This window comes from Dendrobium catenatum, unplaced genomic scaffold (genome assembly GCF_001605985.2).
Source record: "Dendrobium catenatum unplaced genomic scaffold, ASM160598v2 fragScaff_scaffold_1446, whole genome shotgun sequence".
NCBI classification, from domain to species: domain Eukaryota; kingdom Viridiplantae; phylum Streptophyta; class Magnoliopsida; order Asparagales; family Orchidaceae; genus Dendrobium; species Dendrobium catenatum.
The window spans coordinates 3458385-3602563 of NW_021319908.1; the positions used below are offsets into that span (position 1 = coordinate 3458385).

The window sequence follows — 144179 nt, forward strand, 5'->3', positions numbered from 1 at the left end:
TGTGAATATTAGATCTAAGTTGAACAAGACACCCTATGAACTTTTTAAGGTGAGAAAACCTAACCTTTCACGTTTACATGTCTTCGGATGTAAGGTGATCATTTATAATAATGGTAAAACTTCATAGGAAAATTTGATCCTAAATCCGATAAAGGAATTTTTCTAGGATTTTCTAGTGTTGGCAAATCCTATATAGTTTTTAACAAAAAGCCTATATTAGTTAAGTAGACCATAAATGTAATTTTTAATGAATCTAGTCATTCTTAAGAGCAAAGGTTGGAGGAAGAATATATTGAAGAGATCTCCCAAGGAATTAACAAAATAAAATCTTGAAGAGAATGTTGGAATATAAAATATATTGCCTAGAGAATAGAAATATTCTAAAGTCATCCTAAATAATTGATTTTTGGTAAACCAAGTGAAGGTGTTAAAACTAAGCATGGACTTAGCAAAGAAGTGAACCACTCAGCTTTAATTTTCTTATAATGATTGAACCAACTAGTATAAATCAAGCAATTTCTCATGAATTTTGGATTTTGGCCATGAAAGAAGAATTGAATCAATTTATTAGAAATAATGTTTGAGAATTGATTGAAAGACTTAAAAATTAAAGTGTTGTTGGAACTAAGTGGGTGTTCAAAAAAAAAATGAATGATTCAGGTGTAGTGGTAAGAAATAATGTAAGATTGGTAGCCAAGGAGCATAAAAAAATAGAAAGAATTAATTTTAAAGAAACTTTTGCCTCAGTAGCCAGACTTGAAGCGCTACTTATTTTTACCTATTTTAAAGGTTTAAATTATTTCAAATGGATGTTAAGAGTGTCTTTCTTAATGAGGTGATACAAGAGAATATTTATGTTTAACAACCTCCATATTTTGAAAATTCAAAAATTCCATAATCATGTGTTTAAATTAAAAAAGGTATTATATGAACTATAATAGGCATCTTGGGATTGGTATGAGAAGCTAAGCACATTCCTATACTATAAATATCATTTGTTAAAGAAAATGTGGACACCACTCTCTAATTAAAAAAGGTAGGAGATTACATACTCATTATTTCAATATATGTTGATGATATTTTATTTGGATCAACCAATAAAAATTTTTGTGATAATTTTTTAAAAATAATGAGTGATTAATTTGAAATGAGTTTGATAGGAGATTTGAGTTACTTTCTTAGTTTTGGCATAAAATAGAAAGAGGATGGAACATTTCTTAGCCAAGCGAAATATATTAAGGACATCCTCAATAATTATAAAATAGATAAAGCTAAACTAATGAGTACACCAATGACTTCCTCAATGTAGTTAGATAAGAACTATAAGGTAAAATCTATTGATCAGAAGAGATTTAGAGGAATAATTGGATCATTAATTTACTTAACTGCTAGCAGACTAGATATCAAGTTTAGTATTTATTTATGTGCTAGATTTTAAGTTGATCCAAAAGAATCGCATTTGACTGCTATTAAAAGAATTCTGAGATATCTTTTTGGAAATCAAAACTTAGGAATATGGTATCCTAGTCATATCTCTTCTTTTGAAATCGTTGGATATTCTAATTCAAATTTTGCAGGATGCAGGGTTGATCATAAAAGTACTTTTAAAAATTGTCAATTTATAAAAATTCTTTAGTTTCCTAGTCTAGTAGAAAATAGAATTCAATAGTCCTTTCTACTGCTAAAGCATAATGCATAGCATTAGGTAGTTATGTGATACAGGTTCTTTAGTTATAATAATAACTTACTAATTTAGGATTTTTAATTGGTACTATTCCAACTTACTATGATAATATAAGTATCATATACATTTCAAAGAATCCTATTCAACACTCCAAAACTAAGCATATAGACATAAGGCATCACTTCAATAGAGACCATATCAGTAAAGGAGAAATGAGCTACATCATGTAAGTACTGATAATCAACTTGTAGTATTTTCAGAAAATCACTAGCTTATGAAACATTTAGCATCTTAGGAACCAGATTAGGTGTGATTGATATTCATGCTTAAAAATTATATTTCTGTAAATTTGATTTATAATTGATTTCAGGTATGTTGATGTTTATGGTTTGTTCTTTATTTGTATTTTATTGATGTTTGATTGTTCCTCTATTTTTTGCTTATTTTCTATTTGTATTATTTTTATTTTCATCTTTAGATCTCGTGGATCTTGGGTGATTTCTTTTTGAAAAAGAGTTTTGTTTATCATATCTTAAGTTACTTTTCCATTCATATTGTATAAACCACTTTTCTATTGTACGAATTCAATAGACTGATCATGATATTTTTCCTGAGTTGAGTAATAAAAAAAAAAGATTTTTGTATGCATATCATACTATACGATGACATCATTATCTATAAAAAAAGTTAATTTTCATAAGTTCATATGGGATGAGTTTTTTAATGACAATTATTTTCAAAGATCGTACATATGAAATGAAATTTCGTCTGTACAATCCAGTTGCCAGTTGGCATGTGGACAATATTAATTATTTTGTAAAAAAATTATTACTAATCATTTTAGACTAACACATGTTCATCTGTATGATCAATTTGGTCAAAAAGTTTTACGATACGACTCCTCGAGAATTATGCTTTACGAAAAGTTATTTCATCACATTAACTATTTTTATAGTTTCTATTTGTATGTATGAAAACAGTTTTGTCCAGTATGAACTTATAATCGTACATATGAACCTCATGTCGTATTGTATTAATGTTCTTGATTTCTTTAAATTGAAGGGCATTCCATGAATTTTTCATCATTCCTTCGCTTTCAAACTTTCTTGTGCTCAATCTTTTAGAAAATGGCAAGCAGTAGCAAGTGTGCTAGATATTCTAGGGTTCTTCATCTCGATCCAATCAACCAGATGGAAATTTTCTTTCTAGAGAAAATAAAGAAGCGTATCAGTGTTACTTTGAAGAAAAGATGACTCTATTGCGACTCGAGCTCATAAGTTTTATATTTTTGATGATAATAAACATTTTTATATCTTATAATAATTTTTATTCTATATTTGTTTGTGTGTATACTAAAATTTCACGAATACCATGCAACATTAAACAAAGAATTAGAGCTCAAGATTAGGTTGAATAATATTATGTTATAAAGGGTCTATAATATTCATTGATGTCATTTTTTTTCTTGAGTCAAGTCCTGTAAGGGAGTATACTTGCTTGGTGAACATACACACAAACACTCAGGGAATTGAGATCTAGTCAAAACCAGAAGTTTAAGTTTTGAACTAATCGTACAGGATGATTTTGGATCATCTAGGATGATCCTTTATGATCTTGGAAAATAGCCACCAATGATAATTTATGCAAGGATTTAAGATTTAAATTTTGTTCTAATTATCCCGGACAATCTTGATCATCTTGGACTATCAATACAAATCATGCCTAAATTGATCATGTAATTAGGGGATTAATTATTGTTAAATTTTTCAATCTGATCGTCCTGGATGATCTGTATATTATACATAATGATGTTTGCCGACATACTTGATTTTCTTAAATTGTGCAAGACAAAATACCATAAATTTTCTTCTAATCATCCCGGACGATCCATAATATCATCCTAGACGATCTGTACAAATTTATACTGAACATCCTGGACTATCCTGATATCGTCCGGGACTATCAGGTCAAATTCTGCACATCATACTGGACGATCCTGAGATCGTCCAAGATGATTTTTTGGCACATTATATAGGACGATCCTGTGATCGTCCTGGATAATTTTTATCGCTAAGATTAATTTTTAGGGTTTTTCAATGCCCTCTATTTAAGCTTTATCAAGGAACTTGATAAGTGTCTTTGGCAGCCATTGAAGTTTTATTCTTATGGAGAAAACTTGAAGAGAGAGCTTGAAAGGCAGAGAGGAAAGGGTGGAGTTTGAGAGAGGGAGAAGATCCTTGGAGGAGATTTCAAGAAAGTGTGGAGAGGGTTTCACATGGTTTCTCTAGCAAGGTTGCACCTTAGTACCATCGGATTCAAGGCTCGTCTTGAGAGAAGTTATGGGGAGAAGAAGAATTCTTTGGTGTCAATGAACCCAGCTACTCCATACTGGGGAAGGTGGAAGAAATTTTGTAAAGGCTTCTTCACCAAGCTGTGGGGGCTAAAGGAGAGACACTGAGTTTAGTGCAATACTTGGAGGGTGCCTCCGAGGAGTGGACGTAGATCAAGGTTTGACCGAACCACTATAAATATGGTGTATTCTTTCTTTTATTATTACTTTCACATTTAATTTCTGCACTATGTTTTCTTGTGGTGAATCATGGTTTGATTGTATTTGTGTTTATGGTTGAAGAAATTTTTAAAATACCAATTCACCCCCCTCTTGGTTAGCCGCGATACTAGTTCACTCCCCCCTTTGTTAGCCTTGGGACTAGTTTATAAGGGCCTAACATCTTTAATGAACTTTCAAGTTTTATCAGAGCAGGATTTATAAAATTAAGTTTAAAAACTTTTTGAATTTCAATTAATGGCAAATTTATATAATCGCAATATTGTGGAAGGTTATTCAATCACCCGACCACCTTTATTTGAAAATATTACTTTTGATTTTTAGAAAATTCGCATGTATGCTTTCTTGCAATCAATTGATTATCAAATATAGCAAATGATTTTAACTAGTTATTATGTACCATCACATATAATAGATGGAATTAAACTGATATTCATTTTAATCAATGGAGTAGGGAAGAACAAATCAATGCTCAATTGAATGCTAAATCTTTTTTGTGCTTTAAATTATGAAGATTGTATGTTAGTATCCACGTGCACTACTGGTAAAGAAATTTGGGATAAATTACACACTATATACGAAGGCAATAATGAGATCAAGAAATCTATGTTGAACTTTTTAATGAATGACTTTGAATTATTTTGCATGAAACCTTATAAGACGTTCTTAAACATATATACTAGGATTATTCAAATTGTGAAATCATTATATACTTTAGGTAAAAAATTTTCAAACCTTAATAAAGTCTTTAAAATTCTACATTCTCTACTTAATAAGTTTGATGTCAAAGTTGTTGCTATTTGAGAATAAAAAAATTTGAATAAATATTCTATTGATAATTTGATTGGCTCACTCATTGCCTACGAGCAAAGTTTGGGTCAAAGACTTTTGTGATGCAGGTGAAATAATAGTGCTAAAAGCTAAAGACATGGAAAAAAGTGGCTTAGTTGGTGACAAAAGTGATGACTTAATAAGCAAATTAAAAAGCCCACTAAACACAAGCATAAGCATCAACAAAAGTGGAATAAAGGTAAAAATGGTAAGAATGTTAAGATTTCTTCGGACGTTATTTGCTTTGGATGTAAGAAATCTGGACATATGAAAAATCAGTGCTCTAATTTGAGAACTCTTCCTACAAAAAAAAAGGATAAAGCTAAGCAAATCTTAAAAAGGACTAAAATTGAAAAGCAAAAAATTTCCTAGGCAGGCCTAGCTTCTGAATCATCAGACCATGAGCAAGATGATATTTAAAGCCTTTTTGTGTGTTTATTTTTTTGTGATGCATATTTTTTATATTTGTTATGTTTTTATTTATTTTCTAAATTTATGTTTATTTTCAGTGTTTTATTTGGATTTAGTTTTTTCTTTGCTTTTGTTATTGCGTTAAAATTTTAAATTAGTTTTTATACTTATTTTTGTAAAGTTTTCTCTGATCAACACACTCATATTATCTTTTTGGTTTCATATATACTTTAGAAAATCAAATCATTTTTTCTAAAAATGAAAAGTCTACCTTTTATTTTTCTTGAATTCTTATGTAAGTTGTGGTTGACTTCTCTAAAAATAGTCAAAGAAAGGAAACTCTTAATTTTGTCTTTCTATCTCTTTCTTAAAAAGGTTTTTTTTACTTTTGATTCAAAATCTTTATCATATTACAAATTGAATTCTAAAATTGAACTTTTTCATCTTCCTACATTTTGTCTATCACATAGAGCTCTTTTGCAAGTTGTTAAATCCACCTCATAATTTTTTTAATCAAGTCGTTCATATTTTCAAAAGAATGAGTTTGATTTAGTTTTTAAAATTATAAAAAGGTAGCATATTTGATTAAAAAGAAGTGGCCAATGACGCCAAATCAAAAGATGCACAATGACGCCAAATTGAGAAAGATAAATAAAGAGTATCAAAAATTAAAAGATATGCAAAGTGCACCAAATAACTGATAAGAGGCATAAAATAATCCCATAAAAAGTAAGTTTACCTTTCTTGTACTTCTTAAATCTTAAGAAAACCTTTTTATCAATTGATATTTTTGATACTTGAGCCTGAAAATCATGATTCGTGATTTATCAATTTTTGCAGTAATCTTCTATTAGATAGATTTTATGAAATGAGTTTTGAAAAAATTAGTATATCTTTTTCTATTTTGTTCCTTAATTTAGATATTGGATTAAAAAAATTTTTAGCCTTTAAAAGAACTTGAGCTTGGATTAAAAAATTATGAATTTCTAACCTTTCTGGGTTATGTGTTGTCATTACATTCCTTACTAAGGTTTTGAATAAAATCGAGAGGTAACTTTCTCATTTCAAGAATATTTAATTTTTTTTCTTTACCAGATTAGGAATCGTTTTATTTTTTAATTATTTTTTTATTATTCTGATTGTTTATTCCCCTCCTCTTTTTGATAATGTTAAAGTAGGAGAATGTACTGTAACGTACTATTTTTTGTATTTGTTTTAGTTATTTATTTTGTTTTACTTGCTTTATTTTAAAATAAATAAATAAAAAACAAAAAAAAGTAAAGTTTTGTTTATCCCTGTTTTTAAAATTTTTATATTAGTGAGGGGGAGTTTAGGAGAAAATACTTTTAGTTTATAACTTCACCAATAATATTTGCCATCATAAAAAAGGGGAAGATTTTTGCGACTCAAGCTTACGAGTTTTATGTCTTTGATGATAACAAAGATCTTTATATCTCATAATATTTTTTATTCTATATTTATTTATGTGTATACTAACATTTCAGGAATACCATGCAACATCAAATAAAAAATTAGAGCTCAAGATTGGGTTGAATAATGTTATGTTGTAAAGGGTCTAAAATATTCATTGATGTAATTTTTATTTCTTTAGTCAAGTCCTGTAAGGGAGTGTGCTTGCTTGGTGATCATGCACATAAACACTCAGGGAAGTGAGATCTAGTCAAAACCAGAAGTTCAAGTTTTGAACTAATAGTATTGGATGAATTTGGATCGTCCAGGATGATCCTTTATGATCTTGAAAAATAGCCACCAATAATAATTTAGGCAAGGATTTAAGATTTAAATTTTGTTCTAATCATCCCGAAAGATTAATACAAATCATGTCTAAATTGATCATGTAATTAGGGGATTAATAGTGGTTAAATTTTGCAATCCGATCATCCTAAATAATTTGTATATCATACAGGACGATGTTTGCCAACATACTTGATTTGCCTAAATCGTGCAAGATGAAATACCATAATTTTTCTTCTAATCATCCCGGACAATCCATAATACCATCCTGGATGATCTATACAAATTTGTACTGATTGTCCTAGGCTATCCAGATATCATCCTGAACTATCATGTCAAATTCTACACATCGTACTGGACGATCCTGAGATCATCCAGGATGATTTCTAAGCGCATCGTACAGGACGATCCCGCGATCGCCCTAGATGATTTTTACTACCAAGACTAATTTTTAGGATTTTTAAAAGCCCTTTATTTAAGCTTTGTCAAGGCACTTGATAAGTATCTTTGGCAGCCATTGAAGCTTTGTTCTTCTAGAGAAAATTTGAAGAGAGAGCTTAAAAGGGATAGAGGAAAGGGTGGAGTTTAAGAGAGGGATAAAATCCTTGGAGGGGGTTTCAAGGGAGTGTGGAGAGGGTTTCACACGATTGCTCCAGCAAGCTTGCACCTTAGTACCATTGAATTTAAGGCTCATCTTGAGCAAAGTTTTGGGAAGAAGAAGATCTATTTGGTGTCAAAGGATCTGGCTACTCCGCCGCATCGGGGAAGGTGGAAGTAATTTTGTAAAGACTTCTCTGCCTACCTATGGGGGCTAAAGGAGAGACACTGAGTTTAGTGCAATACTTGGAGGGTACCCTGAGGAGTAGACGTAGGGCAAGATTTGACCAAACCACTTTTTTTAATTCTTTTTTGGTTTTGGAATTTGTTTTGGTCTTATGTTTTATAGAAATCTCTTATTTTTAATTGAGTATTCATTGAGGGGGGCTTAGGAGAAAAATGATCTTTAACATTAATTTAGAAAATAGCTAATTTGTCATCATTAAAAAGGGGAAGATTGTTGCAACTTAGAATTCAAGATTGAGTTTTATGTAATGTGATTTTTTGATGAAAATAAAATATTATTATTATGGTTATTGTTTCTCCTAACATATAGATGGTGATCATATAAACCTTACTCCTTTACTTTCTATAGTCACTTATCGTATAATGTCGAATACTCCAATTGATGAAGCTCAGTTAATTCTAGACTACATTAATAAATTAATAGATATTAGACATCCTTCTACTAAAAGGAAGAAGAATGTGGCTTTAGGACATCTAATTGCTTATATCCTTGAGAAGAAGTGCAATCTAATTCATCCTGAACCCCCAAACAATTTGTCAATCTACTTTATCGATTCTTCTTTTCATTCTCTTTTTTACCAGGATCAGCAGGATGAAAAAGATGAGATGGGAGGAGAAAAAGAGACACGAGCACCTGCATCTACACCTACTCCTAAACCTAAGCAGCATTTCTATCAAGAAATGGTCCAGCGATTTGATTGACTTGAGTCTCACTTTGATCAACGATTTAATCATATTGAAACTTGCCTAGACTAGCAGGATGCCATATATAATGAAGATCTGGGCTGAATCAGAGGATATTTTGACTCGGTCAATACTTAAGTAGCTACTATTAATAGTTACTTTACGATGTTCACCCCTCCTTGGTCTCCTCCAAATCAAGATCCTCTAGCATATTAGTTTTCATTTTCTATTATATTTGTTATATGTTTTTATTTTTAGTCTTTTATATGATGACATTTGAATGTTTGTATTATTATTTTAGCTATATTTGCATTTGCATCTTAAGTTTGTTTTTTCTAAGGGAAATGGAATGATATTTGTCTTGTTTTGAATTTAATCCTTTTGAATTGTTTTGAGTTTCTATAAACTAATCAAATATAGTTGATCTATGGAATGAACTTTTAAAATATTTTGCTCTACAATTTAATTTTATGGCAAAATTTTATTTCTCATATTTTTAAATTTAACTATAATTATATGTAGATTAGAAGATCATTTTAATATTCTTATAAATAAATATTATTTAACTATAATTATTCTAAAAGAGATGTCATATTTTTTTTTTATTTCTTACTCAATGTGTTTATTTTTGTTAATTATTGGATTTTTTTTTAAGATTTACTGATATTGAAAAGACTAAAAATGTAAAAAGATGCATAAAGTGATTCAAGCTTGAAAAGATGCATAAAATGTGCCACAAGTTTAAAAGACGTGCAATGTTCATCAAAAATAAAAAGAGGCACAAAATTAGCCCAAACTAAAAGATGCTCAAAGCGTGCCAAATTTTGAAATGATGTGCAATGTCACCAATAAAAAGTATCATACAGTTGTTTCCTTTATCTCTCTATTTCTTACACAAATCCATACAAATAAAAATAATCTCCACTATTGAATTGCAAGCTAATTTATCTTTAATTCATCATTTTTATAATAATTATTTTATTTGATAGGTCAAGAATGAATAATTAACCTAGTTGATTTTTCTTATCTTAAAATTTCTTTGATTTAAAATATGAGACTTTCTTTCTTGCATAAGGACGTTAATGCTGTCTTTGCAAATAGTTTAAAATCTTCTTATTCATCATATATTAGATTTGTTAGTAGTAACTTACTTTTTTAAGAGGTACTTCCTTTTTGCTATTATTAAAAGGGGGAGTCATTGTTTATTATTTGTTTGATTGATTGAATTAATCATATGTGTTTGTTATCATTATTTATTATTTGTTTGATTGATTGAAATAATTGTGTGTGTTTATTATGTGTGTTTTATTTATTTATTTATTTTATCAATTCTTTTTTTTATTTTGGAATTTGTTTTGGTCTTAAGTTTTATAGAAATCTCTTATTTTTAATTGAGTATTCATTGAGGGGGAGCTTAGGAGAAAAATGATCTTTAACATTAATTTAGACAATAGCTTTTTTATCATCATCAAAAAGAGAAAGATTGTTGCAACTTAATATTCGAGATTGAGTTTTGTGTAATGTGATTTTTTGATGATAATAAAATATTATTATTATGGTTACTGTTTCTCCTAACATATATTGAATATATTTATGTTTGTTTTGTTTGTACTAATATTTCAGGAAAATTATACTTCAAATTATTGAAGAATTCAAGATAGAGTATAATAGGATTTCATATAATGAAGTCAGTAGTTTTATTTTCTTGAGTCTAAGAGAGTGTGATTATAATTGGGTAACTATGCACACATATAATGGGGGCAAGAGATAAATAGAAATTGATAAATTTTTTTCCCTATTCATATTGTACTATGTCAATTCGTATAGATGAATAACATTATATAAAATAAGCTTTGTACTAGATTGTCATGACAAATTTTAATTGTTTGTATAAACTATTTAAATATTATACAAATGATTGACGATGTACAAAATAAGCTTCATTCTAGATCATTCAAACAAATTTTAACTTTTTGTATATATAATCTAAATATTGTACCAAACAAGCTTCATACTAGTTCATCTAGATGAACTTTAACTATTCTTATAGATGATCTGAAAATCATATAGATGACTAATAGTGTACAAAACAGTGCTCGTACCAAATTTTCCCATTATTTTTAAACCATTCATACAGACGATCCATGATCTTACTATATGATCTGACTCATTTTCACTTTGAAAATTTAATTTATGGATGTTTTCTATGTGTTTTCTATATAATGAGTAATAGAAACTATCTTAAAAATCTATTTGTTGCAAATTTTTCTTTAGAGTAAAAAAGAGAGTGATTTGGGAGAGTGTTTGGGAGTATAGAGTGAGAGATACTATAAGAGGAAATTATTAAGGATTCATATGGTTGCTCAAATATGAGGATCTCTTAGTTATTTTTCAAAACTCTATCCTACTTTTTTGAAGACTCTTGAAAGAAGATCTCCAAAGTAGATAGGGTACTCTGCCTTCACTAGGAGGGTAAAAAAGGATGACGGTACTCTACCTTCACTAGGAGGATGAAAAAGGACGATAGTACTCTGCCTTCACTTGGAGGGTGAAAAAGAATGACGATACTCTGCCTTCACCATGAGGCTGAAAAAGGATGACGTTACTCTGCCTTCACCAGGAGGCCTGAAAAATGATGATGGTTGTCTGTCACACCTTGTTGGTGGAAGAGAGATTTTGTGAGGGCTTCTTCGCCTTGCTGCGAGAGCAAAAGGAGAGTCACTTGTGTTTAGTGTAATACCCAGAGAAGGTGTCTCCAGAGAGTGGACATAGGTCTAGTTGGACCAAATCATTATAAACTTGGTGTTATTCTGTTCTTTTACTTTTTACTATATTTTTATTTTTCAAAATTTATTATTACAGTGGTTGAAAAATATTTTGTAAAAATCTATTTCTATAAACAACCACATACTTTAGGATCATTGAGTAGATTTTTTTAAAATAATTTTCTAAAATCCTAGAGAATTTGTAAATTACCAATTCACCCCCCTCTTAGTTAGCCTTAGGACAGTTCTATTAAGTCTAATAACCTACACAAATTTTTAATTATTATGAATGAACACTTTGTATCCATAGACATGTAAATGTAAGAGGTTGGGTGTCCTATCCTTAAAGTTCATAGGGTTTCTTATTCAACTTATATCTAATGTTCACTTTATTCAAAACATAATAGGTTGTATTGACCACTTTAGCCAAAAAATATTTAGGAAGCAAATATTCAACCAACTTGGCTCTAGTGGATTCTACCAAAGTTCTATTATTTCTTTCGGCAACCATATTCTATTGAGGGGTCCTCAAGCTAAAAAGTTGTGATCTATCCCTTCCTCTTTACATAAAACTTTAAAATTTTCATTTTTAAATTTTCATCCATGATCACTATGAATTAAAAAAATTTCACAACCTAGCTTCCTTTGAATCTAAGTAGAAAAAAATTCTAAAGTCATCAAATGATTCACTTTTATGTGATAAGAATCTAATCCAAGTGAACCATGAATAATTATCAATAATCACATGACCAAAAACTTTTCCTCCTAGACTTATAGTGCTACTAGGTCCAAAGAGATCTATGTGAAGGACTTCTAAGAGTTTGCTAGTTCTAGGATCTTTAGTTGAATGAAAGGAGGACTTGACTTGTTTCCCTAAGTGACACACATCATACAAGTGATTATTAGTGAAGTTAATTTGGATATGCCTCTAACCAGTTCCTTTTGGGTAATCTTCCTAAGAGTTTTTATGCTTTCATAACAAAGTCTTTTTTTATGCTATAACTAAGATTCATCAGCGATAGTTATTAGACAAAAAGCATTATAAGATTTAACATAATTTAAATCAAGCATGTAAATATTATTTACCCTATCTCCATGTAATACATCAACTTTATTTTGGCTTATAATATAGCTTGTAAAAGAAAATTTTAATGTTAAAATCCTTATCATAAAGTTAACTAATACTTAGCAAGTTATGTTTTAAGCCTTCTACCAATAAAATAAGAACGATGGGAAAACACCCAGCAATAATTCAAATCATTTCTTAACATAATTAAAATATTCTTAGGATTCAACAAAGTAACAGAAAACTCACCTATCAGTTTAAGATTAAGAAAAATTTTTGAATGGAATCCAGTGGTAGATGGTGAGCGGGAAACTTTCCAACTAAAGAAAATTCAAACGGAGCAACAAGTGAGCACATTTCTTCCTCAGAAATCAACAAAGCAGGCAAGCCATGGCAGGAAAAAGGTTTGAGCGAAGGAAACTCCAGTGAGGGTGACTCACCGGATAACACATCATAAAAATATTGTGATTTATGTTTCACAACCAAAAAACTAGGGTCACTCAAGAGATGAGCAGCCATGCCAGCTTAAAGGGAGAAAATAGAGAGAAAAATGATGATTAGGGAAGAGGAAGAGAAATTACCCGACGAAGGGAACATAAGACCTAATATTTACGAGAATGATCGGGATCTCCAATGAGGAAGACGGGCAGTTAGGGCTACGCCCAAGCTGATAAAAGGGAACACTAGATCGGGGGCTGCAGCTCCCTAGCAGCACGGAGGAACTGCTAAGTTGTCCACTTCTCATTCTTCAAAATGAAATTTTGATGGCCAAGTGCCTGGAAATGGAGCAAGATATATGCCAATTTTTGTAAAGGGTTTACTCAATGACCCATTGCAATGGGAAGATCTGTGATGACTTCTCTAACAAAATCACCTCCTAACATTCCTCTTTGCCCGCATTTTTCAAGTCATAATCTGAACCTGTGAATAGGAGCTTAAGGCCAGAGGCGTTAGTGCCCGTGGAATGGATAATTGAGGAGTTAAGGCAACAATGATTTCAGTTATTGCTTATTGTGATGCTTAGATTGCAAATACACTTTAGATGGTTTGCTTTGGCAACTAACTATAGCCTAATTTTGGGCTAGGTTCTTTTGTTGTGTTTTATTATGATTTGGTACTTTACATGTAGGGTGTCCTTGTTTTGTATGTTTGCTTTCTTATACTCTAAATTTCATACATGTTTATTTTCTAAATTGCACTTTACTTTATTGCATTACACCTTTACTTTACTAGCTTGTAAGACACACTTGCACTAGTCTAGTCATAGTCAAGCATTTTCTTTATTGTAAAAGTCAATGTAGAATGTAGATAGAATAAATGTAAATATAAAGAGTCAATGCAAATGTAAATTGTAGATCTTTGTATATTTAGATCAAGTTGCAAATATAAAGACTTGTAAAGATTTTAAATATGATTGCTTACAAACACTTGTAATTTCCAAAAAAGGAATGATTTCTCTTTTTTTTAGCAACATTGTCTTTATGGAAGTCTATAGAAGATCCAAGAGCTAGAATGTATGAAGACTATATAAGTAATAACATTTAAATATATATTGTTCATAGGTGTAGAAATCTAGGCTTATTATAGTGGTATCTGACTACCTTTTCTTTTACAACAAACCCTGGGTTGTACTTTACTTTCATTCATAAATATAAATTAAAGAATCTTTTTTACATTGTTTCATATATCATTTATACATATATGTGGGATGGGAAATTAATTGCATTATAGGGTATATTATTTTATTGATTTTGGATGTGTTTGTGTTTGTTCATTTATAAGGACATATATGTTAGACATAGGACAATACAGTTTGGTACCGTACACTCGAACACCTTTACCTATACATGCATGCATTTTATTTTTTTGTAACGTTCACTAACACGATACATAAGCTAATAACAAAGTAAGGGGTCTATTTCATACGAGGTTGCCAAACTATTCACTATAGTTTTAAGACAGTTAAGATGTTGGATTTTTTTATAAAATTTTGAATAAGAATAAATTTAGAAACTTATTGGTAGATTTAGTGTCTAAGGTAAAGTAGCATCAAATTATATTAGTTAGGTGCATATGAACTCTAGACATATTTTGAATTCCTGATTAAAATGTAAACCTAAATCTTTAATCCCAAATAAAGAATAGTTATCTACCTTATATGCATTAGATCTTGAAAGTATGTTTTTTTAGGTAGTTAGCTAGCTGTCCACTCCACATAAACGTAAGACCATATTGCATAAACACTCTATTCTTCTCCCAAGAAGAGTTATCTAATCTTCTAAAAAAACTATGAACTCAAAATAAAACTAAATCCTTTCCTAAATAGTAAAGTTAAATATTAGTATAGGTTATAGTGTATCTAGCTATCCAAAATCTTTAACACTCTCTATCTTTCTTCCTTTGACTCAATTAATAAATGTTAATGCTTTGTTCCTTTCTCGATTAGTAAATTGAGGAAATCTAATTTTTTTATTTGAGCATTGTAAATCTAAAAAGACAAGTCTCTACTTTAAATAAGATTTTTCTCAAGACTTGTAATGTAATATAGTTGACTATGGGACTTAATTTTATAAGGAACCTAGGACCTAGTTAAAAAAATTAACCATAGTTTAGTTTGTTAAGTAAGGGAAAATCTTTCAAGATAGTTTAAAGTTTTATCATTGGTTTATTCCATTTTTTAAATGATAAGTGAACATCATTTTTATTCTTCGGGATGAATATTATATTCCTTATGCTAAGTTTGATTATAAAAAACAATTGCTTTTTTATTTTTGAATCGATAGTGAAATATTAGTCTATCTTTTGAGATAATATAATTTAACATGATAGATTTGATTAGAGAAATATAATCGAATCATTTGGCACAATTAATTTTATCCACATTAGGGTTCTCGCCAACTCACCCTCCATAACTTCTTTAACTACTTTCATAGTATTCAACACGGAACTCACTTCATGTTGAGCTGTAAGATTGCTTTTGGGAAAGTTTCTACATTCCCTATATCTTAATGATAAAAAGTGCATGATTGATTGAGGAAACCCCTTACTATGATTTCCTTTCCTCAAGTAGGGAATTTAACATCCACATGATTAGTTGAAACCAAAGCCCTAAAATTTTCTAATAGGGGGCTACAAAAGATAATAATGGAAGTGGTTAGGGCATTAAGATGATGAAATTTGCCATTATAGTATATTAGTGGTCCTACTCACCCTCAATATATAGTAGGGAGAGTACCCCTTCTAAATCTGTATGTTCTATAAATAAATCATCTAGGGGACCTATTGTAGGTGAGAGTAGACATTCATTCTCTCAAATATAAATTTGAAAAAAATATTAATAATACTCCTTATGTTAATTAGAATAATGTTTATTTGGTAGTTGTTAAGTAAGGCAGTAATGACCATAAGATCATTATGGGAATTCCCTCATGTGTACTTATTTGATTATCCAAAAGTAATAAGGATAAAATCTACCACTAGAGCTCATGATGTGGATGGTGAATTCACAACCCAACCTTCATCCTTTTTAGCAGTTTCTAGTGACTTTGCTCACTCTCCCACCATTATGGCAGGTAGTACTCTAGTTATGTAGATGGAGAAAGTATAGGCTTATTTCCACTACTCTCCATGGGGGTCTTACCTACGCACTAGCCAGGATCAACCAATATAAACTCCTTCAACTTGTTAGCCTTGATGAGTTTCTCCATCAATCATTTAAGGTGATGACACTCCTTTTCATGGATGTTTTCTTGATGGAAGGCGTAGTAACTAAATGTGCCCTTGGTGTGTGTGCGCTTACCTTTATAGGTTATAAGAATATAAAGAAATCCATATTTTGGATGGTGTTAACCAGCTCAACCATGGATACCCTAAACGGGGTGTAAGTGGGATTAGTAGGGCAATTTATGGGACTTCTTCGTGGTAGGGGAAAAAGGTATGAGGTAGTTCTTCCACCCTTAGTATGGGTGGCCTTATAATCCTTAATGAATTCATGATCTAATATAGTGTTGGGTCATTTGTCTCTTCTCTCCCTGGGGTGAATTATTCTTTAATCTTGCTCTTGATTTCAATCTCTTTGGGGAGCAAGTTCTTATAAGAGAGAGGGTGTTGAGGACTCACCCAATCTAGTTTATTCAAAAATATTAACATGGATGTTAGCGAGCTCCAATAATTTAATATGCGTCATTAGCTAATACAGGCTGAGTGCATAACGATCGGACCTTTCCTCAATCCTTGGGTTAAAGTGGCCTAGGCCACCATAGGCTTTAAATAGTTTAGGTATAGAATCTCCCTTTGGAGCCATATAACGAAGCTCCTTAATGACTATCATGATTCTCAACTCATCTTGAAGAGAGCCTATCAAATCTTCTAAGGCTTATGGGCACTAGCAAAATGTGACTCAAACATTCTCTTAAACTCTTAAAATGAGGTGATGACTTCCACTAGTAGGCTAGTAAATCATTTTTGAATTGATTTCTTGAGTGTCATCAAGAACAATTGACACTCGAGGGCATTGTAAATTTCCTGCACTTGAGTGCATTATCAATGTCCAACTTTGAGTTCATTGATTCAAAAGTGGTGACATGATCCACTTTTTCAGTATTATCCCTGTAGGACTCTAAATGCACTTCCTTGAACTTGGGAGATGACCTAACCTCTACTATCTCCCTAGAGAAGACATTGTTTAGTTATGGTTCAATTCTTCTAACATCCTAAGTAGGTAGTTTGTACATGTTATCACTTGTCACTATGTGGATTGAATCTAAAATTAGTGTGGAGGTCAGTTCCCTATTGTCTTGCCTCTTGTTGTAAGCTACCAAATTAAATGATTCCTCGAGAATACTTTCTCTATACACGCACCTAAGTAGCCTCCCAGGGCATCTTAGATATTTTTTTCAATCTTTCTTCCATCTCATGATGTTTTTAAGAGTAGTGTAATTGGGGTTCTCCATATTCATTGAAGGTTTGGATTGTTTTTCTTGTCATGTTGGGCTTGCCTTATAGTAATGAAAATTAAGCCATGCTCACTACACCTTTATTGATGTTCGGTAATACTTGACGTTACTAGCACAGTAGCTCTAAGAGTATGAACTAAAAGCCCATGTGAGAATAAAGAGGGAGAGTAACCCACTAAATTGAATATTTATAATGAAAGTGTTAATAAATGCAAAAATGAAAAAAAGATACAAAATAATCCTCTTGAACCTTTATAAAAGAGCGACATGAAAGACTACATCAATAAAAATGCATAAAAAAATGACTCTTAGTACAGACTGCATTAGATACATGTCATGCCTTGACTGGCTTGATAGTAAATCACTTTTTTTTTTTTTTAAATGTTGAGAATCTTGCTAGGGATGCATTCAATAATGTCGAGTGCTCGAGGGAGAGTAGCTATAGGCAAGTATGTTGGCAAGCGTTGAGTCAAAACAGTTGTAGCTGACTGATATCAAGAGGATGTTGGTGACTTTTGGTGGAGCTTCGAGTTTCCTTCAAGTAGGAGGCTAGTATGATCATATTGCAAGGATGACAAGCTCTATGGATGGTTGTTATGTTGAGTGAGCTGGAACCTCTTGGATGAATTCTTTCTTATAATTGATATAATGGTTGACAAAAGTCTACCATAGATAATGACAAGTGGGTCCTATGGATATTCATTGCTAGAGGGTGAGTGATAAGTTGAGTGGCCCATGAGAATCCTTGACCTACTCATGAAGGGCAACTTCCCTTTCGGTATCTTGTTGGGTGAGGTCCTGGCAATTCCTAGGATGAGTTCACTTAGTGGGTCCATAGAGTACGAGTATACTTGCTATGACTCACGGACTATTTGAATATATGAGAGTATATTGTACAATTCATAAAGTAAATGAATCTCATAAGTTAATAAATTTAAAGTATAAAGCATTATTTTAAATTCCTTGTAATCTCATAAGTTAACTAAATTATGAATAACTTGTTAATATAATTTTTAGATGATTTATTGTATACATGTAAAATCTTTTTTTTTTTTTTTGGGTAAAACCTTATATTTATAAGATTTAAAAATGCCTTTGATTAGACATGCAAGCCAAGAACTCAGGAAGATTTTTTATTTTTTGATAGAAATGTATATTATCTGTTTCAGGAACACAAGGTTATTTTAATAAAATTAGATATTTGTTAAACAAACATATATATTTTTTTCACCTAAACTTGTTTAGAAAAATGAAATTAATTGCAACCGTTAATAATGAAATGAGATGACGGCTTGGCTAAGAACTCCAGTTTCTGCGTATAGTAAGTTTCAATCCTCTTGCGTACAAGAAATATTTGTGAAAGAGATTTTTAAACCTGAAATTAATCGCAACAGCTAACAATAGAATTGAGATGACTTGGCTAAGAACTCTCTAGATTATGACTGACTTGTTGAAAGTTTCAATTCTCTTGCGTACAAGAAAACTCTACGCCATTGGCGTGGCCAAAGCGTATCGATCTCCGCAAGACGATCCGAGAGAGATGATTATAGACTGCTCCTAAATCTCTTTCGACGAGTTCGATGAAGATATGCGATGTAAAGATTTGTTTTTTTCTGGTTGAAGACGACGGCAGCATTTCCATTTCTTTTCAGTTTGCATCGTTATAGCTTACCTTATAGAGCAAAGAGGGAGATCCGAAGCGGGTATGGTCCGCATGGCCGACACTGGCGCCTCTTCAACGCCTTCGTCATCTTTGTCATTCAATTCTTCATCAGTCTTTCATAATTACCCGTTGATCTCTGCTCTGGTGGTTCACGCTTGCCCAGTCGATTAAGTTCTTCACGACCTGGTGCCTACTTTTCCTCTTGCTCCCTTCGTTGTTGCTTGTTTTTGTTTCTCTTCATAGGTTACGGATTTCGCAGCACCAATCATCTTTGAAAAAGAAAATTCATTTCTTATTTGGCTTACTCCCTCCGATAGTCATTCCCATGTTAAGCATTTTGAACAATGGTGGCCTTGGCTTGATGGATACCCACGTCAATCCGATCCGTTTCTTTGCCGCACATTTGCTGTTGCCAAGTAGTGTGCCTATCCGTTCACTTATCTAAAAATATGACAGCAGCATCAACTCAGGGCACTAAACAAATTTGTTTGTTATTCGATTGATTGCTTAACATTTGGACATGTTAGAATATTTAGAAAAGTATCTTTTTCTGACTGACTTGCAGAAACTTATTTCAACTCTTTTTAATGTCTGCTTGGTTCAGAGTAGGACTTATCAAATTCGGATTTGATAAACCCTGTTCAAGTAGGATTTATTTAATCATGATAGTGTAAATCCTGAGAACTGTCCGGTTACCAATTCTTAGATCCTGTCAAATCTTTGAGCCTCTTTCGTTGCATTTTGTAGAATTTGGGGATTTAGAAGTTTTTGTGAATGAAAACCCACCATATTAGTAATCTCTTATCTTCTTCTTTCGAATTCTGTTAAATAATGCTCCATTATTATTTTTGTTGGATCCCATTTCATCCATAATTGACACATGACCTTACCATCAAGTTATGTTGAGATGAACGCTGAAGGAGCGAGTGGGTTTTAGGGGCTGTTTGGTAGAACATAGGATTTCATTTAAGTAGGATTTCGTAAATCCTCCAAATCCCGGATTTCCGAAATCCTTAGGGGTTAAATCCTGAAAACTGTTTGGTAACATTTATGATAAATCCAGTTAAATCTTATGTGACTGTTTGACTATAAAGCAGGATTTATCCAAGGGACTCTTACTCTAACGCCTGGATTTCTTAAATCCCGTTGGATTTCGTAAATCCCACAAAATACAGGATTTCTGAAATCCCAGATTTCACTTGCCGTGAGATTTGGTTTTGCATTTTAGGCCGTTTGGCTGGATTTCGCTCAAATCCGCCTCAAATCCGGCCTAAATCCTGCTACCAAACAGCCCCTTAAGGTAGTATGAAGAGCGATATTTTTTCTGGTAATATGAGAAAAATTTTGAAAAAGAGAAATGGAAAATAAGCAATCTCAAGTCTCAAAGTACTAGAAAATTTACAAAGATCCATAATATCTCAAGTATGTATCTTTACCCTTTATTTATAGGGTTTGGAGGGCCACAATAAATGCTGCCCCTAATAACTCATTACAGGTTGTCATGACACATGGGTTAGCCAATTAATCCCTATGTGAATGTCCATCTAAAATTAAGTTAAGTGTTGAAAGATAAGGATGCTTAGGTGGATGAGTTGCTTTATTCTTACAGATAATGCGAAACAAGCATATACGTGAAAAGATTAGAGTAGCTCTACTGGTAGATAAGATTAGAAAGAGTCTCCTTAGATGATTTGATTACATAAAATGTCAGCTTGCCGATGAGCTTGTTAGGAGAATAGTTGAATTAGATTTTGCTTATATTAAGAAAGGTAGAGGTAGACATAAAAAGTCTTGATTATGAAATATTAGAAATGATCTTTTTTATTACATTTAAATGAGAATTTAACTTTTAACATAGAATTTTTATTCGATGCAGACTATGGGTGTAGCTCTACGTTCGAAATCTCGTAAAATCGCATCACGTGTGACCCGACGACCCCGCCGTTTCTATTTAGCACATTTTTCCCAGTTACTACGCGGCCTGACGACCGAACGACCCGACCCGGATCAGACGCGAAAAATTAGTTTTTACCTTGTCGTTTTAGTTTTTCAAAATTGACTGCGGCGTTTCAATTTTGCAAAATTAACCGCGTCATTTCAGCTTCAAAATTTTGCAGGCGATCTTCAACTTCGTCTGAAGCTCCTTCCGTTTACTCCAGATTTTAATTGCATAAACAAAAGAAATGGCTAAGGTAAGTTTTTTGATACCAGGATAACTTATATTCATTATGTAAATGTCACATTTATGGTTTATGATTAGATTTTTTTTGTATATTATGTACCAGTGGGTACCGGTGTGTACTTGTAGGTACCGATTTGTACCTATAAGTACTGGTGTTCACCGGTGTGTTCCACTGGGTAACCCATCTAGGTACCTCTTTGTTCGTTGCAAAAACAGAAGGCACGGCTAACATCGATTTTTTGTTACTAGGATAAGTTATATTCGTTATGTAAATATCATGTTTATGGTTTAGGGTTTTTTTGTATATTCTATAGTTGGTACCAGTGTGTACCTGTAGGTATCGGTTTGTACCTGTGTGTACCGGTGTTCACCGGTGTGGTACCAATTGGTATTTGATGGGTATCGCATCTGCGTACTTTTGGTGGGTACCGCTGGGTACTTTTTGCTGATCAACTACAACTAACTTTGTAGGAATATGTTCCAAAGATTAATTTCCATTGCAGATCTTCAACATTCAGTAAAGTATGTGATTACTTGGTTGAAACATTTAGCCAAGATTTTGTGGATAGACTGACACAAGTTCAACTACATCAATTTCTAGTGATGCTCCGCTTTATTCAAAAGGTTCTGCTAGTTTACAAGTTGTTTTTATTCTGGGATATAAAGAAGCAATGCTTCATCATCAAGGAGCAGAGGTTAGCATTCACTGTTGATGAAGTTTTTCTGATCTTAGACCTACCAAATAGAGGAAATCATGTCGACTTAGGAAGTGCCCGAATCACCGGGAAATCCACAAATGATATAAAGGAGGTGCTTAGTCTAGCAACTCAACTCCACTTAGCGAGCTTGTGAAGAAATTCATCATTTACTTATTGTTCAACATTTTCTTCCCTCTCAGTAATTATCGAACACTAGCTACTATTCTTGGTGTAACTCGTAATGCAGATTAGTTTTTATCTTACAACTGGCCAGAGTCGATTAGAGATTTCCTTGTAGGTGAGTTCGATGCAATTACGAAGAAGTTTACGAAAGGCCAACCACTCGGATACACGAATGGCTTTGTACATATTTTAATTGTGAGTACATACAACGTTTTAGATGTGAGCTTGATTCCACAATATTACTTTTTTGGCTGGCAACCTTCTTTTTTCTTGTAGATATGGTTTCTTGAGCATACGACAGTACACGCACCTATGTATTCTTAATCAAGACCGCATTTTTTTTTTGTTGGGGGTTGTGATATAATGTATAGCGAAGCAGAGGCTTCTAATTTATTTGAAGGTCTCCAAGATGTATAAATATTCCTTTGTTTTGATGGAATAACCAGTGAGGAGAGGACATTATTAGATACTTCTCCCCCTCAACATTCATATGAATCCCCTGATCAAACATTCACTTCACCTCAAACTTTTTCCAAATTACAAATCACCGTGCGCAAACCTTGCCAAGTTGTTTATTCACCTTCTAGCTCATCCACTCCCTCGAAACCCCCAGCCCATTCAAACCTCCCAACCCACCAAGCTTCCCCAACCCTCCCAGGTATCCTAGACAACAACAACCTTCTCCCCCTGCTGAACCATTCCGTCATAGCATTGAGGAAGCCCTCAGCAAGATCATGGCTCAAAACAAAATTCTTCAAAGAAGGTTAGCACATGTTGAGTCGACATCTACTCTGATTGAGTGGCGAGTCACTGCAGTAGAACACCATGTATTTAAATATCGACAGAAGGATGGGAGATATGATGCTATGGAGAAGGTTTGGTTCGAGAACTTTCCAGTATTTAAAGCTGTAAACATCGAAGAGGAAGCAAAATCTTCTTCAAGGGCATTACAGATAAGAAGAAGGCTCCTATGCCTAATCTCGAGGTTAATGTCGATGAAAGCTTAGTTAGGCATGATACACTGAAGGACGCTAACATATTTGATGTACTGAAGGAGGACCAATACGTTTTGCACTGAACGGTGAGGGGCATGATGAAGGGGATGAGGGCCTTGCTTCAACATGTAGCACCGGTATAGAACGAAGGGTGCGACGAAGTGGTGATCAGAAGCCTAAAGCAGTTGTAAGGCTTACTCCTATGGAAAGATTGGCAATTATTGCTGGTTCTATTATAATTGACGTTGATACCTTAAAATCACCCGAACCCACACCAGTAGCTGCTCAAATAGATTATCAATGGGTGGGCGATGATATGTCAAGATATGCGAATGTTCATCGACAACTGTCTTCAGAAGTGTAATGATAAATAAGTTTGAATTATTTTGCAACATGTATATTTTATTTACAGTTTGGTCTCACTCGGTATCGTTAAGTACCGCTCAGTACTTCTGGGTATCACTTGGTACTTCTGGGTACCACTCAATACCAATGAGTGTCACTTGGTACAGATATCTAGGTACCACTCGATACCGATGGGTACCACGCGATACTGATGGGTACCACTTGGTACCGATATCGTGGTACTACTCGGTACCGATGGGTATCACTCGGTACCGTTGGTTACCACTCGGTACCGATATCTAGGTACCTCTGGGTACCCGATGGTACCCTTGTGTAAATTATCTACTACTGAACTTTTTTATTTTGTAGGGGTGACATGATTTATTCTGTTAGGAACGTCCAAATTTTTAGAAATCAAATTGATGAACTTTTACTGGGCCAGTACCTCAATAACAATCACATAGATGCCTTCACCATATTGCTAGCTGAGAAGAACAAAATACGTCCTGGCCTTTATCAACCATTAATTTTTGTTTCTATCCTTCATTGAATACGCTATGAATTATTAAACTTTTTCTTTAATAAATCTGTGTAAGTTAATATAAAATCTTTTCAATATGTTCCACTCCGGGGTTCTTCATTATATAAGTACGATAACAAACAAAATGTTTCCCATGTCACTAAGGAATTGGGTTAGGCTGCCAATTTCCTACTGATGCCAGTGTCGGAGAAATCACATTGGACACTTATGGTAGCAAATTTGAAAAGTTTAGTTTGGCTTTTCTTCGATTCTTTGTCTAACCCGACTCATAGGGCCGTGCTTCCAGAAGTTGTAAGGGAAAATTCATATATACTAACATATCAAATGTAAAGTGGACATAATTAAATACAAGTGCTTAACATTCTGTGCAGATAAATCATTTGTATGAAGAAACACGAGATTTTTTTGAAGGTGACATACGGAATTGGCCACTCAATGTTGCTAATGGTATTCCAACCCAGAAAAACAGCGTTGATTGCAGGATGTTTGTTTATAAATATATGGAAATTGCTATCCTGCCTCATGTTGTCAAGTGGGAAGAACTAATACATTGGCAAGATGAAATGCCTAAATACAGAGCCAAACGCACATACACAATTCTATGTGCAATGATAAAATAATGAGGCAAAATTGATTCCGGACTTATCCATCAAAATTTGTACATATATTTTCTGTTATTATTATTTTGTTGTTTATACATACTTTGTTCGTAATACGACTCTTTATTCATAAGTTCTGAAGTGGGGAAAACATCTTTGTCATTTATTATATGTACATAATAACATCACACAAAACTACCTCTTAAGTAAATGGCGAACATGTTGTTGGAGTTGAGTTTGAATAGGATAACATCAAAATGTTGTCATCAACTCAAACTGTAAATTTTGCCAATCACCCATGTTTAGGAACTTCTTTCGCTTATCTCTATGCAAATGCTTCTTCAGTATTTGCTTATACAGGTCTAATATAAATACATCTTTAGCTGGACCCCAAGGATGATAAAGAATTACATTTTATAGATAACAAGGTGACCTATCAACATAATTTGAATAGGCTGCTTCGCCTTTAGGACATGTTAGCTCATAATGATGCTGTTGAAGAAAGTGAGCACTAGCTAGGTGATGATATTTCTAAAAAACTTTACTTTCCACACATTGCCATCCTTCTGCATTTAGAAAAATTCCTGTTATGTTGGCCTCAATAGCCATCGCCTCTCTCCATGACCCTTCAACCACATAATCATAATGTTCTTTCCATGTATGTACACAACATCTTTATATTTTATTTCCCTTAGCTTATTGCTCAAGCGAACCTTTAAAATACTTTGCCATACATTCATACATCCTAATAGTGGCAATGTTCTTAAATACATCTGACCAAAACAGTTTATAGACCATAATCAAAATATCTTGAATAACAAAGCTAACACAACTTATATAGCTGATAAGTACAACTAATCATAGTAATATCACAACAACCCGTCTTAAATAGTTGAACTGCCACAACTACTAACTTTAAATATTACAACAAACCAAAGTTAATAGATCAACTACCGCAACTACCTATCGTTAATGATAGGTACACAATCTTACACAGCGGTATCGATCGATACCGAGTAAATAGAAGCTGACGATATAGGGTGGTATCGAGCGGTATGGAGCAGTACTTACTAATACCTAGCGGTACCGAATTATTGTTGACAATTGGTAAAGTAAAGAGTATGAGTAATAATTGGTACAACAAACAATTACTCTATACAATGAATTAACAAATAAGAATGATATTTAATAGCTGAAAAATTAAAGAGTAAGAGTAACAATTAGTACAATTAACAATTACAAATTGAAATAATCATAAATCAATCATGTTTATTTGATTTAATTATTCCAATCATCTTTCTTACAAATTTAAGGGCAGCTAACTGGTTGGTCAATCGAGAGCATACTCATCTGTAAAGCATTCTGGTATGTTTGCAAACATAAGCTCACTAATTGGTTCCATTGGTGTACATTGTTCAGTTGATGGAGTAGCTTGTTCCTCAGTTTTTTTTTCGTATACTTTTTATTCTCCCAATGGCCCTTCAACCTTGCATTAGAGATGCCTTTAGGCCTGCACTTGAGTGAGTCTTTCAATTTTTTTGACCCACCTGTATTCGTAATAAACCTGTGATTCTTTTTCTTGCCATCCAATATCAAGTCGACATTTTTAGCTATGTCAGTCATTGCAGCTAACATGTACTGTTCTGCTTCCTCATTTCCTTGTTCATGTATGCTAATTTGATATGCAAATCTGCTAAGATGATTTATGAATATCATACCTCCTAATCTCTCATGAGATGGGGTCACTTTATTTCTCATATATGTGAACGCTCGACCGGCATAAATGTTTTTTCTAACTCTACCTGGCCATCTTAGAAATAGGTATTTGAAAGGAATATTAATTATATCTAATTGCCTTATTACTCTCATATAGTGAGAATATAGTAATCTCATCATGTTTAACTTCCTATAGCTGCAACCCTCATTTGCATCAAAATGAATAGTCCAATGGTGCGACCGATCAATTTTCTCAATGGTTTTGACAAAAAATGTTGATGAGTCACTTAAGTCATGATTTATGCACATTACACCCACACCCTATAAGAACTCCTCAAAAAATGAATACCATTTTCGTGAATAAAACCGAACAACTTGCTTTAGTATTGGATTACTTTAAATTAAAGGTACAGTTTTGGACTGGCTGCATTTGAAATCTTCATCCTATTCATTTTGATGCAAAGTCTTTATCACATTCTCTAAGCCTAGAAAATAATCAGTTATACAATTTGTTGGCTTAAAAATGTCATGGCACACCATGTTAGTGAATTCTCTATGCTGTGTTGAAAGAATACCAACGTTAAAATAACTCTTATTGAATGTTGTAGATCATTTCTTCCTTATTCTGTAAAGCTTATTCAACCAGTCATGGTTGTGGAGGTCCTCTTCATTGCTCATTTTAGCCCAGGTTCTCTCAAACTCCTCCGAATCACACTTAAACATCTATACAAAATGCCTCCAACTTTGTTGTTGCTATTGAAGCACCACACCTTGGACGATGCCTTCTTGTTAATGTGTCATTGGCACAACCTATGGTTAGGTATTTAAATGCATCAACGGTTCTTATCTCAGCTTCTGTGATTGATTTAAGAACGGATGCTTTCTTATCACTAATATTTCTACATAATCTTAGAAGATATTGATTTTCACGTCTAGCTAATTCGTGATTGTGGCTCTCTATGCATTTTTGCACCGTCCATACTCCATCTAGGTCCGCTAAAAATTTAATAATAGCCGGACACCCGTTCCTGGTATTCGATTTTCTATATTTTGATTTGGAATTTAAGTCAATACTCTTCTTAAATCCAGCTCAAACAGATAAAGTCCTTGAATCTTATTCTTCTCAAATTAGGCCAGTAACTGTGATGTTTTTTTGCGAACACAAAAACTAACATTATGACCATAATGATAATACATCTCATATGCTTTATTCTTACAGTTATAAATACCCTGTAAACAAGAAAAACTTATTAAACACTTCAATTTGAACATGAAAAAAAAAAACACACCAACGGTACCCACCGGTACACAGCATCGATACCTAGCGGTACCTAGCTGTACAATGTGGCGGCTCACATGAGCGATATTACACAACAAAAATGTATTTCAACCTTCCAAGTAAGCATTCACATGTTTAAGGGGATTTAAATGACAAACCTTAAAAAAATAAACAAAACTCTAGCTTCTTCAAGAAAAAGAGTAAAACCTCTTCGATGTATTATATTTACCGATAATATCTTTGACTTATCTTCCGTAGTTTGCTGCGGTACTTCTTCCAGGACATTTTGCATCTCTTACGTAACGCCTTTCATGTCCTCACAATATTCAACGTCCTCCGAACCGGTATCAATCTTCATAGCATCCTCTCTTCTCTTTCTCAGTTTTCTCCGAGGAGAAAACCTGTTTTAAGTGTGGAAAATAGTCCGCCATCATAAAAAATCCTAGATATTGTTGCATTTGTTTTTTAATTTTCTCCTATGTGTCGGGCTGGGTCGTCGGGCCATGCTGGATGTTGGAAAGAACACGCTAATTTTTATTTTTTCATCGAGTCGCGTAGTGGGGTTGTCGGGTCACACCTGGCACGGTTTTACTGGATTCTGAACATAGAGTTATGTCCGGAGTCCCCACCGAATAAAAATTCCTTAACATGACACAATGGAGAAAAGGAATTCATGTCGACGACCCCATGTAGTGGGATAAAATTTGATGTTGTTGCTATTGTGTGAGAAATGGCCATCTGAAATGAAATAAGAAGAAAAGAGTTAAAGGATTAAATAGTTAAAAATCCAATAGTACTCATCATAGTGACAATAAAAGATAATGGTTTTATGGTTTAGATCATGGAGGATAACCCTTAGAATTAAAGAATTAAATGCAAGCTTATGGTTGTATTTACCAAAGCAACTATTAGTTAGGAAAAATCTGTTATGTGCGCAATCACAAGTTACAAATGTGATTATAGTTAATGCTTAACTCTTATTTAACTGTCTTATTTGAGCTCCTTCACGATCATGCACCAAAAATCAAATAGCTTACACAATTGATATTTTCTATAGAAATGTAAGAAATGTCTATATATCTTGTTGATATTGTTGAAATATTCAATCAATTCTAGTTAAAAAAAAAAAGACTAACATACATTGCAACCATAAGAACTAGGCACAAATTCCACTAGAACCAGATAACAAATTGATATAAATAGAGACGATGAAGCAAGGCAGCACGCGAGATCTTAGGGCAACGAAAATTAATGCCAAAATGCTTCTTAGTTTCCAAGTTAACTTCTTTTAGCTCATCCATTGAAGTAGTATGTCTATCATTTTCAAGCTCTTTTGGTGCAGGTTTAGCTTCTACAGGTTGATCATCCGAAATGGTAAAGGTTCTAATTAAGGCAGTCACGGGTATCAATTATCTGTTCATAAAACATAGTATTTCCCCACCTTAGATGCGAAGCGATGGAGGCATCGATGGCGAGACTATGAGGCGAGGAAGCACGTGAGACCTTAAGGCGGTTATGGGAGGTGTGGCTGGCGGTTGGAACGTGAGGGAGAGTGAGAGTGAAGAGAGAGGGGTCGGGTTTGAGGAGTGTTCGTTAGTGTGAGTCGTGAGGGGGCTGGTCAGGGAGTTAAGAGGGAGAATGGGATATGGGGTTTATTAGATATTTAGATTATTATTTTAATTTTTTTTTAGAATTTAGGTTTTTTCTTATTCTTTTTGTTGCGGGCTAGAATATACGCGGCGATAGAGTTATAATTCTACGTCTTAGCGTTGCATGGATATCCAGCTCACACACAGAGAACACAATATTTTTTACGTGGAAAACCCGGGAAAGGGGAAAAACCACGGGGCCTAGCCCAGTTGAAAATGATTCCACTAGAATTTGAGAAAGGTACAATGGTCTGACTCGTCCTTGAAGGTGACCAAATTACAAGTATCAACTAAGAGTTTTGCAAGAGTCCAACGTCACTCCAATGTCAGGTGGCGATCCGATAGAACTCCGGTGTCAGACGGAAGACCGGTAGTGGTACTTCAGTGTTAGGGGGTACTTCAGCTTCGGATGGCACTTCAGCATCCCTTGGTGGTCTGTCGGTGATACAGCAGAACTACGGAGGTGTTGCGACAATACTCCGACGTCCCTTGGTGGTCCGGCGGTGGTGTGGCAAGACTACGGCGGTGGTGCGACAGCACTCCGGCGGTGGTCGAGGAGGAGCTAGGCGGCTAGAGCTTTCTTCCTTCTCTTCCTTCTTCTCTCTTGGCTTCCTCCTCCTTTCATGAGGAATGAGGGGCCTATTTATAGATTTTCTGGAGTGGCATAGCTTGTAAATAGGTGTGAGATCAGGGGCAAATAGGGAGTGGCTGAATGGATGGCCGATATCGAATCCCATGATCATGCACCGTTCGTTGGACATTTGAAGGCCTTAGTGATGTCAGAATTCAGTGATATTGGGCTCGTTGGATTCGTCTCGTCGAGCCGTTCGATTCGAGTACAAGCTCGTTAAAATCAGAGACCGTTTGGTAACTCAAATTGTGATTCGAACCTTCCAATAGCGCTTCGGGTCCTTGATTTGGATCCATTTTGGCTCGGATTGGGTTGAATTTGGTGTCGTTGGATCCGTATTTCCGAGACGCTCAGTTTGACTATAAGCTCGCTGAAATTCGTGCTGGATCAAGCCTATTTTTTAGTAACATATCAGTTGCCCCCCTATTTTCGGACGTAAAAGCTTATATAGTCCGAAAATATATATATAGATTTGTATCCTTTTGAGCTACTTATGACTGATAATTATGTATTTAAGTAAAAATAATACTTCTATCGAACAGTTTAGAAAGTATATGTAATAAAATATTACATAATAATATCCTATATTATTTAATAATATTATGAATTAAGACTAGTATTTATGTTGATTTCAGAAATAAATATCAACTTAACTTATAAATATTGATCATTATATATATATAGATAATGATCTATTACCGGTGAATAAAAAAAATTATAACTTATGTTATTATGCTTATTAGAAGTTATAAATATTAAAGGTGAAGTTGTATCGTTTAAGAAGTTATAATTGCAACAGTTTTCATGCAAACCATGAAGTCTCTTAGATTTATTAAACTGTAATCTTTTTGAATATTAATATATATTAATGTATTGGCATCAGCATAAAAAATAGTTATGATAATATATTATTATATTATCAAAACTGTTGAAAATTAATAACATTTGATGAGTTACAGTTATTAGTATGCTCCATTTATGAGATATAACTATTAAACTACAGTTTTAATTGTAACTCATTTCTCTTTCAGTTTTAAAATCCACTAGGTTCTGAATATGTACTTGTATATTATTATTTATAACCTCAATATATAGCTTCGCATTTAAAGCCTTAATAACATACAGTTAATTAGCCCGTTAGGCCTTCTCGCCTCCGCCTTCAGAAAAGCAAATGTCTTATAGTAATTAGGAAATAACTATGTTATTATTATTATATATTTTGAATTTTTAAATTTCCAAAATATTTTTGAATAACATTTATGCTGCCTCCTCTCTCTTGCTCCTATAAATACTCCCTTGGAGGTGGGATGAAGAGCATAAACTCCCATGTTTGTCCAAAAAAAGTTTCTTTCGAATTGACAGTTCAAGGATTATTGGCGGAGGTAATCAAGACCCGGTACTCTTACGCAGGCTCCAGTTTACTCCCATTGGGGGAAAGACTGTCCGGCAAGAATCTAAATACTGAGGGCGGAGGCAATCAAGACCCGGTACTCTTACGCAGGCTCCAGTTTACTCCCATTGGGGGAAAGACTGTCCGGCAAGAGTCTAAATACCGGAGGCGGAGACGATCAAGATCTGGTACTCTTATGCAGGCTCCAGTTCACTTCCATTGGGGGAAAGACTGTCCGGCAAGAGTCTAAATACCGAGGGCGGAGGCAATCAAGACCCGGTACTCTTACGCAGGCTCCAGTTTACTTCCATTGGGGGAAAGACTGTCCGGCAAGAGTCTAAATATCAGGGGCGCAGGCGATCAAGATCTGGCGGCTACAACTTTTCCCTGTTCAGGCCTAGGGACCCTTATTGAGTAAGAGGAAGGTGTGAGGTTGAAGGTCAGGCGGAAGGCCGACGTCACTAGGAGGTCGGGTATAAGACTGGCATCTCTTGGAGGTCGGGTAGAAGGCCGAGGTTACTTGGAGGTCGGGAAAAAGACCGTTGTCACTTGGAGGCTAGGTAGAAGGCCAATGATACTTGAAAGTCAGGTGCAAGACCAACATCACATGGAGGCCACATAGAGACAGGGCAGAAGGCCGACGTCACTTGGAGGTCGGGCAGAAGACCGGTGACACTTGGAGGCCAGGTAGAAGGCCGACGTCACTCTGAAGTCAGGTGCAAGACTATCGTCACATGGAGGCCGGGCAGCAGGCCGATGTCACTTGGAGGTCGGGCAGAAGACCGGTGACACTTGGAGGCCAGGTAGAAGGCCGACGTCACTCTGAATTCAGGTGAAAGACTATCGTCACATCGAGAAGAAGGTCGATGTCACTTTGAAGTCGGGTACAAGACCGTCGTCACATAGAGGTCGGATAGAAGGCCGATGTCACTTGGCGGTCGGGCAGAAGACCGGTGTCACTTAGAGGTCGGGTAAAAGACCGGCGACACTTAGTGGCTGGGTAGAAGGCCGGCATCACTTGGAGGCCGGGTAGAAGACTGGCGACACTTAGTGGCTGGGTAGAAGGCCGGCGTCACTTGGAGGCTGGGTAGAAGACTGGCGACACTTAGTGGCTGGGTAGAAGGACGATGAAAAATTCGGCAACTAGCAATAGAGCGTAGATTTCTTGAAAGATATATAACCCATCTGAGGTTGTATGTCATAGCATTTGCTCAATGACGTTAACCTATATGGAAGAGGTTGAGAAAATCCATCAAGGATGTACGACCTATTCGAGGTTGTGTGTCAGAGCGTTGTTCACTGACGTTAACCTATGTGAAGGAGGTCGAGAGAATCCACCAAGGATGTATGACCTATCCGAGGTTGTATGTCAGAGCGTTGCTCAATGACGTTAACCTATGTGAAAGAGGTCGGGAGAATCCACCAAGGATGTATGACCTATCCGAGGTTGTATGTCAGAGCGTTGCTCAATGACGTTAACCTATGTGAAAGAGGTCGGGAGAATCCACCAAGGATGTATGACCTATCCGAGGTTATATGTCAGAGCGTTGCTCAATGACGTTAACCTATGTGGAAGAGGTCGGATCGAATCCCCCTGGGATTGATCATATAGTAATTGAGATAGCAATAAAGATTGCATATTTCTCAAATTATTGCTAAAGAGATTAGATTCATTTTTAATTTTTATTGTCATTTTAATCCTTTTTAAAGAATGAAACAATATCAAAGTGAAGCAAATAACACATTATTGTACCATGTAAGACAATATCACAGCTCTGTAATATGACTTAGGGATATAAAAGTTACACCACATAAGACATATACAGAACGACATAATGTTTAACCTGGAAGAAAAATACTAGGGATATTAGAGTGACACTTTATTTAATATAAAAGAGCTGCATGATGACACAAAAGCCCCAATTATGCGATCAGTTAATCTCGCCAACAATTTGAATATTATTCAGCGATTTTTCTTGCTATTGTTGATTTTGCCCCCCAGTGGGATAAACCTCATCTCGAGCAGGAGAATTTTGAATGAACTGTCCAAGGTAGCCTTGTTGAATAAGTCTCTCAATTTCATTCTTTAGCGGCCTACATGCTTCAGTTTTTGACCTGTGGAAATATGATGACTGTTGCGGGCTAGAATATACGCGGCGATAGAGTTATAATTCTACGTCTTAGCGTTGCACGGATATCCAGCTCACACACAGAGAACACAATATTTTTTACGTGGAAAACCCGGGAAAGGGGAAAAACCACGGGGCCTAGCCCAGTTGAAAATGATTCCACTAGGATTTGAGAAAGGTACAATGGTCTGACTCGTCCTTGAAGGTGACCAAATTACAAGTATCAACTAAGAGTTTTGCAAGAGTCCAACGTCACTCCAATGTCAGGTGGCGATCCGATAGAACTCCGGTGTCAGACGGAAGACCGGTAGTGGTACTTCAGTGTTAGGGGGTACTTCAGCTTCGGATGGCACTTCAGCATCCCTTGGTGGTCTGTCGGTGGTACGGCAGAACTAAGTGGTGTTGCGACAATACTCCGGCGTCCCTTGGTGGTCCGGCGGTGGTGCGGCAAGACTACGGCGGTGGTGCGACAGCACTCCGGCGGTGGTCGAGGAGGAGCTAGGCGGCTAGAGCTTTCTTCCTTCTCTTCCTTCTTCTCTCTTGGCTTCCTCCTCCTTTCATGAGGAATGAGGGGCCTATTTATAGATTTTCTGGAGTGGCATAGCTTGTAAATAGGTGTGGGATCAGGGGCAAATAGGGAGTGGCTGAATGGATGGCCGATATCGAATCCCATGATCATGCACCGTTCGTTGGACATTTGAAGGCCTTAGTGATGTCAGAATTCAGTGATATTGGGCTCGTTGGATTCGTCTCGTCGAGCCGTTCGATTCGATTACAAGCTCGTTAAAATCAGAGACCGTTTGGTAACTCAAATTTTGATTCGAACCTTCCAACAGCGCTTCGGGTCCTTGATTTGGATCCATTTTGGCTCGGATTGGGTTGAATTTGGTGTCGTTGGATCCGTATTTCCGAGATGCTCAGTTTGACTATAAGCTCGCTGAAATTCGTGCTGGATCAAGCCTATTTTTTAGTAACATATCACTTTTTAATTAATTACAAAATGAAATTGGCATTAATTTAAAATTATTGATAACATCGTCATTGTCGTTTATGCACGTCGATGCCGCCTCGTTTGCACATGTGAAATTTTATTTTTTGCCGATCGACAGTCCCAACCATTATGGCCGTCTATCCTAGCTATTTCAACTGTTTTGAATGCCCTAGCATTGTTCGTTTCACGAATGGAGGTCATTTCGATCATTTAGATTTTCGGTCAACGCACGCCGGACGAATTTCACAAGACGTTGTGCTCTTTCACTTTCAAAACTCATTGTGCACAATCAACTCACCCCCACACTCGTATTGAGGTCAACATGTGTATTCACAAGAATTGAGTTTATCACTATTAGAAAGTTATTTTTGGATGCAACTGAAGCTCGAACTCAAAATAAGTCTATTGCTAGTAGAGATTTTTTCTTAAGACAGAACAAATTTATTTGAAGAAAATGACAACATGTATGTTAAAAAGTACTTCCTTATAGCGATTCAGAAGGAATTCTCTTTGAAATTCTATCCTCTTTTTTTGGGACATTTGAGCCATCAAGGCTAGTTCAACCAACAAACCAGCGTGAGATGCATAAATTCTATCCTTTCACTTCTTAGACTCTTAATATTCATTATTCTACATGTCCAAAGCATTTCAATTCAAGGCTATTTATTGTGTTATTCTCAATTGATGGTACTTTTGCACTTTCTCTTATATAATCATTGAGAAAATTATCATAATGTTCCTTCAATATTTTATGATGGTTCAAAATAGTCCTCAACTATTTTGAGGGACCAATTGGGTCCCTCAACTCCTCAAAATGAGACCATTTTGGTCACACCGTCAATTGTAAGAAAAGTCGGATGAGGGAGAGGGTATTATTGGAAAAAGCAAATAAACATCAAAACATAGTTTAACAGTTACAAAACATTCTTTGAACCCTCCGCATCAAAAACCCAGCAAAGAAACCCTTCTTCGAGCCCCAGCGCCCCGCAGCCTCCACTGCAGATTCACCATCAGTCCACCATAGAGCGTCGAGCGTAGCTTCGACCCAGCTTCCCGTAGTGTTGATCGCGTCAATCCCACAGTTGATCCCCAAAGCACTGAGCGTGGATCACATCTATCATGTTGTTGATCCCAACCTGAAAAGTTGATCCCAACTTCTCGCAGCTTCGAACCAGCTTCCCGCGGACTCTGTGTTGATTGCATCGTTTATGCAATCGATCCCTAGGGCAGTGAACGTGGATCTCCGAATTTTTGTATTGGTGGCAAAGCCAGCTATACATGAAACTTTTGTAATCAAGAGAATAGAATGATTTACTTTTTGTTGTCTTGTGAATGAAATGGATTAATTTAAAAATTTTAGTAGTTGTTGAATAAGTTATCCTTTTTTTAAAGAACAAGTATCCTTTTCTTAATTTGTGTTGTTTGGTCATTACTCTTTCATTTGTGCCTTAATTCACTTCTGGTACTAGTATTTGTGGATTATAAGAAAGAGCCATTACCCAATTTCTGGATTTTTTTTTTGTGCTGACAGTTGTTAAAATGGTGTGGGTTCAGCGGCTGGAGAATATCAACCAATGTCTTGAATTGGTGTGGGCAATGCTAGATTTGTAGCAATATTGATGAGTGAGATAAATTAGGTTGAAATAAGATCTTTAGTTTAGGTGGATTTAGACGGTTTCTGGCTGATGCTGCTGCATTAGAGTTCATGTGTGTATATTTTTGTTGCCTTTTGGTTTTAGAAGGTAAGCCAACTTCAGTGTTTTTGTGTATTTTTTCCCTGTTGAAATTGTGCGGCTATTTGAAAATAAACCACAAATTTTGACTTTTCATTGTAGGTAGGCCAGGCCGTCTGAAATTGTTAACAATATGATCTTGGTCTGATTCAATCTCCCTCATTCGATTTGATTTGATTCAAACTTCTTAAAGTCATATGAAAATAATTGTCATCTTCTCAAACTAATTATGATCAACTTCTCAACTTAATTTCAAATATTTTTATCAATAAAAAATTTTAAAATATGATTAAAAATTTTCAAATTAAATTTAAAATATAATTAATTTATTTTATTAAAAAATATTTAATAATTTTTTTAGAAAATTATTATTTCTTAAAAATTATATTTGATAAATAATGTAATTAAAAAATGTTCAAAATACCCCTATATTTAACACCATTAGATTCAATATTAGATGTTAGAATCAAAATGATTCTATTTTGAGGAGTTAAGGGACTAAATTTGTCCCTCAAAATAGTTGGGGACTATTTATCAGGGGTGTCAATTCGGGTCAACAGGTCGGGTTTGGGTCGATCCTGGAACTGACCCGACCTATTCGGGTCAACCCGAACCCGACCCGTTTTTAAAAACGAGTCAGGTTTCTGGACCCGAACCCGACCCGATTCGGGTCTGGGTCAACCCGACCCGACACGAATGACCCGGGGTTGACCCAAAATTGCTAGTTTTTGGGTTAAAAATTGGGTCAATCTCGGGTTTTCGGGTCAAAAACGGGTCAATCTCGGGTTTTTTGGTCAAAAATGAGTTTTCGTGTCACTTTTGGGTCAATTTTGGGTCAATTTCGGGTTGCTGGGTCAACCTGAACCCGACCCGATTTTTAAAACTAGTTGATTTGTTGAACCCGAACCCAACCCGTTTCGGGTTCGGGTTGAACCGAACCCGAATTTTTTCGGGTCAGGTTCGGGTCGTGTCAAAAATTGACACCCCTACTATTTATGCCTCACAAAGAGTTGATGGGCTATTTTGATCATCTTCTCTATATCATTATGCACTTTGTCTGGTCTATTTTTCCACGCAACCATTCTCATACTCTCATTTCTGCATGCTTAATTTTCTTTTTGACCCTTATAATCTAGCCACGTATTAAATTCATTCAGCATGTAGGTCTTTTATCTTTCTATAAATTTTCTATTAAGTCTCTATGTTCTCTTATGACAAAGCACTCTAGACGGCGCTCAACTTTTGTCCTAACATTTGAATGCTACATTCCTTAGAACTCATTGTTTTTACATCGAGGATTTTATTCAAAGGATTTGTACTTTTTTGAACTTCAGTTTTCTTAGGTTTTTCTTTACATGCAGCAAAATCTTCATCAAAGCAATTGAAATGCTATTATTCACCTCATGAACATGCTTGGTTCCGTATTCAAGTAAGTTAAAGCCGGTATAATGCTGCTGGCAGAATAGAATCTGGAACGTCATTCAATCTAATAGAATTTAATCAAGTTAATATGAAGGATATGGAAAATGCAAAGATTCTGTATTTGTTACCCATATTATTTTAATGAGGCCCTGACTTTTTATGTTAACATAAATGTTTCATGAATCACTTGCAATATATCAATCTGGACTTCCTGAATTTATTGCAGATTATTGTATGCGAGCCATTTCACTGATAAGGTTTAATGATTTTAGAGTTACAGGTACAGGGAAAAGCGCTGGGATCCCAAACAGCTTATTGGATCAGGTGGAATGCCATCCTCGCATTCGGCAACTGTTGCAAGCCTTGCAATAGCTATCGGAATCCAAGATGGCTTTAACAATTCCTTGTTTGCTGCATCCATGATATTTGCATCTGTTGTAAGTTTAGGTTTTTTTTTTTAAAATATGTTTACTTTTGTCTCAAGGTTATTAACGTTTCTACAAACTCTTGCTTGTTATTCTTCAGTCAAAATAGTACACAGACTATTCCTTTGGCCCTGGTGTAAGATAAGGTAGATTTTTTTTGGTAAAGTTAAGTTTCTTTCCAGGATTGCTGCTTGTTTGTTCAAGTTGTAAATTAGGATTCAAAACTTCAAATTACTTGCTTCCTAGAATATTAACTTTAATTACATCTCACAAAAGCATTAATGTCTGTAGAAGGCTTCGTTTAGTATACCTTTCTGCTTCCTTGAATAATAAAACTAATTTTCAGATGTCTGGAGAGACAACTGAGACAAAATCCATTTATAGTTTAGATGGCTTCCCGCACATATACATAGATTTAGATTTGTTATGTAATTGATTAATCAATTAACGTTGTATTTATTTATATACTCATGAAGATTTGGATATTTTCTTATGTTTATGCGAAATTCTAATACCCATTTTGGTTATTCAATGAACTCATATTAGTGCCACAATATTTTCTTACCAAATATGCACAATATATTCTTATAGTAATTGAGACTACAAACATAACTAATTTATAACCGAATAATCATTTGCTTTACCTTTAACACTTCACAACACTATATACCACAACACAATCTGGGTGTGCGGGCCTCATGTGATTTTCTTAAATTTGATAGAAAATGAATAAATCTTTGAAATGCTAAAACTATGGATTGTTTTATTAATTAAATAATTAATGTCTATCATTGGGGGATGATTATCTTACACCATTGAGGAGACTAGAAATAAGCAATTTATAATTGCTTATTGTCTTTAGAAAGTTGCTATGGTTGAGTACATCTTCTTGTCATTCTATTTTTTGCTCGAATTATTATACTGTAAACTACATTTAATTTTAGTATGAAAAATTAGAACATTATTCTTACGGTTTAGTTTTATACAATTTTTCTTAATGTGCACGGTTTGGAATGGCAGGTGATGTATGATGCTTTTGGTATTAGATTCCATGCTGGAAAACAGGCAGCGGTATGTTTCTTATTCTTTAACTTTAATGCCATCTTAAGTAAATGATAACGTTAGAGCTTAATATTTATTTTCCATCCACTAACTTTAAGATCTGAGTTTGGATTTTTTATAGGTGCAAGGCCCTATGATTAATTACCGTTCTCAATAACAAGATAACATTTTCGATTAAGGTTAGTCGCTAAATAGATACGGAGTATTTAGCATATGGTAGCAACGGAATTAGGTATTTAAAATTAAAAAAAATTTACTGTGCACTTAAGGCAGATGGTGAGGGTAATGATGATGAACCTGATTAAGATCCCCTGATATCATTGTCCCGAGTCATCATGGTCACAAGTCCACTTAGTTAGAGGAGGTAGTCAACCCATCCTAATTAAAGGATCATTTTAATTAGCCATGTGTTGCTTCGTATAATTGTACTTTATAGACTTAGGATGAGTGTTTTTCAAAGGATGAATCCAAGTCAACTTTAGATAACAGAGGGCTTTGTATCCTATCAGTTTCCTTATAATTTATTACTCAATGAAAGTTAGCCATTGGGGAACATACGGTCTTTTAGCCATGACCATAATAAGCCACTAGATTAGAGTATCGCAATCATAATCGTTTACCACCTGGAGCCCTTTTGACCAAACCACGAGTTAGAGGACTAGTCATAACCATACCATGTAAAGTCATCTGGCCAAGATATGGGTTTTATGGAGTTATCTAGCTAAGACACCGGTTAGAGGACAACTATTATGTTTGTACTGACATGAAATTATTTGAGAATGAATTTGAGTTATATTCTTGACTGAACAGTTGATTTTTGTGAGCTACAATTATTCTTGAGATCATCGCCATCGCCAAATAGTTGTGGAAGATGAATGAGTTTTTCTTTAAGTTATTAGATGATTAATTTTATTTTTATTAATATTAAATTTTGAAAGATCTTGAATTTTAGAGTTTCAATGAATTTTAAAAATTAATCCCTTTGGTTGATATTATAGCTTTTAAATAAGCCATCTTCAGGGTGACTAATGTGTCATTTGAAAATGTTTGTATTTTAATAATGTTGGGAAGCATTTAAAAGGTAAGAGTCCCCTTCGATTGAGATTATGATTCAACACGATCATCATTAAGGATTTAAATAATTGGTTTTGTCAACTTTGCTCGCTCATTAATAGAGGATTGGGTTTGATTACTGATATTGTGAGTTATTGTACAAACGCTGAGGACCAAGAGCTATTATTTTTATAATTAGTTTCATTTAAAGAATCTTTAAAGGCCTAAAGTGAATTTTAAAATTAAATATCTTGACAGATTTGTGATTAGTTGTTCACTTGTTAATCCAAGTCATGTTAACTCCAATCCATTCAAAAAGGAGGATGAAATTTGAATATTTAATCCGCATAGTATTCTCAGACATTTAGATTAGAAGTTTCATATGGCACTCGGTGCACATGCGGATAATTAATTTGAAGATAGAGTTTTAAATTGCTAAGCTTTTATCCCCACGCAAAATTCTCAGACATTTGTGTTTGCATATTTAGCACGTTTGTTAGAGCACATGTAGTGTATTGAATTTTTTTTTTAAATTAAAATGCACGATTTTTTATGCGTTCACATGATGCACTTGCACACATTTTGATGCATTTATATAATGTGTTCACATACTTTTTAATGTAGTGCACATTGTTTGTAGTGTTACAGGCATCTCGATATAATGACTTGCTTCTTAAGGTGGTAACAATCTTCTTGGGGTTATCGCTTGCTTCCCAATGCTATTGCACACTCCTAGTGGCATCAGCTCGCTTCTCGATGCATGGCTTCTAAATTTAGGAAATTGTATATTAATTCATGAGGGGGATTTTAAAATATTTAAATATCATCATTTGCGCAAGTGATTATCATTGGAAAATGCTTAAAATTTTGTTAGGATTCAAAATAAGCCTTATGTCCACTTGTGCAAGTGTTGTGGATTCGGTGGCTTTATTTTGAACCTTATTTGCTTGCATTTCATTTTAGATATTTTAATTTGTATTTTAATTGCTTTTATTATTTAGAGTTTGCAAGTCCATGGTTTCCTATAGCATTTTTTCTTAAGTCCCAAAATTCAGTAAAAATTCTTGCAATCTCCCAGCGTTTCCTCTATTTAGTGAAAATTTGGGGGGTTGGACCTAACGACCATGCTAAGAAAGCGCATATGGTTGTTGTCGAGTGCCACCGCGACAAGAATTCTATAATCACGTCACGCTAAGAAAGGTGTGTATAGAGTACTTGTTGGATCATGTTTTGTTCGGTGAAGTAATGTCAGGTTGTACTTTATGCCACTTGTAGGCTTAGGAGCCTGTGAGGAGAATGTAATGAAATCTGAATACAGGAAAAGGAGAGATGATAGAGGTGGATTTAGATGAAGTCTTTCTTATCCAAGCTTGAAATACAAGAGTAGTTGAAATAGGAGCTCAATATTATGGAGCTTAAGCTTTGTAAGATAAATGATATAATACATTAAGGATTGCAAATCTTTCTTTTCCCTTTTTTATCATGCTCTTCATATTCTATCTATGGTTGTAGGAGAGTTCATGAAGTTTTGGAAGAAGAGATAGGAGGATCCTGGAGTCTCGATCATTCCTATTAACGACGAACGGCGCACCAAGGCGCAAAGGTCTCTTTAGAGCCATGGCGCATAGCGCACAGCGCGGCTCGTGCTTTTTAGAACATGGCGCAAACTAAAAAAGAATTATAAAATAATAAGCATGAATATGAAATATCATTAAAAATGAAAGACAATTTATCATAATAATGAAAAATAATCATAACATATATAAGTTCGAGTAAGAAACATCCCAAAATCTCATAATTCAAATATTACAATCTTTTTTTTAAAGGTCAAATAAGAATTTAATCTATTCTTCTTAGGAATCATCATCATTAACAAATGTTAAAATATATTCATCAGCATTATCTCGTACTTCATAAGCCTCTTCATCACCCTCCTCATCCTCATTCTCAATTGCAACATCATGCCTAATTGAAGATTCATTCTCTTTCCCTTTAGATATTTCCCGAATATTATAGCTTTTATCATAAACACCAGTAGACTTAGTAACACTTGTCCAAGTTAAATCTTCTTCTCCAACAATAAAGTCATTTTATTCATCAGACTCATCATCTAATTTTCCTGTTAGTCACTCATTTGCGTCATCTATCTCAGTCAAAGAAATAGGATGAATCACATCACAATGATTGAATCTCCGAATCAGTGCTCTATTATATTTCACATAAACTAAATCCTTTAAGCGACCATGATCCAAGTTGCTCCTTTTGCTATGAAGCTGCAAATAAAATATTATTACATTACTATATTATAATTTATAAACATATATAAAATAGCAACACATACATTGTAAAGTACTTACATGTTCAAAAATAATCCAATTGCGTTCGCATCCGGATGAACTACATGTTAGACTTAGGACTTTGATAGCAAAGCTTTGTAAATTAGGAACTCCTTGTCCATATGCCAACCACCAATCAGCTGTAAGAATTGAATTTTTTTTTTCAATATTATATACATGCAAATCAGTCTTAATTTCTTTGTAAATAATGATACCTGGAGATCGGGTAATTCTTTGTCTTACAGCTGGAGGAATACCAAATAGTCATTTACTTCTAATGTATAAACTTAATTCATTACTGATTTTATCTTTTTCAGCCACATCTTGAGATAATATTCCAATATATTGGTAAAGATCATCAGCTATTTTCTTATTCTTGGCAATATCAGGGTTATTGAAGAAATATTCAGGATTTAAAAAATGTCCCGCTGTATGTAGAGGCCGGTGTAATTGCACTTCCCATCTTCTATCAATAATTTTAAAAACTTGATCATATTTATCACTGTTATTGAAGCTTACAGCAATTGCCTCTTTTGCTCTATCCATTGCTTCATATATGTAAGCCATTGGGGGTTTCTTCTCTCTATCAACCAATATAAGAACCTTTAATAAAAGACCAGCTATTTTTAAGGCATACACTATAGTGATTCAAAATGATTGTTGTAAGATTATATGTTGAGATTACTTTGCTTTAGCCTCTTTCGCATAAGGACCCAAGATAAACTCCTCACATGTAAACATTCTCTTCAAATTCATTTGTTGTTGATGAAAACGTTATAAAGTTAAGAAAGCTGTTGCAAAACGAGTCTTTGCGGGTTTGACAAGTGCTCTTTTATTTGTGCACCTTCTCATTAACTCTAGCAAGCGAGGCCTAGAATATATAAAATTGTATACTGCCACAGCTTTTTCAAAGCATCGCCTTAACTTTTGAATTTTGAACATGTCCTCCATTATTAAATCCAAATAGTGAGCAGCACAAGGAGTCCAATAAATGTGAGGATATTTGTCCATCAATAATTTTCCTGTTTTGTCAATATAATTTAAGTTAAGATATATAAAAATTCTTCGTCAAATAACACAGCTTAAGTAAAAACTAAAAAGTTGTAACATACCTACAAGAACATTTTCAGATGCATTATCAGTGACTACTTGGATCACATTATATGGTCCAATAACCTCGATATACTTGCAAAATAATTCAAATATTTTCACAGCATTCTTGGAGAAAGAACTAGCATCAATTGACTCTATAAATGAGCTACCTCTTGGACAATTAACAAGAAAATTGATTAAGCTTTTCCCATTCCTCGACGTCCATCCATCTGCTATTAGAGAACAACCATATCGTATACAATCTTCTTGATGGCGTCATAATAGCTCATGTGTATGTCCAATCTCTTTCTTCAAATAAGTAACTCGTACCTCATGATAACTAAGAGGTTTCATACCAGGTCCAAACTGTCCAAGTGACTCCACCATTGCAGGGAAACTATCATATTTCACAGCATTAAATGGAATCCCAGCATAATACATCCATCTACTGAACACTTGAATAGCCCTTCCCCTCATTTCTTTTTTTGCTGCATCCATTTCTTTACTAAACCATCCCTTTCTATGCTTTACTACATCTTCTGGATTTGGTGTAAGGAAAGTGTCTAACGGACCTTTAGGTCGCGATGTTTTGAAGATAGAAGTAGATGTCGAACTTTGACTAGATGTGTTAGATTTATTTGTCCGTAACATTTTGGATGGTCCAGCACCTAAAATATCATCTCCCATCGCATCAAAATCTTTTCCTTTTTCTTCAGCAAGGTTAACATTTGATGTGTCATTAAACTATTATTTTAAAACTTTTTTTTCAACATGGATGCCTTAATTTCAAATTTCACGTGCTCGGGACAGTTAGAGCACGGCCTTGCATTCCTAAAACCCCCAACAAGGTGTTGTTTGTGTCGTGTAATTCATCTTTTTATTTTTTTACCACAAAAAATGCATGTCACACTATTGTTGTCGGATTCATTTGTCAGAATAACATATTTCCATGTTGGATCTTATTTTAAAGATTGAACTGAATCTGACATTTTATGATCACCTAAAAGTAAACAAATTCAAAATCCTTCCAATAGTGAAAAATATGATTAGAAATTTGTTATTGAGCATAATTATGAGAACTTGCTCAAATATAGTAGCTCTAAATACAAAGATAACTCATGCCAATACATCTTAATTTTGTTTCACTTGCAACAAATCATCAAACTAATTAAGCAAGTCCCATTAATTTTGCTTAAGCTACTTCATTTTTTTTTTGAAAATCAAGAAAATAGTAATGTTAAAAGAGGTATTCTATATTATCAATCCACTCGAAAATTTCCAACATTTACATCTCCCATTTAAGGAATATAATTTTAAACTTCATAAGATTTATATTAAATTTGACCACAACCATAATGTGATTCAATTTAATTTGAATCGTTTAATAACTTTTCATTGGCCCAATTAATATATCATACTTCTAGTTGATAACTTGATATGATGATGCAACCATCAATTTTGATACAAATTTTTAGCAGGTAAAGATTCTTAATGCAACGAGTTAGCATGATGTATAAAAACACATAATTTTGACAAGAAATTTGTAGTTCAAAATGTCAATTAAAAAATTATTCTGAAACTTTTGATAAAACCTACAAATAAAAGAATTTGTATCAAATAATGAATTAATTATCCACAAATCAAATTGAATTTAGCAAAAGTTTTTTGACAAGAACCACACATGCTCTCAAAATGGAAGTATGTGCCATTGAACAAAGTCGTGACAAAAAACAAAAAACAACGAAAAAACTGGGCTCAAAACGGCGGAACAAGGCTCAAAAGGTCGAAACAGCGTTCAAAACGGCGAGCTCCCTCGACAAAAAAGAACGAACAAACTCCTTACTCTCCTACCTGCTTACCTGAACCGGAATCCTCTGTATCCTCTTTGCGAGCTCCTTCGGATTAACTCGGCGGAATCACCGATTGGATTCGACGGAGAAGGCTGTGAGATGTATTCGGCTAACATCACGAGTGAATGGCGATAGCAGCGAACAGCGCAATCAACCACTGGATTCGGCGGAGAGAAGAAGGTGGATTCGGCGGAAGCAGAGAGCCAGAGAGGGTTTCGTGATATTAGGGTAGCCCGCATGATAAGTAGAATATTATTTTAACATAAAAATAAATAAATTTATAAAATGTTCTTAAAAATACAAAATATTCCTAAACACAATTTGGCATGCTATTGTGAGCCTTGTGCTACGCGCCATGGCGCACATAGCTCGCGTTATTTTAAACGCCTGCGTCGCGCCCTGCCGTGCGCCACAGCGCACGCTATTTGGTTCCATTGATAGCTATGGTCTCGATCTCTCCTAATCTTTGAATCTTTTATTCTCCTTCAAACTCCACCATTTATAGGGTTCGGAAGGATGTAGGAGTCATTACATGGTAAGTAGTTATCCCATCATTTGGTAGTAATTTTTCATTCGATGACGAGCTAGCCTGCGATTGGAGGAGTTGTCAAATAGGATTAGGTGATATTAGTAGTTGCCTCATTAAGGTGGAATAGGGCGAGTATTACCTGACTGTTATTGATGAAAATTGGTGGGATGGTCTTAGTTGCCTCATTAAAGAGGAAGGGAAAGCAGTATCTGGATGTGATCCTCATATTAGTATGAGAGGGAAATCTCTAAGAGTGATAATGTGTATTAGTGGCTCCTTGCTATGTCGAGCATGGATGGACAATGATTTGTCTGGTTGAGAGAGATACTTGTGAGGCCTAGGATGGAGTGTGTCCTATTGCTCGACCTGAACGTAACCTGTAAGACACTTGTAAATGGGTACCTACACAGGTATATATTCATGGGTGTACATTTAGTTCTCTGATTTATGTGACCCTTTAATGATATGGTGTCGAAAAGGTCAGATAAATGGCAAACTAGAAAAGAGGGTTGTTGTTGTTTCTGAGGGAGTTACCAAGAGGCGACTAAGGAGCGGTTCACTGATAAGGTGTCTAAGCAACCATTGGCCTCTTTCACATTTACCATGTTTATTGAACTTACCTTTACCCCTGTGTAGATTTTGTTGATTGAATTTGTTGAGAGGCTAACAACTCTGGAGTCGTCGGCCAATAACAAGTGTGCAGTCGAGCTTGGATTTGTCGAGAAGGAAGTTGTTGTTGTGATGGGCGCTATGATAGGGAAGTGTCGATCGTATGAAGCTGTATGGACTCGATGGAGGCCGAGTTGTTGGCATTGCTTAGACAGGCTAAGCAAGAAAGTTTTTACCAGGGTGTCTGATACATCATGGAGTACCTAGATCAAATGCACAGACTTACACTGAATATAGAGAAAGATCTAGTATTGGAGCTTGCTCTATGCGGTTACCGTATCGGATGATGATGATTTTTTTAAGTATTTATCAATGAGCTTGGTCTTGTAAAACGGCGTAGAATGTTGGTCATTAAAAGAGAAGCATAATTTTAAGTTAAGTGTTGTTGAGATGAGGATGCTCAGGTTGATGAGTGGATTTACTTTTTAGAGATAGTGCTCATGAAAAGGTTGGAGTAGCTCCAGTGACAGTAAGATTAGAGAGAGTTGCCTTAGATGGTTTGGTCATGTAAAACGGCGGCCTTTTAATGGCCCTATTAGGAGAGTAGATGTATTAGATTTGGCTTATGTTAAGAAAGGTAGAAGTAGATCTAAAAAGACTTTGTTAGAAAATATTAGAAATGACATTTCTTTATTAAGTCTAAATGAGAATTTGACTCTTAACATAGCACAATCTAGAAAAAGAATTCATGCAGCCGACCCCACAGTGGGATAAAAGTTTGATGTTGTTGTTGTTGTATTCATCTAAGAGCTTGGACATGTTGGCCTTTGTATGAGTAAAATTCTTGATTTATGAGGAAATTGAACGCGACTTGATACCCGAATAAAAGGCTAGGTGGTTGAGCCACGAATTCTCAGTGACTGCTAGGCTCGTAATGATGACAAGAAATGGTGAGGTCTTTCCGCATTAATTTTGATTTGAGGTCCCTTGGATCTCATGCGCTAAGCTCTTGATTATAAATAGGGATGGTATGATCCTGAGTACGGATCTCCATTTTGTCTCTTTTTGTCTTTCTCGATCAAAACCATTAAAAAATGTCAGGCCCATGCAAGTGTGGGGATAAATTCTCTTGCGAGAGGAATCTGCCTAAAGCTCGATTGATCGGCAAGTACCTTGATTATGTGTTTAAGGTTTTTTGCTTCTTCCATGAGGTTTTTTCTGTTTGAGTGGTGGCAAAGGACAAGCGAATCAACTCGTCGTTGAACGGGGAGCTGGTCGTTCCTATTGACCACCTGACGTTGCGGCTGAGGTTTCTCATGTGTGCAGAGATCGAAGAAGTATTAAATTTCTACGGGATGGTTCCTGCTCAAATGCTGCCCAGCTTTGTCGCTGTATTGATTTCCTTTGCTTCTTGGTTACGAGAACGGAATAATGGAAATATGCTTTCTCTTCTCCTATTTCTCCTTCTGCGATCCAAAACCTCACTTCACCTTTTCTTTTTTCTTTTTTTTTTTTCTTTTTTTTCTCCCAAAACCATTCGTTGCCTTGGCCAACGACTACCTACCACATCAAGTGGCCATCCGCTGGCCTTGTCAACGACTATGTTGGTTTTTATTATTTTCCTTTGTTTATGTTCGATTGTGCTAGTAATTTTTTATATAATAGCGAGTTTTTAAAATTTTCTCAAACTATTGCTAAATCCATGGCCCTATGGTAGAGTTGCAGACTCGGTAACCTCCATGTGCATAAGTAGATGTTGATTCTAATTATGTATGTATTGAACAGTAAACCACAATTCAAATCCAAATAACATCATCTTACCATTTTAGAGATCCGAGCCAATAAAAAACATAAGCTAATTGACATGGCAAGAAATCAGCCCACTCTGAAGGCCCAAATGTCAAAGCCGAAATCACGAAAGCTTAGAGAATAAAAAGCAGTGGTTGCACCTTCTTCAAAGCCGAACTAAGGCTTCGTTTTGGTCAACTTTCTCAATGATTTTTTTTGAACCTTCTTCAAAGCCAAACTAAGGCTTCGTTTGGGTCAACTTTCTTAATGATTCTTAAAGCAGCTTTTCAGTACACAAATTTTAAAAGCTGCTTTAAAAAGCAGTAAGAAAATTGACCCAAACGAAGCCTAAATCAACACCTACATATTAGGAAACAACCGAAATCAGTACACATTTAGGAAATAGAACTCAATTGGGATCACCATTGCGAACATACTTTTCATTGAAATTTGAACTGTGAAGGGGGTTGTTTGGTTGATTGTATTCAAAATACTTATCTTTCAATATGTTAAACAAAATATTATAATTTTTAGGAGTTATTTATTGGAATAAAATTATTTTTTTTTTCTGTTAGGTTACATTGAAAATGAAAGTAATAAACTAATTTTTTTGGTTTGTTAGGATATGTCTAAAATGTCTTGGAAGTTATTGTTAAGATTTTGATTTTGATCATTGTATATATTCATAATAAGCTCTCATATTAAGGACTTAAGAGTGGGGGAGAAAAACTTTTACTTTGCATCCATTTTACTTGAGTGAATCATTATACTCTGTTAAAAACCCTGCAATAAAACTCATGCCAAATGAACGCTTGATGAGGTGGGTAAAATAAAGCTTCCCAAGCACAAGTGCATAATACATCCCGATTTTGATTAGTCTACCCATAAAAGGGGGACCTAAATGATTTTTAAGTAGAATTTTTTGGGGAGTATGACATTACTATTTACTTGATGCCATACACCTTCATAATCAAAACTTTTGTTTTCCTTTTACTTTACAACTTTGCAATTATACACTCTCGAAATTGAAAATCTGTAGTAAAACAATGTAAAACATTACTTAAATCAACTTGCTTGTCTTAAACAGTCTCAAATCAACTTTCTTGTATAGTCATTAAGATCTCTATCACATACGTTCCCATGTTAATATTTATTTATTTATGGAAGTGCTTACTGGATAGAATAATCCTCTATCATCCAATCTGATGAGGACATCAGTCAGAGATTTCGACATGTGTACCATCGACAGAATTGTAGATCGACGGCTACGATTCGGAGCCTTTACTTTTGATATATTTTATGTTTTGTTTTGCATTTCAGTTTTCCTACTTTACCCTTATGGGTAGTGAGTATTTATTATAACCCCGAAGATATTTGAGTCTTTCTTCTTGTCTTTGTTATTGTGACCTATATATAGAGGTCTTTTGTTTTGTATGAGGTTAATGACGAATTAATAAAATTTCATATTTTGAGTTATTGTTTGTGATCTCTTGAGAGGAGAGGTGAAGCCTAGGGAGGCTCAAGCAAAGTACACAACAGCCCTTCGGTTGAGCTCTTGGTTTTTTTGTTCTTTTCTTTTTCTTTCTTCCCCACTACTGGCCCAATCAATTCCCCTCCAGCAACCCACCCGTCGGCCAAGCATCCCCTCCCTAGCGCCCCTCTTACCACCTCCATCCCGTCGGCTCACCACCCCCTCTCCAAGCAGCCGGCAACTTCCCTTACCAGCCCCACCGCTGACTTCCACCCTTCCCCACCATCGGATTCCCCATAAGCCCCCCTAGTTGTCGCCACCCCATCATTAAGTGGGATTTTCAAATTCAATTGGCTCCTAATTGCTTTCCTAAAATATCCCAATGGCAATTAGGAAAGAGTTCTTATTTGAATTTAATTAACTTTTGAATTTCAAATACTTTTTGTATTTACAAGTTCTAATTTAGGAAAGATCTTAAATCTAGGTCTAATTTAAATTTAAATTAGATTTGATTTAATATCCCATTTTTAAAATTAAATAGCTTGTTTTGGAAGCTTTTTAATTTCTTCCCAAATCCTCTCCCTCTCTCTAAATACCGCAGGCCCCCCTCTTACCCATGCCGCCTCTCTCCCCGCTTAAATCTCCAAGCACAAATTAAATCTTAACAATCCCCTCTAACCGCCGCCCCTCCTCCCCTTGCCTATTTGGAGTGATTTTGAATTTCAAAATCTTTTCTTTCCCTACCCTAAAAAATTTGAAATTAATTTCAAATTTTCCTAAACTATCCTTTCCTCTTCCCTCTCCCAATCTCTTTGAACCCTATCCTCACCTAGCTGAATCTTCCCCTTACCTCTCACTCTCATAACTTCTTCTCCGCCAACACAAATTCTTTCGAAGGTCAAGTCCAACAAGCTGGCGTCGCCGCCATGAATGGCTGACTATGAAGTCGGCCACGGGTTTGCATACAACTCCCAAGGATAAATCGACATCCTTCAGTCGCCCTTCTTTGATCCAAACTGGGAATTCGAAGATTGAAAGCTACGTATATCGCATGCTATATCATCTCGCCGAGACGATCGACGAGCAACGACCAACTGGAGAGTGGCAAATCTTCGGACGACCATTAACTTCCCCTCCTCCGGCTACTTCTCCGATGAACAATACCTTAAGCGTCATTTGTCCCGTGGTGGCATCACTAGGGTTACATTTAATCTTTCTCTGCTAAACACCATTTTTAGGAGCGAGAGTGAGGGAACTCAGAGTGAACATTTCTAATTGTTAAGCCGTAGATTTTTTTTTATTCATTGTCGTTAGCTTTGCTTATTTATTTTGTTGTTATTTGCAAGTATCCTTTTAATCTCGTTTGTAACCGTATGCTATTACATGACTTCTAATTGAAAATTCAAGAATTTAACTTGGTGAAACATAAGGTTTACAATTGGCAAAGTTTTGTTCAAATTATTATTAATTTAACAAAGCAATTCTTGTTTTCATACATGTTTCACATCATATTGGTATCAGAGCATGGTTCATGTAGTAGCATGTTTTAGGGTTTGACTTAGAGTTTGTCCTAGTATCATTTAAGCTTAGTTCTTGCAAAACATTTTATTTAGAAATTTAATTTTCTAGTATTGTTTGTTGTCTATTACATTTTAGCATCATTTAGAAGGAATTAGGTGAATTGGCATATAGAATTAGGTGCTGGACTTTATACCTTAGTATCCTAAATTGTCACCTAGCATATTCCAATGAACTCGGAACAAATTCAGCGAACTTTAGATCTAATCGTAGGACAACTTGGAACCATTACCCAACAGATTAGAGAGACCCAAGTTGACTTAATTGAATTTCGCCGTCAAGCTGAGGAACATCTAGATCATATAGAAAGGATAGGAAATTATCCTCTTTACATTCCATGTAGACCACCTTCACCTTATGTGGAAGAAGGTCGATTCGAGGACATTCCACCTCAAGATCCTTACCACTGTAACAACCCCATGCCTTGTAGGGAACCTGTAGATCCTACTTGCGGAGACAAAGATGCTCAACTACTTAAAAAAATCCGTATAGATGCCCCTTCCTTTGATGGCACCTTAGACCCCCAAGTCTTTCTAGATTGGCTTAAAGGTATGGATAGCTATTTTAAATGGTACAACATTTCAGAAGCAAGAAAAATGAGATTCGTTGAAATGAAGTTGACTGGTAGGGTTAGTCAGTACTGGACTAACCTAAAACATATGTGCAAAACTCGAGGAGAATACCTCATCACTGATTGGAGAACAATGAAACAGGAGCTCACACAAAAATATCTCCCTCCCTACTACCTAGGCTTTTAGATCGTTGGAATAGGTTGATCCAAGATAGTAAGCCAGTGAACAACTGTATATCTGCTTTTGATGATTTTATGATCTGCTATAGTGGCGAGGAGACCACTACCATTGCCCAACTCCTTTCCATGTTTAGAGCTGGACTTAGGGAAGACCTTAGGAATGAACTATTTTATAGATGAATTATTACACTTGAAGCTGCTTGTAGTCTTGTGTTAGACCTAGAAGAATTTAAGAATCATGCCTACTCTAGGAACCAAGACTCCCAACCTAACGCTTTTAAACCATCCTCTAATCAACCTCAAAATAAGCCTTCTAGACCCATGACTGGTCGACCCACTGCTGGAATTACCCACCGCTGGACAATTCCAACCCCGCCCTGACTATAAAAATAAAACCCGTGAATGGGAGAAACCCAAAACCCTGTGAGAACTAAATATTTTAGGTGTCATGGGTATGGACACATTGCCTCTCAATGTTCCATCCCCTATAAGGTAATCATAATCGAAGAAGTTATCGATAAGGAGGATGAACCCGACACCGAACTAGTTCATCACATCGATGACGAAGAAGACTTCTTTTGTGATGAAGACACTGCTGTAATCCACTGTTTGTAAAAGATAGATCCCTTAGATCTACAAGCTATTAGATATGCCTTATCACAACCTAAATTGAACGACGATTGGCGTAGAACCTCCATGTTTCACACATTCACTAAAATCAGTGACAAGAACTGTAAAGTTATCATCAATAGTGGAAGCTGTATTAACGTCATCTCTTCTGCAATGATCTCTACATGCACCTGAAAACAACTCCGCACCTGAATCCCTACAAGGTCACTTGGATTAACTCAACCGCTTTGGAAGTGAAAGAAAGGAGCCTTATCCCCATTGAGTTTGTGGGAAATAAAGAAAAGATTTGGTGCAATGTGTTGACTATGAATGTTGGTCAAATCATCCTTGGATATCCCTGGCTGTTCGATAACGATGTTCATCTATAGGAGATTTAACACTTGCGTGTTCAAGCACAGTGGTAAGAAGATTAAGCTTTTGCCCTCTCAACACAAATCTACTAAGGTGGATATAAAACCCAATCCACTGAAACTCAGCCCAATCCTAAACCTATTAAATGCTAAAGACCTGAATACTGAACTAGTGTTAGGTTCACCCCTTTACACCTTAGTAGCTCAGGAAGTAAGTGCGGATCCGGAAGAACCTATCCAAAAAGAGGTTAAGCCCTCGAAACCTTTGCTGACTTATTCCTAGAAGATTTACCCAACCAACTGACACCTCTAAGGGACATCCAATACATCATTATTGTGCTTCGACGCCTCAACCACACAAGGTCCACCTTTGCCTTGCCATACTCTGACTGCTCCGACCACTCAATCGCTTCGTCTCTACCATCGGCCTTGTCTCGCCAGCCCAAACCGCGCTACTTTGCTTCGCCTTTGTGGGTCGGGTCGGGTCAACTCGTAACCCGCGCGAGTCGGGTCGAGTTGAAAATCTAGACCTGTTTGTAAAATTAGGTTGGGTTCGGGTTGACCTGTTTAGACCCGGGTCAACTCTGGTTCAACCCGAACCTGACTCGCCTACCCGTTTTGATAGCCTTAGGAAAATTGCGTTTAAAACTAAAGATGGATTATACGAATAGACGGCTATGCCTTTTGGTATGAGTAACGCACCAAGCACGTTTATGTGAGTTATGACCCAAGTTCTCAGACCCTTCTTAGGAAAATTCGTAGTAGTCTACTTTGATAATATTTTGATCTATAGTAATTCGATAGACCAACATCTGAATCATATAAAACAAGTTTGTGAAGTTTTGAGGAAAGAGCAATTATATGCTAATCCTAAGAAGTGTATGCTCCTCACTAATAATGTGACTTTCATTGGATTTATTATATCCTCTCAAGGCATATCTGCTGACCTTGAGAAAGTGTGAGCAATTAATGAGTAGCCCGAACCAAAGAATATCAAACATGTTAGCAGTTTTTATGGATTGGCCACATTCTATCAGAGGTTATTAGAAATTTTAGCACTATAGTGGCCCCGATAACAGATTGCCTAAAGAAGGGAGAATTTCAGTGGACCACTACCGCCACTAAAGCCTTTGAAAAAATACAGAGACGAATGGTAGAAGCCCCGGTTTTGAGACTACCCAACTTTTCTAAAGTCTTTGAAGTAACATGCAATGCTTTAGGCATTTGTATAGATGGAGTCCTATCTCAAGAAGGACACCCAATCGCTTACTTCAGCAAGAAATTGAACAACATCAGGCAACGATACTCCACCTATGACAAAGAGTTTTATACCATTATTCAATCCTTTAGGTATTGGAGATATTGCCTACTCCCTCAAGAATTTGTTATCTTTTCGGATCACGAAGGATTGCGATACATTAATTCCCAAAAGAAACTCAATGCCCGATATGGTCGTTAGGTTGAATTCCTGCAAGAGTATACTTACATGATCAAATATAAAGCAGGATCCGAGAATAAAGAAACTGATGCTTTAAGCCATCAGATGATGGTTACTCGTGAGATGAGGGCTGAAGTAATGGATTTGAGTGCATTAAAGAAGATTACAAAGATTGCCCTGACTTTAAGGACAGTTATTTGCTACTAACTGCTGGAAGTGAATGTATAATTCATTATTTATTCTTGGACGATGGATATTTATTCAAATCCGAGAAGCTCTGCATCCCCAACACGTCTCTTCATGAATACCTTATTTGGGAATTACATGTTGCTGGATTAGCTGGACATTTTGGTCAAACAAAAACTATCGCTGCGGTTGAAAATCGATTTTACTGGCCTAATATTAAGCTTGATGTTAGTAGGTTAGTGAAGTGGTGTCATACTTGTTAATTGGCCAAACAAAGGAAGCAAAACACAGGCCTCTATACACCACTCCCCGTGCCCAACTGCCCATAGCAAGACGTGAGTATAGATTTCGCCCTCAGACTGCCCAAGACCGTTAGAAAACATGATTTTGTATGTGTGATAGTCGAGCAATTCTAAAAAATGTACACTTCATTCCCTGCTCTAAAACTTTTGACGCCTCCCACATTGCAAAATTATATTTCGATGAGGTAGTTAGACTTTACGGCCTTCTGAAAACCATAGTGTCAGATATAGATGTTAAGTTCACTAGTTATTTTTGGAAGTCTTTATGGCACAAAACGAGTACCAAACTCCAATTTTTCACTACCTTTAACCCACAAACAATGGGCAAACAGAAGTCATGAATAGGAGCTTCGGCAACCTCCTAAGACCTTGGTAGGTGAACACATTAGAGATTGGGATTCCAAGTTACCTACAGTTCAGTTCGCTTATAACAACTGTGAATTGAACCACGAGTCTGAGTCCAGTTGAAATTGTATTCAGGTACCAACCTAGACATCCTATAAACTTAATCCTCATAGGTCCTAAGTAAAGTACATCTGAGTCTGCATCTGCATTTGCATCACATCTACTATAATTGCATAAGAAAATTTACAAAAAGATAGAACAAAGCAATGTTAACTATAAACTTAATGCGGATCTCAAGAGACAATTCAAAGAATTTGAAGTTGGAGACCTTGTAATGGTTCAAATTCGTCCAGAGAGGTTCCCACAAGGGACCGTTAAAAAGTTACAAGCGAGAAGCGCATGACCTTTCAAAATAACATAAAAAATAAATAGTAATGCTTATATGCTAGTCCTTCCTGACGGTTTTAACATTAATCATATATTTAACATCGAAGATCTTATAGACTTTGAGGGTCCAGAGTTTAACCCCTCTAATCCACAAAATAATGAGCCTCGTGTGAACCTACCTGGTGAGAAGCCCGACCTATCTCCACTCCCAAAATCCATATTTTACCCAATGCGGAGAAGATTAAGGCAATACTTAGTGATGATATTATTTCCGCTAAAGACGGACGCCAAAGGTAGGTAATTCAATGGACTGGGAAACCAGAGACTGAGAACAAGTGGATCGACCGTGATGAGCTATAAAGATTGGACCCCGATCTGCTAGAGTGGTACGAGAATTTTAGAGATGCTTACTCGATGGGGTCGAGCTTCCTCCCACCTGGGAAGAATGATAAGGACATCAGTTAGAGATTTCGACATGTGTACCATCGACGGAATCGTAGATCAACGGCTACGATTCGGAGCCTTTACTTTTGATATATTTTATATTTTATATTTTATTTATTTTGCATTTCAGTTTTTTTCCTACTTTACGCACATGGGTAGTGAGTTCTTATTATAGCCCCGAGGGCATTTGAGTCTTTTTTCTTGTCTTTATTATTGAGGTATATATATAGAGGTCTTTTGCTTTGTATGAGGTTAATGATGAATTAATAAAATTTTCAGATTTTGAGTTCTTTTTTGGGAGCTCTTGAGAGGAGATGTGAAGCCTAGGAGAGGCTCAAGCGAAGTACCCAACAGCCCCTTCGGGTGAGCTCTTGGTTTTTCGGTTCTTTTCTTCTTCTTCCTTCGTCATCACTGGCCCAACCAATTCCCCTCCAGCAGCCCATCCGTCGGCCAAGCATCTCCTCCCTAGCCTCCCTCTTGCCACCTCCATCCCGTCGGCTCACCACCCGCTCTCCAAGCCGCCGACAACTTCCCCTACCAGCCCCACCGCCGACTTCCACCCTTCCCCTCCACCGAATTCCCCATAAGCCCCCTAGTCACCGACTACCCCATCATTAAGTGGGATTTTCAAATTCAATTGGCTCTTAATTGCTTTCCTAAAATATCCCAATGGCAATTAGGAAAGAGTCCTTATTTGAATTCAATTAACTTTTGAATTTCAAATACTTTCCGTATTTACAAGTTCTAATTTAGGAAACTTTTTAAATTTAGGTCTAATTTAAATTTAAATTAGATTTGATTTAATGTCTCATTTCCTAAATTAAATAGCTTGTTTTGGAAGTTTTTTAATTTCTCCCAAAATCCTCTCCCTCTCTCTAAATACCGCCGCCCCCCCTCTTACCCATGCCGCCTCTCTCCCCACTTAAATCCCAAGCCCAAATTAAATCTTCACAATCCCCTCTAACCGCCGCCTCTCCTCCCCTTGCCTATTTGGAGTGATTTTGAATTTCAAAATCTCTTCTTTCCTTACACTAGAAAATCTGAAATTAATTTTAAATTTTCCTAAACTATCCTTTCCTCTTCCCTCTCCCAATTGCCTTGAAACCTACCCTCACCTAGCCGGAATCCTCCCCTTAACTCTCACTCTCATAACTTCTTCTCGTCCAACAAAAATTCTATCGAAGGTCAAGTTTAACAAGCCGACGTCGCCTCCATGAATGGCCGATCTTGATGTTGACCATGGGTTTGCATACAACTCCCAAGGATAAATCGAATTCCTTCAGTCGCCCTTCTTTGATCCAGACTGGGAATTTGAAGATTTAGTTAAAAGCTACGTAAATTGCATGCTATATCATCTCGCCGAGAAGATCGACGGGCAACGACCAACTGGACAGTGGCAAATCATTGGTCGACCATCAACTTCTCCTCCTCCGGCTACTTATCTGATGAACAATACCTTAAGCGTCATTTGTCCCATGGTGGCATCACTAGGGTTACTTTTAATCTTTCTCTGCTAAACAACATTTTCAGGAGCGAGAGTGAGGGAACTCAGAGTGAACATTTCTAATTGTTAAGCTCTGTATTTTTGTTATTCATTGCCGTTAGTTTTACTTATTTATTTTGTTGTTATTTACAAGATCATTTTAATCTCGTTTGTAACTGTAAGCTATTACATGATTTCTAATTGAAAATTCATGAATCTAATTTGGTGAAACATAATGTTTACAATTGGCAAAGTTGTTCAAATTTTTATTAATTTCACAAAGCAATTATTGTTTTCATACATGTTCACATCACAATCCATCTCAAACACATGTCCAGATTGTTTTGCATATGGTTATGGTGGATTGATGACATTTAGGTTTAGTTTGGGACGGCTTTCTTACTGCTTTTAAAGCAACATTTTAATAGAAAAACTAAAAATTTTTTTCTAAAAAGCTGCTTTAAGAAACAGTGAGAAAATTGTGCCTTAATCTACAGGAAATATAAATTTTAACAATTCAAACTAAACAAAATTTAGTAGTTTAAGCTCTTTTTTATGTATTTACAATAGCCCCGAGTTAAATTAGGTTATCACGTATTTCATCATTTCATCCTTTTTTTTTTAGGTATTGAATCAGATTGTTTTTGAACTTCCAGCAGAGCACCCTTTAGCTGAGACAAGGCCACTTAGTGAACTTCTTGGCCATACCCCTGCTCAGGTTATTTTCAAGATATTATTGCGTGAAGCTTCCAGTATGATACAATCTTGAATTCTTGATATATTTCACTAATTACACTTCCGACTTGGCTGAACAAGAAAAATTAAACCTTTGCCTCATTTAAGTAGATTGACATCCAACATCCGCCCCATATATATATAAGCTTAAATATTATGTTGTTTTTTATCATTTTATCTCTCAATTTTATATGGCGCTTTATTTTAACTTTTTTTTTCACTTTAAACCACAAACCAAAGCATGGTAACGTCATTTACTCTCAGGTATTCGCTGGTGCGACTCTGGGGTTCATCACCGCTACAATCGCATACCACATCAAGAAAGCTGCGGGTCTATCGTGATATAATATTATACTTCAACTGCTAGTTCCCCAAAACTTGGATGTAAAAAGGCTTTACTAAACAAAGCCTTTTAATTTAGTGGTTTCTACCATTTTATTGTTGCATTACTACACTTAATTGAAAGCCTATTACACATTACATTTCAAGTTCAACAGTTAAACTGTTTTGGAGATGAAGTTCCGCAACCTTTTATTTCATACAAATACCCCCGTAAGACTCTTTAGAACATTAGAAATGAAGAACTGTAGCCTATAGATCGGCCTTATTCCAAGACAAGCCTAAAAAGATAAAGACCAATGCATTATTCTGCTTCAGATAATCAGAGGCTGGATCCTTCCCTAGAATGGTGGATGACAATCTGGTTATATGCATCCAGTGTCAGGAAATCGTCAAGCTCGGCAGCCATGCACTGTCGTACGAAAATAGAACAGGCTTCTTTAAACATCCCACGCCGGAACTTCTCCATCCCAACCTCCCTCTCAATTCTTCCCATCTCCTCCTCAACCACTCTTGCAAACAGCTCCGGCGTCAGTGCCAGCTCCACTCTCTCGGCGTCCAGCAAAGCTTTATACCTGTAAAAATATCATGTTTTTAGAAAGTAAACCTTAAAAACAACCTAAAAACTTATTAAATATCTTTCGGAAACTATTTTCCTTAAAAAAAGTTACAGGACCACGTGATTTTGGCATCGGAAATATGATTTACTTATTCCGCAATAAAAAAGATAACAAATTATTTAATAAAAAAATAATAGAATAAATTATTTGTTATCGTCTTACATATGTTTTTTTGTTGTTGTTTTTTTTAATTTTAATTGTCTTCAATTTTTTATTATGTTAAAAAAAATTCCGTTGATTATGCGCTATTCGTAACAGACGTTTTTCATCGCTATTTAGTTAGATTAATAAAATTGATATTATTGGTTAGACTTAATTATTTTTTATCGGAATTGAGTGAATGAATAATATATGCTTCACATTAAAAGAAGATAATAATATATATTTATAAGAAAAAATAACCGAACAAAATTTTGTTTTTTCATCTATCTTGACGGATTATCTTATTTCTTTAATTAAAATGTGCTTTTAATCAATTCTATTACAACTTTTATCTTTTGCTATATATTCTTCCTTTTTTATTTTATTGCACTAAAGTATAGTAAGAAGGGATTTTTTTTTACTTAGATTTGTAATGAATGAATTGATTAAAACGGTGAGGAAAACCTGATCCACTGCCAGTTCTGCACGCGGCTGATTTCAGCGGTCGCTGCATCTTCCATGAGGTTATAGAGCGGGACGGACCCCGTCCCGGTGAGCCACGCCGCCATGTACTGTATCCCCACCCTCGTGTTCAGCCTCAACCCCTCAATCGTCCTTCTCCCCCGCGGCCTCTCAAGCAGATCCTCCTCACCAATCCCCGCCGCGTCCTCCCTCCTCATCACCCCAATCAAATTCTCCCTCCCCGCCAAACCCTCCTCAAACACCGTCCCAATCTCCCCAATCAGCCCTGGATGCGCCGCCCACGTCCCATCGTGCCCCGCCCGCACCTCGCGCAACTTGTCGCTCCGCACGGCCTCGATCGCCTTGGCGTGCGCGGCGGGATCACCGCGGATGGGTATCTGCGCGGCCATGCCACCCAAAGCGTGGACGCCACGGCGGTGGCATGTAAAGATGAGGAGATGAGAATAGGAGCGCATCATCGACTGCCACATGCCAACCGAGACGCGGTCGGGAAGGAGACGGTCGGGATGGGCGCGGAGGGTTTTGACATAGCTGAAGATGTAATCCCAGCGACCGCAATTGAGGCCAGCGGAGTGAGAGCGGAGCTCATAGAGGATCTCGTTCATCTGGAAGGCGGCGGGGAGGGTTTCGATAAGGACGGTCGCGCGGATGCTGCCGGCTGGGATGGAAGCGGATTCTTCTGCTCGGTTGAAGACGTTATTCCAGATTCTGGCTTCCCTGCAAGCCCGGAAATGGTGACGGGCGTGGTTAGCTTTTCATCAATTCACAGTCAAATTTTATTCTATAAGCTAAGTTAAAGTTTAAAAAATTACTACAATAAGTTTATATTAGGCGGAATTTTTGAAAAGATCACGTTCACGCTTAATTAAGTATAAGAAATGTAGATTATCACAAATTAAAACGATACAAAACGTAAAACAGGATCCGGATTTTAGGCCTAAGGGAGAAAACAAGAAAACTCAAAGCTAAATTCGATTTTTTCAGAAAATTGAAAACATCATTGCGTTTTCTATAGAAAACGGAAATCCGTTTTGAATTTTATGAGAAAACTGAATTTAGGTTTGCATTTTCTTCGATTAATTCCCCCGCTTTTCATTTCTGCACTCCTCATAACCACCAACTTTGCCGGCCGGTCGCGCTAATCACGCAACTAGTTCGTCATTTTTTATTCCTTTGGGTGCTATAAAATTAACCAGATCTCGACCGAAGAGTGCAGCTAAGTCTGAGAGAAATTAGATAGAATTCAGAAAGAAAACTGAGTACCATAGTAATATCTCTTATTACATAATTTAATAATAATAAGATTAAATATTAATTTTAAAAAAATAATTATGGTATATTAGTAAGTAATATTATAAATTTAAAACGGCACATTTATTTCTATGAAGCTTTACAATATGCGCAAAAACACTTATAGATGTCCGACCAAGCTAGCTATAATATTAACAATGAAATAGATGGATGACATAATGCAATGGAATTCACTTTGCAAAATGCAAAAGTTAAAAAAACGCTTTTGCTGTAAAAGTAATTGTTTTTTTTTAAAATAGAATATTTGTATCTTAATTAGACCTGTTTTGAATATTGGACCGGATCAGCTGGTTTGACCAGTTAAATCATGAATTGGTAATATGGCCAGTTCGATTCGCCTTAAAAATTGGCTCAACATCAAACTGGGGTAAACCGGTTTAAATCGCTAGTTCAATCGGCCAATCATTGAATCAGTTCCGATTTTTAAGAACCGGCCGGTTAAAATGATATCCTATTTAAATAATTAAATAAATGATGATCAATCCACCAACAATGCATCTTAAGCATATGCGAGCGACCAACTATGTACTTTAGCTTCCAATACTACATTCAAGGATCACACTCATTTATGCCTTACGGTAGTGGATATCAGGTTTGCTTCTGAAGCACGTGTGCTTCGTGAAAAGCTTGAACCAGTCCTGCCCACTTATGAGACCATAAACAACGGGACTAGTGAAAGCTCGTGCGAGGATCCGAATGCACTTGACTATCATAATTACATCGAATATGTGGTCGTCACATTCCCTGACCGGGCATGAAATTCTTCAAAACAATATAGTGTAGAATGCTGAAAATTTAGATGTCATGCTCGCAAATAATGAGTTTGTATAATTTATACGCACAAATAAGGAGTAGGACGCTTCTGATTCTATTGATGGTCCAATTGGGTGTCACAAGGAGAAGTTGGAGGTCATCATTATTGATCATTTGTATGAGGGAATGACATTCGGTAGACAGGAAGCACTTTAATGTGCTTTAATTGTTGATTAGTAATAAACATGGAGTATAAAAAAGACATGCTCTAACAAGCAATGACTAACTATCACATGCACTCATTATGACCCCAGAACATGACCATGTCTATGATGCCTTCCTTCTTCCAAGAATAAGTGTCTTGGTGGAGTACGAAAGATTTCATTGATATTTGGTTATCATATATGCACACATCTGGAGATGTTTGTCGCTCATCATAACTGCACATCGAATTTTATATGCTACTACAGAAGTGTTGTACTTCAAAAATAGCTAGATTTCAAACCGAGAGAGATAATTGCATGTATTAAGGGCGAGTTTAAAATCAAGGTCTCATACATGAAGGCATGGGATGAACGGAGAAAAACTATTCATTCAATTTTTGGGAGTTTTGAGGAGTCCACCTCACTGTATAGACGGAAGCATTATGATTTACTACTCCTGGATCTATTTACAACACTCTAGTTTAGCTACATCGTTAATTTCAAAGGCATCTTCTGGTCATTCAACCCAAGCATATGAATATTTATAGCTTAAATCAGAATTTACATTTAATTTTTAATGGAAATCATTGCTAATTATGTATCACATGCATTGATTATTTCCTATGCACTAAAGAAATTGTCGAGGCATCTATTAGGAGTCACAACGAGCATGCAAGCTCAATGAAGCAAGGTTATGATGAGATAACATGGTTATCTAGACGAGTGGAGCAATCAATATTTATTGATTATAATGCTCCTTATGCCACTATTCAAACTAAGTTGCATTCACAAGATCACCAAAGATGTGATCAGAGACATTAGGGTCCTAGGAGATCTACGGGCTAATACTCCAACCTTGCAAACATCAGAACATTATTGAACCCTTATATCAGGGACTAATCTTCTACGGTAGTCCATGTATGCAAGATCAACTGATTATGTTAAGTCATATACAAATACAGGAGGAGGGCCGACAATAATGTTGGGAGAAGGCCCGTTAGGTGGAGTAGGTGTAGGGGATGAAATATTTTGATCAACATTAGGATAACACTTACACCACATGCGAATCTTTAGAGATTGCATGTCCTTCGTACGAAATGAGTATTCCCACTTAGATGGCCCCCTTTAGTTTACTAGCATATCCAACTCGCAGAACTTACTTTTCCAACATTCTCAACCAGACGTAGTTGCTGCACATGAAGAGGAAAAAGAGGTGCATGAAGAAGATCAACTATATAGGAGACTTAGGCACGGACTTACTTGATATACCCCTAGCACAGATGTCATCCCATGGAGGAATTTGAAGTTTCATTAAAAAAAAACTAATAATGTGACTCTTTGAAACTTAAATATTTGTTAAATTTATAATATTTATATTTTTTAAAAGGATGTTTTCAACCTATGCTTTATATACCATGAATAATATGGTAATATTTATTAATTTGTTTTTAAGAAAGAAAAAGAACACACATAATTATCTTATTATTATGGACAGTCAAGCCGTAAACTATTCAAGAATTAAGATATAATTCTTGAAAACACAAGAGATGCAAAACACACATTATTACACTATAAAAAAACAACTTGTTCGGGTTTACTGTACATTTTAAACCAATTTCCACTGTCTGCTTGTTGGTTAAGCAAGAAATTAATGCACACTTGTAACTAACTTTGCATCTGACAACATTATTGCAGTATTCAAACTGTCACTATAGTGCTTGCGAGTCTATCTCAACTTTCTTATACCCGAATAATTTTTCACACTTATGCAAAATGAAAAAATCCTACTTATCCTAGTTGCTAGAAATGAACACTTTGTATAACTTTATGTTCAAAGTTTTAAACTTTCACTAACAAGTCTATAGTACCTCATTTGGAGAAAATGAAGCCTCACAAGATGTCCGTCTTCTTAAACATTTATTCTTCACCTATTTCTAGGGGTGTCAATTTTTGTCACGACCCGAAACCCGACCTGAACCCGACCCGAAAAAATCTGGGTTCGGGTCAACCCGAACCCGAAACGGGTCGGGTTCGGGTTGAACAAATCAACCCGTTTTAAAAATCGGGTCGGGTTTGGGTTGACCCAGCAACCCGAAATTGACCCGAAAGTGACACAAAAAACTAATATTTGACCCAAAAATCGAGATTGACCCGTTTTTGACCCGATTTTGACCCGAAAATCGAATATTGACCCGATTTTGACCCGAAAATTAGCAATTTTAGGTCAACTTCGGGTCATTCGTGCCGGGTCGGGTTGACCCGGACCTGAATCGGGTCGGGTTCAGTTCCGAAAACCTGACCCGTTTTTAAAAATGGGTCGGGTTCGGGTTGACCCGAACAGTGCCGGGTCAGTTCCGGGTTTGACCCGAACCCGACCCGCTGACCCGAATTGACACCCCTACCTGTTTCCATCCAACTCCTATACAAAACTCTCCACCGTTGTCATTATGTGTGACCATGGCCTTCGAATGTGGCCTCCAAAGCGGTTCATCTAGAGCTATGTCTCAATTATGGGTGTAGAACAAAAAATCTCATTTATCATAACCTTCATCTCTAGCAGAGAATTTAGGCTACTAAAAATATATTTGCTCAATCATATACTTCCTACTATGATTCTTGCCTTCTCTTGTTCAGGACAATGATTCGACATAGTTGACGTGCAAGGAAAATTCTAATATGAGGCTAGGATAGGAATACATATGAGATGGTTTAGAAGCACTTATGTTGTGTGGGTATTAACAACACTACGAAGCTTATATAGAACCATTTATATCATTAAGATTAAACTTTTATGGAGAAACTTAACTCAATAGAGAATTGATAGATGTAATTCAATTCTATATTTATGAAAATGATGTTTAATTAACTCATCTGAAAAGTTTGACTAGCCAATTGAAAGCTTATCTTTGTATGTCAGTATAATTGATATGACATAAATTTCGAGTGACAATCTTACTTGTGTGCTCAGAAGTACCTGAGAAATTCATATGCTAGGTAGAGTTTAATGTGATATTATAGGGACTAAGTAATGCTTTGTATTTCAGCACAATCTATTTTATTTAAGACTTCATTAAGCAACTAATTCTCCCTTCTTTTGCTAAATACTTTATGGCTAAGCTCCTCCTTTTTAATTAATTATTCATTATGCTCATTTTCTTAAAAACAACAAACCATCAAATTATATGTATGCATACTATTTTTTAAGCCTCTTTCAGCTAATAAACATTATAAAACTTAAAAAAAATTCAACACGCGCGCGCGCACACGCACACACGCATATATATATATATATATATATATATATATTCTAAAATATTAATTATTTCTATTTTTAAGCATAATTAAATTAGTTATGCAATAGTTTTAAATAAAGTCAAATGAAACCTTTTAGGCTCTTTAAGTTCACCAAAGTAATTAAAATTGCTCAACTCCCTCTCTACTCTGATCAACAAGAAGGATATCATTGGTAAAAAAACATACAATATAAAAATATAAAATATTTTACTAATTACTATGTTTTACAGAAAACCAAATACCATTTTGTGTTTTCTTAGGTTTTCTAAGAAAACCAAATATTGTTTAGCGTCTTAGAAAATGTAAACAATTATAACAATTTCAGTATAAATTATGATGATCTTTATAGAATGACTCGGACTGACGATATTAAATAAATAAGATTGATAATAACACGTAAAATAAGATTTATAAGAGAATTAGATATTAAGGATTAATTAGAAGCATACATCCTATAAGTGTTATAAAATAAGTATAAGAGTTTTTTTTAAAAAATTTTAATTTATATTTACCTTAATATTTTATAAAATAAATTTCAAAAGATTTATCACTAAACTTAGGGGATTTCTAAGATAAAATCCTATAAAATGCTCTCCATTAATACGTAAAAATGTTCAAAATAATTGATATGTGTATATATCATCTAATTTTTATTAGTAGGAGGGGAATTATTTTTATTAACATAATCATAGTTCATGAGTCATGAGCCATGTGTTATCTATTGGAATAATTGAATTATTTGATAATACAATTATATTATTGAATATTATAAATAATTCACTCAATGTTATCAGATTTTAATAAGAATAATAATAATAATAGTACAAATACTGTGATTCTTGAGTAATTTAATTATATTTATCTAATAATTTTCTTATATTGCGATGGTATGTATGTAAATCCTCCAATTGCTTACCTGGAGTGTTCCATTTTTGGGAGATAGAAGAAGGGACCAAATCCCTGGCCCTGGTTAGCCCGGTAAGCGGCGCAGTTGTGGAAGAAGAAGAGCCCGAAATCGACGAGGCAGCCGACGGCGGGCTCGCCGTCAATGAGAATGTGACCCTCCTTGAGGTGCCAGCCTCTTGGCCGGACGAAGAGCTTGGCCGTCGTCTCGTTGAGCTTATAAACCCTCTTCCTCTCCCTATCCTCAAAGCTTATGGTTCCGTTGACGGCATCCCTGAGGTTCACCTGCCCCTTCATGAGGTTCTCCCAGTTTGGCGATAATGCGTCCTCGAAATCAGCCTACCATAGAACAAGAACGAAATTCATTTAACAGTAACAAGGTTCCGTCAATGTAAGTCACATATATATAACGTGCTGATTACTGCTTCTCGAACTGCCTATTGAAATTAAGGCCTTTTTCATGGGTAATAAGCATATCCATCATCAAATTAAGCTACCATTGCTTAATAGATTTAATTAATTTCTTAATTATATATGTGCAGGCGTAAAAAAATTTAATTTGCACTTGATCAAATTTAATGACTAATATTTAACTAAATCGATATTGAATTGAGTCAGTTTATAAGCAGGCTTAGCTCAATTAAAGAAAAAAAGGATCGAATCGTAAATAATGAGTTGAGCTCGCTGAACCGCGCGATTCTCTCGCACCTACACATATATCCCAACTTGAAATTATTTAAAGAATGCATACTCTTAAATGTCTTTATCGACATGCCTTGGAATTTTACAAGACTGTATAAATTTATCCATATGGTCAATATTTTATTCTCTGAATAATTATTACCATGTAATATTATGAAGTCCTTTGATAATAAAAGCATTAGTATGAAAAATCTTCAACAAAAAATAAGAGCTGCTAGTTTACTGCACGCCACAAATAGTTATACGTACAATCACGGTATGCAACATACCATGAAAACCTTAGCGCCGGAGTTAAGCGCGTTGATGACCATCTTGCGCTCGACAGGTCCGGTGATCTCTACCATCCGGTTGGCGATGGGTGGCGGCACCGGCGCACACACCCAGTCGCTCTCCCTGATGAACCGGGTGGCGGGGTCGAACCCAGGCAGCCCCCCGGCATCGTACCGCCGCTGCGCCTCTCGCCGGCTCTCCATCGCGTGCCGGATCTGCCTCCTAAACTGTCTCTGAAGCCCGGCAACGAACTCCAGGGCATCCCGCGTCAGGATCTTTGCGAATTCTTCATCGTAGCGCCCGCGGACGTCCACACCCTCCGGCGCGTCGTAGTAACCCGCCAACTTCGAGGTTGTCATCACCATTATGGGAGCAACAAGAAGTTATTTGGTTTCTGATTAGTAATCTGCAGTGTAGGGGAGTGAAGGCGAGAGTTTAGCTATTATCACTGACCAGGTCAGTCTAGAAGGTTTGAACCGATGTTGGATAGATAGGTTGACGCTTGGATCTTTATCCATTAAGCCTTGGGAAGAGATGTTGACGTCACGAAACAGCTGGCCGTAGTCTTGGGATGTGGATGGATAGAGTTTTTGGCGGCGGATATGAATGAGAAGAGTAGACGACAAAGCTATCATTCAGCTGAAGTAGGAGGAAAACTTCTGTTGTTTTCCGATGATATTAGATAAAGTTATCTTTAAATTTCTTCCACTTCATCTTTGTTATTTGTTTTTTTTTTTTTGAGACATTTAGGCCATTTAAGGCAAACTCACACACACAATGCATACATAAGGTGAGCTGTGTTTGTTATTTGTTTCGTCTTTGTTATTTGTTGTTGATAATTCTTTTATATAGATTTATTGCGTGCTGAAAAAAAAAAAAATTATCATAGTTTTATGCGAAAATCAAGCACACAAACATATATGAAATATAGGGGTGAAGCATTCATAAAAGACACTAATTTTTTACATGGAAATCCCAAAAATGGAGAAAAACTATGGGGTCATGCACAGTTTAAATGAATCCATTAGTGTTTGCAGTTGATTACAAATAAGGCACCTTTTTAGGGGGAAAGCCTTGACTTGATGCAACCAATATACATTATATAGAGTGCATTACATGATAGGAATTGGAAGAATTAGTACTGGCATGTTTGTTTGGTTGGGAGGACCAAAGTAAGTGAGCGATGTAGTTTCAAAGAATTGTACTGGGCGATTGTGGTCGGAAGGACCATATTCGAGCGACGGAGGTCAGAACAAGCGTAATAGGGTGACGGTGGTCGGAAGGATCGTAATCGACAAGCGATGAAGTTCAAAAAGACCGTAGTCAAGTGACGATGATTATAAGAATTGTAATCAACGACGACGATGGAGGTTGAAAAAATCATAGTCGAGATGGTGGTCAAAGAGGCATTAATCGATAGGTGACGGAGATTGCAACGATGTAGTCTGGCGATGATGGTCGAAAGGACCGAAGTATGTAGATGGTGGTTGGAAGGACCGTAGTCGACGATGGTGATCCGAATGACTGTAGTCTGGTGGTGGTGGTCAGATTGGACCATAGTGATCAACACATGATGGAGGTCGAAAAGATTGTAGTCAAGTGACGATGGATAGAAGGATTATTGTTAGGTGGCAGAGGTCAGAAAGAGTTTAGCCAGACAGGTGGTCAGAAGGACCATAGTCAATGGGCGATAGAGGTCGGAAGGACCGTAGTCAGTGATGTTAGTCAGAAAGATCATAGTTTGCAGGCGACAGAGTTAGAAAGATTGTAGCTAATGGTAGTTACACAACGATAATTAGGGATACCATAGTATAGAGACGGTGGTCAGAGAGATCGTAGTTTGTGTTAGTTGTTGAAAGGAGTTTTTAAAAAGTCCAATCTTCTTTGGGGAATTTGAAAATGACTTTGAATTTTAATTCAAAAATTGAACAACCTGTTAGAAAGGACTACCTCGAGAGGTAGAAATAAGATTTTAAAACATGGTTCAGATTTAGAATTACAAATTTTATCTAAAATTTCATAGCCAAATTTATGAAAGAACTGCATATGGCCCCGGAGGGTTAAAGTGAAGTTTGTAGCTACGATAATCTAGATGAGTTATCATTTTTATCATTCATTAATGATTGTTCAAATAGGACAATAATGATCGTCAGTGATTTTAATTTTCCCAAAGAAAATCAATTGAGTTTTGAAAATTGATTTTTGAAAGAGGTTGATGTGGGTTCTAAATCTATTATGAGCGCAAACCTTTGTAGTTAATTACATCATAGAGAGGTTGAATTCCCTATGAATATTCATGATTAAAATAATGGTGAAAATTCGATTCAGAGATTTTCAAGGAGTGATATTCGCAGACGTGAATTTACAGTTTCAATGGGAATTGAATTAAATTTTGAACACTTATTTCTAGAGTCATCGGAAGAGGGGTAAGGAGATACTTTGAGATTTTGAAACAATTCAAAAGTATCTTAACCAAATCTAAGTGTTGAGCTTTAAATTTTAGATTGAGAGAAATTTTAATTTGAATCGGATAGATTATTATAAATTTGGGATTATATTCCTCGAGGTTGGGGACTTATGATTTAAAATCAATCCCAAATCCTAAGTCTAAATTTGGAACTAGATCATAATAGCCCGAACCTAACTAATGCAGTGCAAAATTTGGACTTATCCTGGCCTGGATTAGGGAGCCAGCTAACCACCTAGTCTATTTAAAACTCATGAGTATGGTCTATATTATGAAAGAAGTAGTAGTAACGTTGTTATTAAAGTTTTAAAGCATTGGGACAAACGTCTAAAGCAAATCTTAATTGGTCCCTTGACTTATATTGGCTGAGAATGTTTGAGACAAATGTAATTAAAACTATAGACTCATTTAAATTTGCTTCTAATATAATGCATGCTAATCGACCCGATAAAATGTATAAAATGAATATATAACAGTTTTTGAAAAAGGCTTAAAATTTTTTTTCCTAGAGATTGCATAATATCCCTAAACAGATCTATATCCTCAAAGGACAGGTGGTCTGCTAGAACCCATAGGCAGGGAGGTGCCTAACAAGGAAGAGAATAAATCAATATGATTATGCAGACTCCTAGCGGTACCAGGCTTACTTCTTAGATCATTAGAGTTTTTATGTTGGCCTATAAATTGTATTTTAATGTTAAGTAGAAAAATTTTATACGTGCCCTCACGAGCCTCCGATCGAATCTATGCTAAAGTAAAAATGGTATGCAAATTGCCAAAAAAATTAAGAAAAACATGCAAACCTAATCATAATAAAATAAAATCAATCCAATAAATGTCCATATGAAAACTGCCTATTTATTACAACCTTGAAATTACAGAGATTAAATGCGGCCGTACACTACTAACCATAAATTCATATTCTAATTCTATGACAAACGAAAGTTACTTTGAATGTGATACTCTCTATCTTCAACTATTCATCCTTTTCGTCTTCTGGCTTCTTAGATTTATTGTGTATGGTTACCCAAGTGAAAAAGAAAACTCTTCCCCCAAATGAGAGGTTAATTATTCTTTTCACCTAAGGTAGTGAAATGATTCAAAATTGGGCTTCTAAATAGAAATGGACCTTCCCCTGAGGGATGTCCTTTCCTCTTTGGAATCTAACTTTGGATACATGTATCCCAATTCAAAGGCATTTTCATAACTCTTAACTTTCAAATAAATTACATTGATAATGAAAAGAAAAAAAATTAGACTATCTTGAAAGTTTATCCTCAGCATTTAAAAATAAAATACATCCCAAGTAGTTTAATATATGCAATAAAAATTAAATTATACATGGCTAAGCTTTAATTTATTTAGGGGTTAAGCAGTTGGAGCACTTGTAGCAATTATACTTATCATAAATTTAGCCTCTTTTAATTAACCTATATAAGTGAGACCACCTGCAAAAAATTTAGTGAGCAACTAGAATGGTCTTAGCCTAAGGGTAAACTATTGCCCATCAAATCAATTCGTAGATTACAGTTTAAGTAAATAAACACTGACATCAATCAATTTTCAATCACATCTTGCAATGAAAACTAGGAAAATTTGACACATAGTAGTAAAAGTAAACATCGGCCTAGCCTAGACTAGAGTTGGTTGTCCTAAAAAATTATCTAAATTGTGTGAAAAAATTATGTGGTTGGGATATGTCCTAGAATATATTATTTATTAAAGTTGTCTAATATTTGGATTTATTAAAGGTCAAAAGGAAAAAATTGGTTAGAGTTAATATATTAATGTATTAAGATTTACTTTAGGATGCATTATAAAGATTGGTTAATCAAATGAATTCTATTAGTGAAAGTTTAATGGATCAATGACTTTTTATTAATTTAATTAGTTAATGATTTAAAGGATTAATTAATTTAGATTTTTTACCAATCGGTTCATGGTGTTGTGCTATCAGGCTCGAGTAGGGGGGGTGTCAAAACTGTTCGGTGGGTTAGGTTCGGGTCGAACCCAAGTTGACCTAGGTCTAAATGGGTTAACACAAACCTGACTTATGCAAGTTACATGGTTGACCTAGGTCTAAAAGGCGAATTGAAGTAGCACTGTAGCATAGTTTGGGATTGCGAGGCAAGGACGAGGGCAAAGGCGAAGCGGTTGAGTGGTCTGAGCAGTATGAGTATGGTAAGGCCGAGGCAGATCTTATGTGGTTGAGGCATTGAGAAAACCTAGCAGGCCACTAGGACAGTATGGTGACTAGTAAGGCTGAGGCAGAGCGAGGAGCGATGGAGGCATGAAGCATTGGAGGGACGCGAGGTTGAAGCGATATGACGCGATGGGCTACTAGGCATAACAATGGAGGTGTGAAGCTTCTAGGTGACATAATGGGTTGACATGAGGCTGAAGTGACATGATGCGACACGATAAGCTGGATGGGTCAATTTCTTGAGTCAAACAGGCTGATTTCAGGTTCTTAGGTTAACCAGTACCCAACCTGATTTCACAAACAGGTCAAAAATTCAAACCTGAGCCTGACCTGTAATGTAAATGGGTTAACCTAAACCCGTAATTTTTTGGGTCAGGTTTTAGGTCGAGTCAGATTTTAATACCCCTAGGCTCGAGGAACTAGGTCTCTTTAAGATTGTTGGCTCTGCAGCCCGAATTAGTCCATCCTGAAAATCTAATTGAAGTAGTTGAATTGAGATTTTAATTTGATTAAATCATTAAAAAATTATTAATTTTATAGTTTTACACTTATATGAATTTGTTTGTTGTGTTGTGCTATCAAGCTCAAGGAACTAGGCATCCTAAGAACACAGCTCACAGCTCAAAGTAGTCCATCCTAAAAACTTCATCTTTGGAGTGCTTATTGTGTATTAGAATGTTGGTTAATTGGTTTTATTAATCAAGTTAGAGTTTTTTGAGATTTTATCCAACTCTTAATTTTTTGGAATTATCATATTTATTATTTAATTATGTTAATTAAGGGGTTAAAAAGTTACTTTTTAAATTAAAGTTAATTTTGAAATTTTTAGATTTTTAATAAATATTAGACCCTAAGATGAGCAATTAGATTGTTAGTTTGCTCAATTTAAAATTTTTTACATTAAGGTATGAATTTTTAAAGTTTTAATCTAAATTTAAACTACAATTGACCGAAAAGTTGACTTTTTGAATTTGACTTGATTTTGGGATTTGATATTTTTAGAAAATATTATACTTTAAATGGAGTTGAACATCACTAAGTTTGGTCAATTTTGAATTTTCTCGAATTACTTATGATTTTCCAAAGTTTGGGCATTTTGGAATTTTTAAAAATGCTTAATTAAGGGGATTTTTAGGTTTTGATCCAAATCAAATTCCAAACTCCTTAAAATCACCCGCAAAGGTCAAAAATGGCCTAAGAGAATGTTTCCAAGTGTTTAGAAATTTTTTTGAAATTTTTAATTAAATAAATAAATTAATTATCCATTTTCCTTAAAATTTAAATTAAACTTAAATTAAGTGTAAAATCAAAGGGCTTTTAAATTTCATTGATTAGGGATTAGATTTTGGTTAGTTGGAGGTATTATTAGTAATTTTTTAATTTAAATGTGATATATTAGAATCTTTAGAAGTTTCAAGGGTTAAATTATGCATTAACAATTAGTTAATTTAATTAAGGGGTTTAATGATTTTTAAAACAAGTGAAAATTTTCCTATGGGCTGGAGGTGCCACTAAGTTTAAATATTTAAATTCTCAAACTTATTAGACATGTGTTTTATCTCCTTAAATTTTCCCTAAATCTCTAAATAAATCCTTAATTTTTGTTCTTAATGTCACTTGATTTGAGGGATTGAAATCAATGTTATTCTAACCCTTGACCATATACATAAATACATGCAAAAACAATCAATTCCTAAATCTAGAAGAGCCTAAGCTAAGTGCAAGTATGTGCATCCTATACATGCAAATCAAAATATAACTCAATTAATTAGGAGACTAATCAATGAGCAATTAGAAAAATAATTTTTTATTGATTAATCACCTCTCCCCATCAAATCAATTCACTCATGCTTAATCTATGTTTAAATTTCCACAACCACTGAAGGCTCTAAAAATTTAATAATATATAATGTTAAAATTAATTTTTTATATTAAAAAATAGCTCAATTTTAGAATCTCTAAAAAAATTAAATAAATTTAAAAATAATTTAAAAATAATTTTTAAAAACATATTTATAATATGAAACTATTTTTAAATAAAAGTTTGTAAATTTTAAAAATGATTTAAGTCAAATATTAATTAAATATTAATAAACTATTTAAATATTTAAATAATAAAAAATTTGTTAAAGGTATTCAAAAATATCTTAAATTAAATTAAATTTTAAATTAAAATATCCTAAAATAAACTTATAATTATTCAAAATATTTTAAAATGCATTATAAATTTTCCCTAAGTTTTAGTATTATACCTAATCCAATCGATGGATTTGGGAGATTTTTGATTTTATGAGCTTGTAGATTGTCCACAAATGTTTATCTAGAAGAAAACCATCGTTGAAAATGTCTGGATTGACAGGAAATTGAGGTGGATGGAGTTTGGGTTTGGTTTGCCGGAAATCTCACAGACGGTGAGCTTTGATAGGTGGGTTTTGACTAGGGAAATCGAGAGGGATTTGCTGGAAACTCTAAAGAGATAATGCAAGGCCCTAGAGTTTGGATGGATTGGGTTTTGATCTAATATCCCTGATCGATCAGGGCCTTTCCTTAAATGATGGGCATGTGTCCCAGACCATTGAAAGGCTGAGCCAAAGTCTGGGTCGAGCTTAATCCCTATTGGGTGCTTTAGGGAGAAGAGGGGCCACTTGCCATCATAGGCTAGGCCAGGGCCTAAGCTTAGTTTTAAAGGCTTTAGGAGTGCTTTTGCACTTGAATAGAATCCTTATAACAACCTAAGATAAAGAAAGATAGAATAGAATTAGGGAGTTGACCATTTAAAAAAGTTTGAGCTTAGATTGACTTCTTTGACTAGTTAGTTGGTCAAAGGAGGTTAAGCAAGGGAGGAGTGTGGGGTGCTGGTTGAATAAGCTTTAAGGCTTTAAAATAATGTAGTTAGAGTTTGGAGAGGGAGTTGATCATTTCAAAGGTCAATTTAAATGCTCAAGTTGATTATTTGATCGGTCAACATTATTGCAACTTGGGCTTACGAGTTTATGATTTTGATGAAAACAAATAATAGTGATTAATCTTTTATTTCTCCTTGTACTTGCAGTGCATATTTATTTGTGTGTTTACTAATATTTCAGGTATACCATGCACCATTCTTCAAAGATTCAAGACTCAAGATTGTATAGAATTGGTTATATTAAATGAGTCTGTAATTTTCATTTCTTGAGTCAAGTCTTATAATGATGTATGTTAGTTTGTTGATTGTGCACACACATAGAGGGAGCAAAAAATGATTTTAAATATTTTAATTTTTTTTGTACATCATACTATACGATCTATATCATATTGTATGATCTAGTGTAACAGAAATTAATTAAAATATTTTATTTTTCTAAAAAGAATATTTTTAAAATATAACTAATCGTACTGTACGATTTGTTATAATTAGAAAGCGGGTCCATTAAATTAGGTAAAATTTTGAATTTGAAAAATTATTTTAATCGTACTGTACGATCATGATCGTACTGTATGATGTTTAAAATATTGTCGTAATGTACGATCGACAGAGATGATTTTGGCCATCCAATGCTTCATCTTGGATGAACTGCTCATTTATTGAACTGTTCGTACAACACATCATATAAGACATCGTACAGTACGAACTTCAATTGAACTATTTGTATAGTACTAACTGGACATCGTACAGTACTAACAGGTTAATTTCTGCACATCATACTAGACGATCTTGCGATTTTATGGTATGATATTTGACAGCTGAATTGAGTTTTTTAGGTTGTTTTGGGCCCTCTATTTAAGCACTATCATAAGACTTTGTAAGTGTCTTTGGTAGCCATTGTGTCTTCATTCTTTTAGAGAAAACTTGAAGAGAGGACTTGAAAAGGAGAGAGGAAAGGATGGAGTTTGAGAGAGGGAGAAGATCCTTGGAGGGGATTTCAAGGGAGTGTGAAGGAGATTTCATACGGTTGCTCCGGTGAGCTTGCACCTTAGTACCATCGGATTCAAGGTTCATCTTGAGGGAAGTTTTGGGAAGAAGAAGGTCTCTTTGGTGTCAAAGGACCCATCTCCTCCGCCACACTAGGGAAGGTGGAAGTGATTTTATAAGGGCTTCTCCGCCTAGCTATGGGGGCTAAACGAGAATCACTAAAGGTTTAGTGTAATAATCGGAGGGTGCCTCCGTTAAGTGGACGTAGGTCATGGTTTGATCGAACCACTATAAATTGGTGTGTTCTTTCCTTTATTACTTCTGGACTTTATTTCCACATTCATTTTTATTGCGATAAATTGCATGGGTGAAATTGATAATCTATCTTTTTATTATGAATAAAATTTGCTTCCACATAAAGTTATATAAAGAGTTTTCTTTTCATTTAAGAAGTATTTTAATCCTCCAATTCACCCCCCTCTTGGCGCATCTCATCATCTCATAATTTCAAACATGGTCAAAGCTAGTGAGGTGGCATTCATGGCATGCATGGAGTGATTTGAAATAGGTTGGGGAGAAATCAAAGGGTTAAGGTCAATGCAAGGATGAATAAGGTTATGTATATGAACTTTAACTAAAGATTTTGAATTAACTTGGTCAAAGTCAATAGGTTTTGATTTACCCTTGATTAAGATATACTTAAGAGATAGAATGGAATAGGTTTGAAGGTTAGATGAAGTTTGGGAGGGTCTTATTCAAATGAATGGGAGAATTGGCCCAAAGTAGACTAGTTTTAACAAGGTTTAGACTCAATTGAATATGTTAACTTTTGACTGAGTCAACAAGTCCAATCATGTCCAAACCACTGAGGAAGGCATTCAATGAAGTTTGATTTTGGAGTTGATTTGAGATTGAACTGTGTAAACACATGGTTTATGATTGAGTTGATTAACTTAGGTTGACTTGGTCAACCAGGTTGACCTAGGGGTAGTGGTTGGACTATAAAAATTTCAAATGATATTCAGAGTCTATTAGAGGTGATCTCAAGGGCTGGATTGGTCATTTTGGTTAAATTGACTATTTTGACCCTTAAGGGGGATTTTAGATTAACCTAAGTTTACTTGGTCAACCAAGTTGACCCAAGGGTATTTTGGTGATAGAAGTGGTCAGAGGGTTTGTAGAGAGTTCCAAAGTCAAATTTCATAAGGTGACAAGTCTAGTGGGATAGACCATAAATATTTGAAGATTTTGTAGCCTTTGAAAAAATATTTAGTTTATGGGGTTAGAGACTCTAGAATGAGCTCAAATTTGGAGATTTGACTCTAGGAACATGTATAGTCAATATGTATATAAAGATCATGAATCAAAGGTCATTTGATTATGTTTGTAGGTGACATATAATTCACCCAGAAAAGGGTTTCAGAACTTAGGCTTTTAGCCTTTAGGTTGGGATTAGGGATTTTGGATTTGAGATGGACTTTGGAATTAACCAATTTGATTAAATTTTTTATATATATCTTAATAATATAAATGGTTGAGAGTGATTGAACATATTTGGAATCTGATTGAAGGTTGAAAGGAATTTGGATTGGGGGATTAATTGAGAAGTGGAATTGTATTTGATTAGAATTAAATTAGATTTTTGCTTGGACCTAGAGGGTTGAAATGTGGACAACTTTCAATCATTAGGTCACCATAAAGAATCTTAGGTAGGTCATAATGACCTCATATAGAAATTTGGTCAACAGTTAATGAGTGATGTAGGTCGAAAAGATCGTAGTCTAGAGACGTTGGCCGATAGAACTATTGTCTAGTGATGGTGGTCGAAAGGATCATAGTTTATAATGGCGGTCAGAAAGACCATAGTCCAGTAATGGTGGTTGGAAGGACCATAGTTGGTGGGTGATAGAGGTTGCAAATACCATAGTTAGGTAATGATGGTTAGAAGGATCATAATTCGGTAACGGAGGTTGGACAAATTGTAGTTAGGTGAAGATGGTGTGAAGGACTATAGTAGACGGACAATAGAGGTCAAAGAGATCATAGTCAGCGATGGTAGTTAGAAGGATAGTAAATGGTGGGCAACGAAGGTCAAAAAGATAGTAGCATATGATAGTCAACGGAAGGACCTTAGTTAGGTAACAACGGTTATGGAGACAATAATATAGAGAAGATGGTCAGAGAGATTATAGTCAGGGAGCGACTAAGAACAAAAATATTATACTCATGTGACGATGGTTAGAAAGAATTCTAGTTGGGAAAAGGAGCTTAAAAAGATTATAGTAAGACAATAGTGGTCTAAAGGATCATAGGTGAAAAACGACAGAGGTTAGAAAGATCATAGTTAGCTACAATAGTCAAAAGGTTCATAGTCGATGTGTGATAGAGGTTAGAAAGTAATTTAGCGATGGTCCTTAGAAGGACCATAGTTAGTCAATGGAAATCAAGGAGACCGTAGTTTGGAGACGGTGGTTAGAGAGTCCATAGTTGGCGGGTGATCGAGCTTGAAAAGATTGTAGTCAATGAGCAACAGAGGTTGAAAAGACCATAGTTGAGTGAAAGTGGTCAGAATGATTGTAGTCGCTAAACAATATTGGTGTACAGGCAGAAGTCCAACAACAACCAATGGTCGGGAAAAATTCTAATGATGGCCCATAACTGGGTAGAAGTTCCATGATAATTAATGGTCGATCTAAGCCCGACAAAAGTTTTGCGATGGTCGGTGGCCGGGCGGTGATGAAGGAGGAGCTTGGTGACAAGAGAGATCTCAGTTTGCTCTTCCTTTTCTCTCTTCTCCCCACCCTCCTTGTGAAGAATAAGATGTTTCTTTCTAGTTTCTAAGAGTAACAAGGCTAGTAAATAGAAAGAAGATCAAGGGCATGTTGGGAGTGTTTTAGATGGACAACATATATTGATTCCCTTGATCTTAGACAATTTATTAAGCATTTTAATGTCTTAATGATATTAGAATTTAGCGATCTTAGGTTCGTTGGATTCATCTTTTCGAGCTGCTCAATTTGACTATATGAATATCATATTTAAAAAAAAAAATATTTGGTTATCCAATTTATGATTTGAACCCTAAATGTGATTCAGGTCCTTGATTTGGACCCTTTTGGGTTTATATTTGGTTGAATTAGGTATCATTGGATTCATCTTCTTGAGATGTTCAGTTTGACTATAAGGTTGTTGAAATTGGACTTCATATGGTTTTGCCTCGAGATTCATGCCCAATCAAACATTTTTTTAATGATATATCAAGATTAAAGTTCTTTTAGCCAGATCGGGCATGTCAATGGTTGGTAAGTAACCTCAAATATGGATGAGTAATTTCTATAAAGACAAATAACCTCAATGACTTATATTGGTTTAGATAAGTCCTCTGATGGGACTTATAATCTTCCTCACTAAGACTAGTGTTCATCTTACAACCCCTCTGGGGAAGAGTGTTGTGTATCAAAAAGTTGATGCCAACCAACTTGTTACAAGGTCAAATTTCCTTTATGTGCGATCCCTTCTTTGATGATGTGACTTTTTTGATCAATTCTTTTGGTTGGAATATATTAGGCACCTAAAGGTTGACTACATAGGCTTATACAAGCATAAACTTAGTTCCCTTATTTAATTGACCCATTGAAGGATGAGTTGTGAAAGGAATAAGTGAATTAAAAACAAACATTTATTATTTTAATTGAATAGTAATGAGGACAACGTAAGTAGAAATTACTGCAATGTCATTACTATAGCATCATATGTTGTGCATGTTCCTCTTTGATGAGGGACTTTCTTCATAAGAGTAAGGCTGAGGAAAAGAAATCTAGGTCACCTATGACCAAGTAAGAGAAGGTGGCCATAGAAGCAAGTGTGCCTATTAGCGTTGGGTAGAGTGAGCTAGTGGTGGCTATATTGGAAGAGGCAAAGAAAGCAATAATAAGCTAGGAAGTGGAGGATGAGAAGAGTTTAGGGAAAGTAATCATTTCATCAAGTTTAGATAGTATGCCCCTCATTATGAGGCAAGTAAGATGAATTCCCACTATGAGAACAAAAGTGGGTGGAGTTGTTGAGGTGTCAAATTCTACTTTAGAATTGAGTCTGAACCTTAATGCTAGCCTAGGTAAAGGCAAGGAGGGTTCTTTTAATATCTTAGAGTCATGTTTGGAGGCAAATGGTCATTGGCCTTTAAAACTCCAAGTGCACTTAACCTCAAAAGAGTTATTAAGATAGCCATTGAGTGAGTTTAAAATTTTAGCACTAATTTAAAGTGCATATAACATATATTTAAGGATGGTAGACTTACACAATAGGTTTTGAAAGGTCCTTTAAGTCTTTTGGAGATCCTTCACTCTTTAACATAGGAGGAACTCCAGTAGTGATGAGTACTGGAAATAAGTATGCATCATATTTAGTAAAGGTCTAATTAATCAACAAATTCATTACAACATTGGAGGGTGATCATGCTAAGGATATAGCTTCACTGTCCATAGTCTAGGAACTCCCTATTGCTCCACTCATAATGACTTTAGCAGCTTCACGGAAGTAAATCCTAGTTACCTTGTTGATCATGACTCAAATCATAAGGATGAGGAGAGTCTTACATTATCTTATATTATCATATATTATATATAGTTTATATTATGTTTCATTTTAGGTTTAAGAAGTACATTGACTTTTCTTGTAAGAGTAGTGACATGACATCATTTGTGGTTTTTCAGGATGACAAGGTTATGGAGGCATTTTTTCCATGGAAGGTTCAAGAAGAATGAAACTTCAAGCAAGCTATAGAAGTAAAAGTGTTTTTTTTTATATTCCAAGAATATTTATGTGAGTGTTCTTTCATATTTCAAGAATAGTTAATTTTAGTGTTCTTTCATATTCTAAGAATAGTTAATGTGAGTGTTCTTTCATATTTCAATAGGAGTTAATGTAATAGATTTTTTTAGAAACTTTGAAATAATTTTTGGGCATAAATATTAAAGGAGGTGAAGAGAGAATGATGTAAATGGGTGAAAAGGAAAACAAAGAGAGAGTGAGAAGGTGAAGAGTCATTAGCCTAGTTATCCATTTTGTCAAAGAAAGTATTCATCTTGTATTGTTGTATTCATCTTTCAAAATATATATTGAAAGCCTTCATCAATTTTTTGGCACCCATATAAGTTTTATTATATCCATTACATTTATCATCTGAGTAATTGCTCTTCTTCCTCCAACAAAGTGGTATCAATTCTTTCAGTAAAAAAGATGGAGAGGGTGCCAATCATAAACTTCGTTGCATCAAAGTTTAAGAAACATAAGTTCTAAAGATTGAGCATTGAGATGAAAACCATCCTAGAAGCAAATGATTGTTGGGATGTTATTGAACAAGGTCTGGAAGAGTTGACAATCGAGGATGAAGCTACTCTAACCAAACAAAGGAAGACCAAACTAGTAAATAGAAGAAAATTAGATCATAAGGCTTTATAGTTCATCTATTCAGCACTTAAGGATAATGTTTATGACAATGTTGCATTGTAAGAAATGTAAAAATAGAGCATGGGAAATTCTCCAAGACTTATACTGAGGAAATGAAAAAGTGAAGCAAATGAAGTTGTAGATTTTGAGAGCTGATTTTGAGCAACTCACCATGAAGGAGGACTACATTTCTAGCTACTTTCAAAGGATTCTAAATTTACCAATGAGATGAAGATGAATGGAGAAGATCCCACTGAGGTAAGAATATTATAAAAGTACATAGAAGCTTAACACAAAAGTTTGATCATGTTGTAGAAGCAATTTAAGAGTCCAAGGACTTTATAACCTAAACCACTGATGAATTAGAAACTCACTACAAGTTCATGAACTAATGATAAATTGAAGGGAGGAGGCCACCACACCAGAAACCACTCAAGAAAGCTTGAATATGACCAAGGAAAATTAAAACCATGGGTCATTCCAAGGTAATAATAATTTTAGAGGAAGTGGCTCAAGAAGAGGAAGAGCTAAAGGTGACCAAGGAAGTTCGATCGGTCAGCAACAACCCCAATCAAAGGATTCATGTTCAAAAGGATGTAGAGCACCATTCTCAAGAGAAGGACATGGACGATTAAGAGAAGGACATAGAAGATCAAGAGGAGGTAGATAAGGTGGAAATGGGTTCTGCCAAAATCATCCAAATGTGCAATGGTAAACTTGCAACAAATATGGGCATTACTCAATAAAGTGTTGGCATAGAGATCAAAATTATACAAACTCCAACTACAACCATAAAAAGAATGCAAATACTGAAGAGTCAAATATCATTGAAAAAATGGAAGAATAATGCAAGTATTTATGTGTTCCTAGCAAGAGGCAAAGAAGATAGAAAATAAGACATGTGGTATCTTGATAGCGGAGCTTCCAATCACATATGGGAAGGAAAACATTGTTTGTGGAATTTGATGAAACCATCACAAATGAAGTTATGTTTAGGAATTCAATATGTGTCCCAATGAAAGGAAGAGGTAAAATAGAAATCCTAATAAATCAAGGTGAAGTAACATACATTAAACATGTTTATTTTATTCCTACCATAACAAACAACATATTGAGTTTGAGGCAACTTGTAGAGAAGGGATATGAATTCATCATGAACGAAGAAGCTCTTACCATTCTTGGTATGAGCAAGGAAATCTTCACCAAGGTTGAAATGAGTAAGAATATGATGTTTATGTTGAATCAAAAGACATAAAGGCTGAAGTTACTTAAAATAAATATGTCAAATGAGAGTTGGTTGTAGCATCATCACTCTGGCTTCATCAACTTTGAAAATTTTAAGTAGATGGCAAGAGAAGCAAATGTGAAGGTGCTGCAACTTAGGAATCAAGATTGAGATTGTGATTTTTGATGATAACAAAATATTATTGTTATGATGATTCTATTATTTCTCCTAACATACATTAGATATTTTTGTTTGTTTTTGTGTGCACTAATACTTCAAAGAAATTATATACTACTTTAGATTGCTGAAGATTTTAAGATAGGGTATAATAGGATTTCATGTAATATAGTCTATATATATCTATTTTTTTTCTTGAGTCTAAGCAAGTGTGATTGTAATTGGGTAATCGTGCACACATACAGGGGAAGCGAGATAAAATTTAAATTGATTTTTTAGACTAATCATATTGTATGATTTCTAATCATACTGTATGATTTGACATAGTTTTCCTCCAGAATGCAGTTAATCAAATCATGTCTTGAATTTTTTTAAACTCTTAATATTTTACAATGTTAAGTCATATAGATGATTGACATAATACAAAATTAGGTTCATACAAGATTGTACCGACCAAACATATTTATTTTTTTAATTATTCGTATAGTATGATCTTCAATCGTACAGATAATTGATAGTGTACTAAATAGAGTTTGTCCAAGTTCGTACCAAATGAAGCCCTAATTTTTTGAACTTTTCATATTGGAAGATCCACAATCATACAATATGAATTTAGGATGGTTCTCTTGAAAATTTTAATTTTTGGATGGGTTTTATGTGTTTTCTATATAATGAGTCCAAAAAACTTTCTCAACAATCATTTGCTATGAATTTCTCTTGAGAGTGACTATTGAGAGTATATTTGGGGAGAAAATTTGTAAGTAAAGAGTGAGAGATCTAGTGAAAGGGAGTTGTGAGGGATTCACATGGTTGCCAAAGTGAGGATCTCTTTGTCTTCTTCAAGTTTTTGCCCAACTTCTTTGGAGGCTCTTGAGAGAAGATCTTTAACATTATATCTAGGTACTCTACCTTCCCCAAGAGGGTGAAAAAGGACACAACGATACACTACCATCACTTAGTGTAAAAGGCGACTTTCTTTATTGCACTAGGTTGGTGGAATAGAGTTTGTAAGGGTTTCTCCACCTTACTATGGGGGAAAAAAAGAGAGTCACTATTATTTAGTGCAATACTTGGAGAAAGAGTCTCTAAGGAATGGATGTAGGTTAAGTTGGACCGAACCACTATAAAATTTGGTGTTCTTTTATTGGTTTTAAATTTTATTGCATTCTTATTTTATGCATTTAAAACTTTTACAAATGAAAAATCCTTTATGTTAATCATTTCTATAAATAACTACATATTTTAGGACTAGTGATTTAATTTTCTAAAAGATCTAAAAAGGTTTTTAAAAATATAAGAAAATATGTTTTTCTTAATAACCAATTCACCCCTCTCTTGGTTAGCCTTGGGATAGTTCTATAAGGTCTAACAACCTACATGAACTTTTAAGTAGTATTAGAGCTAATTTCAAAAATTAAGATTTAGACTAATTTTTGAAAAATGTTCATGGCTTATTTTGGAAACTGGAATACTGCTGAAGATTATTCAATCATTAGGCCACCTATATTTGATAACATTTTTTTTTTATTTTTGGAAAACTAGCTTGTCTAACTTTTTGCATTCACTTGACTATCGCATGTGGATATTAGTATAGGAAGGTTATACTAAACCTACTATAATTATTGATGGTGCTAGAATTAAAATACTATTTATTGAATAGACTTTAGAAGAAAGAGAATTAGTATAATTAAATGCAAAATTTTTAAACAATTTTTACTGTGGTTTGAAATTTGAGGATTTTATGTATGTTTCTACTTGCAAAATTAAAAAGAAATTTTAGATAGAGTTTGCCTAACTTATGAAGGAATAAATGAGGTAAAATAATCTTGGTTGAACATTTTATTACTTTACTATGAACTATTTAACATGAAATCAAATGAGTCAATTTTTGATATGTATACAAGGCTTACTCAGATTATTACCTCATTGCATGCTGTTGCGGATCTATAGTTTATGATTTTGATAATAGCAAACATTCTTATTTCTCTATGACTGCCTTACGTTTTGACATTTTAGGTCCATACGATCAGATTACAATTTGGAACCAGCTCAAGATTGGGTAGACTAGGTCTGAGTTAGTTTGTACCTTTTTTCCTTTCTTGAGTCTATTGTATTTGTTGTGGCTCCTGATGCTTTGTAATGTATAAGAGTTTCTAACTATTTCCTAGAGTTTACTATTTTTGGTAACATCATCCTAGATGATATTTATATCGACAGGGATGATCAGTTCAAAAGCAGAAATCCTAATTAGGGCATCCTCATTATGCAAAACACATCGTCTTGGACGATTTTGTATCGGCCAGGATGATAGGCTAAATTTAGAAAGTTTCTGTAGCCAGATCTATTTAGGAATTATTTATTTTTGGACATCGGCCTGGTGGATCGGCCTGGACTATAAAATATCGGCTAGGACGATCCAGGAAAATTTTTCCAAAATTTCTCTGGCAATTTTGGAAAGCAATTCATGGTGATTTCGTTCGGGACAATTGCAAGATCGTCCGGGCCGATTGGACATCGGCCAGCTTCATTTCAGGACAATGTTCAGGATGATTTTCCTCATATTTGAACTAATCGGCCAGGACGATATGCCTATCGTCCTTGACGATAGTGTCGGCAACTTGCATTAATGAGCTTGTTTTGAGCCCTTCTATTTAAGAGATGATAAGGCACTTTGTAAGTGTCTTTGGAAGCCATTGTAGCTTCATTCTTTTGGGGGAAAACTTGAAGAGAGAGCTTGAAAGGGAGTGAGGAAAGGGTGGAGTTTGAGAAAGGGAGAAGATCATATGAGGGGGGACTCAAGGGAGTGTGGAGGGGGTTCCACACGGTTGCTTCGGCAAGCTCACACCTGAATACCGTCGGATTCAAGGCTTGTCTCGAGGGAAGTTCACCAAAGAAGAAGTTCACTTTGGTGTCAAAGGACTCGGCAACTCCGCTGCACCGGGGAAGGTGGAAGTGATTTTGTAAGGGCTTCTCCGCCTAGCTGTGGGGGCTAAAGGAGAGACACTTGTTTTAGTGCAATACTTGGAGGGTGCCTCCAAGGAGTGGACGTAGGTCAAGGTTTGACCGAACCACTGTAAATCCGATGTGTTCTTTCTTATTATTGCTTCCGCATTATTTTATTCCGCACTTTTTTTATGGTGAGTTTGGTTTGAGTTTTATCTTTGGTTTTAAAGTTATCCAATTCACCTCTCTCTTTGTTAGCCTTGGGCCAGTTCATAAGGGCTTAACATCCCTAACGAACTTTCACATGCTTTAGGCAGAGAACTTATAAATTAAAAAAAAAAAATTTACGTTGTTTATAAAGTGCTTATGATTTAAAAATAACTGCCTTAATTGAGTCTAAGGATCTGAATGTATATTATACTGACAATGTGCTTGGATCACTTATTATTTACGAGCAAGGTGTAAATCAAAGACTTATCGATATAGGTGATAAAAGGGAAAAGAGAAATATAGCTTTAAAAGTTGATGATTCAGAGAGTGATCAATCAATGCTAGAGAATGAAGAAGATATTACACTTATGACTAAGCAATTCAAAAGTTTTCTTAAGAAAAAGCATTGATGACATGAGCATTGGAATAAAGGTAAGTTCAATAAGAATCCAAAAGCTTCTAATGAAGTCATTTGTTAATACATAAAGCCTGGAAATATAAATACTAAGTGCCTAGATCTCAAAGCTAATCCTAACAAGGAGAAAGTTGAGGAGAAAACTAATATTAGGAAGGGTAAGAAAAGAATACAAAAAGCTTTCTGGACTGACTCAGCTTCATACTCTTTATAAATAGAAGCAAAAGAGGAGGTTACAAAATTATGCTTAATAGTAGATAAACTTGATCATTCAAATCAAGAGGAGGTATGCGACCTTTCCTATGATCAATTACTTAAAGTTTATGAGAAAATTTATAATGCATATAGAAAACCTAAAAAATTACATGCTAATCTTAATATTGCGTAGTTGAATTGACAAAAAGAGAATGATAATATTAGGAATGATCATGTAGACATAGATAGCAATCACATGACTTTGCTAGATGAATTTGATGATTTGAATAAGAAGCATAAACTATTAAAATCATCTTATATTGAGATTGAAAATGGTTTCAAAGAATTTATGGATGAATGTGATTGAAGGGAGCATGATTTGAAGATTGAAAATTCAATTTTGGAAAGTGAAAACTCATATCTTCAAATAAAATTAAAAGCTTTCATGAAAAATAAGTCAGCTCCCCAACTTGAACAATTTCACAATCCTAACCAAAAGCGTACGAGGTTATTCCAAATATACTTTTTAGGAGGGTTTTTATAGAGAGAGAAACTCTGAGCTATTTCTAGAGAGAGAATCTAATTTTCAAATTCTTGATTCATGCTTCTGATGGTGGCGGAGGGTTGCCGACCACCAATCACGGCTGGCGGTCTGAATGTGGGTCGACGTGCTATTCCGACCAACTTGTTCTCATCTCGAGCCAATATAGCTTCCTCACCTCCAGCATTCGGCGATGATCTTCTGATGGCAGATGAAAAAGTCAGATTCATGTCTGGAAAGTTATTGATTATCAATGAAAGGAAAGTAAAGAAAAGACAGTAATATGTGAGGAAAATCTTAAGATCCAAAATTCTTTATCTCCTCTTGATTCTAGAAAAAAAATTTGAGTTTGTGGATGCCGACGGTTCATCGTCTAAATGAAAAATAAATCCCAATAAACCTGTGTTGGGTTCAGAAGATTTGGTGAATTTTCAAAGTGGGAATGGCAAAGCTTTGACTCATGATTATGGAGTTTTTTGAGAATCAAATTTCAAAATTACTGATGTTGATGTAAATGCAATTAATGGAGTTTTCCAAGGTGGGCAAAATTCAAATGATTTAAATAAAGTTTATTTATCTTAAGATCCAAAATGTCGAGAATCAATGGAGTTTTCCAAGGTGGGCAAAATTAAAATGATTTAAATAAAGTTTATTTTTGTGATGGAGGAGAGCTAGTTTGATGCAATTCGATTGATATTCATCCTATTATTCCTAAGATGCCAACCAGTAATGTGCTAAAAAATGCTTGGACAAAAAATCCAATATTAATGTCTCTAATTTGGATTTTGGAAAGGATTTCAAAACTAAAGATTCTGTGGTGAAGTTACATTCAGAAAATGAATTGGAAAATACTAATAAACTCTGAAAATCTTTGGTTATCAAAGTCTTTGGAGATAATACTCCTTTTTAAATGATAAGTATGGAGCTAAGAAGACAAAGGGCACAATTTGGAAAATTTCATTTAACTATGCTTGGTTTGGGATGGGTGCTTTGTGCATTTGATGAACAAGAAGCATTAGAATCAGTCTTCTCCAATGGTCCGTGGTATGTAAAGGACAATATAATAGGGTTACATAGATGGTCTCCATCTTTCTCTCCTTTATCCTTGAAAGGGCTCTCAGCACCGATTTGGATTAGAATGCCAAACCTACCTCTTCAATGTTGGGACGCAATCAATATTTGCAGGATAGCTTCTATGGTTAAGAAACCATACATGATAGATGAGAATATGTTCCAATGGAGTAGAAGGGAATTTACAAGGATTTGCATTCATATCAACCTATATGGGAAGCTTCCCTTGGGCGTTTGGGTCGAAGGAAGTGTAGGAAAATTCTTCCAGAGGATAGAATATTAAAAGATTCCCATTTTTTGCATCAATTGCAACAAAATTGGCCATTTAAAGTGCAATTGTCCTATTTTAAAGGTGGTTCATTCTATTGAAGAATCTGATATGTTGGGCACAAAAGACAAATCAAATCTAGTTGAAGTATCAGAGAAGCCAGTTGAACAAAAAAATGAAGAATATGGACCTTGGATACATGTAAATTTTAAAAGGAGAAAAGCTAAATTTCAAGGAAAAAAAAATTGTTTCAATCCAATAAGAATGAGGTTGCGGGAAGGAATAATGTACAAGCAAAGATTTATAAAAAAATTGAAAAACAAATTGTTGAGATAATGGAAATAAGGAGTTGGAAGGAAAAGCTGATGCTACGGCTGAAGTTGTCAACAACTATGTAGATATTTAAATAACTTCTAGTTTTCAAGTAGAAGAAAAGATTGATCTGGGTATGTCATTTAATTCTCCCTTAATATTATGTGATGAGAATAAATTCAAATTGCTTGAAGAAGATATTGAGGAAGGAGAATTAATAACAATAGATATGGAAGAACCTCCTGAAAATATTTTGGTTCATGGTTTACTGGAGAAATGTATCAGTGGAGCTGAAATTCATATGCCACCAAAATCTGCAATTGAAAAAGGATCATAATCTAAAAAGAAAGGTCTTAAAGAACTTAAAGGTTTAGGACCTCTCAAAATTGTTACAAGGAGTAGAAATTTGGAAGGAGAAATTAAAGATAAAATGGGGAGTCATTCCCCAGTTTTATCATAAATGTCTTGTATTTGCTTTTGGAATTGTAGAGGAGTTAGAAAGAGGAGAGCTTCTCTATACATCAAGGAGGTTGTGAAGGACAATAGTGTTTTTTTTTGTGATTACTTGAAACTAAAGTTACTTGGTTTGAAAGAAAGGAAGTAAATATGCTAATTGGAGCTGATTGGGACTTCTTTCAAGTCCCTTCTGAAGGCTTATCTGAGGGTATCATGGTGCTATGGAGATAAAATTCAACAACATTTAAGCTTTTGGAATCATCTCAGCAATGCTGAAACTTGTTCAATATGAATTAGGTTGTTAGACCTAAGCTTATGTCCCAGCAGCTAACCAAGAGGGGGGTGAATTGGTAATTAAAAAAAAATTCCTCTTTTTGAATTTTAAACTGAGAATAACTTTAGTGAATATTGTAGAAAAGGATTTTCAACCACAAATTAAAAAGTTAAAAATAAAAGCAGCGAAAAATAAAAAAAGATATAAGATTTATAGTGGTTCGGTCAAACACGACCTACATCCACTCCCCGGAGGCACCATCCGTGTATTGCACTAATACCACTAGTGACTCTCCTTTTGCACCCACATCAAGGCGGAGAAGCCTTTACAAAACTCTCTTCCACCACTACCCGGTGCGACAGAGAACTGTCGTCCTTTTACACTCTCCAAGTGTTGGTAGAGAACCCTCCATCCTTTCACACTCTCCAAGTGTTTGAAGAGAACTATCCATCCTTTCACACTCTCCCAGTATAGGCAGAGAACCCTTCGACTATTCACACTATCCAAGTGTAGGCAGAGAACCCTTCGGCTGTTCACACTCTCCAAGTGTCAGTAGAGAACCAGATCTCCTTGACAGATCTTCTCATAAGAAATCTAGAAGGACGAGAGCAAAGAGAGAAGTAATCACAAATTACAAGTGGAGATTCCTATCTTTGAGTACCAAGTGAATCCTTCACGCTCCAGTAGTAAGAATCCTCCTTCAAAAACTCTCTCACGTTCTCTCCTTCACTCTCCCTTTAGTTAACACGAAGATCAGTAAGCAAAAAGATTACATGACAGTTTTAAGAGGACTTTATATAGGAAAAACATGAAAAGGCGTCCAAAAACTATTGACTTTCAAGTCTGTACACAGTCGATCATTAGACCGTCCTATATGAATAGTGTTAAAATAGTTGCATACGAACCCAATATATATTGGTATGAATTTACTTCGTACCCGATCATCGTCCCGTATGAAATAGGTTTGTCCTGGGACGAACAATTATATCAAGGGTTCATTTTTATGAAACTGCAGGACGGTCCAAAAATTTAAGGGAACAGAGGCCTTCATCTTGGGACGAACATAAATGTTTGTTTGGACTAATTGTGTCTAAAGGATTTCATCCTGAGACGAGCAGGATGAATCATCTTGACGATTAGTTTAACCCATGTGTCTAAAGGACTTCATCCTGGGATGAACGGGATGAATCGTTTAGACGATCAGTGCAACTCAAGAGTCCAGAGGCCTTCATCCAGGGATGAATCGTATGAATCATCCAAACAAACAGTTCAAAGTGAGATTCTAGAGAGCATCGTCCAGGGACGAATATGAAAATTTGTTTGGATGATCAGGACTTAGAAAAATTTTCCCACTTCCTATTCGTTCCATTGCTCTTTCGAGGGGATAACTGACCTGATAGTCCCGTATGAATTTGGTTCGTCCCATACGATCAGTATGATTTTTTAAAGATCTCCCCAAATGTGTGTGTGTTAAGCTACCCAATTACAATCATATCTTAAACTCAATACAATAAAAAATACAAACTTCAATTTACAAACTATCTCATGCTGAATTTGATTTGAAGTATTCATTAGTCTGGAGTTCGATTATCATAAAATGTTAGTCCACATAAGAGCAAAAATAATTCTTCAAAAAAATGTTAGGATAAAATAAAACTTAAAAACAATAATATTTGGAATCATCAAAACTATACAAGTTGCAAGAATGTAAAACATGCAAATAACAACTTTCTTAATAATCTCCCCCTTTTTGATGATGGCAATGTATAATTTTCAAATTCTAAGAATCTCCTAAACTCCTCCTGAATTGATAAACATGTGAAAATAAGGAGGTATTGCATGATAATTTTATCTCTTTTTTTATTTTTTTAAAAATACAAACAGATACGATATGAAACAAAAATACGAACAAAATATGAGAACAAATAATATTTTCTCCCCCTTTTTGACAACAACAAGAAGAGAAGAAGAAAAAGAACAAAAATGTGAGAAGTCATATGATAATCCTTTTATAAGAGATTCTTAAAAGTGATTGAAATAAATTTTGCAAATAAAATCAACTCATTAGGCAAATAGAATGATTTATAGGATTTAAGAAGAGATATAACATTGATAGTAAAGAAGATTTATAAAAAACATGAGTCAATTTAGACATTGAGATAAAGAATATCATTGCATAAAGGATGAATATAAAATTTATATATTTTAAATTTCAATACGAAATAAAATCATGCAGAATATTAATTTGAATTAAATGATTGAAAGATTAAAAAAAGAATCTGAACAAAATATAACTCGTGGCACTTTGCGCATCTTTTCTATATTTGTGGCACCTTTTTTGTGCATCTTTTTACTTGTGGGCTTATTTTCTGCATCTTTTTCAAATTGTGAACCATTACGTATTTTTATTTATATTTTTGTACATTTGTACATTTTCAAGTGTATTCTCAATCTTTCCAAAATCAATAATCTAAAATTTCAAATTTTTCTAAGTACAATAATATTTATATTGATAATATAAATACAAAATAAGAAAACATCACAATTTGCAATAATAATATAAAAATTTAAATTAGTCTAACAAGAGACATGAGATTGATATTCTTAATTACATCAAGTTATAAGCACAACTTAAATTTAGAAAAATTAGATTTTCTAATGAATTTAATTTTGTATTGCACTTCAAGGTATATCACTTGTAAGGTCAAAAATTTTAGAGATTTTTATATAGGCTAACACACATTTCAAAATATGATTAAAAGAAAGACAAGATAACTTATATTGATATCATGATAATGAAAATTACAATCAGAGAATTGATATCAATACAACTTAAAACTAAAAAGTTAACACATAAAATGAAACCAACACATAACAAAAACAAAGTACATCATAATCTATCACACCACAATCACATCAACTAAAGAAGATCATAAACAAGTACACAAATCATGGTGAGGGGCCCTGATCTGGAGGAGGAGGAGGTAGAACACTGAAGAAATTAAAATAACTGCTTATCATAAGCATATTGGAACTTATATCATTTATCTGCTCTCACATTCATCCCATGTCTTGATTGTACTGAGCATCCTGCTGTTGTAAGTGAGTTTTAATTTGATCAAATCTTTGATCATAATGACTCTCTAAACGATCAAATATGTAAACCAAATCTTAATAATTTGTTTCACCAGCAGGTGCAGGTTCCTCCTCTGAGTCACTAATAATATGTTGTTCATGTGGTTCATCTTTATTGAAGATTGCTTGAAAAAATCCATCATTGAAGTATAGAGGTTCTTCGAAATCTTGAACTGGATAAACTAGATCATATTTCTTCTCCAAAATGTGAGTCACAAGATGTCCTAAGGCAATGTTTTTCTTTCTCTTGTGGGAGACATGACCAATCTTAGAAAGTCCATAAGGATAGTCAATGATTAATTGAGCTTCATCTATAGGTTCTCTAGTCATGATTAGATAAGTCACAGTAGAAAGAAGTGGAGTAATGTTTACTTGATCACCAGCTTTAGGTATAATAGAGGTACGAAGAACATGCTGGATGATCCAGGCATTTTGATTTAGAGTGGCTACTTTAGGCAAATGGCTTATTATTCTAATTTCTCTAAGGACATTATTTATTCTAGACCAGTCAAAATCAGAAGTAGTGGTCAAGATATGGGCTCTAATCCCTTGAGTTCTTAAGTTTAAAAAGATTCCCATATCCTCTTTAGTAATTTCTACTTGCTTCTTAAACATATAGGATCTAATCACTAAATGATTAGAGTTAAAGGACATGTTCGCAAGAAAGTAGTGAAAGGTCTCCTTATTGTAGAAGTGGACAAGAGTGAGAATGAGGCCAAATTGAGTGGAAGCAAACAGATTCATTACCTTAAAATTGATTTATTCTTGTAGAAGGGCTCTAGATGGAGTGATTTTGGCTGAAGCAAACCTTTGGAAAGACTCCTCATTGGACTTAGACAAGAAGTTTTCACTAGTTTTTGAGTGGTCCCTTAGCCAGTACCTTTTGTCTTTTGCTAGAGCTAGCCATGGATAAGATCTAGAGGAAAAGGGGTTTGAAAGTGATGTTAGAAGTGATGACAAGTGAGTTCACAAGCCTTCAATTTAAAGAAAAATGCATTTTCATACAGATGAAATTAATTTCATTCGTGCGAATTTGAGTTCGTCCGTACGAACAAAATTTTGTATGGATGAATGAATTAGTCAAAAAATAAAACGGCTTTTCATAATCACATAAGTAACGATGCGTCCTTTCGTACAGACTTTTGACCAAACGATCATACAGACAAATAGGTGTTCGTCCTGGACGATTAGACATTAAAGATCATTTTAATGGCAGTTTAATCCGTCCCCCGCATCGAAATGCCAAGCGTTTATCTGTACGAACCGTAGGTTCGTACGTACGATCTGCATAATAAAATTGACCTTATCTATTTATCTGTTAACATTCATACAGACGATTTAACAGATGGTTTGGATGATCATGACTATCGTACAGATGAACAGAAAAATAAAAACTAAAAAACTGTATGCAAATTGTTCAAATCCGATAGTTAATACACTACACAATTCATCCCGTATGAAATAAATTTTCGTCCCGGACGATTTTCACTTAAATTTCAAACATGCATTAAAAAAAAATCTTGATGTAAGAATTTTCAAAACTAAAACACGAATACAATAAAAAACTATAGAAAACATAGAAAACACAAACTTAAATACAGAAAATCACAAACTTAAAAATACACATATAACATTATCTAGAAAAACACATATCAATGTTGCAGAATCATTTTAATTAAGCATTCAAATCAATCACACCAAGCCTTGTTCTTAATGTACTGAAAGTCTAGTGGTTTTATAAAAATGTCTGCAAGTTGATTTTCTGTAGAAACATGAATGAGTTCAATTTCTCCTTTGGATACATGATCCCTTATGAAATGATGCCTGATGTCTATATGTTTGGTTCTTGAATGTTGAATAGGATTTTTAGAAATACAAATAGAACTAGTGTTATCACAATAAATGGAATAGTGCCTATAGTTAATCCTAAATCAATCAACTGTTGTTTCAACCAAAGTACTTGTGCCACAGAACTTCCTAATGTTATGTATTTAGCTTCAGCAGTAGATAGGGCTACTGAATTTTATTTTCTACTAGACCAAGAGACTAAAGAATTTTCAATAAACTGATATGTTCAAGAAGTGCTATTTCTAGCAACCCTACAACCTGCAAAGTCAGAATCTGAATAACCAATTATTTTAAATAAAGAGCTAAACTTAGGATGCCAAATTCCTAAGTTCTGAGTTCCTGACATATATCTTAAAATCTTTTTTACTGCTGTCAAATGTGATTCTTTTAGATCTGATTGAAATCTAGCACATAAACAATTACTAAACATGATATCGGGCTAGCTAGTTGTCAAGTAAAGCAAAGATCCGATTATCCCTCTAAATTTCTTTTAATCAATAGATTTTCCTTTGGGGTCCTTATCCAACTGAACTGAGGAATTCATAGGTGTACTAACAGGTTTAGCATTGTCCATTTCATATTTTTTGAGGACATCCTTAACATATTTTGACTGATTAAGAAATGTACCCTCTTCAATTTGCTTAATGCTAAAGCCTAGAAAGTAACTTAGATCTCCCATTAGACTCATCTCAAATTCACTACTCATTGTGTTAGAAAAATTATCACAAAGATTTTTATTTGTAGATCCAAAAATAATGACATCAACATAATTTTTTACAATGAGTACATCCTTTCCAATTTTCTTCAAAAAGAGATTTGTATACACACTTCCTTTTTCAAATGATCTTTCAAGTAGGAAGGTGCTTAATCTCTCATACCAAGCCCTAGGTGCCTGTTTCAATCCATAAAATACCTTTTTTAGATTGAAAAATATGATTAGGGTGTTTAGAATTTTCAAAACCTGGAGGTTGTTCTATAAAAATATCCTCTTGAATTATCCCATTTAAAAAGACACTTTTCACATCCATTTGGTACAATTTAAATTCTTTAAAACAGGCAAAGGCTAATAAAACCCTAATTACTTCAAGTCTAGCTACAGGGGCAAATGTCTCCTCAAAATCAATTCCTTCAATCTGATTATACCCCTTAGCTACTAATCTAGCCTTATTTCTAATGACTACTCCTGAGTAATTCATTTTATTTTTGAATACCCACTTAGTTCCAACTACACTTTGATCCTTTGGCCTTGCAATTAATTTCCAAACTTTATTTCTTACAAATTGATTTAACTCTTCTTGCATAACCAAAATCCAAAATTCATCCAAAAATACTTGATCAATATTTATGGGTTCTATGGTTGAAATAAAGGTTGAATGATTGACTTCTTTATTTAGTCAACGCCTAGTCCTTACACCCTCACTAGGTTCTCCTATAATCAATTCCTTTGGGTGATTTTTAGAAAATCTTAAATCTCTAGACAAAGGGTTTTCTATATCTAAATTTTCTTCCAAATTTTCTTTCAAATTTTCTACCAAATTTTCTTCCAAATTTATTTTATCAATCTTTTGGGAGTTAATCTTAATCTCATCTTCTACAATATTTGGCTCTTCCAAAATTCCAGATTCATTAAATACAACATGAGTGGTCTCCTCAATTACCAAAGTTCTTTTATTGAATACTCTATAAGATTTTCCAACACTTGAATATTCTATAAAAATTCATTCATCTGATTTTGGATCAAATTTTCCTAAGGAAGATTTTCCATTATTATGAATAAACACCTTACATCCAAAAACATGCAAATGTGACAAATTAGGTATTCTTCCTTTTAGTAACTCATAGTGTGTTTTATTTAATTTTAATCTCATATTCACCCTATTCAGAACATAACATGCAGTGCTAACCACCTTAGCCCAAAAATATTTAGGAAGTAAGTATTGTGCCAACATGGCTCGGGCGGCTTCTATTAATATTATATTTTTCCTTTCGACTACCCCATTCTGCTAAGGGATTCTAGGTGCAGAAAAATTATGATCAATTTCTTTTTCCTTACAAAAATTCTCAAAATTTTCATTCTCAAATTCTCCTCCATGATCACTTTGAATTGTCATAATTTCACTTCCTAGCTTTCTTTGAATTTAAGTCAAAAAGTTTCTAAATTTCTCAAATGATTCACTCTTATGAAATAGAAATCTAACACATGTGAATCTAGAGTAATCATCCACAATCACAAATCTGTATATCTCCCCTCCTAGACTTATAGTTCCAACTGGTTCAAAAAGATCCATATGCAAAATCTCCAATATTTTACTGGTTCTAAGATCTTTATTGGACTGAAAAGAGGACTTCACCTATTTTCCTAATTGACATGCATCACAAAGGTGGTCGTTAGTAAAGTCTAATTTTGGTATACCTCTTACTAGGTTCTTTTGGGTAATTCTCCTAAGGTTTTTCATGCTAGAGTGACAAAGTCTCCTATGCCAAAGCCATGACTCATCAGAAATAGTTTAAAAAAAAATACAGTAGGAGTTTTAATGTAATTCAAATCTAGCATATACATGTTGTTTACCCTTATACCATTCAAAACATCATTTCCATTTAGTCTTAATATGCAGCTAGTAGGAAAAAAATTTTCACAGTATCCTTTATCACATAGCTGGCTTATACTTGACAGATTATACTTTAAGCCTTCTACCAATAACACATTTTCAATAAAAAAAATTCTTAAAATTTCCAATCATACCTGACCTAACCACCTTCCTTGTGGTATTATCTCCAAGTGTAACCTTGCCTCCACTCTTGGCTTCCAGTGATATGAATTTTGCAATATCTCCAGTCATATGCTTTGAGCATTCGCTGTCCATGTACCATATACTCTCACGAGGTCTTGTGTGAGAGTGACCCAGCAAAATTATGAAATGTTAGACCTGGGAACCCAAATAAGTTTGGGTTCTCCTTTTGGCAATTTATAAATAAATGCATATATGATATGTCTAGGTTTATGCATCTTAGGTTTTCACATCAAATAAGTTTTCTTCTTCAAAGTATAGGTGAGAGCATATGTCCAATAAATCCATAATTATTACATTTAACTTTTGGGAATGGATTCCTAAGTCTTCTACTATTCATCTATCTATTAAGGAATTACATAAATTTAGGATACAAAATAGGATTAATGAAATCTTCAAGTTTAGGGGTTATCCTATTATCTTCGAGAGAAATTATCTTCAATTTATAAAATGACTTCATATCTTCTAAAATTCAATTTATATAATTAATTCGATATATTTTGCTCTATGATTCATCCTTATTATTCTTGATTTACATTTGAAGTTCTGCAAAGGATGTTTTTAACATTTTATGATTTTTATTCAAGTCGTCAAACTCTTCAAGTAATTTCATATGATTGTCATCAATTAAAGCATGACCTTTTCTAAGGATTTCATGTTCATTTTGTAATTCCTGAAATTCTAAGCTCATACTAGTATACATTTTCTTTAATTTTCTATATGCATCATGCATGTGTTCAGAAACTTCAAAAAGTTCATTATAAGTCAAGTCACATACATCTTCTTGATCTGACTGATCAAGATTATCGGCCATTAAGCACAGATTAGTGACTTCCTCTTCCTTTTCCATCTCTGATGAGTCTGAAGCTGAGTCCGCCTAGAAAGCTCTTTAGAATTTTCTCTTGCCCTTCTTCACAATTGGTTTCTCCTCTACCTTCTCCTTGCTAGGAGTGGCTTTGAGTTTTGGGCAGTCTGTCTTAATATGTCCAGGTTTTCTACACTCATAGCAAAAAACATCATTTAAAATCTTGGATTTCTATTAAAATGACCTCGATTCCATTACTAGCGTCTCTTTTGCTTCCTCTTCAGAAAGCTTCTGAATTGTCTAGTCATTAGTGCGATGTCATCTTCCTCCTCAGGTTGTGAGTGTTCACTCTCTTACTCCTCCACTTTCAGTGCTATGTTCTTCTCCTTTCGTGGTTCACCTGCATCAATCTTTCTTTGGCTAACTCGCTGCTCATAAGCAATTAACGATCCAAGAAGATTGTCAATTAAGTAAATGTTTAGATCTTTAGACACTATAATTGCAGTAATTTTAGCATCATAAGTAGTAGGCAAATAACAAAGTATCTTATTATCTATTTCAGCATTCGTTATTTCCCTACCCAATGCATGTAAAGAGGTGACTACTTGTGTGAATCTTGTGTACATATCAGAAATGGATTTATTTGGTTTCATGCAAAATAATTCATAATCATGCAACAAGATATTAAGTCTAGATTTCTTAACCTCATTAGTCCCCTCATAAATTATACAAAGTCTATCCCATATGTCCTTTCCACTCTTGCAAGTAGAAACCCGCATGCAATCTTTTGATTTAAGAGCACAAAAGAAACTATTCAAGCATTTGGAATTTAGCTATGCTAAGTTACGTTCTTCTACTGTCCAGTCCACAAAAGGTGTTTCAACTCTAACTCCATCAACTAGTCTAGTTGGTTTTGTATACCCTTCATGAACTAAGATCCATATATGATAATCAAGTGACTGTAAAAATGTAGACATGCGTGTTTTCTAAAAATCAGAAGGAATATTATCGAACAATAGATGTCTAGATATAGAGTAACCCTCAGGTGTATTTTGGTTTTCAAATGTAGCCATCTATGTTAATAAAAAAGTAGTCTAAGCTTATGATTTAAAAAAAAGCTCTGATACCACTTGTTAAAACTTGTTCAATATGAATTAGGTTGTTAGACCTAAGCTTATGTTCCAGCAGCTAACCAAGAGGGGGGTGAATTGGTAATTAAATTTTTTTTTTCCTCTTTTTGAATTTTAAACTGAGAATAAATTTAGTGAATTTTATAGAAAAGCTTTTTCAACAACAAATTAAAAAGTTAAAAATAAAAGCAGCAAAAAATATAAAAGATACAAGATTTATAGTTGTTCGGTCAAACACGACCTAAATGCACTCTCCGGAGGCACCCTCTGAGTATTGTATTAATACCATTAGTGACTCTTCTTTTGCACCCACAGCAAGGAGGAGAAGCCTTTACAAAACTCTCTTCCACCACTACCCGGTGCGGTAGAGAACTACCATCCTTTTACACTCTCCAAGTGTTGGCAGAGAACCGTCCATCATTTCACACTCTCCAAGTGTTGGCAGAGAATCATCCATCCTTTCACACTCTCCCAGTGTAGGTAGAGAACCCTTCATCCTTTCACACTCTCCCAGTGTAGGCAGAGAACCCTTCGGCTGTTCACACTCTCCAGGTGTAGGCGGAGAATAATTCGGTTGTTCATACTATCCAAGTGTCGGCAGAGAACCGGATCTACTTGACAGATATTCTCACAAGAAATCTAGAAGGACGAGAGAAAATAGTGAAGTAATAACAAATTATAAGTGGAGATTCTTACCTTTGAGTACCAAGTGAATCCTTCACGCTCCAGTAGTAAGAATCCTCCTTCAAACACTCTCTCACACTCTCACCTTCACTCTCCCTTTAGTTAACATGAAGATCAGTAGGCAAAATGATTACAAGATAGTTTTAAGTGGACTTTAAATAGGAAAGACAAAAAACCATCCAAAAACTACTGACTTTCAAGTCTGTACACAGTCGATCATCCCGGACGATCATCAGATCGTCCTGTATGAATAGTGTTAAAATAATTACATATGAACCCAATATATATTGGCATGAATTGACTTCATACCCGATCATCATCCCATACAAAATAGGTTTGTTCTGGGACAAACAGTTATATAAAAAGGTTCATTCTGATGAAACTGCAGGACGGTCCCAAAATTTAAGGGAACAGAGGCCTTCATCCTGGGATGAACATAAATGTTCATTTGGATGAATTGTGTCTAGAGGATTTTATCTTGAGATGAGCAGGATGAATCATATCGATGATTAGTATAGCCCATGTGTCCAGAGGACTTCATCCTGGGATGAATGGGATGAATCGTCTGGACGATCAGTGCAACTCAAGTGTCCAGAGGCCTTCTTTCAGGGAGGAATGGTATGATTGTTCGGACGAACAATTCAAAGTGAGATTCCAGAGTGCATCATCCAGGGATGAATATAAAAATTCGTCTGGACAATCAAGACTTCGAGAAATTTTCTCTTCCTATTCGTTCCTTTGCTCTTCCGAGGGGATAACTGACCTGATCGTCCCGTACGAACTTGGTTTGTCCCGTACGATCAATATGATTTTTTAAAGATCTCCCTAAATGTGTGTGTGCTAAGCTACTCAATTACAATCATACCTCAAACTCAATACATTGAAAAATATAAACTTCAATTTACAAACTATCTCATACTGAATTTGATTTGAAATCTTCATTAGATTGGAGTTCGATTATCTTGAAATGTTAGTTCACACAAGAGCAAAAGTAGTTCTTCCAAAAAATGTTAGGAGAAAATAAAACTTAAAAATGATAATATTTGGAATCATCAAAACTATACCAGTTTCAAGAATGTAAAACTTGCAAAAAGCAACATTCTTAACAAGCAATCATCATTGGGGAGCTTGAAGTTTTTAACAAAGGGAGTTGGAGAATTGGAGCAATTTATGACAACAAGGATGCTTATAAAAGAAGAATTATATGGAAAAGGTTACAACTTTATTCTTCAAAGGAGGTACCTATGGTTATTGGAGGAGATTTTAATTGTCTCCTCAATAAGGAAGACAAAAGAGGTGGAAAAAGATACACTTAATCTATTGGAGCAAGAGAAATGGATCTTTTCCTTATCAATAATGACCTACAAGAAGTGAGTTGGGTTGGTCCTAGATTCACTTGGTGCAACAACAAATATGGAGTTGAAAGAATTTTAGAAAAACTGGATGGATGTTATTTTAATTTGTCAACTTTATTCTCTCCTCATCGGATAATGGTTAAACATTTAGCTAGGATCGCTTCAGACCATTGTCCAATTATATTAAAACTTTTGGAATTCAATTCAAAATTTAAAAAGGTTATTAGATTTGAAGATATTTAGGTATCTAATCCAACATCGTATGCTTTGGTGAAGAAAATCTGGAAGAAAAAAGTGGTGGGTGATTATGGCCACATTTTGAACCAAAAAATGAAAAGGATTATAAAAGCTCTGTTCTATTGGAGCAAGGAGAAGCATAAAACTCTTGTCTAGGAAAAGGATAACATGCTCAAAAAGATTCTAAAGCTACAGGAAAAAGAATGCATAGAAGGAGTCCTTTTGGAGGAAGACAGCTGGGTTCTTAAAGGCAAGGTGGTTGAGTATAATTCTAATTTAGCTCATATCAATGCCTAGTGGAGGCAACGAGCTAAAGGTTAAATGGGCTTCTGAAGGGGATTGTAACAAAAAATTCTTTCACTCCTTTGCGAGTGCTAGAAGAACTTCTAACTATATCAGTTCAATCACTAATGGGGACGGGTTGCAAGAAGAAGATCAACATCAAATTGAAAGCATTTTAGTTGGCTTTTTTGAGAACAAATGGAAAGTTAGAGAATGTAAGCTGGATGGCTGGCCTGTTCCAAATATCTATTTGAATGAGGAAGATATCAACAATTTGAACAAGGAGTTCATTATTGAAGAGGTTGAGATGATTATCAAGCAAGCAAGAAACTTTACAGCTCCTAGAAATGATGGAATCACTTACTCTTTCTTTAAAGGTTATTGGGACATCATTAAAGAATATCTATGGAATGCATTAAAATAGTTTTTCATTTCAGGGAACATGAATCGGAAGTGGAAAGAAACAATTGTAGAGCTAATTCCCAAGGTTCCAAATCCAAAATCGCCTTCCAATTTCAGACCTATTAGTCTGTGTAATGTGGTTTACAAGGTGGCTGCAAAGTTAAATGTAAACAGGATATCATCCATAATGAGAAAAGTTATCTCTTAAGAACAATCGGCTTTTCGGAAAGGAAGATCCATTTTAAATCATATCTTGGTGGTTGATGAGTTATTTCATAAATTCAGGTATCCAAAATCCTAAAAAGGATTAGTTGCTTTTAAATTTGATTTGGAGCAAGCATATGACTCAATGGGTTGGCCTACTTTGGTGAAAGCTTTAATATATTTTGGCTTTCCAAAGACAATTTCTAATCTGATTTTGGAATGTGTCAATGAACCAAAATTTTCATTAGTCAACAATGGAAATTATTCAAGATGGATTGAGGCCAAAAGTGTATTTCGGCAAGGGTGTCCACTTTCACCATTTATGTACATTCTTTGTGCCCAACTCCTATCTAATGCTTTCAAACATGGAGGTGATGAATATAAGTCAAAATAGCCCCAAAAGATCTCACTTGCTTTATGCAGACGATATAATAATTTTTTTTGAGGACAAGGTGAACATGATAAAGAAGATCAAACTTATAATGGAGAACTTCTGTAGTTGGACTGGACAGAAGATTAACACAAATAAATCTTGCATCCTATTTGGGAAAATGGTGAGGAGAAGAAAGAAGAAATCTATTTCCCGTATTATGGGCATTAAGGGAGTTAAAGAGTTCCACTATATTGGCTCCGAAGTAGCTCTAAGAAGGTTAGTTGGAGAAGACTTTCAATTTATCATTAAAAATGCGTTGAAAATGATTAACATTTAGGGAGGTAAATTTATTTCTTTGGTAGGAAAAATAAACTTAGTTAAGTCTGTTTTGCTTTCCTACATGATTTTCCATTGCACCCATTCCATGGTCCCTAGAGGACTACTTGGTGAGATTGATAAAATCTGTAGAAGCTTTATTTGGAACAAAGTGGATGGGAAAAATGGCCTCCATTATGTTAATTGGGATACAATGTGTTTACCTGTGGAATGGGGAGGAAGAGGACTTCATTCTTGCTTTGAGAAAGTAGGTCCACTTATAGCTAAACTTGCATGGAGGTATAATCAAGAGGAGGACTCTTTGTTACATAAGGTATTGTATCCGAAATATGGTCATCTTTATGGGGACTACTTCTCAAATAAAAATGGTTCAACTGCTTGGAAAATCATTTATGATGGAGGATCTTCCCTCAAGCTGATTATAAGATGGAATATTGCAAATGGAAAATCGATTAAAGCTTTAAAAGATATATGGATATTGGATAAAAGCATAAATGATTGGCCTACATTTATAAATCTTCAAATTATAGAGGATATCTCGGTTGACAAATACATTTCTAGAGGGAGCTGGAAATATGAAGAACTTAGAGAAGTTTTTGGTGAAGAGCTAGTGAAGTTGATCAGCAAAATTCCTATATCTATAGAAATTTCAATAGATAGTTTGGAATTAATTTCCAAATATTCAGGAAAGTCTATTTCATCTATGGCTTTTGGAGCAATTGGTAAGAAGCCACAGTATGTATACTGGACTTGGTTGAAAAAAGCAAAGTTAAACCCACGGGTAGAAGGCTTTTGGTGGAGGATTTTCAACAAGGCGTTACTAATGGCAGAATTTCTTTGTTATAAAAGATTGCAAATGCATAATGGCTGTCCATGTAATAGGAATATGCTAGAAGATATTGAACATGTGATAGTCAAATGAAAAAACCTGGAAGGTGAGCTTAATAAGTGGGGCTTTTGTTTTCCTATGTTTGGTTCCTTGGATGAGTGCTTCAAATGGATCCCTCTACAAAATTACTGGATGATCAATCTATTTTGTAATGTCATTTACTTTTCATGGAAAGGTAGAAACAAGCTAGTGCACGATGGAAAAGATGATAGCTCTCAATTCATTGCTTCAGAATATCTCTATTTTGCTTCAATTTCAGCAAACAATTATTCATATAAATCAGGTAAATGGGGTGCTAACCAACTTTACAAGCTATTGGACAATCATTGGCATCCCCTCCACCCGAATTGATAAAGGTAAATGTGAATGTTTCATTACTTAAATCCAATAAACTAGGGATTGGCGGAGTTTTCAGAGACTTTAAAAGGAGATTCCTCTTAGCTTTTGGACACACTTGTGTACATTGGGATATATCAAGACTTGAACTATTAGCCATTCAATATCTCAAGTATGTTGTCAAAGATTGGATGCTAATCTACAAGGGGATCATTATTGAAAGTGACAATAGTATTATCATCAAGCTTCTTCAAATGAGCTACTACAAAAAATAAAGATGATTTGGGTTCGTCACTAAAGGAATTCAATAATGTAATTTTCAATTGTGTAAATAGAAATTGCAATAAATTAGTGGATCTGTGCTAATTATGCAATTCTTAGTTCTTTTATTTGGGAAGATTTAGTTCTTAATAAGGTTCCTCCTAATTTCATTTCCATGTTAAAGGAGGAATCAAAAGTCATGTCTTAGCTCTTTTGTTTCCTTATTTCTAATAAAATTTTAATGCAACTTGTTGCATTTTCTCAAAAAAAAAAAAAAAAAAAAAAAAAAAAAAAAAAAAAAAAAAAAAAAAAAAAAAAAAAAAAAACAAACAAAAGCGTACAAGCTCAAAACCTAGGAAAAGATATTATTACTCATGTAGATTAGTAAATTATTTTCCTGGTGTTAAATGTTTTTCATGTGGCATATTTCTCACAATTTTAGTATTCATAGTATAACACATTTAGTGTGGAGATCTAAGGTGCATCAATCACAACATATCAAATATGCATATAGGTTATCATTGTTAAGAGGTGAACGCAAATTTATTTTGGGTTCACAAATCTAAAGTTTGATAATTTTTTAGAAACACTCTCATATAAGCCATCATTAGAGTATTTGGTACCTGGATAGTGGATGTTCAAAATATTTGATTGGAGATGCAAATCAATTTATATTGCTCTAGGCTAGGATTGGTGGCAATCTAACACTTAAAGATAACACCACTAGGAGAGTGGTAGGTTCAATTATGATTGGTAACATGAAGAATTTTTTGATTGAAAATGTTTTATTGGTAGAAGAATTAAAACATAACTTGCTAAGTATTATTTAGCTTTGTGATAAGAGTTTTAACATAAAATTTTTGCGTACAAGTTGCATTATAAGCCAAAATTGAGTTGATGTGTTGCATAGAGATAGTATTGTTGACCACATTTTTATTTGAGGTCAAAAGGACTTTTCCCAGACTTCAAATCAATCTTGACCCCATATAATTCTAGCCTCCAGAACAATCAATATTCTAGGATCCTCCTAGATTTTAGACCCTAGGATCTATATAGACCCTAGGATCCTTTTAAAATCTAGGCCCTAGGATGTATCTAAACCCTAGGATTCGTCCAGACCAATCTAGACCTTAGAATCTATCTAGACCCTAGGACCTTCCTAGACCCTAGGATTCTTTTAAACTCTAGATCCTATGATCATCTCAGGCACTAGGATCTACCTAGACCTTAGATCAAGCCAGAACCTAGGATATACCTAGACCCTAAATCAATTTAGACCTTCAAATCTATCTAGGTCCTACGATTCTTCTAGACCCCATACCCAAAGACTTCTTAGACTCTAGAGTTCTCTTAGATTCTATATCATAGGATTCTTCCAGACTCCAGACCCTAGTATTAATTTAGATCTAGATCATTCCGAAATCCAGGTTAGTTCAGACCCTAGGATTAAATATAGTCCTAGATCAACCTATATCCCATATCAATCTAGAATACTAATCAATCTGGATTCAAATCAAACCTAAACTTCAAGCTTATCTAGATTTCAATTCCATTAAAACCTCAAACCAACCCAAACTTCAAACCCACTCAAGCTTTAACCCTATCTAGATTCGTAGGCAATTCAATCTCTAGCTTAAACTCCAATTAATCTAGCCTACAATCAAATTTCAATCCTATCCATCCATTTATAATCATCCAAATGATTATGAGTGATGTGGATAATTCAAATTCAAGAAATCAAATCCAAATTAAGCTCAAATTAAGAAATTTAAATCAAAATCCAAGGCTAAAGGCTTAGTTCCTGAAAGCCTTTTCCAAGAATTTTTCAAACCTTTCAAATACTAATCAACTGACCTCTAATTTAGATTTTATAAATTTCATATTGATAGGACATGTCTCTAGAGGCAACCCTTCAAATTTGAGCTCAATCTAAGACTTCTAACCTCAAAAATTGAATTCAAATCCAAAGGCTATAAAAACTTAAAATATTTATGGCCTATGCCGCTAGACCTGCCACATAGTGGATCCTGACCTTGGAGCCTTATCCAAACCTTGTAATCACTTCCAGACCCTTAATCATGACCTATTGATCATTAAATAATATTTTGGTGGACCCACTTTAACCCCCAATTGACTAGGGGTCAAAATAACCAAAATACCCCTGAAGGGCAATTTTGAAGTTTTCTTCAAACTTGAACTTGGCCTTTTCAAATCAAACCTCAAAACATCTTAGAATGCATCCTAAACACCATTAGGTGTGTAATGGATTCAATCCCAGACTCTAGTTAAGCTTGGTTGACAAATTCAACCAGTTTTGACCAAAATACCCCTTTAGGGCCCAAACAGGTGATTTGACTTAGATGACCATTCTGATCCCTAAATCACTTCCACCAGACTCCATATATCCAATCAAACCCATTGAGCTCAAACTAAGGTCTTGGTTCAACTTGGTTGACCAACTTAGGCTAACCCATTAGTCCATTAAAGGTTTAAATGGGTTAATTCAACCAATTTGACCAAATCTTGCTCATCAAACCCTCCATTCATCTCCAAATCATGTTTCAAACATATTCAGATTTATTTGAAGTCAAATCATTTATGTTTTGACATGGTCAAATCTTGACCGATGGTCAACCCTTTACATATACATGTTAAATCACTCACACTTCAAATGAAGTGCTTCATATCTTCTCTTAACCATTTTATTCAACCTTTGATGCCACCTAGCTTCCAACTGACTCTTTGTTGACTATTTGACCAGTCAAATATTTAACAAACTCTTTAAAACCCCTTCAAAATGGTTAAATCCCCTTCCAAACTTTAAATGTATTGCTTCAAAGTCTTGGGATTTACTTTTTCAGCAGATAGGCATTCCCCCTTGCCATCTAAATAATCCACATGGAAAGTGGATTGGTCAAATAGTCAAATTAAATGTTTAGAAGGGTCAGATTTGTTCAAATGCCCTCTTTAAGTTGGTCCTTATCATATTAATCTACCACAACAGATTTAGAAGGCTTTAGAACCTTCCTAAGAAAGGCCTTAACCCTTGGATCAAGATCAAATGGCCTTGATCTCTCCCATTTGCATGTGGGGACCAAATACCCCTTTCCAAATGGCCAGTCCTTTATGTTCTTTGATTCTGTACTCCTACCTACCCACTGGACAGTTGGCCTGATCCTAGAGAGCCTCAAGTTGATCTCAGCCACTCAAGCTCTTCAAGGACACTTGAATAGGATGAAAGATGAAAATGAAGCTCATTCATCACCCTAGTTCTCTCTCTCTCTCTCTCTCTCTCTCTCTCTCTCTCTCTCTCTCTCTCCCTCCCTCTACTCAAGCTTCTCTAGACCTAGCGTCTTATTCTTTAGAGCTCCAAGCTTCTCCCACATGCATTCTAGATCAAACCCCACCATTAAAATCTCACCGGTGATGATCCCTAGCGAGTCCAAGATCTAATCCGTCCAGGGTCTATGGAAATCAATTCAAGGAGTTTTGAACCGCAAATTCAACTAGGAATTTATATGAGGACTAACTATAAATTTAGATAATCCATTTTTCCCTAAAATCCCTCGGTAAAATCCCTTAAAAATCAAGTTCTAGGTCACTAGATTCTAGTTTAAATATCTTTTTGCTAAGAAATTTTTATGCCAAACAAAAGCAACCCCAAAATTTTTATTAATTATTTGAACTTAAGTCTAAAATTTTAAGTCATTTCATCCATCCATGTCAGAGAATAAGATGTATATCTCATTTTAGGGCTTAGCAGCCCATCTCATGCTCATGCATAAATTTTGAGCTGTTGATCTTTTGATCACAGCCTAGGTTATACCGTCCTACAGCCTCGATTGACCGTACAAGCCCTTTGGTCGGTCCACTAGTTATCTGACCTGATCTCAATCATTCAATCTGAATAGAGCTGGATTGAGCATCCTGTAGCTTGTGCTGATGTAGATTAGTAAATCCACGTGGACCCTGTCACCACCATGCATTAAATACAAATGATTGCTAGTAGCACAATAATTTGTATTTAATGCCACCCGGGGAAAATGATTAGTCGTTATTTTAAGGAAATCAATCAGAGCGCACCATTTGTCCACCCTGCCATCGATTTAATTAATAATTAATTTTAAATTATTTTTAATCTATTTTTTAAACCAAATTTTTTTAAAAAATATTAAAAATTAAATACTAATTAAAAAAATTTTAAAATTTAAAATTTTAATTATTTTAAGTAATTTGAATTATTTGAATATCTTAATATTTAATTATTCTTTATTTATATATTATATTTAATATTTTAAAAATTTAAATTTATTTTGAAATTATTTCGAAAAATTAGAGGATCTCTCAAGACTTTAAAAAATTATTTTAACAATAGTTTTTAATATTTTTATTTTAAAAAACTTATATTTGTATATATAGGTTAATATATTTATATTTTGAAGTTTATTTCAAAATTATATTTATGTTTAAATCTTCAACATGAAGAGATATCTTAAAATTATAAAAATTTGTTATGCTATTTGAATAGATTTGATGGGGATTATTAGTGAATAATTATCTTAATTGTTCAGAAATCAATTTGTTAATTATTCAACATAATTTTATCCTTGCATGTTTATGAAGCACACACTACTTAGCATAGGCTCTCCTAGATTTAGGAATTGATTGTGCTTATGTGTGATGTATAAATGTTAAGTTCAAGGGTCAGTATGACTATGATATAATCCTACCCAACTTAATGACATCATTAAGGACAAAAATTAATGACTCATTTAGAGAACTTAGAAAAATTTTTGGAATTAGGATACACTTTCTATTGACTTGAAACTTTGAGCATTCAAACTTAGTAACACATACAGACTCAAGAAAATTTCTCATTGATATTTAAAATCATTAAATTCCTTAATTAATTAACTTAAGCTTAAACCCTTAATTAAGCCTTTAAACTTCCAAAAATTATAATAAATCTAATTTAAATCCAAAAAATACATGTAATTCCTCTAAGTGAATAGAAATCAATTCTTAACTTAAGATAAGTGAATAGAAATCAATTCTTAAGTTAAGAAAAATAAAAAACCCTATAATTTAATTCCATATTTAAGTTTAATTTAATTTTATTTGAAATTTAACATTTAGTTAATTAAAAAATTAAAATTCAAAAAAAATCTCAAACATTTGGTAATGCCTTCTTAGACCATTTTTAATCTTTGGTGGTGATTTTAAGAAGTTTAGAATTCATTTTTATTCAAATAATTAAGACACCCTTAATTAAGTAATTTTAATAATTAAAATAATTACCCAAACTTTGAATAATCATAATTAATTACAATAAATTCAAAATTAATCGAACTTACAGGCATTCAACTCAAATAAAATCTAATATTTATCAAAAATATTAAACTATCAGAAATGATTCAAATTTGAAAAGTCAACTTTTGGTCAAATCTAAGTCAAATTTCATGTCAAATCTTCAAACCTTCATAATAAAATATAAAAAAATCCAAATCTAGCAAACTTAGTGTCTAACTAATCATCATAATGTTTAATGTTTTATAAAAATATCAAAATTTTAAAAGTCATTCTTAAAAAAAAATTTAACTTTTAACCCCTTAATTAAATGATTAAAATATTCTAAAAAATTCTTAAAATTCAAAAATTATTTTAAAATCTATAAAATACTAATTTAAATTTAGAACCTATAATCAATAAACTCTAATTAAGGTTCATCAAATTTCAAACCATAAATCAAATTAAATCACATAATAATATTGGTTACCACTAGGAATTCTAGGCCTTTGAGGCTATTAAATTAGCCCCAAGGAAGATGAAATAAACTTCACTGCCTTAGTGAGTAACAAAGGTGGTAATCAATAACCCTTTAAAATATATTTTATAATAAATTTTAAGCCATTAATACGTAAATTCAAACCTAAATTTCTTAAGCCTTTCAACTAACCAAAACATATAACTTTAACTACTTTCCTTGCATAGGACATATCCAAACCACACAACCTGCCTCACACATTTTAGATGATTTTTTTAGGACAACTGACTCTAGATCTAGGCTAGGCCTATATTTACTTTTTTTGTTATAAGCCAAATTTTTGAGTTTTCACTGCTTGCTAGTTGCTAACTTATATTAATATATTCATTTACTTAATTTCTGCTATTTATGATGTGATTGATTGTACACTATATCTACCATTAAGCTAGGGATAATTTATACTAATTCAATCTTATGTAGGTGGTCATGCTTATATGGGGCTTTGAAATTAAAGGGGGCAAATAAATAATTAAGCTTTTAAAATTAACGATGTTTTATGTAGGTGCTTCAAAAATTACTTAAGACTCCCTCTAAATTAAAAGAGCATGACTAAGTGTGGCTGTGATTTAAGTATTTAATTTTAAAATAAATAATTTCTTGAGATTAATTATAACTGCTTGTGATGTTTTAACTATAATTGCTTAGGATAACCCTGTAGGTGTTTTGAGTCTAGAATTTTCTCTTTTATGAAATATAATTTGAGATACTTTTGAGTTATAAAAGTGATTTGAGATGGGATATACACATATCCTACTTAGATTCCAAAGAGGAGATGACATCCCTTAGGAGAGAGTCCTCTTCTAGTTAGAAGCCTAAGATAGTATATTTTGAGTATCCATGGAGAAAAGACAACACCCTTTTCGAGGGGGAGTTTCTTTTCACTTGGACATCCAGGCCAGTTGGATCCAAGGAGCTCGTAGAAGGATAAAAAAGTAGAGAATGAGAAGAAACCAAATTCTCATATTCACTTGAGTCTTAGGAGTAGAATCTGAGTGGTTGTTAGTGGTGCCCGATCTCTTTACTTTTCTGCAATTCTAGGATGTAATATTAAACGGCTTTTTTCTATGAATATTAAATTTTAATTGATTTGTTTATTAATGTTAATTTTTTGATGTTAATTACAATTAAGGTTTTCTTGCTTTTAGTAGTTTTTTGGGAATCTTACATGTCGTATTTATTTTAGCCTAGAACCCAATTGAAGGCTCGTGAGGGTACATTAAAAATTCTTTTGCTAAAACCATTTAAATTTTTTAGCTCATATAGAAACTCTAATGTTATTAAAAAGTAAGTTTAAACTAATTGAGGGTTTTTCATGTATCATATTGTACTTTCCTCAACCTTATTAGGCACATTCTTGCTAACGAATTTTGGCATGCCACCTAACCTATTAGGGTGTAGTCCTATCAAGGGGATGTTGTGCAATCTTTAGGAAAAAACTTATTTTTAAGCCTAATTTTTAAACTGCTTTATTTTGATTTAAGCATTTTATCGAGCTAAATAGCTTGCATTACATTGGTAATAAATTTAAAAGTGTCTAAATCTTTAATTGTATTTACTTAAGCATCAAATATCTAATATATGTTAATGAGCCTATTAGGAATCTTCTCTAAATGTGAGTCGCAACGCCTTCAACTCAATCTAATTAACATCTATACTACTCTACATTAAAAGACCAAACTCATAATTTTGAAGCACTTAGGTACTTTAGCTAGCTCTCCAATCTAGGCTGGGGTAAGTCTAGATCCTGTATTGCATTAGCTAGGTTTAGGTCACTAATTTTTAGTACCCAAATTGGACTTAAATTTTGAGACATGCTCAAGCTATAAGACCTCAAACTCTAAAAATTGAATCCCAAATCGACAATTCAAAAATAAATCTCTTTCAATCAAATTCGAGCCTAACACTTTAGATAGTTTGGGTTGCTTCTAAAGTGTTTCAAAATCCCAAAGACCCTCCTACCTATTCTATCTTTGTTTCCAGAAATAAGTCTTTAATTTTGATCCAATCTCATTTGAAATTTTCAACCCTTACCTCTTTTGATATCAAGCTTTGAAATCTTAAATAAAATTTCTATCACAATTTTAATTTAGAGTATTCCGAAAAACTCTAATTTCCAATGATGTAATTAACTATGAGGGCTTGCACTTGTATGAGATTTAGAACCCAGTTCAATCTTTTCAAAAATTAATTTTTAAAAACCTTAATTAATTCCCTTTGGGAAATAAAAAAATGTTGATCATTATCATCATATTCAAATAATAGATAATAGATAATATCCTCTTTCCTAGGGAAGATATATTACTTTATTATCATTACTTTAATTATGGAATTAGTGATCTCCTATTCGAATCATCATAATCAAACACTCGATCAAATTGAATCATGACCCTCCGGGGTCATGTGTGATTCTTCCCTGAGTTTGACTATGATAATCTGTATAAATTCAAAGTTTTGTAATTTGAACCTATTAGAGAGTAATATGTTCACCTTTTAAGGTGATAAATCATTCATAATATGTGTTCGATTCCAAAACTAAAATTCTAAAAATTAATCTTTCTCAAAAAAATTAATATTTTTAAAACTACTCTTTTTAATTCAAATAAGGGTAAATAATCTTTACATGTTTGATTTAAATTATGTTAAATATTATAATACTTTTTGCCTAAAATTTATAGCTAACGAATCTTGGTTATGCCATAGAAGACTTTGCATTCAAGCACAAAATTCTTAGGAAGATTACCTAAAAGGTATTGGTTAGAGGCATACCCAAATTAGAGTTCATTAAGGATCACTTGATGATGTGTGTCAATTAGGGAAATAAGTCAAGTCCTTTTATTGAATTAAAGATCTTAGAACTAGCAATCCCTTAGAAGTCCTTCACATGGATCTCTTTGGACCTATTAGCACTGTAAGACTAGGAGGGAAAGTTTTTGGATATGTGATTATTGATGATTATTCTAGGTTCAGTTGGAGTAGATTCTTACGACATAAGAGTGAATCATTTGATGAGTTTATAAATTTATCTACTTGGATTCAGAGGAAGCTAGGTTGTGAAATTCTTATAATTTATAGTGACCATGTTGGAGAATTTGAAAAACAAAAATTTGAAATTTTCTTTAAAGAGTAAGGGATAAATCAACCCTTTTCTGCTCCTAGGACCCCTCAATAGATTGAAGTTATTAAAAGAAAGAATAAAAGTTTGATAGCAGCCTCTATAGCTATATTTGCTAAATATTTACTTCCTAAATATTTTTGGGCTGAAGCGTTTAATACAGCCTGTTATATTCTAAATAGGGTGAATATTAGATCTAAGTTGAATATGACACCATATGAACTTCTTAAGGGTAGGAAACCTAACCTCTCTCTTTTACATGTCTTTGGATGTAAAGTGTTCATTCATAAACTGATAAAACTCTTTTAGGAAAATTTAATCCAAAATTTGATGAGAAATTTTTTTAGAATATTTAAGCATTGGAAAATCCTATAGAGTTTTAAACAAAAGAACATTGGTAGTAGAGGAGACCACTAATGTAGTTTTTGATGAATCTGATATTTTTGGAGGGTCTAGGGTTGAAGAATAAGATGTTGAAGAAATTACCCAATGAATTAAAAATACAAATCTTGATGATATAGTTGGAACAAAAAATATATATTGCCTAGAGAATGGAAATATTCTAAAAGTCAACCTAAAAAACTAATTTTAGGAGACACAAGTGAAGGTGTTAGAACTAGGCATGAACTTAGCAAAGAAGTGAACCAGTTAGTATTTATTTCAATGATTAAACCCACTAATATAAATCAAGTATTTTTTGATGAATTTTGGATTCTAGCTATGTAAGAAGAGTTAAATTAATTTATTAGAAATTATGATTGGGAGTTAGTAGAAAGACTTAAAAATTAAAGTGCTATTGGAACTAAGTGGGATTTCAAAATTAAGACGAATGAATTAGGTGTAGTCATTATAAATAAGGCAAGATTGGTAGCCAAGGGGTGCAATCAAATAAAAGGAATTGATTTTGAGGAGACTTTTACCCCTGTAGCTAAACTTAAATCAATAAGGGTGCTTCTATCCTTTACCTATTTTAAATGATTTAAATTATTTTAAATGGATATTAAAAGTGCCTTTTTTAATGGGTTGGTAAAAGAGGATGTTTATGTTGAACAACATCCAGGTTTTGAAAATTCATAATTTCTTAATCATGTGTTTGAATTAAAGAAGTTATTATATGGACAAAAACATGCACTTAGGGCATGGAATGAAGGACTAAATATATTCCTACTAGAAAGATCTTTTATTAAAGGGAGTGTGGACATCACTCTCTTCATAGAAAGAGTAAGAGATGGCATTCTTTTTGTTTAAATTTATATTGATGATATCTTGTTTGGATCCTCTAATAAAAAATTTTGTGATGCATTTTAAAAAACAATAAGTAAGAAATTTGAAATGGGTTTGATGAGAAATTTGAGTTACTTTCTTAGTTTTAGCATAAAGTAGAAAGAGGATGACACCTTTCTTAGTCAGTTAAAATACATTAAGGACATCCTTAAGAAGTATGAAATGAAAAAAGCTAAACAAATAAGTACTCCCATGAGTTGCTCAATTCAGTTAGATAAGGACTCTAAAGGTAAATCTGTTGATCAAAATAAACATAGAGGGATAATTAGATCATTATTTTATTTAACTACTAGCAGACCTGATATCATATTTAATAGCGAGCGAAGCGGAGAAGAGAAGCGAGCGATCTTGATGGAGAAGCATTTTCTTGGCATTTTTGGAGGATCTTCGGCATTCGGTGGTTTTCCGTCGGCCTGATATGGTCGACGGAGAACCTTGGTACGGATTTGACTTCTCAAATTTTTAATTATCTGAAGGCTTTTTGTGCAGTGATATGATTTTGTTGAAGATTTATCTGGTATTCTTTTGGACCGATGAGCTTGGTGTATCATCTGATTTGAAATCAATTTTTGCTGATTTTAGCATGACGATGGAATTTTGTTGACTCGGTTTGGCTTCCGATTGTGTGGGATATGATTATCCTATTAATATTAGAAGCTGGTTTGAGTTTTGTGAGACTTCAAAGTTGAAGATGCTTTTGGAGGAGTTTTTCTGTTGGTTCTCCGTTACCTACAACATTTTTTGGAATTTTTTTTGTGCTGGGACAAAATTCTGCAAACTCTGGGATAATTGTTGTTATGGTTTGCGATGGTTTATGGATTTTCTTGATTCCATAATTGGTTTAAACGTGTTCTTGATGTGTGATCGTTTTATGTTTATGAGATGGTTGGTGTGTGAGTATTTTGATTGTAAAGATGGTTCTTTCTATTTTAAAGAACCGGTTTCATTTGATTTCTTGAAGATCCTTAGAGTCAATACACTCCTGATTATTATTTTTATGCCGTCGGTTGTGGATAGACACAATTTTGGTATGACTGCTGCTGGTTATGCAGCTATTTGGAAGGATTTATTTGGTAATGCTGAAGTTTCTTCTTCTATGAGGATCAAGTATTGTTTGAGGTCGTGCCTATTTATGTTGGAGCTGTTGCTATTGTTTTGTCAATTTTGTTTGGATCGTCAAAAGTATTTGTTGTTAGATGCATTATTTAGGTGGGATCATATCCCAACTAATCCAATGGATGCTACTGATTTGATCTTTGAAGATCTTGGCGTGATTGTTGAAGATTGGAAGGGAATAGAGACTTTAGATTTCCTGTCTGCTAGCGGATCGACTAAGTTGTTGTTGGATCATTTCTGTAATGACGAGGTGGTTGTTTGGTCTCTTAATTTTCAGTTGTTATTTGAAGAACAAGTCTTATTGGTTAAAGACTTGAAGGGTTTGAAGTTTGTTGGTTTTTCTCTTATCAATTGTGATGAGAGTGGTAATGATTATCAGTTCGGTTGGCTTTGGTAATGATGAGGCTGATTATTAGCCTCTTGAGGTGGTTGTTGGTGTTATTGATTCATCGACATTGCTTTGTTCATCCATTGTGGTTGTTATTGGATGCATTGAGGTTTCAGTGGATTCATCTCTAGATTGGAGCTCTTTGGACTCTAAGGATGTTGAAGATGGTCACTGTGATGTTTTGAAAGCTTTTATAGTTGCTCATTTTCTTTTTGTAGTTAGTTGTTTTTTTTTCTTATAGGGTTTTCTGTCCTTTGTGAAGTTATTATAATGATATATGAGATTTTTACTAGGTTTCTTTTTTTGTCTCTTGGGAACTCTGGGATACTAATAAACCTTTTAGGTTGTTTTAATATTTGGTGTCCCCATCACCCCAATGGATTTAAAATGGAATTTAGTAGATCTTATATTCATTATGATAGTTTTAAAGGACTTATCTTTGCTTTCTAGTTTGTAATAGTTGTTTCTTTTTTTTAATGCAATTTGCATTTCTTCAAAAAAAAAAAAAAAAAAAAAGATATCATATTTAATGTTTATCTTTATGCTAGATTTCAAAATAATCCAAAAGAATCTCATTTGTCTGCTGTTAAAAGAATTCTTAGATATCTTTTAGGAACTCAAAACTTAAGGATTTGATATATTAGGCATAACACTTTTTTTGAAATCATTGGATAATCTGATTTAGATTTTGTAATATATAGGGCTGATAGAAAAAGTACTTCTAGAACTTGTTAATTCATTAGAATTGCTTTAGTTTTTGGTCTAGCAGAAAATAGAACTCAGTAGCCCTTTCTACTACTAAAGCAGAATATACAACCTTAGGATGTTGTGTGGCATAGGTTCTTTGGTTAAAATAATAACTTATGGATTTAGTTTTTTTTATTGGCACTATTCGAATCTTCTCTGATAATATACATGCCATTTGCATTTCAAGGAATCCAATCCAACACTCCAGGAATAAGCATATATACATAAGGCATCACTTCATTTAGGAACATGTAACCAATGGAGAAATTATGCTACATCATGTAGCTATTGAAATTCAACTTGTAGATATTTTAACAAAACTACTTGTTTTTTAAACTTTCAGTACCTTAATAATCATATTAGGTGTTATTGATATTCATACTTGAAAAATCGTATGTTTACAAAATGCAATTTTGTATATTTTTTTCTTGAGTTTATGATTGTATTTTGTTTTTTATTTTTGGTTTCTCTTATTTTGTACTTCTTTATTTTGTCTATGATTTATCCTTTTATTATTTTTATTTTTTGTTTAATGGATCTTATTTGGTTCATTTTAGAAAAGTATCTTGATCATCATGTACAAATCCAAAATTCTATTTCCATTCATACTATATGAATTATGTAGATTTTTTATGATCTCTTTTCTAAGTTAGACAGATGAATTTTTAATAACTTTCATGGTAATTATATAGTACGAACACTTCATCATCTATATTAATAATTAATTATTTGTCTATATAAACACGTGGCAAAATGCTTTAGAATAAATTCATTTAGGGTTTAAGGCAGTTACTATTCAATAATCATCCTGGACTACGATCGACTTGTTGATTGTGGACAAATTCAATCAGAATATATGATCGTTATTGATAAATCATCCCAGTCAAACACCTATTAGTATGTACGATCAATTTTGATCAAGGTTCATACAAAATGACTCATCGGGAAGGTAATTTTACGAAAAGTCATTTCACTACAATAATTATTCTTGACGACTTATATTCATATGTATTAAATTTTATTCGTACTATGTGAAGTTCAAAATCATGCATACAAACCCAATTTTGTAATGTACAAAATTGTCTAATCCCTATAAATTAGAAGCTGTTCTTTGAATTTGTTCACAGTCTCTTTACATTCAGATTCTCATGTGTTCAATCCTCTTCAAATTGCAAGCAAAAACAAACAGGTACGTCACTCCAAAGGAAGTTTATCTCATACTGAATGAGAAGATAAACTTATTTCAATAGAGAACGAATAAGTCTACGATCATTTTATTCAAGAAAAAATTACTCTGTCCCGTCTTCTTATTCAAGAAGACATTAATTTTTTAATTATGCCTCTGTTTGACTCCACTCAATTTTCTTTCATTCTTATATTGATCAACTCATTTCATTCTGACACTTTCTATTATTTTCTTTCCAATATGAAAATGAGAGATAATAACACCATAATATCCTCATATTTCTTCCACTAATGAGTAGAAATGTATAAAGAGGATTTTGGCACATTTTTACATCTTAGAACTACAGGAGTAAGGCCATATTGCATAATTTCAAGAAATGATTTTGATTGATCTACTGTAAATCAAACTCTTAGGGGAATACATTCAATCAAACACTTGCCCCTTGTTCATACTTTAAATCAAAATGCTAGAATCATCCATCATGTTTTAAGAATCTCCATTATTCCTAAAGATGGTGATCGAGTCAATATCACTCCTTTGCATATGATAGTAACATAATCCATAATTTGAAACACTCCAATTGATGAAGCCTAGTTGATTATGGACTACATTAATAACCTTACTAATATCATACTACCTATTACTAGAACAAAGAAGATTGTGGCCTAAGGATACTTAATTTCCTACATCCTTGAGAAAAAATACAATCTTATTCTTCCCGATCCCCCGAATAATTTGTTTATCTATTTTACTAATGCTTCATTTCTGATTCATTTCCAATGAGATCAAGGGGATAAGGGAGATGAGATTTTTGAAGAAGAAGGACCTACTCCAGCACCTGCACTTGCTCCTGTTCCTGAACTTGAGCATCAATTCTATTAAGATTTGATCTAGAGATTCGATCGACTTGAGTTTCATATTGATCAATGAATTGATCAAATTGAGACTCATTTGGACCAGCATGACTATAGATATAATGAGGATATGAGCTAGGTTAGAAGACAGTTTGATTCACTTAATACTCAAGTAGTTACCATCAATGGCTGCTTTTCCGAGTTCATTCCTCCATAGCCTCCACTAGTGCAAGATACCCCAGAGTTTTAGTTTGATTGTTCTTAATGTATGTTTCAAAAATTTAATTTTTATGATGTTATATTTAGATGCTTTGTTTTGTGTTACTATAAATAAAAAAAAAGAATGGTTCTTATTGACTTAATATTTTTTTAATCCTCTTAAATCTTCTATAAGTTACTATTGACTAATCTAAGAATGTTGAACTAAAGGATGAAAATTTTAAATTTTTTTGCATTACAAAGTTATTTCCTTTGTAAATTTTTTTTCTTAAACTTTAAATTAAATTATAATTAGATTTAGATAAGGAGATAATCTTCATGTTCTAATACACATTTATCTCACAGTTATAATTATTACAAAATGTAACTTTTTTTATTTTCTTATTTAATATATTGATTTTATTGTTATCTATTGGTTTTTATTTTATGGTTTAATCTTCCTTATATAAGAAAGGTTTTTTTTTTTATTTGGAAGATAATAATACAAGCTAAGATTTGCTGATTTAGGTTGTGAAAAGAAAAGAATGTTAAAAGATGCACAAAGTATGCCAAATTTGAAAAGAGGCACAAATTAGCCCATTCTGAAAAGATGCGTAATGTTCACCAAATAAAGTTTGAAACTAAATGATATGCATTTGCAATAACAAAAATTTCTCAATTCTAGTTGAGAAAGAGACATAAAATGAGTCCACACAATATTTAGTTCTTTCTTCTATGTCTCTAATTCTTAGAAAAATCCATATATTAAATAGTAATTTTAACTATTGAATTTGAAACTATTTGATTTTTATTTAATTATTTTTGTGATAATTATTCTATTTGATATTCTTGCTTTCTATAATGAACATTGAACCTAATCAACTATTCTTAACTTATTTGTTCTTTGATTTAAAATATGAGTTAAAAAAAAGGTGTGTGTGTGTGTGTGTGTATATATATATATATATACATATCTTATTTTTGCATCAGGAATTTAATGTTGTTCTTGCAAATTTTAAAATTTCTTTCCTTATCAACTTTTTGATCGTCCATAACATCATATATATTAAGTGGATTTCTATATTACTTATTTTGTTTTTTTTTTCTCCTCTTTTTTATGATGTCAAAATAGGGAGCTAGTTTGAGTTTGTTTGAATTCTTATTGGTCTTGTGTTGTGTTCTGGTGTCTATGTTTATGTGTTTGTCTTGTGTATTTCTTACAAGTTGGTATCAAAGATTTTAATAAAAATCAAATAAAAAAGGGAGAAAAAAATTCTTTTTCCCCATGATTTTTATTTTATCATTCATTAAGGAGGAGCTTAGAAGAAAGGAATTTTAAATTATAATTCAAATAATAATTGTTTTTAGCATCATAAAAAGAAGGAGACTATTACAACCTAGGAATCAAGATTAAGATTATAATTTTTGATGATAACAAAATATTATTATTCTAATAATTTTATTATTTCTCCTAGCAAATATTATATATTTATGTTTGTTTTTGTGTGTACTAACATTTTAGAAAAATCATATACTCTCCAGATTGCTGAAGTCTTCAAGACAAGGTAGAATAGGATTTCATTTAATAGAGTTTGTATATCTATATTTTTATTTTTCTTGAGTCTGAGCAAATGTGACTGTAATTGGAACCAGGCACACACACACAAGAGGAGAGAGATATAATTTAAATTGATTTTTTTAGACAAATTATATTATATGATGTCTAATCGTACTATACTATTTAACATATTTTTCCTCTAGAACAGTTAATCTAACCATTGCTTGAATTTTTTTTAATTGTTCATATTATTCAATGTCAAGTTGTACAGACGACTAAGAGAGTACAAAATTAAGTTCATTCAAGATCATACCGAATTTAAACATTTACTTTTTAAATTATCTGTATTGTAAGATCTTCATTTATAAAGACGACTAACAGTGTACAAAGTTGAGCTTATTTAAGTTCAAACTAAATGAAGCCTTGATTTTTTGAACTGTTCATACCATATGATCCATGATTGCATAACACAAATTTAGGATGGTTCCCTTGAAAATTTCAGTTTTTGGATGATTTTTTATGTATTTTCTATATAAAGAGTCCAAAAAATTGTCTCAACAATTCTTTGTTGTGAATTTCTCTTGAGAGTGACCATTAAGAGTAAGTTTGGGAGAAAGTTTGTGAGTGAAGAGTGAGAGATCTAGTGAAGTTGTGAGGGATTCAGAAGGTTGCCCAAAGTGAGGATCTCTTGGTCTTCTTCAAGTATCTGCCCAACTTTTTAGAGGCTCTTAAGAGATGATCTTCAACATTAGATCTAGGTACTCTACCTTCTCCAGGATGGTGAAAAAGGATATGACGGTACATTGCCATCACTTAGAGAGTGTAAAAGGCAATGGTTCTCTGTCGCACTTGGTTAGTGAAAGAGAGTTTGTAAGGGCTTCTCCACCTTGCTTTGGGGTCAAAAGGAAAGTCATTATTATTTAGTGAAATACCTAGAGGAGTCTTCAAGGAGTGGATGTAGGTCAAGTTTGATCAAACCACTATAAAATTTGATGTTCTTCTATTGTTTTTAATTTTCCCACATTGTTATTTTTTTATATAAAATTTTTATGGTTGAAAAATCCTCTATGATAGTCTTTTTTATAAGCAATTGCATATTTCAAGATTAGTGATTTAATTTTCTAAAGGATCTAAAAAAGTTTTCAAAAATCCAAAAGAAAATTGTTTTTTAAATAACCAATTCACCACCCCTTTTGGTAGCCTTGGGATAGTTCAATAAGGTCCAATAACCTACATGAACTTTCAGAAGGGACTTCCTTGAAGGATTGATGATCCTAAATACTTGTGTGAATCATGTGCATTAAGCAAGATGACTAGAGCTTCATATCAAAAAGAATCATAATGGAGAGCAAGATGGGTTTTACAGTTTGTACATACTGATTTATATGGGCATATAAATCACATATTAGTTGGAATAAATAAATACTTTATGACCTTCTTCGTTTAATTTAATAAGAATACATGGATATAATTTTAAAAGAATAAAAGTGAGGCCTTTAGTACCTTCAAGAATTTTAAGATCTTTATGGAGAATGAAACATGTATGAAGATACAATGTCTAAAAAGTGATAGATATGGTGAGTATCTATCAAAGGAGTTTGCTAAATATTATAGTTACTATGGCATAAGAAGACAAATAAGCAACTTTCATTAACTCCAAGAAAATGGAGTAGCATAAAGGAAGAATATAAGTATCATATAGATGATGAAATATCTCCTAAGAAGTAGAAACATGCCATAGGAGTTTCGGGCAACGGCTACTGAGACTGCTTGTTACATTTCAAATAAATACAACAAAAAAGAACTTAAAGGAGTGACACCTCAAGAAGCATGGAGTGGTTAACAAAAATCAGCTAACCATTTAAAGGTATGGGGAATCATAGACTTTGTACTTTGAAATGGAGCTGCAGAAAGTAAGGTTACCAAATAAGCAACAAGATGATTCTCAATGGCTATGACCAAAGAAGCAAATACTATAAGTTATATGATCTAAAAGAGAAGAAGCAAGTCATATCTAAAAATGTTAAAGTTAAAGAAAATGAAGAATGATATTAGAAAAGTGAAGATAATGACAAGGAGATAATGCCCATTAAAGAAGATGCAAACACTAGCAAAACAATTCTACACTTCACTAATGACAAGAGGTCAAATCATCAAAAGGCAAGGAGCAGGAATGAAATATATGAGGTACCGCCAAATGTTGAAAATTTTACATTATTTTGTTTATTTATAGAGAATAAACATCTTTCATATGAAGATGCTTCACAAGAAGAACCATGGCAACAAGCCATGCATGAAGAGATCCCATTGATCAAGAAGAATGAACTTGGGAGTTTAATGATTCACCCCAAGGGAAAAGGTCTATTGTAGTTAAATGGATCTACAAGATCAAAAGGGATATAAATGGAATAGTGTTAATGTATAAAGCCCAGATGGTACCAAAGGATATAAGCAAAAAAAAAAGGTATTGACTATGAAGAAGTATTTTCTCTAGTTGCTAGAATGGAAACTATAAGAATGTTTATTTATTTGGTAGCTTAAAGAAGTTGGAACCTACATAAAATTGAAGTTAAATTAACATTATTTAATGGTAAACTTGAAGGTGAAGTTTACATAAATCAGCCACCAGGTATAGTAGATGTGAAGAATAAATATAAAATGCTAAAATTGAAAAAGGCTCTTTATAGCTTGAAGGAAGCTCCAAGAGCATGGAATATAAAGATTGATAGATACCTAAAGAATATTGGATTTGAAAAATACCCATGTGAATATATTTTTATAGTTTAAGAATCAAGGTGATGATTTAATTTTTTTGTGTCTTTATTTTGATGACTTAATTATCTCAGGAAGTTGTACAGACTTAATTGCTAGTTTCAAAGAAAAGATGAAGCAAGTCATTGATATGGCTGATTGTGGTCATATGACCTTCTTTCTGGGGATCCAAACATTAAGAATAGAGAAAGGACTCTATTTTACTCAAGAATAATATGCTAAAGAAATCTTGAAGAAATTTGGGGTGAATGGATGCAATCCAGTATCTACTCCAATGGAAGATGTAGTAAGATTGTGAAGATATGATGATGGAAATATAACTGATGCGACCTATTACAAGAGTCTCATTGGAAGCCTTAAATACTTAACATGAACTCGTCCAAATATAATACATGCAATTGGAGTGGTAAGGAGGTATATTGAAACTCCAACAGAATATCATTTGAATGTTGCTAAAAGAATCTTAAGGTATATTAAAGGGACAATTTCTTTTTGGCTACATTATAAGAAGTGTGAAGATTTTTTTCTTAAGAAGATTCTCTGATAGTGATTGGAGTAATGATGTTGATGAATGAAAAAGAACAATTGGGTTCATCTACTTTCTTGGTGATACAACATTTACATAGTTTAGTAAGAAGCTAAAAAAAGGGACACTTAGTACTTGTGAAGCTGAGTATGTTATGAGTCAAGAGACTTATGAGATCTATTTTGATAAATGATAGAGAACAACCAAGAATTTTTGTAGACAATAGATCAACAATAGAATTGATAAAGAATCTAGTGTATCATGAGGACAAAACATATTGACAAAAAATTTAATTTTATTAGAGAGAAAGTAGCATACAAAGAGATTGTTCTTAAACATGTAAGAATAAATGATCAAATTGATGATATATTTATAAAACCTCTTAAGCTTGATTTACTCTTGAAGATGAGAGAAAGGCTTGGTATGTTAATGAAAAAAGAGCTAGGATTAAGGGGGAGTTTTGTTTGAACCTAATCCTAGTTACCATGGTGATCATGACTCAAATCATATACATGAGGAGAATCTTATATTATATATTATACATTTTTTTATATAAATTAAAACCCACAAAGGGGTCTACACGTTAAATAACAGAACATTGACAAAGACCTTAAGGGGGACCCTTAGCTCCCTAATGCTCAAAAGAGCTACAAAATAAAGCAAAAGAAAACCTACAAGCCGATAGTCCCCACTAAGCCAAAATACAAGAATACCTAGTAACATGCTAATTATGCTAAAGAAAAGAATCCAAAAAAGAAAGATACTGATAGGAACATGTAGCACAATCTTTCTGCAAAAAGTCATGATCACGGCCATAAATATAAGCTCCTGAGAATCAAAAGGGCTGTAAAACAAAAAACTAAAGTACAAAGAAACAAATTAATATAAATAAAAATTAATTATCTGAAGAGTAGAATAACAAGAAAGGATATTACCCATATGAAGCTCCCAAGCAAAAAACCTCCCACATTTGAGCAATAGTTCAACATCCATGTAAAACAAGACCATATCAAAGATCCAAGGTATAACAACAATGCAAAAAATACAAAAAATAATAACAGAAAGGAGTAGGACAAGTCATGCAGGCTATTAACAAAAACCAACCCAAACCACCATTTAAAACCAAATGAGGGTACGGGCTGAACGAGCTCGGGATAGTATGAAACTAGCATTCATCACATGGTATCTCAATACCGCTCCATCCTACCACGCAGCCAGAGCATCCACCCCCTGAAAAATAGCTCCAAAATGCAACAAGATAAGTTCACAGAGAAGGTAGCCACCCATACACATATAGATATAGTTTTGGATAGAAAGCAAGACAGCACAAAAGAAAAGTTGAGGGCCTCATTAACCAACCACATAAGGCCCCCAGGTCAACACCAACAACCCAAACTAGAAACGCCCCCAAAGCCAATAACAAAAACCTTGATACATAGAGACAAGGAGATGCCCTAGGCATCCTAGCAGACCACTAAAAACCACCCAGCAACCCCATACCAGAAAATATCCATAACAATAATAATATAGCACCAGTCCCCACCATTACTCCCATTAATACCCACCGCCATAAAATCTATCTAAAAATAGGTCCCATAACAACAGCAGGAGGTAAGAGAGCAACAACTAGGAATACCATCAATAACAAAACTAGTGCAATCACAGCTCAAGCCCAAAACACCAAAATACTCTAATAGAAAGTGTAAAACTACATCAGAAGGCCACTAGCAATTCACATTCACCAGAAAAATAAAGACGTAGAAATAAAGCACAACCATTAACATAAGAAGGAAATTAACAAACCACCAAAGAAAGGCTCTAGAAGAAAACCAACACCAAGGCCCCAGAGCAATCCAAAACTAGCAAAAATGAACCAACCGAGCAACACCACCAGTAAGAACCCATAACAAAGCACATTAGCAAAAAGGGAAACCCCACAAAAACTAGAGAAACACTAAATTCCCACATGACATAAGGCATACTGATTTTATCCAATCTTAAGAGACCTTTTAAAGGGATAGGTTAATTAGTAGTTGTAAAATCAATAAAACAATCAAGCTCGCTCCCAAAATTGGCAAGTCAATTAGCACAGGCATTACCCTACCTAAAACCTTAAGATAAGGAAACATTAACAAAGATCATCAATTATTTAATATCCCTAACATGATAAAAAGCCATAGGATTTCAAACCAAATCCTCATTATTGTTAATGCATTGAATACTATGAATAGAATCAACCTCAATCCCGATTCTAGGAATATCAAGAGAAGTACAAATTCTCAGTCCATAAGGGATAGCATTAAGCATAGAAAAATACAAATTACCTTTCTGTAAAGGGCCCATAAAAGTCAAAGTAATATTCCCTAGATAGTCTCTAATGATTCCACCACACTCCAGGATGGTACCATTATCAAAACCAACAACATTCAGTTTGTAACAATCCAAAGATGGTTTAACCCAGTGCACATACTTAGGTTCATAGATAGGATGAACCTCAACCAACCTTATGCCTAAATTAGCAGAAACAAAGTAGTAGTTCTTGAAGCTCTTGATAGAAAGCAAATTAACAGAAAAAAGACTCAAAACTTTGTCTTTAACATTTTTGATATTCCTATGATAGTTCATTCTAATACCACTAAAAAGGGAGTTGTTCCTCTCCATCCATAAGTTCCATAAAATAAGAGAAGGAATAATATTTCTAATATGACTTTTAGAATTAACAAACCAAAAATTAAGCAAAACATTAATAGACAAATTAGCATTAAAATTGTTTAATTTGAAAATATCATCAAAGTAACTCCAGGTTTTAACAGCTAAAGGACCTGAATAAAAACATGATGCATATTTTTAACATGATAACTGTTGACCTCATTATTTGAGGTCAATTTCCCCGGAATCGATTCTAGCACCTAGGTATTCGTAACCTAGTGTAGACGTCGCCCCCATAAGATTTCTCTTAGGTGGATACCCATTGACGTAGCGTCGACTAAAACCTACCATTCAATTCGAATCAAAATCAATTCAATCTAGTTTCAATTCAACTCTAAAATTAACTCAAATCAAGATCGATTTTTAATTCGTCGATATCGATCGACTTAATCTAATTCATTTTTGATCAAATTGATATATCATTGGGCTTAAATCAATTCACCAATCGAATCAAAATCAAATCAAATTCGCCTCGACTCAATCAAATTCAAATCGTTGTAAATGAGATAAAATTAGTATTTCAAAATTATTTCTATTTTAAAATTAACTCAAAATTTGTATTTTAAATTATAAATTATTTTCTAAATTAATCTCTAAATCTCTTTGAATAATAAACTAACTCCTAAGTTCATTTTAAGGTATGATTTAATCTTAACCATTTATTTTGAATTAAGAAATGATTTTATATTTTGATTGGTCGGTTAAAACCAAACCCCCATGCACTCACGATGGAACAATTTTGAGATGGCCCTCTCCTTCTCATTTAGAAAAACTGAACCCAAGCAAAACCTCTTCCCCATTTTTCCAACTGAACTCAACTCCTTAGCAGTTCACGAAACAACCACTATCTCCCTCTCCTATTTGCACATAGCCGAACCCTCTCTGGCAGTTGGCACAAGCCTGACACTTCCCCATCCACTCTCGCACTCTCTCCCATTGGAAAGAAGACCGAACTCCCTCACCGTTACTCTCCCTCTCTCACGTGATGTCTCGTTCGCGAAACTGAAGCCCTCTCCCCCATCATTTTTTTCTTCATTCGTGAAATCCCCCAGACTCCGCCTCCTCTTGCTTGTGAAATCTCCCAGTTCTGGAATACCCAAGGATCATCCCCACTCTTGTTCGCATAAATGAACCCAGCCCCAGTGTAGTTCGTTCAAAATCCCCTGCTCGTTTATCATCTTTGTTGCATGCAGGTACTTTGTCCTTCTTCTTCTTTATTGTTTGGAAGAATAATAAACTTTTCCTTTTAATTTCACATAAAAACAAGTTATCACTTTTTCTTTCTTCATATAATTACATCAACTTTTTTAAATGATTTATGTTTCTCAAAATTAAATATTTCACAATTTTGATTTTGAAAAGGAAAGTTATTATTGCTGTCAGGAAGAAGTAATGATGAATTTTATTCGTTTTGAAAAAGCTTTCTAGATGTCTCATATTCTTTTACTGTGTTGTAATAAAATGTTATAGACGTTTTGATTATCTTATTATATATATATTGTTTCTTAATTACATGATAGTAATTAACATAGTGCTCTAAATTTTAAAATAAAAGCTGCACTTGTTTTCCCTTCATAGAAAATAATATTTTATCATTCTAATTTTCTAAGTTGGAGTCTCGACTCTTTCAATTGTCTTGAGAAACATATTTATAATTCATTACAACATATCTTTTCTGAAATAAATATTCGAGAATGGGATAAAGGCTTGTTTATTATGTTATTTGGGTATAATTAAAATCAAATTCATGTAAGATTTAAAAAAAAAATGGTATAATTTCAATTTAATAAAACTTAAGAAGTTTAAAATCTTAGAATTATTTGATATGAATTTTGTTAAAATAAGTTTGATAAAGTGTTTAGCTATGTGTTTCAAAATTTAAGATTTGGTGAGAACAAGAAATCCTTAAATCCTTTAAATCTCATGAATATAATGATCTGTTAAATCTTAGATTCAAGCAATAATATGATTGAAATGGGATTTATCAAAATAGTTGGATTTTAAAGTCCCAAAATTTCTCTTTGACGCCCTTCACACTACCTAGGCTAGTCTTTGTAGAAGCAAGTGTTTGTAAAGAGAAAAGTGTGTTTGGTTTGAGAATTAAATTTTGGGATTTTGGAAAGCAAAAGGTGTATGTTTTGAAATTGTGAAATGTGTAAATGTATAATAGTGAAGTATTTGGCGTATTGATTTGGATTGTGTGTGTGTGTTGAGAAGTGAAACTTGAAGTATGTGACTTTTTGAAAGATTGAAATTTGTAAAGAGTTTGAAAAATGAAATTTAAGGGTGATTTGAAAAGTGAAAAAGTGTATGTTTTTTTTTTTGAAATATAAGAGAGATTTTGAAAAGTGAGATGTTTTGAATTTTGGGAAAAGTGAAATGTGTTAGGAACTAATATTTGTATATGAGAGTGTATGAGTTATGGTAAATGAGATGAAAAGTCATTTATGTTGGGAAGTGAGTTTGTTGGATGTTTATTAAAAAAGAAAGCATTGAAAATCAAAGGCTCTATTTCTTTCTACCCCTCTCTTTCCCCTTTTTACTTCCCCTTTCTTGTGTCTCGGAGTGAATATTGGAAAGATATAATATGCTATCAAAAGTAAAATGTTCAAAGGCAAGCAACAAATCCGGTGTTCAACCCCGAAGAAAGGTACGTCTTTATTTTTAGTAAATTTCAATTATTTTATTATTAATTATTAAATGTGCTTTCTAATCCCTATTTTTCCCTGTTTTCTTCTCTTTATTTGCATGAACTACGAGGAATGGTACGGGTCGAGGGAACAAAAGTATAAGGAGCTAATATAGGGGTAGAATATTGTGTTAATTTCTGGTGATTGGACTTTATTCTCAATGTAGTATTCGATTACAAAATAGGAGAAATCAAAATCTGCGTGGTGATATACAATTTTTTCCCACCAATAACAATATTAACATTTGGATAATAAGATAAAACCTTTATTAATCAAGTTATCATCAGTAGGAATGAATTTATGTAAAATTCTTCAAATAAAGATAACAACAATAGACGAAATACTTTTAAGCCAAATCATGGAAAAAATATTAGTGACCGCCTTCTTGGTTCTAAACACATGCCAAACATCTTTTAATCTAGAAAACCCCATCTTTAATATGAAATCACATTAACAAGTTTATCATAATGCCAACAGTAATCATTAATGAAAAATTTACCTTAACCACAACAATAGAAGAGGTATTAGTGATGGAATCAATGGAATGATTACCCAACTTGCCAAAAGAAGATATTGCCACCACCAAGCCCTCAAGATAGGTGAGGCTCAACAACCCATTTAACCTTGAAAAGACTTTGCACAACTTTAGAATCACCTATATTAAAAGAACAAATAGTAGGATACTTCCCCGCACAATACTTGGAATACATTAACTTAGCACAAAGGCTCACTTTAGCACGAAAGGTATACCATAACTTGAAGGAAAAAACATAGGCCAAATCAAACATACACTTACACCCCAAGCCACCCTTATTCAACACACCACAACACTTGTCCCAAGTGGACCAAGTAATTTTAGTGTTGCTATTAGCCCCTTTCTAGAAACATTTATTCAAAATTGTATCAATTATATTACACACCAACTTAGTGGGCAAAAGAGTTTGAAAAGAGTAATCAGGGAGAGAATAAAAAACACTTCTAATGACAGTAAGCCTACCACCAAAACATAAAAATTAGAATCCTAAGAGAAAAGCTTATTCTTCACCGAAGTAATTAAATCATCAACTGGGATCCCAAAATACTTAATAGGTAAGTGGCCTTGCACAAAACCAGTGAGGTCTTTGATAGACACAATACGAGCATTAGGCACCTTATTGGAAGCAATGAAATAACATTTCTGATTGTTCAAAGAAAGCCCACTAACATTTTCAAAGTTATGAAAGAAGTCCAAAAGTTATTAATCTTATTAAGAGAAGCATTCATAAAAATGATAAAATTATCAGTAAAACATAAATGAGAGATAGGAAAACCCCCCAAGGTCCTAAAATACATGCTAAGGTGATTCTCAAAGAGGTTGGGAAGGCCTTTAGAAAGATAATTAGCTACAAAAATATAAAGGGCCAGAGACATAGGATCCCCTTGTCTCAAACCATGAGAGTATCTAAAAAAACTAGAGCTTTTGACATCATTAATAATAGAAAAGTAAGAACCTTCAATACAATTTCTGATAAGGTTGATAAAAACCAAATTAAAACCAAATAATTGTAGAGTATTGTAGAGCAATTTCCAATTAATATTAGGCCTTAGAAATATTAAGGTTTAAGATCATATTGCTACCTCTCACCCTGACATCTAAATCATGGAAAAATTCTCGAGCCAACATGATATTATCAAAGATAGCCTGACCTTTAACAAATCCCATTTGAAAGGGGGATATAATTTTAGGAAGAATAACAATTAAACAATTCATAATAATTTTAGAAATCAACTTACTAAAAAAAGTACAAAGACTAATAGGTCTAAAATCATTCTGATTACTAACAACAATACTTTTAGGAATAAGAACAATAGAAGTAGATGTAAAGAATTTATGTATAGCATGCCTGACAAAAAACTCTATAACAACAGAGTAATGTTCATCACTAATAATATGCCAAGCTTTATGGAAAAATTTATAGTAAACCCATCCAACCCAGCTATGAAATCTCCATTTATACCATAAACAATATCTATTAATTCATCAAAAGAAGGGGCTTTTGAAAAAAAAAATCATTATCCTCATGAGAGATGAGATTGGGAATGATAGAGGATTCTCAATATGCCTAGGGGTAAAATCCTTAGTAAGCCATTTTTGAAAGTGCTACATCGCCAACATAGCAATCTCCTTACCATTTTCAATAACAAACCCATCCTCACGTTTGATTTTGTTAATGGAGTTCTTAGCACATTTCCTCTAAACCAAAGAATGAAAATACTTTAAGGTATTATTACCACCTATATAAACAATATAGAAGATTGCGAAGGAACGATCAATGTCCTAGAAGATGTAATGATTTGGAAGACATAGACCATGTGGTAAGCAAATGTAAAAAAATTAATGAGGTGTTTCAACACATAAATAAATGGGGCTTTGGAATTCCAGCTTTCCAATCTTTAGAGGATAGTTGTAAATGTCTTGATTTACAAAATACTTTCATGGTAAAATTGTTTTGTAATGTGATCTACTTGACTTGGAAAGAGAGGAATGTATTGGTTCAAGAAAAATTGGAGAGAAGTTTATTATTTGTAGTTGTAGAATCGGTATGTGCTGCTGAGCGTCCAATGCTTTTAATTATTTAAATTTAGGCCAGTTGGGTGTAATTAGCATATGCAGTTAGAAAATTGTTGGCATCCTCCTCCACCCGATTGGATGAAAATCAATGTTGATGCAGCCTTACTACCATCCACAAAGGTTGAATTGGTGGAGTTTTTAGAGATCACAAGGGTAGATTTCTCTCAACTTTTGGTAAACAATGCATACATTAGGATATCTCTTACTTGGAGCTTCTAGTTATAACATCCATCAAAGATGTTATTAGAGATTGGATGCTAGAGTACAAAGGGCTTATCATTGAAAGTGATAAAGCTAACATCATCAAATTCATTCATAAAGCTTTCAAAAAAGGTGGAAAAGGTACGTATGATCTCTCATTTACTAAAGAGTTCAATTCGATAATTTTCAATTGTATAGAGAGAAGGTGTAATAAGTTAGCAGATTTATGCGCTAACTATGCTATTTTTAGTTCCTTTTTTTGGAATGATATTTATATTAGTAAGGTTCCTCCTTCGTTTGTTAAACTGTTAGAGGAGGAATCAGTAGGTTGTACCTTGTAGTTGCTTTTTAGTTTTTTAATGCATTTATTGCTTTCTCTCATAAAAAAAAAAAAGCATGAAAATACTTAGGGTTGTTATCACCTTCCATAAAATGCTTCACAGCCACTTTTTATTTCTTAAAAGCTTCCTCCTAAGCTTGTAATTTAAAGAGGCACTCCTTAGCCTCTCTAAGTAAAACAAAATTAGCATCAGAAGGAAATATTTGACAATTAACTTCAACATTTTTAACTCTATCTTCTGCACTTAAAATATTAGTAAATATTAGTAAAGATATTTTTAGAAACATTGTGATTCCACTAATTGAGGATTTGTTTCAGTATTTTCAATTTAAACCAAAGTCTTTTCATACCAAGGATAGAATTATTAGGATTGAAGGGGTAAACCAATTTTCTTAAATCACATTCAAAAAAGATTCATGAAGTAACCACATATTTTGAAATCTAAAGGGAGGAAAGGAATTCATATGTCTAGCTTAAGCCCAATTAATAAAGGAGAATGATCAAAAAGCATTCTGCTAAGATGCTTAATAGAAATAGAATTAAAAGAGTTAAGCCAGCTATCATTAAAAAAAACATGATCTAGTCGTTTCCATAAATAACCACAGTTCCAAGTAAATTTGTTACCAGAGAAGCTAATATAAATTAAATTGCACTCCACAATCATAATATTAAAATCATCCATAGAATTACGTATAGGAGTGGAACCCCCAATATGCTCAGAAGGATTAGAAATAGTGTTAAAATCACCACCCATAAGCTAGGAAAAATTACAAATACTCTAAAAACTAGTGAGTTAGTCCAAAAGCACTTTTCTAGTATTATGAGAGGAGGCAACATAGATAAAAGAGGTATAATAATTCATATTCAAAACTTCAATATTACAAAGCATAACTTGAGTAAAATCACCAATAATATCAATCCAAACATGATCCTTCCAAAACAACTAAATTTTATTAGTAGAGTTCAAAACAATATGCTTAAAGCTTAAATATTTAGCATTACTAAGTAATTTAGAAACATTAATAAGAGGTTAAGAGGTTCAAGTAAAACAAGAATAAAAACATCATAAATATGGAATATGTTCTTAACCCTTAATCGAGAGGAAGGGAACCCAATGCCCCTAACTTTGCAAAAAATAGAATTAATATATATATATATATATATATATATATATATATATATATATACATTAACTAAGCTGGCAATATTACTAATATTGTTTACCTGAGAAGGAGGGACATCCACAATGATAGGGGATGGTTCATTATGCACACTAGATGCATGTATCAGTTCATCATGCCATTTTGGAATATTGCCTTAAACCTCAGCACAAATCATATTTTCATTCTCAAGCGGAGCTGAATGATAACATTTCCTTGCGGTTGTTTGGGAGAAAATTTACCTTACAAAGATGAGGATGCAACCTGAAACATTCATTAACACCATGACCATGCATTTTATAATGAGAGCAGAAAATAGGTAGGCTTTCATATTTAACTCTTTGGAAATAACCATTCAAGTCTAACACTATCCATATTTCAATAGGGTGTTTCTTAGAAATGTCTAGTTCAATAAGAATACGAGCCATCGTTGGACGAGAAATGAGGTAGTAGCTTGATCTGTTTGTAATGGTAAACCAAAATAGAAGCAAGTACAAATAAAATTTGCAAATTAAAAGTATTGAAAAGAAATCCACATAGAAGCAATAGGTGATTCCTCCCTAACATCAAAAGTCAGCATCCATTTGAGGAGACGCATCTGACAATCTTGAATATAGTATGATCTCCTTGAGAAAATGTGGCTATAATCAAGGTAATTCATAAGTTGAATCGCAATATGCCACTGATCTAGCAAGCCAACATGAAAGGATCCTATAAGCTTCAAGTTAACAAAACATTTTTGAAGAAGTTCAATAACTCAAATAAGCACATTAAGCGGAAGAAGAAGAGGCCCGTACTTCAAAAAATCATCAATAATTTGAAGGATAATCATAAACCATTTTGACAACTTATAACACTTATGGATTTTATACCCAAACTTCAAATAGATCGGTCTAAAGTGGAAGACGATGGACAAGAAGATGAAGACTCATTCCATGTAGAAACATGTTGAGTCATCTGAGTGACATCAAATGCATGCTAAAGAAACTTTTTTGAAGATAATGATACGGTTAGATAGTAATGCCTCTTACAAAAATGACTGATAAAATAACATTTGAGCATGTCTGATGGTGCTACAAATAGATTATAACTCAAAAGAAGAGTTATACTTTCTAAGTGATGATGAGTCAAATCAACAAATATCTTCACAAATGGAGTGTGTAAAGCTAAATGAAGACTCTGAACATAAAATAAAAACTTCATCAGATAAGGCTGAGATAAATGAGGTAGCTCAAGTACAGTTAAGAAGTGGCAAAGTACTGACACCACCACTAAAAAAGGGATTCTCAAGCCAAGATAAGGGAAAAGATATAGTCATCAATGAAGAAATCACCCCTAATGATCATAAGAAGAAATATGATACAGATAGAGGGATAGAGTATAATATCATTTCCTATTTGAGAAAAATCCGAGCATAGCTCAACATCTATGAAGCTCTTTTAATGATAAAAGATCTTCGAGAAATCTTGATACATGCTCTAAAAAATCTAGAAAAATATGAAGCTTGTTTTGTAGAAAGATACTTGAGCAAAGCTCTTCCTACAAGAAATATACATGTTGTTACATTCTCTGAAGAAGATCACATACTGGGGACTACGAAAAATAATCATCCTTTATAAATTATGATAAAAAGTAATGGTATAGTAATAAAGTGAATCTGGATTGACCTGGGTCATCAATAAATATTAAGAGCTTGTGGACACTAGGATCATTATCCCTTAATATTCAACATCTCAGGCCATATAAACTTATGGTACAAAACTATAATAAAAAAGGATAAAAAATTGTAGGGTCATTTATCCTTCCCCTTAAATTTGGAGAAAAGTATACATAAGCCAAATTTCATATTATTAATGTGGACACTTCATTCAAGGAACTCTTAGGTAGACCTTGGCTCCATGAGAACGGTCTTATTCCATCAACTATGCACCAATACATGAAATATCTAAATGATGTAGAAGAATTCTGAATCTTTGGAGATATATAACCCTTCATAGTCCACAAAGTGAAAAATTTTGATGTTGCAAAATACTTCATTCTAAATGAAGTAAAAATAATAAAGCCATCTGAAGCAAAAGCATCGACATCTAAGAGTACAAAATAGGCCAAAGAAGTTGAAGAAACGGTGTTGGGAAGAAAGAGCATGATTTCAAATCTTCCAAGAAGAGTTAATATGCCTCCTAAATCAAATAAATTTGTACTCTATTTGGGAAGTGACACGAAGGAAGATGATGATATGTCTGCATATAAGCCTTTGATTAAAGAAAAGCGGAAGGAAAACATTTTGTGGTTATATTTATCCCACCATAACATTTTAGATAAATTGTATCTCACGAGGTTCATAATGTTGAAGAACTTAAAACATTTTATGTACCTCCTCTATAAGGAACTAATGGATCGGGATGTTTATTTTATAAATTTGGAGAATATCAAGAAGAGGATATCAATGAGCTTGAAAATGTTGTTGAAAATGTAGAGAGAGATAATTCCTACAAAAATGCCTAGATATTATCCCAAAAGAATTTAGCAAATGATACGAAAAGTAGGAGTTCATAATATTGTTACTTGGCAATGAGCACATTTCTTTCAAAGAATGTAGTGTCACAAATTATCAAGGATGGGTAGTCGTGATACTAAAGACCTTAGATTTATCATAACAAAACATGCTCAGAAAAATGCATGTTATCCAATAAATAATAAATATTTGACTACTAAAGACACATATATAAATGAAGAGAAATATATGGAAGTTAAACCTGTATTATAAGAACTTGAAGATGGTGGAGAGGCTGCTACTATGGATGAGTTAAGGGAAATAAACTTGAGAACTGTTGAGGACCATCACCTGACCTTTATTAGTGCCCCTCACTCCAAAAATAAAGTTAAAAAGATGAAAGCATTACTCAGTGAATTTAGGGACTACTTTGCTTGGCATATGATGAAATGTCAGGCTTATCCCCTGATAATAGCTATTCACAAATTAGCCTTTAAACCAAGTGCAGTACTTGTTAACTAAACACTAAGGTGAATGAGACTAAAAATTGAAGAGCAAGTCATTATAGAAACCTAGAAGCTTATCAAAGTAGGTTTCATTTGGGAAGAGAAATATGTTGATTGGATAGCTAATATTATCCTCGTGAAAATGAAGAATGGATAAATCTGCATATGTACTGACTTTCAAGATCTTAATAAAGCCTGTCCAAAAGATGACTTTTCACTTCAAATATTAGAATTACTGGTTGATAATATGTCTAATTATGATATATTCTCATTTATGGATGGATTATCATGATACAATCAAATCAAAATTGTACCTGAAGCTGAAAAATATACTTCTTTCTAAACTCTTATCAACAAATTCTGCTATACAATTATGGACTTTGTCTTAAAGAATACAGGAGCTAGATACCGAAGAGCTATGATGTATATATTTGATGAGTTTATCCACAAGAAGGTTGAATATTATGTGGATGATCTTGTTATCAAAAGTATAGATAAAAAAGATCATCTTGAAGATTTGAGAATTGTATTTGAAAGAATTAGAAAATTCAATCTAAAAAAGAACACCCTTAAATGTGTTTTTGGAGTTTCCTCAAGAAAGTTTATCTGGTACATTGTGCTACATAGAGGGATTGAGGTTGATCCCTACAAAATCAAGGAAATCCTAAAAATGTTGCCTCCATAAAGTCTCCATCAAATTTTGTTCTTTACAAGGACAATTTATATTTATGCGATAATTTATCTCAAATCTATTAGGTAGATATCAACCATTTATAAAGCTGATAATGAAAGATTTTCATTTTAAATGGGATGATAAATGCTAATAATCTTGTTACAGTATTAAGAGATATATATTAAGCCCACCTATTCTTGCAACACCAATTCTATGGAAGTCTCTTATCCTATACACCACAACATTGGAAGAGTCCGTTGGAGCATTGCTGTCTCAATAATATAAAGAAGGTAAAGAAAATGCACTCTAATACATCAGTCGAAGGTTGATTGGAGCTGAAATACGTTGCTTATACAGTTTGATATTATATATGTTCCAAAAAAATCTTTGAAAGGGCAAGTTTTAATAGATTTGCTTGCCATACATCCTATTCCTACAAACTCACCACTCAATGACGATCTTCCTGATGAACAAATCCTTTTTATTCTAGAAGAAGAGAAACTACTAAAGTGAGAAATATATTTTGATGGTGCGTCTTCAACTAAACCTGCCAAATCTCCGAACCTCCCCAAACTCGAGTCGGTATCGACCTTATCTTTATAACACCTAATAGAGGGATTTTGAGATATTTATTAGATTTAACTGAACCTAGAACTAATAATGAAGCTGAATATAAACCTTTAATAATGGGTATCAAAATTGTTATTTTGATAGAAATTAAAAACCTCGGACTTTTTGGCGATTCTCAACTCGTTATAAATCTAGTATTGGGTATTTATAAATCAACAGAATCGAGTTAATTTACTATCATACATAAGAGCTCAAGCTTATGAAGCAAATCACAAATGTTACACTAATTCAAGTATCTTATTCTCATAATAGTAAAGCAAAATTTTTAGCAAAATTAGCTAAAGAAATGGCAAGTATGAATGACTAGCCTGTGTTAATCAGTATCAACACTCATCGGGTGTTAGAACCAGTAACTTTTTGTTCCTAGTAGATAGAGGGGTTGCCATAAAATTGATCAAGAAAATTCTCACTAAAATTAAAATAGAATGACATACTAAGATGGCAAAAGCACTATGACCATATCGTAACACATATAAGACACCAACAAAAATAACTCCTTATGTATTGGTGTTTAGAGTTGAAGCTGTGCTGCCGATTGAAGTTGAATTACCATCACTTCGAGTAGCTTTTTAATATGACCTCTTAGAAGAACAAAATGTTTGTTTATGAATGGAAGAGCTTGATACACTAGATGAAGTTAGACTCCAAGCTCAATAAAATTTATCGAGCAAGAAAGGTAAAATCATTTAATCGTATGGTATACCATCGAGCATTTTAAAAAGGACAATTGGTCCTAGTGCTTAGAAGACCAATTATCCCACACTGAAGAATTAGTGAAAAATTTGAACTAAATTGGTAAGGCCTTTTAATCATCGAGAAGGTGTACCAGGGAGGAGCCTATCAACTCATCGATCTGGAAGGTCGATTACTTATGCCCCCAATTAATAGGAGATATTTTAAAAAAGTAATATTCTTAGAAAAGTAAGCTGAATATCATTCCCTTACAAAGGAAGAATATTTTTAAAATATCTTAGAAGTTCTCCTACAAGACAGGGAAAAATTTTAAATTTAGAAAATGCCAAGAATCTAATGACAGTTGAAATTTCACTTTAAGATGGGGGCATTTTAAATATTTATTTGGGTTACTATCATCCCCCCAAATAAATATTTAAAATCATTAATGAAGCTATCACTACATAAATATAAGGGAGAAGTTGGTGACTTCAAGAAAGTAAATATACGATCATCTTAAAAATTGAAGATTCATCTTTGAATTTTGCCAAGATCTCAAAGTTCATATTGAGAAGATATTTTGATTTTATAACCTCAAAAAATCAAATTTGACAAGCATAAGTTTTTATAGTACAAGTCCAATGCTCAAACAAACATAATATGAGTCTCAACAAGCCTATATGCGGTTGATTCACTGTCAACTTTACCTACTCAACAAGCTATGATAAGATGTTGTAGTAGGAAAGCACCTATTTTGTTAGCCTGATGACAAATACTATCAAGCTTGTTATTTATCACATTTAATAAATCAAAGTAGTTCATATTCAAAAGATTTCCTCAACTAACAAATGTATTGAGGCAAACTTCAGCAGAAGATTCTCAATCAACTCAAAGGTAACAAGCCATAATTAGAGCTTTTATAAAATTAGATGCATTATTCCTTCATTAAATCTATCAAGCATGAAGCTAAGATCAAGGAAACTTCTCTTCTTTAGTATATCCGATAAAACATAAAGCTTGGGACTGAAGAAGTCATCCCATAATTTTTATAAAGCCATTGGTCAAACTAAGGGAATTTTATGATCATCAAAGTCTGTCATGCATAAAGCTTTAGACTAATGGTTGCCCATTGACTTAATGAAAGTCTAAAGGTTTAGGTCACCAGTATGGATCCTTCAGTAAACCCGCCAAAGCATAAAGCTAGGGTAGAAGGAGTATTTTATGCCTGATAAATCGAGAAGATAAATCAGGGATATCTGAAAGACCCTCAATATTACATCTAAAATCTAATTTCAGAGAACCATAAGGTTAACGAGTTTGTAACAAACATAATATGCTATATGGCACATATCATATTTATTGAGTATCATTTGTTGACGTATAACTATCCAAATATTAAACAAATCACATAACTTATTATCCTAACTCTCCAACCACCTCACCATAATCTCCTCTACGACACAAAATGACACCCTCCCTCATTTATAAACACATACTATCTGACACGTAAAAATATGAAGAGCTCAGAGGAAAGAAAGAAAGTTCAAAAACTTACCTCTCGATCGTACTTCACACCTCCAACTGTCGGCTGTTCCTCCATCTTCGACCTCAAGCAAACCACCAAGGACATCGACCTCCTTTGGTATGTCTGCTACATCTGACCTCCGACCTCCAACTGTGAACTCTGTCAGCCAACCTACCTCTATTTGACCTTCACCAGACCCCATATATGATTTTGTACATCTTTGACCTCTGCCCTAGCTGCTGAATGGGCTTCCCTTATCCCTCTATGTTATATATATATATATATATATACACATAAAGAAAAAAAATAAAGAGAAGGTAAGAGATTTTCAAATAGGTGTGAAGATTTGTAGGAAGTCCCGTTGTTTGATTCGGTCCCCCAAAGCCCTCGGTCATTAAGCTTATCCGACCGAGGGATTAAATACTTGAAGATATTTATGTGATCAATTCGCTCTCTCAATCTGTAGCAAACCAAAATTTAAGGATTATAATTTTGATGATAGAAAACATTTTTGACATTCCTATTTTCTTACTATTGTTACTATTATATATCTATTTTGGTTGCCTTGCCTACTAATGTTTCAGGTCCATAAGGTAAATTGTAGTTCAAGCTAGCTCAAGTTTTGGTAGATTAGGATTGAGTTAGTCTGTAAGTGTAATTCTAGTGGTTTTTCCTTTTCTTGAGTCAAATATAATAAGGTAGATTCTGATGCTAAGTAACCTTACACACACACTCAGGGGGAGAAATTCTATAAGTTTAAGGGTTTTTTATTTTGGATCATACTGTACAGGACGATCCCAAATCATCCCAGATGATTAGTTAAAAATAGAAACCCTAATTAGGGCTCTATGTTAAGATAGCCGAATTACGCAAATTATCTTAGATGATATTTACATCATCCTAGGTGATATCATCAATTCACCATTTATCATCCATCTAACGGCTACTCTGACTCAACTATGTGAGATCATCCTGGATGATATGATCAAATTCTGCTCCATTATTTATGTTCATCCTGGATAATATACCTATTTATCTTGGATGATCTATGTGGAAAAAAATGGTTATATATTTTAAATTTGGTTGGTACGATTCATTATTGTTAATCATCCTAGACGATCCACCTAAATGTCCTAGATGATAAATTTCATCAAAAATCATCCAGCTTGACTCCTCAGGACGATTGCATGTGTCTAATCATCTTGGATGATGTCTGATTGTCCTAGATGATAGGATCGCTTTTTAACCAATCATCCCAAATGTTATAAATTCTCCCGATCGTCATGAATGATCCTGTGATTATCCTAGATGTTGTTCTCGATTCTTTATAAACAACTAATTTCAACATTTTTCTCACCCTCAAATCCTCCAATTAATCTTTCCTTCTCACCCATACCCCAAAATGTTATCAATGGTTGGTGGGAAAAGGTCTAGATGGTGATTGGAAGTTCCTCAAAGGCTTTTTTCGACCCTTGATTCCTTGAGGTAGCTGACCAAGGCTCCTATCTTCAATATAAAATCATTGGGATCACACCTTTGAGGATTGTCAATCCTCGAACGCTCACTTACTCAGTACTAAATCTATTCATTCACACCTCTCTCACTTTCATTCTAACATTGGCTTGCCCGTTCAATTCTGAACTGCTCTATGAGTTCTTTGCTAGTCTTAAGATCAATGTTTCTTACACTGCCCTACATTCCTATATTCATAGATGCCCATAGAGATCACTTACCAAGAGTGCCACAAACTCCTTCAACTTTCTACTATTAAAGATAAGCTTCATACCTTGTCTTCAAATCCTGATTATATCTGGGGTCCTATCAATCAACTGCTAAGAAACACAAATATCCCCTATCATGATAGTGCCTTAATCACCTTAGTGAAAGATGTTAGAATAATTCAACATGTTCTTAGAATCTCAGTGATCCAAAAGGCTGATGACCATATCCATATCACTCCCCTTCTCTCAATCACCACCTTCTACATAATGGCACATAGGGAGATCAATGCCAATAATCTTCTCTTATGCTACATTGAGCACCTAAGCAGTATTAGGGATCTGGGGCACAAAAGAAAACCTAGTCGTGCCTTAGGACACATCATAGATTTTATGTTGGAAACCAAATACATCCTTTAATATCCTGCCCTACCAAACTATCAACCTGCCTACTACACTAATAGCTCCTTCCATGTTCTTCATAACACTTATCTCTTATTACAACCTACATACCTAAGCAATATTAGCGATCTAGGGCACAAAAGAAAACCCTGGGCATGAGGAGGCTGAGGGAGCCGAGGAGTAAGTTGTTCCTACACCTGTTCAAATCTGCCAGCAGTCATAACTAGATCAACTGGTGGAGAGGTTTAACTAGTGGGAGGTCAGGTTTGACTCCTACATTGCTACATAAGAGTAGCAGCATGAGGTAGATGTTGCTTAATTTGATGCATATGTGGCACACCAACAACAAAAGTGCTACCATGATATGGCCTGGTTTGGGGATCAAATTGCTTCCATCTCCAATTTCTTTCAGCCACCACCACCACATCCTTTATCTAATCAGGGCTCCTTGTACTTGTAATCTATTTTGATTTTTTTGTGTGATGTTTTCATACTGTTGTTAGTTTCTATTTTGTATTTTTTACTTTATTTTTTTCTTTTCTATTTCCTACTTTTTGTGATGTCAAAAGGGAGAATAATGATAGTGTTAGTGTTATTATTATTTTGTTGTATTATATCATTGTATCGTTTAGTGTTTTCATTATTTCCATTGTATCACCAACTTGTTTCAGTAAAACTTATGCTTGGTTCATATTGATTTCCTTTACTTTATGTTTTAGTCTTATTAATCTACTTGAGTTGAATTTCCTAAAAAATATTTTCCATCATAAAAAAGGGGGAGATTGATGCAAACATGGATTCAAAGATTATAATTTTGATGATAGAAAATATTTCTAACATTCATGTTTTCTTACTACTGTTACTACTGCACATATATTTTGGTTGCCCTGCCTACTAATGTTTCTGGTCCATAAGGTTAATTGCAATTCAAGCCAGCTCAAGTTTGGATAGATTATAACTGAGTCAGTCTGTAAGTGTAATTCTAGTGGTTTTTCCTTTTCTTGAGTCAAATATAATAAGGTGGATCCTAATGCTAAGTCAACTTGCTCACACACACTTAGGGGGAGAAATTATATATGTTTAAGGGTTTTTTATTTTTTATCACATCATGCAGGATGATCCTAAATTATCCTGAACGATCAGTTAAAAGTAGAAACCCTAATAAGGGCTCTTGTATTAAGACAATCAAATTAATCAAATCATCCTAAATAATATTTACATCATCCTTGATGATTGTCTCAATTCAAAAAGAATTAGCTGCTAAACTCTTTTAGGTATGATATTATTTTTAAAAATTATATAGGATAATCCCATATCATCTTGGATGATTCATAAGAATCATGCCTAAATTAGTCTGGTGATTAAGAAAAGTAATTAAAGTTTGATAAATTGATTATATCATCTGCTATGATCACAGGATCGTCCTGAACGATTAGTTAAAAAAACCTTAATTTTTTATTGGATCACTTGGATGACCAGAATAATTAACTGGACAATCCATTGAAATTCTTCATCATCCAGGTGTATCTTCTGGATGACCATAATGAT

The 144179-nt window shown here is 34.0% G+C and overlaps 1 protein-coding gene and 1 pseudogene across 1 annotated transcript; one reads left to right on the forward strand and one right to left on the reverse strand.

Moving 5' to 3' along the window:
* Positions 1-18872: 18872 nt before the first annotated feature.
* LOC110110218 lies at positions 18873-58895 on the forward strand (annotated as a pseudogene).
* Positions 58896-59072: 177 nt separating this feature from the next.
* LOC110110216 (malate synthase, glyoxysomal) lies at positions 59073-67937 on the reverse strand. The gene is made up of 4 exons (XM_020841597.2): positions 67572-67937; positions 66614-66939; positions 60119-60853; positions 59073-59467 (listed from the first exon to the last, which is right to left on the reverse strand). The coding sequence occupies exons 1-4, from the start codon at positions 67935-67937 to the stop codon at positions 59215-59217; spliced, it is 1680 nt and encodes a 559-aa protein (XP_020697256.1). The 3' UTR covers positions 59073-59214.
* Between the last annotated feature and the right edge of the window lie 76242 nt (positions 67938-144179).

Bases quoted from the DNA above. Each gene is read 5' to 3' on its own strand.
- LOC110110216 (XM_020841597.2), bottom strand. From the start codon at position 67,937: ATGGTGATGACAACCTCGAAGTTGGCGGGTTACTACGACGCGCCGGAG. The intron at 66,940-67,571 runs GTATGTTGCATA...GTTCTATGGTAG, and splicing joins CCGGCGCTAAGGTTTTCATG to GCTGATTTCGAGGACGCATT. The intron at 59,468-60,118 runs GTTTTCCTCACC...ATATTTTTACAG, and splicing joins CAGAACTGGCAGTGGATCAG to GTATAAAGCTTTGCTGGACG.